Source organism: Lissotriton vulgaris, chromosome 3_1 (genome assembly GCF_964263255.1).
Source record: "Lissotriton vulgaris chromosome 3_1, aLisVul1.2, whole genome shotgun sequence".
Taxonomy (NCBI): domain Eukaryota; kingdom Metazoa; phylum Chordata; class Amphibia; order Caudata; family Salamandridae; genus Lissotriton; species Lissotriton vulgaris.
The window spans coordinates 446,185,966-446,330,144 of record NC_141689.1 but is presented as its reverse complement, the minus strand read 5'-3'; the positions used below and the strand labels follow the sequence as shown (position 1 = coordinate 446,330,144).

At 44.3% G+C, this 144,179-nt stretch overlaps 1 protein-coding gene across 1 annotated transcript; it reads left to right on the top strand.

Moving 5' to 3' along the window:
* The first annotated feature begins 53,097 nt into the window (after positions 1–53,097).
* LOC147726612 (small integral membrane protein 15) lies at positions 53,098–135,755 on the top strand. Its single transcript, XM_086960674.1, has 2 exons — positions 53,098–53,234; positions 134,955–135,755. The coding sequence occupies exon 2, from the start codon at positions 134,968–134,970 to the stop codon at positions 135,190–135,192; it is 225 nt and encodes a 74-aa protein (XP_086816800.1). The 5' UTR covers positions 53,098–53,234; positions 134,955–134,967; the 3' UTR covers positions 135,193–135,755.
* The last annotated feature ends 8,424 nt before the right edge of the window (positions 135,756–144,179 follow it).

Sequence of the window (144,179 nt, the reverse complement as noted above, 5' to 3'; positions counted from 1 at the left end):
AAATACTTGTCAACCTATCCCTGAGTACAGGCTCTGTTCCCAAACAATGGAAGCAGGCTTTAGTTAGGCCTATTAGGAAGAACACCGCTACTCCCTGGACCGATTTAGCAAATCTCAGGCCAATCTCTCTGTTACCGTTTTTAGGAAAGCTCACAGAGAAATACGTTAATCGACACCTATCCAGCTACATTGAAATAGCTGGCGGCCTAGACTACTCTCAATCTGGTTTTAGGCCGAAACACAGTACAGAGTCCACCCTCCTGTCTGTTACTGACGACCTGCATATGTTCCAGGACAAAGGCTATTCTGTAATTCTTGTGTTATTAGATCTGTCGGCAGCGTTCGACACCGTGTCACATAACATCCTTATTGACCGGTTGTCGAATGTGGGGATTAAGAACAAAGCCCTTACCTGGCTAAGGAGTTTTCTTACCGATCGCACCCAGACTGTCACCATGGGTGAATATCGATCAGCGGAGGTAGAGATTACAAAAGGGGTGCCACAGGGCTCTTGTTTGAGCCCAACACTCTTTAACATCTACGTGGCACCCCTGGCAAGAGTGATGCGCAAATTTGGTTTTATCCCCTTGTCATATGTGGATGACACGCAGCTCTCCTTTCCCTTTCAAAATCTCACCACTGAAATAAGAAACTCCTTCTCTGCTGGCATGAAAGCCGTCGCACAGTGGATGTCTACCAACTATCTACAGTGCAATGTCAACAAGACGGAAGTAATGCTATTCGGAGACGCTAAATTACTGTGGACCCCAGATTGGTGGCCATCCGATCTTGGTACAGTCCCAGACCCCAAACAGGTCGTCAAAAACCTAGGGATCCGTCTTGACCACGAACTTTCACTCAAGCAGCATAGTAACTTTGTAGCTGGCTCATGCTTTCACATCATTAGCATGATGCGAAGAATCTTTCCTCTGTTACCAGATTCTTTCAGAAAAACCCTAGTGCAGGCCCTCATCTTGAGTCGAATTGACTATTGTAACGGATTGCTTCTCTCCGCCAATGAAGGAGTGTTGGACAGACTCCAGGTAGTCCAAAACACGGCAGCCCGCCTTGTCCTAAATGCCCCTCCTAGAACAGCATCGAAACCTCTCCTAAACAAATTACACTGGCTGAGTATTCGACAAAGGGCAAAATTTAAAATATGCTGCATTATTCACAAATGCTTAAATGGACATGGCCTGACCTACCTGGAACAGAAATTCACTCCCTACATCCCCTCCAGATCACTAAGATCTAGTAAAAGTCTTCTGCTGGTACTACCTCGTGTCAAAAAAACCAGGCACGGAGGGAAAGCACTATCTGTTGCAGGACCCACACTGTGGAACAGACTTCCTCTGACCCTCAAACTCTGCACAGAACACCTGAAATTTAGAAAACAACTGAAAACTCTGCTTTTTACAAATGAGATCTAGTTCCATTCATTGTTCACCTCTTCCTCTGTTGTAATCTTATCTGGTACCAAAGCCCAGAGATACTCCAGTTGGAGTTGATTCCAGCGCTATACAAACTCACAAATAAATGAATAAATAAATAATGTTTTATTTTTTTTGCTGAAGCTTCTTTAATAAAAAGAATTGTTAAAAAAAAAAAGTTGGAAAATGAGGCTAAAAAGGCATGGTCAGGAGAACCTACCTCTAAACAAACATCAACATCTCTACTGCATGTCGGAATCAAATCCCTGGCGAGTCTTTAGATGTTTATGTTTATGGGATTTGTAAAGCACGGCTTGGCTACCCTTGGGCATCTCAGCGCTAAGGTGATGCAGAGGTAGAAGCAGTGAGCACTTAGTCTAATGGGAAAAGCCATGTGTTAAGTTTTTTCCTAAAGGATGCTTCATTTTCAATGAGTCAGAGCTCTGGGTCTAAACTGTTGCAGAGTGTTGGTACCAGATGGGTGAAGGATCTTCCACCCCATCTGGCTCTTTTGATTGTGGTCGCTTTTATTAAACATTTTGAGCTTGATCTGAGATGTCGATGAGGGGAATAGTGGGCAACCGGCTTTTGGATAAGGGCAGGGCCCCTCCCATACATGGCTCGGTGGGCCAGACTTAAGGACTTAAATTTGATTCTGGCTTGAATCGGAAGCCAATGCAATTCTCTCAATGCTGGTTTGACTGATTGATGTCTGGGTATGTTCAGTAGCAGTCGGGCTGCTGCATTCTGAACAATTTTCAATCTGTTTGTTACATATTTTGGAGAGCCAAGGAAAAGGGAGTTGCCGTAATACAGCCTTGATATCACTAAGGCATGGACTACGGTCCTCCTGGCGTCCTCTGGAAGTAGGGATATAATTTTTCGGATTAAGCGTAGCATTTCAAAACAAGTGCCAGATAATTTTTTGACCTGTACCTCCATTGTTAAGTTCTGGTCCAACCACATACCTAGGTTTTTTATGGCTGCTTTGGGGGGTGTGGGGATGGCTCCCAGCTGGCTGGCCAGAAGATCTCTGATCGGGGATTGAAGTTGTTACCCAGAATCGTCAGTTCTATTTTATCCCCATTCAACTTGAGTCTGCAGTCCGCCATTCATGAACCAAAATTTTCTAGGCAAGGGACGAGTTGTCGATGGTCTGAGTTGAGAGAGTCTGAAATTAAGAACACTAGTTGCGTGTCATCCGCATATGACACGATGGTAATACCAAATTCCTGGGTTTTATGGGCCAAAGGACTAAGATAAATATTAAAAAGGGTTGGACTCAGGAAGGATCCCTGAGGGCCTCCCCATGGTGCTGAGAGAGAGTATTACTTAAAGCCGGCCTCCATACATTGAAAGGTCCTATCACTCAAGAATGACGCAACCCATTGCTTCCATGTACCTCCAATTCCAACATTTTCCAGTGTTTGAATCAGCACTGAGTGGTCTACCGTATAAAATGCGGCACTCAAATCTAAGAGTACCACAGCCGCAGTTCTTCCTTGGTCAAGGATAGATTTGAGTTTTTCCGTGACCACCAGCTGGGCTGACTCAGTGTGAACGTCTTCTGAATTCTTTGGATCCATCGGTTCTTGTGAAGTCTTAACACTTCCTAGAAAAGACTGAACTATACCAACAACATTCTAATGGAGAACAAAAATGTGTTCACAAGTGAGTGATGACGCTGAGTAACAACGAGACAAGGCTTCCACCAGCACATACTCTGAACTAAGAATATAAGTGATGACATGCTCTGCCCATTGAGTCTAAGGGCTCCACCTACTTTGAAGATTTCTCAGACTTTGCAAATTCTATTGGTTAATTAGGATTTTAAACAGTTCTTTAAGTCTCATCAAATATGTCTCCATTCAGTCCATCCCGCTTCATAGCCAAAAGCTCTCTTTCAAGCACAGAATAATTACACTCTGAATCTAACTGAATAAGGGACACATAAAATACATAAGATTTCTTTCCATCTGCTACCTGTTTCTGTAGTAAAACTGTTTCCACTGCTGTTTTGAAGGCATCTGTCTCTGCAATGAATTTCTTTCAAGTTTCAGGATGATGCAGGGCAGGGCCTTTAACAAACATGTTTTTTAATGTATTGAAAGTTCTATCAGCCTGATTGTAACTACAACAAGCATTGGCATAGCCAATAGGTCTCGCTTTTGGGACCCTATAAGTATTTAGTTATGCAGCATAATATCCTTGGTGCAACAACATCAACTGTTGCATGGCTAAACAGTTGCAAGGTCCCAAAGGCAAGACCTATTGGCTATGCCAATGCTTGTCTACATATGCCTTTGTGAAATCTTCATCTACATATCTTGCACGTAATTTCCTTCCTTGCCGTCACTATCTGTCCACTGTCCATATATTAACAAATGTATACCTCCTTCACATACTTTACCATAAATTGGCAATTACAGTTGACACACATGCTACCCCTGCTCTGTGCATTCTGCAGGGAGGCCAATGACTGAATGAGCAATTAGTCTTTTGACCCACTTAAATGCACTATGAGAAACTTGCACTGTCTTCAGCTTCAACTCCAGAGCTCTTGATCACGCAACGTCATGAACACACATTATCAAACTGAACTCACCCAGACAACTAGATGTGACTGCGGTCATAGTATGCAATATACAACAGTCATTTGTTGCAGGAAAAGAAACTACAGAAATGAAACAGCTGGAAAAAGCAGATACTGTTAGGGAATGCAAGAAGAAGTAAAATGTGAAACTAATTCGGGATTGAATCTTTTTTTTATTGATTACAGCAAAGGTTTTTATAGGCATTGTTGAGAAATCGATCAGTGTTTGTTTGTAAAGTTAAGGCATGGATAAAGTGCCAGTTAACCAGTTTTTAAGTGCTGCCTGCTTTGGGTACTAGCAAGACCCGCCCACTTATAGCTCTGTCTGGAAGATCACCACAGCCTTATGGATGCTGCAAATGAAATTTGATTTGCAGAGCGCATGGCTGCCCGAAAGCGTCCCAGCACTTGCTTAGGGAACCCGTCCTGGTATTCCCCTGCGAGATATCCCATTACTGGGCATCCCCAGGGTGAAAGCCAGGCATCCCGCTGCGAGGAGCCGTTGTGGAGATTAAGCAAGCTATTGCCCAGAGTTACAGAGTGGGACTCCATGATTGGAATAGGCACCGAGGCGAGAATTGTCAGGTCCGGGGAAATTTGAGCCCAAGACCCGCCGAGGCGGGGAATTGAACCCTGGTCCGGGCCAGACCTCTGCATCAGGGTCTGCCGCTCCAACCACTTGAGCCACACTTCTCCGCAAAGGCACTCCTGTTGGGTGGAATTTGGAATGCTCTACGCGGTAAGTGGAATGTTGAGCAACAAAGGACTGTTTTGTAGCTGTGTTTCCTATCAGACACATTTGATGATCCTTACCACCGGAACACAGCGGCAGGGGGCAGGGGTCTCAGGACAGTACATCAAATACAGCACATGGTTGTTACTGTTCGCGTGTGCTGACATGAGTACTTCAGAGGCTGTGACCAAAGGCTTCTGTAAGAGAGCAATGATGTATCCTCTGAAGAGTCCATGCACCCAATTAAAAACATCCTATCCCGGAACAAAATCAAGCGTGAGCAAGCCTTGTTGGTACATAGCCAACAGCCACAACACAAACATGCCATTCAAAATGACCTTGAGTCATACGTATTTTAATAAACAATGAAATGTAGGTTCTAGAGGTCAGACTCAAAATATACAAATACGTTGTATTATTATCAACTTTTTGCATTAAAAATTGTCCATGGTGGTTAAAGGAGGAATTATGAATATCAACGGTATTGTTGTGTGAAAGTAGCGCCTTCGGCACTTTAGACACACTTAGGGGGAGGTGGAATAACGCATGAATGGAAATAGGTTTTTCTGTTTGGCTACGCACCCCAGCGCAGCTCCGATTAGGCACTTTTATCATGAGTTTGGTATGTCATACAAGCAAGGCCGGAGCTGATCAGTCATTTCAAATTTTGTTATGTACCTACTGGGGCTTGTACTGCACACACGGCGTGTCCCCTGGTTCCTTTTATTCAAGTATTATACGCCTGCTAAGTCAGCAGCCGCCCCGTAAAAACACAAAGATGTGGAGGCGCACAACAAAGTGTTGCTGTAGCGGTCTAGAGGACTGTTGATTTGGTTTTAGCACAATATTGTGCTTGGCGTATGGAAATAACAATTTAGTCATTCAAGAAAAATGAAAACATAAGGAAGCCGTAAATAAATAAAAGAGCACAACAAGCCTGCTCAGTGCAGTTTCAGAGGTGGGAGGGGGTGGGATTTGCGGACAAACCATGAGAAAAAAAATGAAAGTGACGTGGCTGCACGGCTGCCGGAAGAAAATGAAAGTGAGCGGCCATGCGACCACGAAAGTGATTGCGCGCAGTGAGTGGGCTTTAAAAAGCCCGACCACAGTTTTTTGGGTGCCGCTATCTATGTGATGTGCGTGCACCATGACGAGAGAGGAAAGCCAGATGGCGTCTCTGCTCGTGATTGTGCGTGTAACCGCATGCTCTATGCCACCCAAAAAAGTGGTGGTCGGGCTTTTTAAAGCCCACTGACTAAATGTCTCGCCAGTGCAGCGCATGCGCTGGCTCAGGCGAGACCTAAATAGAGGGACCTTTGACTTCCAGGATTGGATTGGACATGGGAGAGGAAGACATTAATAGCTTGTTGAAAGGAATGGCACTTTTGATGTGTCTTCTGGATCTTCAGGTGCACAAGCGAAACAGCCTCAAATACAGTATAAAGTGCAATTGGAATATATCAATGCATGCTTTGATATAAATCAAAAGAAGCATAACTATGATATTACCTATAAGATATTATTGGAACAAGTATCAGTAAAAATTAGAGTAGTGCCACACTGTACTTATCAATTTCTACTCACTCTAGGCTATGGGACTGTTATGTCCATACTGATGTTATATAGTTTCATTCTGTTTGATATATGACTGGGTGTGTACATGTTTGTCCCAGGTGGGAGCTACACTATTCACAGTGTTGGTGAATAAAACTGTAGTGAACCCTTAGCCGTCTCACAAGCAGCTCACATCACCTGTGGACTGAGGGCTATTCCTCTCCATAAAAATAGCTAGGGTGTGGAGTCTGCAGTTTCCTATTGAGGTGATGATCCCAATGGAGCATCTGTACACCCAGATTGAGAAAGAAGCCATGGTGATTAATCCAGGATGCCAACATTTTCATTTCTATCTGTAGGAATACCTGCTGAAGGTCATCACATACCACAGGTACCAAGGATTCAAGGATTTTAACCTCATCTACCCCCAAAAATGAACAGTGGATTAAGGGCACATATTTGAGGTCCTGTATCAACCTAGAATAATCAAAAGTACTGAGGAAATGTTACAGCATTGCTGGTCCACCACAATGGCAGAGAAGAAAGCAGCTGATCAAAATGTGGAATGGGCAAGGCTGGTGTTTGTGGGTAAAACCAAAAGCACTGATGCTTGAAGAAACTATCAAGTTTATTACTCAAGATGGCTGCAAAAAAAATGGTGGGAAATCAATTGTAGCTCAAGTCACTCATAGAAACAATTAGATAAATGGCTCTTATAGGGTATCTAGGAGACGTGAAAATTAGAGAGCGTATCAATGAAAATCACAGGCTCGGGACTGTGAACACTGGTTGAGCTGGACATTTCGAGAGGTTGGCTTGCTGTCTAACTTTGCAAGAAGCAGACCACTGCCCTTCTTCACTGAAGAACACAGCTCAAAGCCATGAAAAAAAATTAGTTGAAACTGTTTGACTTCAGATCCGAGTGGTGAGGCACAATGCCTCTGGAGATCCAGAGATGTGAATAGTATATTCAACGCCCGGAGACGCAGTAACTTTAACACTAGTGAAAATATCATCTACCCCCGATCTGCCAAAGGGAAAAAATGAGAAGGGGCCACCTTTCCACAGGTGTAAAGCCAACAATACTATACTATGCTCTGTCTCAGCTGTACAGAGGTGGGGTCACAGAGCAGTCAGGGTTTTCTGCAGACCGACTGAGTTGCAAGAGCGCCGTCCACTTTATGATGTGTTGATGTACAACAGCGCAAAATGTCCATTTGGTAGGATTTGCAGAATCCTGCTGCATTAACAATGAGGCATGATTCAATATTCCGCTTCCTACTGAAAGGCTGAGAATGCAGGGATGGAGGCCTGAAAAGGACAGCAGACCTACGTACGGACATTCACACAGTCACAACAATGCTATATTTGTTTGCCGAGTGCAGTCCCTGCTGCCTAGTGGAAGCTACTTAAGAGGAGAACTTTAAAGGGACAGCGACATGATTCACAAAAAAACCCAGAACATATATAGTGACTGTTGGGGGGTAGCCATGCAATAACTAGTCCCTTTGCTCCCTGATGTCTCCTGCTCTACTTCTCGAAGTGGACGCTGCTTGTTATTGACAGCCCCCTCTTTTCAAACATATACTACCTGCTTTAACAGATCAGTATCTTATCAGTGTTGAACCAGTGGTACTTGGCATTGCGAATTGGAATGAGGATGCTTATGCCCCTTTCATGCCACCCCACAGTCCGAATCGCAGCGAGTAACAAAGTTTCCTTTGCAAGTCACATAGAAATGTTGACTTGCAAAATAGCTTTTGTACGTTGCGACTTCGGATTGTGCAGCTGCAAAGCCTGTGCAAAGCCTGTGCTTCTCCAAATCATAGGCTTTTCCACTGCGACATCCTTTTGTACCTCTGACCCACTTGTTAGATATTTGCCTTAACAAGATAATGCAGCGCGGGCCTCGTGCCAATGAAGAGGTAGAAAGGTCTATGACCTGCTTTCAATACAGAAATCAGAATTAGCCTAGCACAAGACACGTATCTAGAGACAGATCTATTCTAAAGGAACAAAGAAAACACACCACGTTCCTTGACAACGTGCACCATCCAACGTACTATGTCCATTATCTTACCAGAGTTAGTGCTTTTCTGTGAATTCTTAGTACAGGTAGAAGGAAAAAAAAGAGGTAGTTAATGTCAACATGGGAACAAAATCAGGAGATAACAAAACGTCTGATTGCTAGTCCTGCAATCTGGTGCTCATGAAGAATCGCCACTGAGAGGTAAGTTCCACCAATTGTATGAGTCTTCCGTCCCCCTTCAGGATGGTGCAAAAACAAGGTGAGACGGTAACTGCTACCTAGAACATAATCTATTGGAAAGTATACATGTTTAAGAAATTTCTAATGTACACTCTCAGCTCAGAAAGAGCAAAAAACTCCCTTTGAACATTGTGATAGAGACAAGAGAAGTATCAGGTGGGAACAACTGGCCTCAAGTGAGGAAAAACTCCCGAGGCTTTATGCAGGGATAATCCCCATTCTGGAAACTGTGGGAGACTTGGCTACCGAGGTGGGAAACAAAGACTCACAGGCCAAACTACACCAGGCCCACGAGGATCTTATAAAGGCTGCGGCTCCCGTCCTCTTTAGTAACGTGCAGATTTCAAGGAGGGGGCAGCCATATAAATCCTCATGGTACAACGTAGCCTGTAGAAGAGCAAAGGGGGAACTCCTTAGAGCGATCAAGGAGGGTTTAGGCGGGGAACAGCTAAGAGAACGTAGACGGGCATATAAAAAACTCACTGCCCACGCCAAAACCGAATGGGAAGAGAATCAATGGGAAGAGCTCACTAATTCTCTAGTGACAAAAGATCACCGAATGTTTTGGAGAATAGTAAGCGGGGGTCGGGGAATCTCCACTCGGCAATTGAGCCAAACATTGCACCAGAGGTGTGGCAGGCACACTTTCAATCCCTTTATAGCTCTGAACCGGGAGAACACACCATTGACACCGGTGCTGGCTGGCCTGACTATGAGGGAGATCCAATAACACTGGGCGAGGTTAGGGTTGCAATAGCAGGACTCACCTCGGGAAAAGCGCCAGGATTGGACGGCCTACCCGGGGACCTGTTTAAGCAGGAGCCCAATGTTTGGGCGCCCTACCTTGCCGCATTGTTCAATGGAGTCCTCAGCAGTATGGAAATACCCAGTACTTGGCTGGGGGCGGAGGTGGTCCCTATTTTCAAAAAGGGCTCGCCTCTTCTCCCAGCCAACTACAGACCAATCAGTCTAATCGATGTGGCACAGAAGCTGTTTGGTAGGGTATTGTTGAACCGGCTCCAAGATTGGGCGGAAGAGTCGGGTGTCCTTAGCCCGTACCAGGCGGGATTTAGAAAGGGTGTTTCCACAGTGGACCAGGTGTTCCGATTGAATATCATTTACTGGAGGGCAGCGGTATTCGAGGGCGGCAGCCTATACACAATCTTTGTGGATCTGCGGGCCGCTTTCGACCTGGTGCCCAGAGGGAAACTGTGGAGCGTCTTGGCTGAGATGGGCGTTCCCCCGGACATCCTGATAATCTTGCAGAGATTGCATGATAATAACTATGCTCGAGTGAGGTGCGGGAGGTCCGGGGCTCTGACGGATAGATTCCCCGTTGACAGAGGGGTTAGACAGGGTTGTGTGCTGGCACCGACCCTGTTCTGCCTCTTTGTCAACAGGGTGATCGCCCACCTAAACGCCACTGAATACACTGACGCCCCCAAATTGAACGGCAGTAGGGTGCCTGCAATTATGTTTGCAAACAACACCCTGCTGCTGTCCAAAACCCCAATGGGGGTACAGAAGATCCTCGATTCATTTGTGGCCTTTTGCACTGATAGAGGCTTAGAAATTAATGCGGCCAAAACTAAGTCAAAACCCAAGTCATAAATTGCGGCCAAATCCGCTATTGGGAGCCTCGCGGCTCGAGAGAGTTTCCACCTTTGACTACCTTGGCGTAACTCTCAATGAAACTATGTCTTGGGGATCACACCAGAGCAGGGCCAATCTAAAATTGATACAGACTACAGGGGGTATCGCGCGGATGTTAAATGGCTCCACATACCGACCACTGGGGCCGCTCATCCAGATCTACAAGGCGCAAGCCAGGGGTGCTACTATGTATGGGGCGGAATTGTGGGGACACACATCTTGTCGTAGTCTGTCCTTAACAGAGAATAAATTCATCAGACAGATAGTCGCACTTCCGCCCAGCACCCCGCTCTTCCCCCTGAGGCTTGATCTGGGTTTGCGTCCCATAGCTGACGAACTAGGCTTGAGACCCATAGCCTTCTGGCGAAGGCTGTGGAGTAGCAACGAACTTCTTGCCTATAGGGCGGAACTATTGGAGCTATTGACCCACCCGAAAGCGCTACTGATCCCCTGGATAAAATACATCCAAAACTCCTGTACGGCATTGGGGCTCCCCGACCTTTGGTCTAACCCTGCTAATGCCTCATTAAACATCTCAAGGAGAGCTCTGACTATCGCTTATCATGAACATAAACTAGCCACGGCCCTAGACAGTCAGTGTGAAGGGTCACTAACTTCTGTCTTTTTGCAAAGCAAGGACTCGTACAGGCAGGAGAGGGTTTTAGATGCCATCTCCCCCGCGCTGGCCAGGAAGCTGTTTCTCCAATGGAGATATGGCACACTGCCTCTACGATCCTTTACCAGCTCCTGGTCATTGCCTCCCTCCACCAAGCAGTGCCCGGCTTGCACTGCGGCGGAGGAAAGCGATTTACACGTGGTCCTGTTTTGCCCAGCTTACAAGGCAGCGAGGAAATACTGGCTCCTACCATTGATTAGAAATCTGGGTTGTAGGGAGTATCTCCCAATGTATAGAATTCTAAAAACTGATGCCTCTAGTTTAACTGTATTTGTATTAGCAAAATTTCTCACCAATGTCTGGCACACTCGCACCCGTATTCTGAAGACGCAGGCCCCCTCTTAATCTTAAGGTTTACAGTTTATTATTGCAGTTTTATCAGTATGTAATCTCAAGGTTTTATATTGTGATTAATTATGTATGTTGATTTTATAGTGACTATACATGTTTTACTGTATATCTTTGATGGCCAATGGCCGAAATAAAGATTGAATGATGATAGTGATAAGGCCGATTTTGAAGATCATCGCCCAGATGAGTGTACTCATGAACCCAACTCTAGATTACCTCCCAGTGGTTGAAGAGCCAGTCTCTGAGAATATACAGGCAATGCTCCACCAGACCTCAGGATCGCAGTGCCCTCTGCCTGCTTATACTAGTCTCTCAGTAAACTAAGGGGTTACCTTGTGCGAACATTGATGTTGTTTTTGTGACCTCTTGGTGCTTTTAGGACTCAGTATTTGTTTGGTTTTGAAACTGTTACATCTATAGTGTCTGTTAATAGTTACATCTTTTGAAGGTGGTACAGGACACAAACGTGTGCCCCCCCTCCATGCATCTAGAGCACAATGCCATGCAGGCTTGCAAATAAGCAAGTTCACATGCTTAACTCCATGCCTGGTTAGTGAGCTCAGTGAATATGAGTGAGCATGCTACACTTATGCGAAACTGCCAAGCTCAATCATTGTGCAGAAGTCACTGGGTCGCACTGCCTTTGGAATATTAAATAAGCAGCAGAGGGTACTGTTCCCATCAACATAACAGCTGAAATAGTGCAATCATACTCCTTATGTGGAGAAACTGGACAGTCTTTAGAGTTAGGGAAAACTGGAGATATTGCATGGTACTGCAAAGGCACTGCAGGAAGACTAGCCTCTATATTCTTAGATTTGGCATCTCCTTATTTAGCAGACGTGTCCACTAACTGCCTGAGGCATAGCAATGATCACAACAAAAGTTTGATGACCAATTCACATGATGATTATATCTTTTCAATCAAGGTATTCTAAAAATGACCGCATAATATGGATACACTGTTTAGTCAAAAGATTCAGGGCCTGATTTAGATTTTGGCCGACAGGTTACTCAGTCACAACAGTGACGGATATCCTGTCCTGTGAAATATAAATCCCATAATATTCAATCGGAATTATATTTTGGCAGACGGGATATTCGTCACCATTGTGACAGAGTAACCCGTCCGCCAAGATCTAATTCAGGCCCAAAATCTCACTATGTTCACTAAAACGTATGCGCCACAGAGAAGAAATGTCATATATATGGCCCAAAATCAACGGAAACCATCACCAGTTCTAATAATGTCAGGGTTTTTCTTACCTATTTTAGAAATATTTTTCCTTATGATCCAATCTTCCATCATCGCACCCCAACTCAGGAAGATCATCAACAGCTCCTTCGAGACTGCCACCTTCCCAGAATGCTGGATACACGCCAGGATTAACGCCCTTCTCAAAAACCCAAGGCGGACCCAAAGGACCTCAAGAACTTCCGACCCATCTCCCTGCTCCCGTTCCCGGCGAAAGTCATTAAGAAGACCGCCAACAGACAACTAACCCACTTCCTGGAGGAGAACAACGTCTTGATCAATGAACATTACACAAGCACCACTATCCACCAAGCCAAAGGTGTTAACAATCTTTTCCTCTTATGTTCCTATTACGATTATTAACAGGAACAAATGATTATTAGCATTATTCTTAGAAGACCCGATATAAGGGAGAAACTTGAAAACTTCCAGAATTCTGCACAGGCTGTTTCGAACAAGTCTAGGTCATGTATCCGACATTGTCACAATATAAGAACAACCAAACCAGCATTCCTTCTCACCCTGAGACCAGATACCTCTTAATACTCCAAATTATATAGATTCTTCATGGGATACTGGGTTCACAGGAATCTCTGATTTACTAAGCAAAAAGACTATAGAGAATGGTGAGTGGCCAGCTCAAAACCTCCTACTTTCCCTATGTCTTTCTTGTTGTTAACATCCAATCAAAAGTCCCAAATCGATAAGTTCAATAAAAGAGATAGGACACAGTGATCAAACTAGCTCATCTTTAAAACACCTTTAAACCACAACAAAATAATGTCATCTGAGTTCATTCAACCCAGGTAATTTCTGAAGCTAGTTGGAAAAATTGAGTCACATACGTCTATACATAATTTCCTGCATGCTGAACATCACACAAGGCCATTCACGCTAGGATATTCAAACATATCATGTTCAAGTATTCTACTATCTCGGGTTTTGTTCTAGTTATATCCTGCTCATAAAGTTTCGTATAGAATCTCTTAAACACGTCCTGTATATCTGTTACTTTGTTTACCACTACTCCTACCTCGTTTTTAATTTCCTTAATCTCTCCTGCCGCTGCCTTCTGCCTAGTTCTAACAGCAAGGAGATGCCCAATTCTCTCGTTGTACTCATATCCCTCCTCTCTTTTGGCTAAATACCTAGCCGCAGCCCTTCTTGCTACACTTTCACCTGCCTCTGCCTTCTTCAGCTCTATATTTAGCAGTAAATCTTCCAACGGTTCCTGCATGTTGATTGCTGTTATTAGAGAGTCTTCTAGATCTTTTAATTCCCTTATCCTTGTTTCCATTTCCTCTCTCTCTTTTTTAGTTCGTTGCAACGTAAAGCAGAGAGTCTCCCCCCTAATACCTGCTTTAAAAGCATCCCAGACCATAGCAGGAGTTGCCGTCCCTCTATTAATTTCCCAAAATTGCTTAATCCAGGCTGTCATTCTTTTCACATAACCCTCATCTTTCAGAAGTCCTCTCTCAAAGGTCCAATTATAGCTCTTCCTCTCCTCTGCCATCTTATTTGGTAACGTCAGTACCAGTGGGTTATGATCTGATAACATCCTAGGCAGTCTTTCTAGTTGACTACCATCTACTAATGTGCTAGAAATCAGAAAATAATCTAATCTGACAACCAAACGATGAGGTGCTGAGTAATATGTACTACCCGTACCTGGTGGGTGGCTCTGTGCCCATAGATCAATCAACGCATTATGTCTCATAAAATCACATACAGCCTTACACACCTTCTTCTTCCTCCCCCCGTATACCTCACCACCCGACATACCCGACCTACCCAAACCGTTCAGCCCATTTATATTCAAATCCCCACAACAAATAATTGGCTCTGGCCAAAGAGACAATTCGTGATCCAAATATTCAATAACCTCAGGGTCATCTTCTGTAGACCCATATATTGACACTAATGTGCAACATCCTGCACTAGTTTCACCCTCAAGTATAACCCACCTCCCGTTCTGATCTTCTTTTTTTCTTTTTATTTTACAGACCCCTTTCTTAGCTAATATAGCGAGATAGTAGAATACTTGAACATGATAACGCACCCAGTACTGGAAGGGGATGAGAAGGAGAAATTGGAGATGAGTTTTACAGTACAGGAGATCCAGGATGCTGTGAAAAGTCTACCCTGTGGGAAAGCTACTGGCCCAGACCAGATCCCGGCAGAATTTTATAAAATATTTTGGGATGTATTAGGGAAAGATATGCACGAGATTTTTATTCAAGCACAGAGGGGAGAGTCGATACCACACTCATGGGCAGGGGCTGATATCATTGTTATTTTAAAGAAAGATAAACCACCTCTAGAACCTGGGTCATATCGTCCTATAACACTTATGAATGCGGATGCCAAAATATACACAAAATCACTTGCATTTAGGTTAAGTAAAGTTATAGAACACTTAGTTAGTACTTCGCAACATGGTTTTATTCCAGGGAAGGGCACTACACAGCACACAAGGCAAATGATCACAATTCTGGACGCTATGGAGGTTGCAGGGGATCCGGTCGCGGCTATATTTCTGGATGCAGAGAAGGCCTTCGACAGGGTCTCTTGGGACTATTTATGGGAGGTAATGGAGCAATATGGAGTGGGTAGAGGGTACATTAGAGCAATACAGGCTGTCTACTCCAACCCTACGGCTAGAATAAGAGTAAATAAAGGGTATAGTGAGACTGTACAGATACAACGAGGGACGCGTCAGGGCTGCCCAGCATCACCGCTACTATTTGCCCTATATATAGACCCCATTTTAAGGAGACTGGAAGAAAATAATAGGATACCCCCAATTGTTCTGCATGAGAAGAGATATAAGGTATTTGCGTACGCAGATGATGTGGCTGTCATCACCAACAAGCCAGATATAGCAATTCCAGAGATAGAAAGAGAAGCATCAAATTTTGGAGAACTTTCAGGATATAAAATCAATAAAGGGAAGACCCAGATAGTACAGAATAACCAGATGATATTCCAGGATAGTAGAGTTGTGAAGGAAGCAACGTACTTAGGAATAAAAGTGACGGCAGATCTGGACGGGTTGGTAGACCTTAACATTAGACCATTATTAAGTAAAGTCAAAGAAAACACAGAAAGAATGCATAGATTACATTTGACATTGATGGGAAGAATAAATGTAATCAAAATGATAACATTCCCCAAATTTTTATACTTATTCAGGGCAATTCCGCTATATTTTGATCATAGCTGGTTCAATAAGATAGAAGCTACGGTGAATGCATTTATTTGGGTACAGGGCAAAACCAGAAGAGCATATAGACATCTGACAGTCTCAAGAGAAAGAGGTGGGTGGGGGGCGCCTGATTTTAGATTTTATTATTGGGCGGTAGCTTTACAGTACTTTCAGGGATTAATTGGTGGTGGTAACTTCGTACAAGGAGGTAGGACACAAGGGTTTTTTAATGTTTACACAGTGTTGTTAGGGGATGGGGCAGTAAATGGATTCTTGAATACAGTTGATTTCACCTATTTCAAGCACACAAGATTCAAAACTCTCAAAGCGGCATATAATATCTGGAGGACGATTTCAAAGAAAATAGGGATAGGAAGATACAACAGGTACACACGGCTGTATAATAATAGATCTCTCCCGGGGGAGATATTTGGAGATACAGTAATGAAGGGGTGGGAGGATAAAGGGATCAAGAGAATTGGGGATTTATTGGATCAACAGGGCAGAATCATGCAGTTTCAGGAGATACAAAACATTTTTAGGGTAGGGAATAATAGTTTCTTTAAATATCTTCAGGTTAGAAGTTACCTTGCAAATAAACAAGGTGGATCTTTGGGTTTCGGTTCATGCTGTTTAATGGATTATATAGAGAACAGTGATCATTGCACAATTCGGTGTCTATATGCAGAATTGGGAAAGTATAAAAGTGATGACAGGGATAAATATGTGAGGAAGTGGGAGGGAAAAATTGGCTTAAAACCAGAGGGCTTTCAATTATCGCTTGATTTGGGTCGAACCACTTTATGCTCTACAACTTTACAGTCACAGCACTACAAAACTTTGTACTCATTGTATTATACTCCGGCAAGGATTGCACAATGGGGAGGTACAACAGGAACTACGTGCTCTAGGTGTGATGCTAATGATGCAGATATAATTCATGTATTCTCAAAATGCCCGCAATTGTACTCTTTAAAAAATGATATTGAAAAATTTATTGACGTTTCATTAGGCTATAAAGTAAAGTTGACAGATGAATTATTGTTGCTGGGGGTGGTGACAGGGGAAGATGTTATTCCCATCGAGTTTATGTTTATGGTAGCCGCGGTATATCGTATATGTGTTGCAACATTATGGCTTGAAAAAGCACCACCAACGTTTCAAATGTGGATTGCTAGACTACTGGCTACATATAATATGGAGAAAGCAATATATGACAGGAAAGGGAAAAAAGGAAGATCTCTGGGCAAGAGGATTTGGGACCCAATTGAGAATTGGAAAAATAGACCGATAAGGTAGGGAGGGGAGGAGGTTAGGAAGGCTTATAAAGTATAAGATAGTAGCCGGAAGGATTGGAAAGCTGGAGATTATTGTTAGTATTGTTTATTTGAATGTTTACCTTTTCTTCCTTTTTTTTCTTTTTGTAGTGGGAAATGAAATATGTCAGTATTTGCGAACGTTTAATTGAATAATGCGTGTTGTAAATGTAACCGTGATTTTTGAAGAAAATAAAAAATTTTAAATAAAAAAAAAAAAAAAAAAAAGGATATTCAAACATATGCTTGAAGGCTGATAAGATGCCATCATAGGACACTACACAAGAATCTGAGTTGGTTACTAACAGGGTTGCCCAAGCTGATGTAGATCCAATTAGGCACTTATCAGGTTACTCTCTGTGATTTCATCTTATATTAACTGAGATGCTTAAAAGACTAAATGCAATGTAGGAGAGTCAAAACAATGTCATAATTGAACAGGATCACCAGAATCATGTGGAACACTGGGGGCTACTACTGAGATGTCTGTAGCCTGTAACACTAAGGTTTGCTTTAGCACTGAATTCAAAAGGTGCAGTTGTTCTAACTTGTGTTCCAGGTCCTCAACAGGATTCACAACAGTACCAAACCCACAGAGTTGGTGGCACTGGATCTATGACAGAATTTCGACAGACAGAATTTCGACCTACACAAATATCGGCGTAATTATATCGATAGCAAAAATATCGACGCCCTATGTACAACATGGTAAGTACCAAAATATCGAAAAATTAATATCGATGTTAAAAATATCGTTGTTAAATATATCGATTTTTTTATAATTTAAAATAACATAAAAAAACTGTAAATAATACTTATTAATTACTTAAACATATTTAAATATATGTAATAATTGTTAAAAATAATAATAATACATATTTAATAAAAAAATAAAATGATAAATCATATATAATATATAATTACTTAACAATAATTACTATTCCCACTTCAGTGGGTGCAACAGTAGGGAAAACTGACCCTGAACACTAAAAATACCCCTTTACCCAAAAACTGAAAACTGACCCTGAACCCTAAAAATACCCCTTTACCAAAGAACTGAAAACTGACCCTGAACCCTAAAAATACCCCTTTACCAAAGAACTGAAAACTGAGCCTGAACCCAAAAAATACCCCTTTACCCAAAAACTGAAAACTGACCCTGAACCCTAACATTATTGTACTATCCCACAGCTTTCCTATGGAACAGCTAACCCTGCTACAGTGAAAAAAGCTTTTAGAGCATTGTCACTGTAAGGAGGTATTTAATGCAAAACTTGTTTATATCCTTCTTTTAAATACTAAGCACTCTGCCTTATGCGCATATAAGGCATACATAGGGGTAACATATGAATACTTAAATTGAGAGGACATGCACAGATATAAAGGTTTTTGACAAATTATTTACCCAAAAACTGAAAACTGACCCTGAACCCTAAAAATACCCCTTTACCCAAAAACTGAAAACTGACCCTGAACCCTAAAAATACCCCTTTACCCAACAACTGAAAACTGACCCTGAACCCTAAAAATACCCCTTTACCCAAAAACGGAAAACTGACCCTGAACCCTAAAAATACCCCTTTACCCAAAAACTGAAAACTGACCCTGAACCCTAAAAATACCCCTTTACCAAAGAACTGAAAACTGACCCTGAACCCTAAAAATACCCCTTTACCCAAAAACTGAAAACTGACCCTGAACCCTAAAAATACCCCTTTACCCAAAAACTGAAAACTGACCCTGAACCCTAAAAATACCCCTTTACCCAAAAACTGAAAACTGACCCTGAACATTAAAAATACCCCTTTACCCAAAAACTGAAAACTGACCCTGAACCCTAAAAATACCCCTCTACCCAAAAACTGAAAACTGACCCTGAACCCTAAAAATACCCCTTTACCCAAAAACTGAAAACTGACCCTGAACCCTAAAAATACCCCTTTACCAAAGAACTGAAAACTGACCCTGAACCCTAAAAATACCCCTTTACCCAAAAACTGAAAACTGACCCTGAACCCTAAAAATACCCCTTTACCCAAAATTAATTAATATTACAAATAAATTACTTCCCACCCTATTCCCCTATAAACCCACAACCCGCTCCAGTAGTAAAACATATAATTTAGTTAAAAATATACATAAATTATCAATTAATTAATCAATTAATCAATTAAAATAAATCATTGCCAATTATTATTTAATTGCAAAATAAATTAATCATTGAAAAATAATTATTTAATTACAAATAAATTACTTCCCACCCTATTCCCCTATAAACCCACAACCCGCTGTGGTAGTAAAACATATAATTTAGTTAAAAATATACATAAATTATCAATTAATTAATCAATTAATCAATTAAAATAAATCATTGCCAATTAATATTTAATTGCAAAATAAATTAATCATTGAAAAATAATTATTTAATTACAAATAAATTACTTCCCACCCTATTCCCCTATAAACCCACAACCCGCTGTGGTAGTAAAACATATTATTTACTTTTATATATTTTTAAATTATAAAAACATATTAAACACATATTATAACAATTAATTTAAATACTTAACTAATATTTCTAACACATATTAGTAAATCGAAATTACTTACATCGATATATATGCTATTGATATTAGTAATTTCGATATTACTTACCTTAGGGTCGATATTCTGGCCATCGATATTCTGGACATCGATATTCTGTCCCATCGATATTAGCAACTCGATATTTTGACTGTTTACCGGTGGCACTATCTTAACCTGTCAAGTACTGGATGCCTAGAATTGTGTCAAGGGCCCGGCTAGACTGCCTGAGCAAAGAGCAACTCCTCCCAGTAGCCACGATGCCACCATTTGCTGAATAATATATGTCATAGCTGACAGGTGTCTCATTCAAAGGGCCACAGCTTGGAGGAAAAACCCACAAAGAGGAAAAAACGTGTTTGAGTTATCTTACTAAATTTCGATTGAAGATGAAAAGAGCGATAGTAAAAACAGAAAGGCACCAAACTCCTGCTGAACATCGGTAAGAAGAGAAGAGTCAAAGAGAACAAGAAGAGCCAAGGGATGTTCCACAAGGAAAATGGCCCAACCAGCTAAGTTCAAAAATGATGGATAAAAATATATAGCAAATGGATGGTGAACGTGATAAAAATTGGGGAATGAAATATGCTGTGGTGCATTAGACCATTCCATGGGTTGCCTTTTTTACGCTCAAAAGAGGATCTGACATCACAAGAAAAAAATGTTGGATTGGGATACCCCATTAACTTCCAATAAACGGAGTACCATCTTGAAAAGGGCATTTTATTAGGCTTAATTCTGCTCCTCTTTGAAAATTCATTGTGATCCTTCCATTTCGTAGAAGCACTTTGAAATCCAGGACGCCATTGAGCATTCTGAAACTCTGCAGCCAACCAAGTTGTGTGATGTCGGCAACTCACAAAAAACATAACCAGGTCACAAACAACTACAAAGAAGTGGAGCACATGTCGTGGCAAGGGAGTTCCGCCATCATATGGGACGTGGCCTTCTGCAATGCAGTGAAATGAAGCACATATGGGATATTTTCCTCTTCTGAAGCTACATGACCTTAAATGAGTTCTTGGAACTGTCTGCCTCATGAATATGGCAGCTGCCTCCTTTCAGTTGTTTTGTTTAATATCTACACCATTCACCTAATTAGCCTCTTCAAGAACTTTGAAGTCAATATAATGACACTCACCACAGACGTTTTAAGGCATGGGCAAAGTGAGCTCTGGCCCAGGGCCCGAGCCTTTCAAGGGGCCCCCTGATAGACCCCGCTCTGTTCTCCACACAATCCTGCCATAATGACCTTGAATGATTTGTAAACAGAGATTATTTTAAATACAATTTTGTTTTAATTTAGTTTTAATACAGGTAATGTGTGGGAGTCTATGACAGACATTTTGCAGAGAAATGTGTTTATGTCTTTCAAAAGCTTGCAATATATATTTTTTTTTTAAGTTAGTGGACACGTCTGCTAAATAAGGAGATGCCAAATCTAAGAATATAGAGGCTAGTCTTCCTGCAGTGCCTTTGCAGTACCATGCAATATCTCCAGTTTTCTCTAACTCTAAAGTCTGTTCAGTTTCTCCACATAAGGAGTATGATTTTAGATCAAAATAGAGCCTCACAAATGTGAAATGGTAGTGAACCATAGACATTATGTGCAATAATATTAGTGAGTGTTTGACCTGACATCATTGGTGTGAGTCTCCCTTCCATTTTTGACGGATTGCCTCCTCTGTTTTGATATGTTTTTGCTGGATTTATGCTTTGGGCACTGTGCCACTGCTAATCAGTGCCACAGTGCAAGTGCTCCCCATGTTAAATTGATATACTGATTGGATTCCATGATTGGGTTATTTGATTTACCCGTCAGCCCCTAGTACAGTGCACCATGTGTGCCCAGGGCTTGTAAATCAAATGCTGCTGGTGGGCTTGCAGCACTGGTTGTGCCACCCACAGAAGCAGCTTGTAAAGTGTGTCTCAGGCCTGCCATTGCAAGTCCTGTGTGCAGTCTAGCACTGCCATGTTGACTTGGCCAAGTGCACCCACTTGCCAGTTCCTAAACCTTCCCTTTGCTTCATATTCATTCATTCATAAAACTTTTATTCGGTTATATCATAGCGAAACCATAAAAAGTACAGAGATAAAATATTACAATACATATAAAAAGTCTCGATATCGTAGTACATTTAAAAACTGTTATCATTTAAAACCATTGTTAAAAATTATTCATTAGGATACTGAGCAAGAAACAAGAAATCGGGTAAACAGAAGCTCAAAGTTTACGGTTTACAGCGAATTTTTAGACATAATTTAAAAAAACAAGCTACGCACTAAGCAGCGTATTGAGAATCCAGAGACTGCAGGGCCAGATAAGCCGGCCGACATGTTCTCAGGCCCATTTTTCGGAGTAAGGGAGTGATCCAGCGCTTGCGGGGAAGCTCATAATATCTACATAACAGAGCTAGATGGATTGTAGACTGGGATGATGTACCATCACATGGGCATTTCATTAGAGTATGAGACCAGTCCTGCTCTTTTGGAAAAGTAACTAAGCGAAAAAAAGAATTAAATCGGAACCTAGTCAAAACATATTTTTCATGATTAGTTAGGTGAAATGTTAAATATGGTTGGATACCCAAAACAGTCTGGACCGATAGCATCTGTACATTTGAGGGTTTGCTTACTTCTTGGGAAAGACGTAGTTCTCTAAGATAAGTAAGACATAATTTTTTCAGGTCTTTCCTGGTGGTATCTCTCATTGAAGTGGGTTCTAAGAAATAAGTTGTACAGTTCAAGTCCTTAGGGAAATTGGAGACATACAGAAGCCATGGGATTTTACTCCAATTTGCCAAGGCTAAGCAGTCGGTTATCAATGAGCGGGTTAGATGGCATTGTGCTTTGGTCCAAAAACGGTGCCACAACAAGATCGGCTGGCATCTAATATTATCTGTCAGATAGTCAATACCCAGCTCGATGTGGAACCGTATGTTGGGGCACTTTGGGGGAGTGCCAGTAAGTATTTTAAGAACCTGTTCTGAACCGTCTGTAGGGTATCTATGGGAGCGTAACCCCAAACCCCTGCGCCGTAGGTTGCTACGCTATGGCATTTTGCGTGGTAGATGTTTAGCAACTCTACTGGGGCAGGTTTGCCCAGTTTCCTCGAAAAGGGAACTAGAGCTGAGGTTGCTCTTTGAAAAAGTAGCTTTTTGGTTATCATGGCTGGGCCTAAGGGCAGGGTGCATTGTAAGTATAAGGTAGGACATGCTCTGATGCGTGTAGCGTGTTCTAATAGTGACTTACAGCCATTTTTGTTTTTCACTATTGAAGACTACCTGTTCTCATAGGCTAGAATGGGCAGTTCGATTATTACATTCTTATAATCCTAACTGACTCAGGGAACATGGTAGAAATTTGAATTTAGTATGCCTGAACTCAGAATAATAAAGTACATCTTTTAGTAAAGTTTATTTTAATATTCTGTGTTTTCAAATACCACTTTTAGAAAGCAGGTATTTGCTTGCCTAACCATTTGAGCCTGCCTCCGCTCGGTTGTGTATTCATTGTCTGGGTTTGTGTGTGACAGGGCTGGGGAATTCCAGGAGACTGGCTGGGGGCAGCCCAGTGGTGAATAGAGAGATCTGCATCTAGATGGGAGGGAGGAGTTACACCTGGGACCTGAATAGGGCTGGGCCTACCCACTACAATGCTGGCTCCACCCCCTGTGGCGTGTCTGATGTCTCTGCCCTGCACTGTGAAAGGAGAGGAGGAATCATGTCAACAGAGTGCCGGAGAAGCGTGACGACATCGAGAGAGTCGCCATCGCATCACCAGAGAAGCGCGTCGCAGGGCCTGTCGTGGCTCCATAGTATAGAGTCGTAGCAGGGCTGCCAGGGCGTCATCGCATCGTCATTGCATCGCCGCATCAAGGGCGCCATCTTCTCGCATCGCAAACGTAGCGTCGCATCGCATCAAGGCGCCATCTTGCGCACCGCAACGGGCCTGCAGGCCGAGAATCTTCGCATCACCTCAGCACCGGTAAGGCTCACGACGATTCCCTACTCTGCGCAAGCATTGAGGTAGGACGCAACCATTCCCCCGGGTCACGGAACCGACGCATCTCCCCTTTTGCAAGCCCTTTGTTCACCTTGCATTGCTCATCCAGGTACTTTGTTGATAACTTTGTCGCATTTACCAACAACTTGAACTAAGAGACTTTCATCATCTTTTAAGCAATCTTAAGTGTAGTATTGTGGATTTTTGACGTTTGTGGTCTTGTGTTTAACCCGTTCAGTGCTGCGAAAGTTCAACGGTCATCGCGTGCACTACCTCGCTAGTGCTGCGCACGACCGTTGAACGTCCGGATCCCGTTAGCGCAATCGAACGTCCGCACTGGGGCGGAATTTGCGGCGCGCTTAACGGGTTAAGTCTATATAAAGAATACTTATTTTTATAAAACCTGTGTTGTGTCCATCTGTAGAGTTATCACTGTATTACTGTGTATATTCACAAATGCTTAACACACTGCCTCTGAGATAAGCCTGTCTGCTCGTGCCAAGCTACCAAGGGGATGAGCAGGGGTTATTAAGGAGTGTAATCCCCTTACCCTGACTTAGAAGTAAGGGTCCCTATTTGGACAAAGATGATAACCATTGCCAACTAGAGACCCCTAGATCTAACAGTGAGCTACTGCTATATTACAATATTGAAAACACAAATCACTATCCCGGATTCTTAGATGGAGCACATTTAGATTTTGGACTAGTCTGTTTGCCCAGTGTCAGTGACATAAGAATGCTTAAATTGGATCATAAATTCAAAGCTGTTCTGAATAGGGGGCCCCCAAAATATGTTTGGAACAGGGCTCCCAAAATCCTTAAGATGCCTCAGACACTCAGGTGTACATACGGGTCCGGTAACCAATGATTTCAGGACAATTCATGCCCTTCAGGAATATTAGTCCACCATGGGAGCAGCACCTGGTCTGTAGTTTCGAGACCCCTCTCTGATACCCAGGCAGTACTGATAATCATGATGTAAAATCGAAAACATGCGCGTCTTGTAGTCCTGGTGTGCAATAGAGAGAATCTCTTATATATCTTTCCGTTATATAGAGATACCCAGCTGGCACTGTAGCTATGATTCAGGTTGGTTTATTTGCTTTATATTTCATATCAGCAGTGTTATCTAAATGACCATTTCCTATTGCGAAAAAGTACTCTTCATTCACCATATTCTGTTCCACGCATGACGGGGTAAAATTGATGGACTGCAATGCAACCCAATGAACTGAAGCCCCATCCCGGGACATTAGCACTGATCTTGCATCTCACTACCGGAAGAGCCCAGTATCTTCACACTGCATGCTCCTGTGGACACAAATGCATCACGGCCCTGAGGTCCCGGCGATGACATTCAGAGTCAGAGGAATTCAGAATGAGATCATAACTAAAAGGCGTGAAAGATATGCCTGGTGCCAGGGACTGGTGGCAGACGCTATATTTGCATACACTCACGGCGCTGGCCTTTAAACACAGCATTTTCTTTTTCAACTTCACCCACTGAGTCTGGGTCATTTTACTGTTTTGATTGGTGTGCGCTTGACACCTTTATTGTAAAATACCTATCAGAAAGTCTCCTCTGGGAACATGACGCTTTTCCTGGCAACAAGACTTTCATTTTCTGATAAGCAGCAGGCAAGTGCTTTTCATGCATTTTAAATGGTTTTCTCTCACTCGGTTCTGCTGCGGAGCACTGTCTCAGATGGCAGCGTTTAGAAGTCGCCTCAAACTCCGATTGCTTTTGCTAATCTTAGTGTAATGTAGAGTGTTTATTTCTGCGAGTGGGGAGAGACGTGGACACCAAGCAGCAAGGAAAGCCGTTAACATCTGCTTAGTATGTCCTGCATGTGGGATCTTCCTTTGTATACAAATCAATTTCATTTTTATATCATATCATATATCATATTAATTGTTGTATGGGGTAATTTTCTGTTAATATCTCATCTTCTGCGCCAGTGGCGGCTGCCATGCACCTAGGGTGGTGAGGCGGGAGGATGCAAACAAAAGGATGTATGATGTTACAACGCGTACTTTTAGCACGCATACCGTTACAACGGATTTTTTACAACGCAGGTCATTTTACAACGGATACCATTACAACGCAAAAAACTACAACGCACATACTATTACAACGCATACCATTACAACGTAAGTATAGGTAAGTATATGATAATAATATATAATTTTAAAATATGTTGTAAATATTTATTAATTTATTATTTAATTTAATTATTTGTTATATATTATTTTAATAAAACTATTAATTAAATTAATTTCAATTTTTTAATTTGCAAAAATAGGTTAAAAATACCCCTCTACCCCAAAACCCAAACCCAGCCCTAAAACCTAAAAATACCCCTGTACCCCAAAACCCAAACCCAACCCTAAAACCTAAAAATACCCCTGTACCCCAAAACCCAAACCCAACCCTAAAACCTAAAAATACCCCTGTACCCCAAAACCCAAACCCAGCCCTAAAACCTAAAAATACCCCTGTACCCCAAAATGCAAACCCAGCCCTAAAACCTAAAAATACCCCTGTACCCCAAAACCCAAACCCAGCCCTAAAACCTAAAAATACCCCTGTACCCCAAAACCCAAACCCAGCCCTAAAACCTAAAAATACCCCTGTACCCCAAAACCCAAACCCAGCCCTAAAACCTAAAAATACCCCTGTACCCCAAAACCCAAACCCAATCCTAAAACCTAAAAATACCCCTGTACCCCAAAACCCAAACCCAGCCCTAAAACCTAAAAATACCCCTGTACCCCAAAACCCAAACCCAACCCTAAAACCTAAAAATACCCCTGTACCCCAAAACCCAAACCCAACCCTAAAACCTAAAAATACCCCTGTACCCCAAAACCCAAACCCAACCCTAAAACCTAAAAATACCCCTGTACCCCAAAACCCAAACCCAACCCTAAAACCTAAAAATACCCCTGTACCCCCAAAACCCAAACCCAGCCCTAAAACCTAAAAATACCCCTGTACCCCAAAACCCAAACCCAGCCCTAAAACCTAAAAATACCCCTGTACCCCAAAACCCAATGTTTATAAAAAAAGATAAACGTACCTATAATTATACTTACGATGTAATGGTATGCGTTGTAATAGTATGTGCATTGTAGTGTAATGCGATGTAAAGGTATCCGTTGTAAAATGACCTGCGTTGTAATAGTATCCGTTGTAATGGTATGCGTTGTAAAAAATCCGTGGTAACAGTTGCATACCCAAACAAAATAATAATAATAATAAAACACACGTCACTTGACAAGCGATGTCCTTCTCCACCAGTTGTCTCACATGCACGGCACCCAGCCAACTCACCTAACCAATCCTAGCACTGCTCTCACCAGCTTGAGAGCGGTGCCAGGCCTGGTTGTAGCACTGGAGGCCTGTGCTTTCTCTAACCCAGCTAAGACAGATAGGTTAGAGAAGTTTAAAGTGTGTATGTCTGGCTGGCCATCGCTAGACAGCTGCCCAAAGAGACATGCATTATAAAGCGCACAGCCACAGCTCCCTGCTGCCACTCTGCAGCACTGGCCCGCACCATCCTGTCACTCAGTTCAGGATGGGTGGATTGTTGAAAAATAAAATGGTAAGAAATAAACTTTATGACCATTTTATTTTTCAGCTCTGGCCTGGGGCTTTTCCATGTGGGCGACACTCCTCTGCTCAAACAGAGGAGCCACCCTTCAGTTCCGGGACAGGCTCTGGGTAGCCGCACACTTTGCAAGTCTGATCATTCATTCAGTACTTTTGTATACTCATAATGTGAACATTATATTATACAAAAGTACTAGGGATGTGGCTTACTACACCAAGGGCTGGCTCCAGTGTCTCCCATTTACTGGTTTTATTATAAAATTTACATTGAGGAGCTTAAAGATCCGTAAAATGGATAATCGCCTTGTAAAACACTCATGAAAACACTATCCCACTGAAGCAGCGCTATTGCCCAAGTGCAGTGGTTACAAGGTGTGAAAATAAAGAAAAGAGTGCAAAGAGAATTACAAAGAGCAGAACATCCATGCTTACTTAAAGAACTGACAATTGTTTCAATTACCCTGCATTATAGCAGTCATAAAGTGTCAGAGAGCAGGCAGCGAGGCTTTGTAGATTTCCGTATTGCAGATAAATCAACATTATGTAAAAATCACCATTAAAATTCAATTTAGCACTTCCCTCCGAGAAGCAATAGAAAACCTTTCTAGTTTTAATACACATCACAAGAAAATATTATACTTATTGACACACAAAAAAGGTACTATTGGTGTTAACCTACTTTAATTTAATGACATCGATTAACACACACAGATAAAGATGAATACATAAAAACATTGACAAAGAATAGAAAGAGAGAGCATTTTGGCACATTAAAGTATTGGCCCACCAGAACTGGCATTAAAGTGCAATTCTTTGTAGAAGGATATAAAAATGTGTTTAGGAAAAAACTCCTTAAGGTACAAAAGAGCCAATGGTTGAAGTGGGCTGAATCATTGACCCATACTTCCTGTTGTGGTTATGGAAGCAAAATCTGAATGACAGCTGAACAGACCAATGAATGAAGAAAGGTGACCTAAAGCTCTATGTAATGATATGTGCATGCATTTTTTAATGTATTTTTTCTATTATGCAACGCTGGTGAGACATTCTAAAGCTTTCTGTAGGTGAGACCTAGAGATTTATACTTTTTAACATTAGTGTTTGCGAGTGGTCTGTCATATAATTCCTGCCCGAATTAAAATCAAATGTAACATCACTGATAACCAACTAGATCAGGATCTCCTGGGTTCAACTCCCTGCATGAGGGTCAATATAAAGGAGTGGCAGGCCGAGGTGGCCAAGATGACGGATGCAGACTGATTGAGATCCGTGCTGTGATCCCACCATCCAGTTAATGATCCTCTGGTGGGTGGCCATCTCGACCGCAAATCATTTATTGCTTTTGGATGCACTGCTGCGGAGCCAACTGGACTGACATTGTGAGACCCCCCGGGCCCCGGAGAGAGACATTGGTATTGTGATTCTTCTTTGAGTGCTGCGCTGCGGCATGCCCATGCGGGGGGGGCATGCTGCTACTAGGCAGTGTCTTCGAGCGTCGACTGCTAGCCTTGCAGCTGTGAGCCAAGGACTCGTGGGGTTCACGCTGCCGTTCCTGCTTATACTTACATCGCAGGATCATCCGTCTAGACTCACATTGTGAGCCGACCGGGCCCGGGGAGAGACATTAGTAATGATGTTGCGCAAAATTCTATTTTAGGTCTCGCGACCTATCAATGCGCGCAAGCGCATTGAGCGGAGCGAGAATTCAAGTGCTCAAAATGCTCGTCAAACCAAGGGTTTCGTTCATGCGGTTTTCTTTGAGTTCACGTGAATCACGTGACCAAACAAGCACGCGCATCAGCCTCCCTCCCTCCTAATTGCATTTTTTCACGGCCGCACAGCACATCAAAGGGCTTCTCCCAGCGTGTGCTGCGCGGCTTCTCCTCCCCTAATTATTCATGGCTGGCCGTACGCCTCTCGCGCGCATATGGCTCGTGTTGTTTCAGCACAGCATGCACCTCTCCCCGTCGGCTCCAGAACATCTTGGAAGCTCCCGGGGACTCTGCACGGCGTCAGCAGTCTCGGATTCGGATCGCCGTTCTTTGATTGTCTGAATTGAGAGAATCTAAGTTAGACAGGGATAAAGCCATGATCAAACACTGCTACGGATATATTAGTCAGATGTCAACTTAGAGTAACATTGTTTTTCCTTACATGGGATCAGCAGCAGTAAACAGAAACAGCATGAATAACACTGTCAGGACATAAAGAAGCTAACATGGCTGGCAGCCACCTCTGAAGATATAGTACCACACAACACTTGTGTAGCAATCTCTGAGCTCATTTTACTTGGAAAACTGAACTACATTGAGCTAGAGAGAGACAGAAGCAACTGCAGCGATTGTCAACTCCCTCTGCACTAGTCCCTCAATGGAATACCTGGCTTATAACACTCTCTAAGGTACAATCCTGCTTCTTCCCAGGCAGATCCCCTCTGAGAGAACCCCGTCCTATGTACTCCCATTCACGCACAGCGCTTAGCGTTTCGGTAATCCTAAAGTGCTTCCCAGAGATTTGGAAACATTCTTTTTCTAAAATTGCAACAATGAACCCCTCTCCCTCGCCAATTTAGCTGTTTTACTAAGCCTTTGACGTAATTGGTATCACTGAAGTCTTAAGATTGTATTCAGCAGCACCCGTTTAAATGCTCCCAATCAGGTTTCCACACAAACGTGTCATTTAGGCCACAGAATTAGGGCCCACATCAAGAGCCTTTCCTGCCAGCAGTTGTGTCTTATTCCTGCCTTGAGCGTGAGATACTCCTGAACTTCCAACCCTGATTCACAAAGCATTTTGTACAAGTCGTTGTGTCATACTCCAGACTTATTTGTATCCTAGTGCAAAACATGCTCACTCGTGGACAGTTGCCAAGATTTCTTTGTCCTTTAAGTGAGTCTTATTCCTGGACATTTATGAGAAAGTCCCAAGGTACGCTACATTATGCTATATTTAGTTATGTTATGTTCGTTTTCATTGTGGTGCGTAATGTTATTTTGTGGTGTGGCCTATTATAGAATGTCTGTTATGTTGTGTTGTGCTGTGGCAGTTTATGTTATGTTACAATTATTGACATCTTATTTACGGTATGTTATGTTGTGCTATTTTATATTTTGTTATGCTATGTTACAGTCATTTATGTTATGATATATTAATTAGCTTTGTCTAGCACCAGACACAGCGCTGATGTCATTTCAGTGCAGAAAGGCGCCAGACAAAACGAAAGTGCAGATACCCGTCGTTGTAGCAAATAAATGGAGAACATAAAGATATGCATAACCCTAGTGCAGTTTCAATTCCAGACCAATGTTTGCTCCTGGGCTCCCTACAGACATTCTGACAGGACGCAGCTCTACAGTGCTGCATCGCACCATCATGGTGACCGGGGGAAAGGTCAAGGAGCAGAATAGGCGCTTTGTCTGCGCCGTAGGGGAAACCAAAAATGTGCCTATGCCTCCAAACAATGCAATAATGCAAACACTGAATGATTGGAGATAAACCATAAATTTATTAGTTTATCTCGACAAAACTTTTGTCATTGAATCAATACGTAAGTTACAAAATTCACTTATTTTAGGAGCAGACAAAGAGAGAACCATCGACTTCCTTTCTAGCCATATGGAGATCAATCGAACAATGTGTAAGTATCTACAATGAACAATTATAAAGCAAAAACATTGCGCTAAATCGTACATACATGGACATTAATGAATCAAAAAGAAACTTTTCAAGAAACAGGTAAACGATCACAGTTTGAAAATCATAAATACAGCAACATGTGAGAGCAAGGGTGAATCTTTCAAATACAACAACCCCTAACTCATGAAGTGAATTCGTTTGTGTAAAAAATCACAGTAAGCCCATTTTGAATATGTGACTATCAAAAGCCATTGGTGTGAAGACAAATGTGTGAGTTCAAATGTCAAAATGCCTAAAGTCAAATGCCGACGCGTTTCCAATCCTGCCAGTGGTTTACAGGATTTTCATCAGGGCGGGGAACGAGTCCATGGGAACTGTTTTCCAAAAAGAATAAAGAGTTTGTTTTAGTAAACTGCAAACAAACGCCATTGTGTTCAAGTGCAAAATGAACCGCATTGTGATGCGGCATACCTTGAAGGTAGTGGCCTGTGTGGCTTCAATTTTGGGAAAAGCGCTTTGGCTCTTTGGGTCAGGCGGGTCTGGGCTGTAACAAGAAAAATGACTGCTGTCACTGATTTGAAAGTGACCCACTGCACGCTGAAGGAAATAACATGGAGGAAAGATGATTTTACCTTGAGTCTTTACAACATTAAGTCAAGGCAGCCGGTTGCAGGATTATTTTTCAGTTATTTGCTCTGGGGACAGAAATGAAAATGACGATATTTTGAGAAGTTGTGCCAAAACGGTAAAAGGACAGGCACTGGAGCGTCACCGCTCCGGTGGGAACACTTACTTTTAAAAGTTGAACACAGGCGGAGGGATCGGACCGGTGTTAACAATGGAACGCTGTCCGTTCTAAAAAATAAGAGGGAAAGGAGGCTAGCAACTGTGCGCTGAATCACGCAGTGGAAAGATAAAAGCTGACACTCAATGGCAGGTGAAGAAGGGGTCAATCGCTTACCAAACAACGCCACGGAGGGCTCTGCTAGACTGCATCCTTGCTTCTACCGGCACCTACAGGCTTTAGTTGTCCAGGGCGCTGCCGGTACTGGTGGTGATAAAAGCATGTGTATGCTAACAGCCAATGGGATGAGTGAAGAGTGCTACTGCATTGTGGGAAATGGAGTCCAAGTGTGGAGTCAAGCTCGATTGATTTCACTAAGCGTGTTTAGGCCCTTGTTCACACTATCGAATCGCAGTATGAGGTATGCCTCCTTACGCAAAAGCATAGTTTCTACATTGGGGTAGCGTTTAGAGTCCAGCCAGACAAGTGGTGTCCATTTGAAATCGTTTTCTGTATGCTGGTTATTTACAAAGTGTTCAACCATGGGTGCGGTCATTACTCGTTTTTTTATCCGAGATCGGTGTTGTGTAATGCGTGCATTAATGGCTTGATTTGTCTTGCCAATATAGACCTTGTCACAAGGACAGACCACTGCATAAACGATATTTTTTGTTTTACAGTTGGTGAATGCATCATGTGTCCATTTGATGCCATGATTAATGAAGGTGTCCCCTTCAATTGTAGAAGAACATGAAACACAGTTACCACATTTGTGGTGCCCAGTGATTGGTCTGAGGTTCCACTGTGATATGAGGTCACTTTTGGGCGGAGGAATATGGGTGTCTGCCTTGCGCCGTGGCAGAGGGCTCGTCGTCTGGCGCGCGGCCCGCCACCTCCAGAGACCCCTGATTGGCATGCTAATGCAGGCTAACAACAAGCATTCCCATAGCCAATAGGACTCACATTAGGAAAGTGTAAGCTATTGGCTTTGTAAATAACAATGCTATTAATTTATATATTTTCAGTGCCACTGCCAACACATATTAAAAAAATAATTGTCATTTACAATACCAATAGCCCACACTTTCCTAATGCGAGACCTATTGGCAACGCCAGTGCTTGTTATTTGCAGGGGTGTTTTATAATCACGAGTAGTCCACACCTACACATATAATCCTTTGTAGTATTAACCTGGGGCAGTGGAACCTGAACTGTAATAACATGAATTGTGGTGTACTATGGATATTTTGTATAAGCATGAAGAAATTAACATTAAAACTGGATGTGTTTAACTGAAAACATGAACGTGTAGAATTTGTTCGTGCTGCTGACAATTAATTACATATATATTGATGTGCTTATGTAACATGTTTATTTACAAGTGCTCAGTAAAAGTCTTCATGTTATATGTCATTTCGTGAGGCCTGTGTGCTATTCGCTTATGTTGGCCGGTTTCTGTAGCCCTGAAATGCATTTTCCCTGGGAGCTCTTGCATTAGAGTTGATAGTCGAATTTCATGTGCATGCTGGATGTGTTCTTTCTCACGTTGCTGTTGCAGGTGGAGAATTCATCTTTGTTAGCTAGAATAATGTCTTTGTTTTAGGAGTTAGGCTTAAGGAGGACCATGATACATTGAGCGTTGATACTGATAATGGAGAACTGTTGTACTTTCTCATTGGGGCAAGCCTGGGAATCAAGGTCATTTTGCCAAGGACTGGGAGCATGTCTAATGGAAAATCACCTACGAGGAGGTGGCTTGACTGGATGGGGTGATACTGAAATGCATCATGAGATACTACCTGTGGTATTGATGTTTTGAAGTTAGGGAAAGTATCTTGCCTTGAGAGACAGAGCATCTTAGAACGAGCTCTGTAGCTTCATGCGACGTGACCAATCTAATGTGAAAAGGCTTCTTAGGAAGGCTTCTCACACTGACACCTTAATGGATCTTCCCTTGGGAAATGCTATGAAGGGATGTAACGCTAGTGGTGGTGTAGGGACAGAGTAATGCTTTATACCTACAAACTTCCAATGAAGGGGAATCTCGATGTCTGCACTGTTATTTTCTGTATTCTGATTCTCGAACTGATTATCCTGTGCAAACTGCACAGTCTTAACGTAATTTGTGGATTTGGCTTTGTATTAGTTCTAATGTATTTCTACACCCTCACCTTCAGATGTCTGTACGTGCAGCTGTTTTTAGCTTTGTACTAAACTAACTAAACTTAACTGAAAGTCTGTGATTCTTAGGAGTCATGGTAAATTGGGGCTGAATTGTTTGATTGGTTACCGATTTCTGTCCCCTCCACGCTTTCTTGCTGATAAAAAGTCCAATTGACCTGGGGTTTCAGAGCAGATCTAGAACATGTAACCTGGTCCTTCAGTTGGTGCCAGAGGATAGTTTTCACAAGAAGCGGGCGGAGAGTCTAGAATAATCTAGAAAAGACCTGGACCCTTGAGCCCCAAATTAGAGCCCAGTGATCGAGAGTGGAGAACGACGGAGTTTGGCGGAGACCGACGGAGCAGCTAGAACAGCGACGAACGGAGGAGTGAGTATTACTAGAGATGCGTTGCGGATTAGATTGCGGGAGTGTGATGGTTGTATGATGTTTGGCGGAGTTTTATGAAAGTCGAGGGAATGTGGTTTTGGTCCGGGTATAGGCCAAGAATTGAGATTTGAGTTTCAGGTCCCAAAGTGGCCTAAGATCCCAGGATATATTAAATGGTATAGAAGACACCAAGGGCCAGATGTACAACCCTTACATTTTGCGACTCGTAAATTGTGTCGCTTTGCAACTCGCAATTTGCAACTCGCAAAATACAATTTACAAGTGTCTCAAACGCTGTTAGAGATTCCTAATGGGGTCGCAAATCGCCTGCCTCATTAATATTCATGAGGCAAGTGCTATTTGCAACGCCATTAGGAATGGCTAGCACTCCCAGGGATGGTCGTCTGCTGGAGTCAGCAGACCACCATGCCTGTGACTGCTTTTTTAATCAAGCAGTTTTTTTATGCATCCCCTTTTCCTTCAAGGATAGGGGGATGCATTTAAAAAAGAAAAATGACACGTTTCAGTTTCACTTTTTTAAGAGTAATGCAGTGATCCCTGGGACCACTGTCTGCTCTTAAAAAAAATATTTTCGCACACACTCACAAAGGGGAAAGGGTCCCCTGGGGACACCTTTGAGAGTGGCTCACCACCTACTTTAAGTAGATGGTACACTGCAAGTGTTTTGCAGCTGCAAATGTGGTCACAAAACAATGGTACATTCCATTGTGACTCGCTATTAGGAAGGGATGGCCCTTCCTAATAGTGCGAGCCGCAAACGCTATTTTGCGAGTCACCGACTCGCAAAATAGCATTTGTACATGCCAGGGCCCTTTAGTGCGGTCGCAAATGAACCAATTTCCTGTTTGCAACCGCAAAAAACGGTCATACATCTGGCCCCAAATTATTGTGATTGTCGGACAACAGATTTGAGGAGTTGCTGTGAGACGTCATCTCCAGTTCCATCTCAGTCAGGGAACTTTGTGTGAATGTGACATGTTGGAATTGTATGGTAAATCTTGTGCACAGGGGGGGACTATATTGATTCAGGTGACCAGGGCAGGTCGAGGGTCACTGCTTGTGACTGTTCTTGAGTGATTGAACCCTATCGTTCTTAGAAAAGGGCAGACAATTACGGAGTGGTGATTGTGTGAGTGAACGACGAGGGAGAGATTGTGAAGGAGGAAAAAGGTGACTTCAGAGAGTGCCATGCTGCGATAGTTTGGTTGGTGTAAAGCCACATTGGGACTGGTTGATAGCTAACAGGAAGTTGTAACTGAGAAAGTCTTGTTTATCTGGGGGAAATTTTGATTTAACCATGCGATGTTTTAGGGTATTGTGTGATCTGTTTAGAAGTGATCAGGGAGTGGTTACTTGAGTGGGGGAGGAAGCACCGCCCGAGGATACTCCAGCACACTATATGGCAACAAATGTTAGACTCCATACTGTAGTTTGGCTTCAGAATTGGCATTAAATCACTAAAAAAGAGGGGGATTTGGAATTTCCACATTATGGCTTAATCAGACTGGAGGTATTGTATCAGTTGAGGAAAGTGAGGTTGTCGCTATGGCCTCTGCCCATACCAACACAGTCTGAAGCTTTAGATGTGTGAATGTGAGCAGTACATGCAAAGAATAGGGAGAGATTCCATGGAAAGATGAAAAAGGCAATGAAGGCATATCAGGATGCATGATGGGATGCACAACTTAAAAATGGAGAGTATACACCATTGAGGGAGATAGGTTGTACCCAATGCTGGTGAGAGGGGGGATACTCAGAATAGAAATGGAGGAGAAAACAAAGTATGGGAGTGAAACGAACGACAGCTTGTAGGACAGGTTATTGTCAGAGCGTCCTCCAACTTACAATCCACATTCAGAGGAAGGAACGCGAGAACTGGCAAATGCAGCAAATATTGAGAGAGCTCCAGAGCAGGGACAGTGAGAAGGGTTTCAACAGGAGTGGAAGGGGTGCAGAGTCAAATGGAGTCAATGCTGCATTACAGTTACCGGAAGCTCTTACGGTACCAGTCACCATTGTACCTGTGGTCTCTGTGTATGACCCAAACTTAGTGGAACTCTCTAGTCAGCCACAGACAGGGTTAGAAGAAAGGATCAGCCCAGGAGGGAACATGACCATGATCGATAATAATCAGTTTCTGGTGCCAGTAGAATCTAGGTCCCAGCAACTGCAGATCCTTCGAGAGTATGTGTAGGGCAGAGGTCTTCAAACTTTTTGATGCCGAGACCCCCTTGTAAAACCTTTTTAGGCGTAAGGACCCCCTTCCGACAAACGTTTCTAGAAACTGGTACTCCTCATCACCAACTTTTGACAACCATAAATGCGCCTGTTAGACCTCATCACATCCATCCATCATTCATCCACCCACACTTTCACACATCCATCCATCCACCCTTTTATCCTTCCATCCATACATCCATCCTTCATCCATCCACCCTTTCATCCTTCCATCCATACATCCATCCTTTACCCATCCACCCTTCCATCCACCCATCATTCATCCACCCACCTTTTCACACATCCATCCATCATTCATCCATGCAACCTTTTATCCATTCATACATCCATCCACCCTTTCCTCCTCCCATCCATACATCCATTCCTTTCATCCTCCCATCCATACATCCATCCTTCATCCATCCACCCTTTCATCCATCCATCCATCCACCCACCTTTTCATCCATCCATCCACCCATCATTCATCCCCCACCTTTTCACACATCCATCCATGCATCATTCATCCATGCAACCTTTTATCCATCCATACATCCATCCACCCTTTCATCCATCCATCCATCATCCGTCCACCCTTTCATCCTTCCATCCATACATCTATCCTTCACCAACCTATCCTTCATCCATCCACCCTTTCATCCTTCCATCCATACATCCATCATTCCTCCATCCACCCTTCCATCCATCCATTCACCCATCATTCATCCGCCCATCTTTTTACACATCCATCCATCCATCATTCATCCATGCAACCTTTTATCCATCCATACATCCTTCATCCATCTACCCTTTCATCCATCCATCCACCCATCCACCCTTTCATCCATCCATCCACCCTTTCATCCATCCATCCTTTCATCCATCCACCTTTTCACACATCCATCCATCCTTCAGCCTTACATCCATCCATCCACCCATCATTCATCCACCCACCTTTTCTGTACCTCTCTCATGGGGGGGGGGATCAGTATCTCTCTGCGTCTTCTTCCTTCTTCTTTCCCGCTCATGGGCGGGCATCTCTGTGCCTCCCTGCTGGGGGCGGGGGACGTGTGTCATGGGACCCACAGCTCCGGGCGCGCAACATCCATTTTACTCAAAGGGCTACACTACAGCCTGCTCCCCCAGCCTACCCCCCAGCTCACCCCCAACCCCCCACCCTCCAGCTTGTGTATGTGAGCCCGTGTATGTGAGCCCAGCTGAAACAGCTTCAGGGACACACACAGCCACACCCGAGTACTTGACAGGTCTTTAAAAGACCTTTTACTTCTTAATGAGGCGTTGATGTTTTTCACCAGAATAGAAGGGGGTTCCCCAGAGATGTGATTCAAATATAGGCAGGAAGAAGGGGAGAAAACAGCTGAATAGAACGGAAGGGCCCTGCCTATATAGATTAATAGGTCCCAGAGAGGGGATCCTAGTGGTACGGGGGTGGTGACAAAACAATTCGTATCAGAGTCAAGGTATTGTTGACTCTGATACGAATTGTTTTGTCACCACCCCCGTACCACTAGGATCCCCTCTCTGGGACCTATTAATCTATGTAGGCAGGGCCATTTCGTTCTATTCAGTTGATGTTTTTCACACCTCGGTGTGAATTAGGCCTCGCTGTGAGCACCCTCGATCAGCCCAATGCCAGGAACTGCACTCTGCAGGATCTGCAACCCCCTTCCCAGGACTCCACGACCCCCCTGGGGGTCGCGCCCCACAGATTGAAGACCTCTGGTGTAAGGTCTAGTACCATACGATCTGTATCTGTGGCGATTCAAATTCTGATTTGAGGATGTGAGAACCCCCAGTCAGGGGACCCATGCAAAGAATTCCAGAACCAGGCACAGGTCAGGGAACATCTGGGAACCATCATGTTTTAGAGACCCCAAATTCATAGAATTGGCAAAGAAATCAGAGCAGCAATAGAGAAGGACCGAATAACACGTCGAGTCAGGGCACGATCCAGGCTGCGTTAAAGGCAAAGTTGTTGGATGTAGTGAGGTTGAAGACTGAGGTAGATGACATAATCAGTGGGAACTTGGCTTTCGAGAGAATAGAGATCTATGAGCAGGATGAGTTTGTGTTTGTGGCAAATTATGTTACTCGTAAGGCGAGACGAGCACATGAGAAATTGACAGAGTTGGCTCGGAAATATGATGTAGACTTGTCTAAAACAAAAATGTTTCAAGGAAACCTTAGGTTGAACTACAATGATCAGGATCTTGAAAAGAACAGAGTAACAGGTTTGAAAACACACATTTGAGAACTGATTATAGTGATGCGCGCATAGAGCATGCTTGACAAATGGGAAGAAAGATGGTCCAAGAAAAAGGAAGGGGACAGGGGAAGCGCTGCCTCCGGGAGGGGGAACAGCAGAGGTTGAGGTTTTCCCACTGAAAGAGGTGCCTACCAGAGGGTATGTGCATGTTTCTTGGAGTAGGGGTGATTTAGAAGCGTTCACAAATGATTTTCCTTGGCTGAGGGAGAAACCTGATGAATGGTACAAACAAGTTGATCATTTTGTAAAGATCTCAAAGGTGCTGTGGATTGATCTGAACACTGGAGGTGGACTTTCTATCATCAAGCGAGCCCTGAGGGATTGTAGCCTGTGACACTGCTTGTCATTATTGCCACAAAATCGGTCATTGGAAGCACCTGTGTCGATCAAATCCAGCAAATCAGTTGCAAGAGGGAGAGTCAGTGTAAGTGCCCGATGTGATAAACACCGTGACATGACCATGTCCTACAATTGTGGAAGTCAGAATCAGTTAGTGCAAGTGCCCCAACCTTCGAGAGTTCCATAGAATAATCAAGCGTTTCATAAAATTCCTTTAATGGAAACTCTAGATGCATTCGATCAGGACCTGTCATAATGACAGTACCTGAGGGGGGAGGAAACTGTACCCTTGGATCAGTCTCAGAGGTAGACCAGAGTGGACTGTTTGTTAAAGCAGATGTAGGTGGTGTTACCAGTTCTACTGATCCACAGTAGTCCCAAACCCATGCCTCTGGGGACAATCGATCCAAGTTGTAGGAGTTGCCAATAAGACAATGATCAACCCAATGACAGAAGAAATACCTGTGGAAAAAGGAACCTTTCACGAGCCACACCAGTTTGTGGCTCCGTGGTTTCATGGTTTGTTTGCCATTCGACTTTAGTATGTTTGTTAGGACGTGATTTCGTATGCAAGCTGAACTGTACGGTTTATTGGATGCCAAAGGGAGTTGAATTGCAGACTAATGATGATGACATTACATTCAAATTGGCGAATGAGAACCATTGCATGGAGATGTTTCCAGTACTAACAGTGGATGACATGCCATGGGATTTGAGAGACACCGTCTCTCCCCTGGTGTGGGACTTCACAGGGGAAGGGATGGGACCGATTCGGGGAGTTGAACCGGTTCATATACAGATCAAGCCAAATGCAGAATTTCCAAGAATGCCACAATACAACCTGACTCCAGAAACGGAGGCAGGGATTACACCTGTGATTGAGTCCATGATTTTGCAGGGCATCTTGAAGGAGATAATAGGAAGTCCATGCAATTCACCTACAATGGGGTTACAGAAGCCAAGAGGCAAATGTCGCATAGTTCAAGATTTGAGGAAAGTTGATGTGATTGTAATTCCATGTTGTCCCATGGTACCAAATCCATCTGTGATCCTGTTTCAAATTCCTTGTGAGGCTGAGTGGTTTACTGTGATTGATCTGTGCCAAGCATTTTTCTCCATCCCATTGCACGAGGAAAGCCAATTTTTATTTGCTTTCTGGCTGTAGAATAGTATTACTGAAAGTCCATCTATCTTTAAACAGATTTTGAAAAAAATCTTGAGAGCTTGGTGCTGCCACAGAATCAGTGCTTGTGCAGTATAATGATGATCTCTTGATTGCATTGGAGATATAAGAGGCTTGTATGGATGACACCATTGCCTTACTGAACCGTTTATATGAAAATAAACACAAGGTGTTGCCGAGCAAGCTTCAGTACTGCTTGACAGAAGTTCAGTACTTGGGTCATCGCATTGAAAAAGGCTAGAGAAAGGTGTCACTAGACCGCACTGAGGCGATCATAAAAATTAATGCACCCACCACTCAGAAGGAAGTAAGGATGCTCTTGGGGATGGTTGGCTACTGTTGACAATGGATCCTAAACTTTTCATTGAAGGCAAAGCCTTTATAGAGATTGAAGCACAAGGATGTGAGTGATCCGGTACCCTGGGATAACGATTGCTTGGTTGCCTTCTTGGAGCTGAAAGAGTGCCTTTGGCGTGCTCCAGCTTTGGGAATGACTGATTACAACAAAGCATTTTCATAATTCTGCTGCCAGAGGGAGGGTTGTGCTCTATCCGTACTCACCCAGACTCATGGGGGTGTCCGTAGGCCAGTGGCCTATTTCTCAGCTGCATTATATTCTGTATTTTCAGCGTTAACCAGATGTCTCAGATCCATTGCTGCAACAGTTGTCAGAGTTGAACCGTGTGAAAGTATTGTGATGGGTCATCCTCTTACTGCATACTTACCACACTCAGTTGAGCTTCTGATGATAAGAACCAAGACACAGTATTTGACGAATAACAGGCTGACAAGATGCAAACAGATACTACGAGCCTCTCAGAATACCACCCTGAATCGGTATTCTGTGTTAAATCCTGCTACCTTGTTGCCTATTCCAAATGCTGCTGGGGAAGATTGTGAGGACCATGACTGTCTGGATGTGACTGAACTTTGTACCAAACCGAGACCCGACATTGTCGATGAACCACTGCCTGACTCTGACCAAATCCTCTTTGTGGATGGTTCATGCTTAAGAGACAATGAGGGTTACTTAAGAGAAGCTTTTGCTGGATGTTCCATTTCTGGGCTTTTAGAAACTGCTTGATAACAAGGAGTATACTCCACACAAATAGCTGAAATCATTGCTTTTACCCATGCATGATTTGCTTCTGATCAGATCCGAGTCACCATCTATACCGATAGCCAGTATGGTTTTGGTGTAGTTCATGACTTCGGACAGCTATGGTCATAGAGGGGGTTCTTCACATCATGAGGATCTCCCATTAGGAATGGAGAGTATGTGAGACAACTGTTGGAACATTACAACGACCAAAGGAAGCAGCGGTCATGAAGTGCGCTGCCCATGGGAAGGGGAACGATTTTGTGACTGTGGGAAAATGATATGCGGACGAAGTCACCCGCTTCTGGGCAACTCATGCATGCATCTTTAATTGGGAATATTCAGGCAGGAGCACAGAGAGAACTGGAACCTCCGATAGCACTACATCATAATTCGAGAAATAGTACTCGTAATGACCTTTACCATAAAACATGCTAAGCAACAGACTACAAGTAATACCATACGTCAGAGGCAAATGATGGAACCTAATATCCTGCTCGACAGACGCAGTTATCTGCATACACACATAGCAATCTCTAACATCCATTGTGTTCCAATACTCACACAACAGCTTCGCATAAGCATTCAATGTGTAATCACCTTTAGACAAATGTACGTGCAACAAGCGACTAGTCTGATCAATTATAGCACTGTCAACTCCTAATGTACCCTCTTTCATGCTAGAAGTGGTTGGTGCAGATGTCCCATGTACTCCCACGCCCTTAACCACAGCATTGTGTGAACTTATAGTGGACATAATGATGACTACAGCTATTACTACACTTAGTGTACCTATTATACATTTGTGCCTACGGTTCAGATTTCAAGACTCCATTTTCAATTGAGTTCAGATTGTGGTTGTAAGAGGATAAATGCAAAGTCTATTCCTCTGCCTTTCACTGCTGCACAATAGGGTTCGGAAACAGTTGTTGAAATCGTGGAAAGTGTTATCAGTTCATGGCACAATATTTACACAGCTTGAAAGACTTCTCTGGCCCTTTTTCTTCTTCTACTGAAAGGTCCCTATTTTTAGACTTCTTTCACTGTGGCCTAGATCAACTCCCCGAATCGGTCCCATCCCTTCCCCTGTGAAGTCCCACACCAGTGGAGAGACGGTGTCTCTCAAATTCCATGGCATGTCATCCACTGTTAGTACTGGAAACATCTCCATGCAATGGTTCTCATTCGCCAATTTGAATGTAATGTCATCATCATTAGTCTGTAATTCAACTCCCTTTGGCATCCAATAAACCGTACAGTTCAGCTTGCATACGAGATCACGTCCTAAAAACATACTAAACTCGAATGGCAAACAAACCATGAAACCACGGAGCCACAAACTGGTGTGGCTCGTGAAAGGTTCCTTTTTCCACAGGTATTTCTTCTGTCATTGGGTTGGTCATTGTTTTATTGGCAACTCCTACAACTTGGATCGATTGTCCCTAGTCGCATGGGTTTGGGACTTCTGTGGATCAGTAGAACTGGCAGCACCACCTACATCTGCTTCAACAAACAGTCCACTCTGGTCTACCTCTGAGACTGATCCAAGGGTACAGTTTCCTCCCCCTCAGGTACTGTCATTACGACAGGTCCTGATCGAATGCATCTAGAGTTTCCATAAAAGGAATTTTATGAAACGCTCGATTATTCTATGGAACTCTCGAAGGTTGGGGCACTTGCACTAACTGATTCTGACTTCCACAATTGTAGGACATGGTCATGTCACAGTGTTTATCACATCGGGCACTTACACTGACTCTCCCTCTTGCAACTGATTTGCTGGATTTGATCGACACTGGTGCTTCCAATGACCGATTTTGTGGCAATAATGACAAGCAGTGTCACAGGCTACGATCCCTCAGGGCTCGCTTGATGATAGAAAGTCCACCTCCAGTGTTCAGATCAATCCACAGCTGAGCAATCTGAATCGGATAAAAGTGAGACAGAAAAAGCCCAAGGGAGCATAGGGAGATCAAGGAGCATGAGATTACTGTGCCAGAGATACGCCTCTCCAGAGTGGACTTACTATGCTACAAATGCCGGGGAGAGTGACATCTGGGACGCCGGTACTGATAATTGAGATTGAACTGTTAGTCACTGGAGTAGAGGCTAATGGAATTCTCACATTGACAGTACCATATCTACTGAGAATGAGTGGCTTACGGAGCTTTATTTTTTAAGATCTCACGTTTCCTACCTATGGAAATCAGCCATCAGCTCAGGATATTGAGGTTTTTCGCATTGAACTTTTGCAGCATGTCATTGAAGAAGTTGTCTTTGATCTCATAAGGGATGAAAACTGAATTTTGAACTGTACATAAAACCACTTGTGCTCAAAGAAGATAACCTAGGCCACAGTGAAAGAAGTCTAAAAATAGGGACCTTTCCGTAGAAGAAGAAAAAGGGCCAGAGAAGTCTTTCAAGCTGTGTAAATATTGTGCCATGAACTGATAACACTTTCCACGATTTCAACAACTGTTTCCGAACCCTATTGTGCAGCAGTGAAAGGCAGAGGAAGAGACTTTGCATTTATCCTCTTACAACCACAATCTGAACTCAATTGAAAATGGAGTCTGGAAATCTGAACCGTAGGCACAAATGTATAATAGGTACACTAAGTGTAGTAATAGCTGTAGTCATCATTATGTCCACTATAAGTTCACACGATGCTGTGGTTAAGGGCGTGGGAGTACATGGGACATCTGCACCAACCACTTCTAGCATGAAAGAGGGTACATTAGGAGTTAACAGTGCTATAATTGATCAGACTAGTCGCTTGTTGCACGTACATTTGTCTAAAGGTGATTACACATTGAATGCTTATGCGAAGCTGTTGTGTGAGTATTGGAACACAATGGATGTTAGAGATTGCTATGTGTGTATGCAGGTACCTGCGTTTGTCGAGCAGGGTATTAGGTACCATCATTTGCCTCTGACGTATGGTATTACTTGTAGTCTGTTGCTTAGCATGTTTTATGGTAAAGGTCATTACGAGTACTATTTCTCGAATTATGATGTAGTGCTATCATAGGTACCAGCTTACAATCATCTGAATAAGTATGACTATTAGAAGCAAGAAGAGAGAATGTTTCATACCTACTGTTACATTAGACACGGCTTATGTGCATAAACATAATTTGACTTATATGTTGACTGACATATAAAAGAATTTTGTAGATCAAGTAGAACATAGACATAGGTCAGTAGCACTTACGCTTAACAATAAAAAGGGAAATTTTGAATGGACCAAGGAAGTGTTATCTCACAAGGCTAAGGGAAGTTACGGCCCAATAGCTTTAGACTGGGAACAGTGAGGAAGGCTTTGTATTAGATAGGTACAAGATCTTTGTGGGACAGAGTGTGTGTGATCACACTTTCACAATTTATGCCACTGCAAAGAAGCTCTTACAAGAAGCGGTACAAGTGGTGCCAAATGAGTATTTTGTATGTGGGAAGAATGCGTAAGTTCGATTGCCATTGAATTGGTATGGCACATGTTATGTGGCTGTTGTGTTTCCTAAGATATACCATGTGGAGGATTTGAAGATCCTGGAAGGGAAGCAACCGTATAGAGAGAGACGTGGTACGAGTGCGGGAGAGATCGTAGGAGATGTGTTTGGAGCATTGCTACCAAGTTTGGGAATGGTTTTAAATTATGCTAAGATCAGGAAGTTGTCAACTATAGTGGATAAGCTGTCATTCAATACAGCTCATTCATTGTTACTCGTAGATGGAGAGATGGTTTTGATAAGGGCTATGGTGATGGAAAACTGTCTTGCTTTAGATGAGTTATTAGCAAAAGAGAGGCGGAGTCTCTAAAATGTTGAGTGTTCAACAGTGCTGTACTTATATCCCAGTGTTATAGCAAACAAATGATGGATGGAATGCTGACAATGCAAACATTCTCTCTCTGTCAAAAGATCTGGGTTAAATCCATTGTTCTTTTGCCCACTACTACATCAACTGTTGTTTTTGTACTTATATCCCAGACCATTGTAAGTATCTGAGGAAATATATAAGTAACATCACTGAGATACATGACTTGGCAACCAAGGGAGTCTGGAGCAAGGTTGATAAAGGATTCTGAAAGGTTGGAAGTTGGTTTGCAAACCTTGGAAAGGGAATTCTTGGTTATGTCTTGAAGCCAATAGTAATAGTTGTGGTTTGTGTCATCCTCCTGATGAGAACAGTAAAAGCTTTCAAGTGGCATAGGTCCAGACAAATTGAGAATTCTCTTAGACTGCGAGAGAGGAGACTGGAGAGATTGCAGGACAGTCACTATGAGAATTTCGAGAGCCTAGGGAAGTTTAGACAGGGAAGACTGGCTACAACTTCTGTTTAGGTTGGTTCTTCCTACAGGGAGTGTAAAGTGAATGGGATGACACAAGTCATCAGAGGCGGGAAACTAACAAAGCACAGATTTGCTCTGTCGTTTGTAGGGGTGATTATAATCATGAGTAGTTTACTTCTGCATATAATCCATTATTGTGTTAACAATGGGTCATTAGATCCAGGCTTTAGGAAGCCTTCACGTTCAAGTTCAAGTTCAAGTTCAGGAATTTGTATAGCGCACTACTCACCCAGAGGGTCTCAAGGCGCTTGGGGAGGGGGGTGCATTATTTATCGAATAGCCAGGTTTTAAGTTCCTTCCTGAAGGAAATGTGGTTCTGGGTAAGGCGGAGGTGAGTGGGGAGAGAATTCCAGGTTTTGGCCGCCAAGTAGGAGAAGGAGCTTCCTCCCATGGTGGATCTTTGGATGCGTGGAACTGCAGCAAGGGCTTGATTGAAGGATCTTAGTTAGCGGGTCGGTGTGTAGAAGGACATTCGTGCGTTGAGGCATCCGGGTCCTAGTTTGTAGAGGGCCTTGTGTGCGTGGGTGAGGAAACGGAACGTTATTCTCTTGTTGACGGGAAGCCAGTGGAGGTCTTTCAGGTGACCGGTAATGTGAGCTTGGCGCGGGATGTCCAATATGAGTCTGGCTGATGCGTTTTGGATGCGTTGGAGTTTTTTCTGTAATTTGGAAGTGGTTCCGGCGTAGAGGGTGTTTCCATAGTCCAGTCGGCTAGTGACCAGAGCGTGGGTGACAGTCTTTCTTGTTTCGGTGGGGATCCAACTAAATATTTTTTTGAGCTCACGAAGTACGTTAAAGCAAGAGGATGAGACGGCGTTGACTTGTCTCGTCATCGAGAGGGAGGAGTCTAGGATGAAGCCTAGGTTACGTGCGTGGTCTGTGGGTATGGGTGCCGTGCCCAGGGCCGATGGCCACCATGAGTCGTCCCAGGCAGATGGGGATGATCCTAGGATGAGGACTTCCGTTTTGTCTGAGTTAAGTTTTAGGCGGCTGTTTTTCATCCATTCGGCTACTTCTTTCATGCCTTCATGAAGATTGGTTTTGGCGGTGTTAGGGTCTTTGGTAAGGGAAAGGATCAGCTGGGTGTCGTCAGCGTAAGAGATGATGTTGAGGTTGTGTTGTCGCGCGATGGATGCGAGGGGGCTCATGTAAACGTTGAAGAGGGTGGGACTGAGTGATGATCCTTGTGGTACTCCGCAGATGACTTCGGTGGCTTCTGATTTGAATGGGGGGAGTCGGACTCTCTGGGTTCTCCCGGCGAGGAACGAGATGATCCAGTCTAAGGCTTTTCCTTGTATGCCGATGTTGCGGAGGCGTTGTATGAGGGTGCTATGACAGACCGTGTAGAAGGCGGCGGAGAGGTCGAGTAGGATGAGGGCAACTGTTTCTCCGTTGTCCAGTAGTGTTCGGATGTCGTCTGTCGCTGCAATAAGGGCGGTTTCGGTGCTGTGTTTGGCTCGAAAGCCGGACTGTGAGGAGTCGAGGGAGTTGTTGGATTCAAGGAAGGCGGCGAGCTGTCTATTGACGGCTTTCTCAATGACTTTGGCAGGGAATGGGAGGAGGGAGATGGGGCGGTAGTTCTTGAGTTCAGAGGGGTCCGCTGTGGGTTTCTTCAAGAGGGCGTTGAGTTCGGCGTGTTTCCAACTTTCTGGGAAGGTAGCGGAGTTGAAGGAGCAGTTGATGACATCACCGAGATGGGGTGCGATGATGGAATCGGCTTTGTTGAAGATGTGGTGGGGACAGGGGTCGGTTGGTGAGCCTGAATGGATAGAGTTCATTAGGCGGATGGTGTCTTCAGTGGTGATTGGGTTCCAGGCGTTAAGGTTATTAGAGGGCGGTTTAGGTTCGGAGGTGGGTGGAGTGGACTGTTCTTTGGATATGTTCTCAAAGCTGTTATGTATGTCGGCGATTTTGTTATAGAAGAAAGAGGATAAAGAGTCGCAGAGTTCTTGGGAGGGAGTGATGTCGTTTGAGGCTGTGGTGGGGTTGGTAAATTCTTTGACGATGTTGAATAGTTCCTTGCTGTTTTTTGGCGTTGTTGTCGAGTCGATCCTTGAATGCTGACTTCTTGGTGGATCTGATCAGTTGGTGGTGTTTGCGGGTGGCTGTCTTGAAGGTGGTCAGGTTGTCAGTGGTTGGGTTTTTTCTCCATGTTTTCTCGAGAGTACGGCATAGTTTCTTGGATTTCTTAAGGTCCTCGTTGAAACAGGGGGCTTTTTTGCTACCCTGTTTGGTTTGGTGGTTTTTCAAGGGTGCTAGTTCGTCAGCGCTGTGAGTGATCCATTGTTTGAGTTTGGTGGCCGCTTGGTTTGGGTCCGATGAGAGGGCGGGAGGGTTTTGATTGAGCGATGTGAGGAGTTGGTCGGTGGTGATTTTGATCCAGTTTCTTCGTGGAATAGGTTGTGGGGGGTTGTGGGTCGAGGTGGTTTTGTAGTTGAAGTGAACACAGCTGTGGTCTGTCCAGTGGAGAGCTGTGGTGTGATCGAAGGAGATGTGCTTACTGGAGGTGAAGATTGGGTCGAGCGTATGTCCGGCTATATGGGTGGGGGTGTCAACAAGTTGTTTGAGACCAAGATTGGCCAGGTTGTCCAGAAGGGTGGTGGTGTTGCTCTCGTTTTTCTTTTCCAGGTGGAAGTTGAGGTCTCCCAGTAGAATGTAGTTCTCGGAGGCAAGGGCATGTGGGCTGATGAAGTCAGTGATGTCTTCGCTGAATTGTTTACGGGTTTCTGGTGGTCTGTAGATGAGGGTGCCTCTAAGTGTGGTCCTGGGGTCGGTGTGGATCTGAAAGTGGAGGTGTTCGGCGGTTGTAAGGTTATCGTCAAGGCTGGTCGTGATTCTGATGGTGTTCTTATGGACGATGGAGATGCCTCCTTCTGTTTGGTTGGTGCGGTCTTTTCGGATGATCTTGAAAGCGTCCGGGATGGCTATGGCGATGTCGGGTGCTGAAGAGGCGTTCATCCAGGTTTCTGTAAGGAAGGCGATGTCCGGTAAAGCAGTGTCGAGTAGGTCCCAGAGTTCTGTGGCGTGTCTGTGGATGGAGCGGGTGTTTAGCAGGATGCACTTCAGGTGGTTAGGGTCGGAGCTGTGTTTGGAGTTAGTGGTTTTGGTGGGGGTCTTGATGCAGGCGAACTTGCAGGAGTGGCAGGCGAAGGGGCCGTGGGTACGTCCTGGGGCAGCTTCGTAGCATTGTGATGTGCGTCCGGGGTTAAGGGCTAGGAGGGTGGCGGTGTCGTACGTTATGCGGGATGAGTGCGGTTTGCGAGGACCAGGGGGTCTGGCGCTGGGCGCGGTCCAGGCGCGGACGGGCGTAGACGGGCTTACCTTTGGTGCACCTTCGGCGCGCATAGGGCGCGACCGCCGCGCGTGAACGCGCTGACACCTTTTCAGAACTTGCTTCGGGGAAACGCTAAGTAGGGATGTCACTATAGTGATAGATTTGAGACATACTAATGCTTTTTACTTACAAACCTCAAATGAAGGGGATGCTCGATATTGAAGCTGTCATCTTTTGTGTCCTGATTCTGGAATTGATTATTCTGTGTACGCTTCATTGACTTAATTTCACACGTAGGGTTGGCTTTGTATTAGTTTCAATGTAGTTCTATACCCTCGTGTTGAGGTGCTTGTATGTCCAATTATAGGCTTTGTAGTAAATCAAACTAACTTCAAGTTGAGAGTCTGTGATTCTTCTGAGTTATGGTTCATTGGAATAGTGATGAGTAAATTGGCTAAAGATTCTTCCTCCCCTCCACACTTTCATGCAGACAAAAAGAGACATCGGCAGAGGGTTCCAGAGTAAATCTAGAACGTGGAACCTGGCTCCTCCAAAATCAATGGCTGTAGGACAAGGCGTACCTCAAAGGTCGATTCTTGCTCCCACCCTGTTCAATTTTTACTTGGAACCGCTGGGAAATCTGAACATACTTAACAACAAACATATCATTGTTGACAGCACCAAATCCCTACACATCAACCAAGACAAAAGGCTCAACCTACATTCCCATATCAATACCATCGCCAAGAATGAACGTTGTCTAGGGAGTTTGGTGTTTCTTTCCTGAGCAAGACCTAAAAACTTTGGTCCAATCATTGGTTCTCTCCACACTGGACTACTACAACTGTCTCCTTGCTGGCCTCCCCAAAACCCACCTTTCCTCTCTAAAATCCATCTTCTATTCAGCGTCACGTTTCGTATATGGGGTCAAAAGAAATGATCACATCACACCCCTACTGTTTTGTCTTCGCTGGCTTCCCTTCGAAGCTAGGTGAATTTACAAGACTGCCTGTATCACCCACAAAGCCTTGCACACTTCCACCCTCACTATCTGGCAAATAAGCTCAATATCTGAGGCGGGTCTAGATCTTCACACAATGCTGAAAACGTACTGCTCGAGCCTCCTACTTTCACAAGGGAAAGATTTATGGCTCAATCCTTCTCAGGTAATGCGACTAGAATTTGGAACTTGCTTCCTCCAATCCTCCGAACCACGCCTCTATCAGGACTTTCAAAACAGATCTTAAAACCCTTCTCTTTGAAAGACACTTCCAGGAATAATTCAACCCATTTTATGACTCTCACGGCCACTTAGCATTCACTTGAGCTCAACTTTGTAAATATGTATTCTATACCTGTATTAACCTAATTTTGCCACCTTTCATTTTTTAATAATCCTGATTGTATATGTAACTTGTTACTGTGTACATTTCCTTGTGCAACTTACTTCTATTGTAAAGCGCTTTGACACCTTTGGGTAAAGTTCCTGCTACATAAAATTGCATTAAATAAAAAAATTTAAAAATGTATGCTTAAGTGATCTCTCCACCTGAACTTCTTCATTTGAGCCCGCCATTGATGCTTTAACTGTGTGGATTATATAGAATCCTTTTCTCAATGACTATGGAAGTGCCTTCCCAGTGTGTTCTACCAGTTATTCATAGCTGCCAAGGTTTCAGATTGCTATGTGTGACATTTTAATAATTTTAGAGTAATTATGAGTGACATTTCAATGACTATGAGTGACACTGTCTCGTGAGCAAAATTAAGCAATGAAGAGGAGGGAAACAATAATATCAGAAATTGCACACATTTGAGGAACGAGAAACTAAGTTAACTGCTGCAAAACGTAAGAAATATAAACAACTTCCATTGATCAGACTCTAGCTAAAATTATAGAAATTCAATAAAGCAGCTTGGAAGTGGTTGAAAATGTCATTATAATCAGCTGAGTGACTCAGTCTCACTCAACAGCCACCTGAGCCATAACGAAACTGAAAAAACAAAGCAGAGACGTACTGTGTGAGTGACAGGGGCATAGGCAAACTCAGAGTAAGTCTAGAATGGAGTGCATTTGCTAGTAGGTGTCTGGGTAGGCACGTGATTGAGATGAGCCACACTTCACACATAGAACTGGGTACGCTCTCAGGTATGTTTGTACTGTCTGTTTTTATTAGTTTAAATGGTTAAAGTTCTCTGTAGTTTAAAATGCCCTAATAAATCGAAAGTAATCAATGGCATTTATTTGAACGTCGTGAATAAACACGGCACAGTTTGTTCTATTTAAAAAGAAGCTAGTGGGGTTTGATGTGCTGTGTTAGCTGCCCTGACCCGGGCAGACTGAGTGTTTCTGAATAAGTGAAAGATCCGCTGTGGCCTTCGTGTGCTGCTTCTTATCTCTTTTCCTCTACTTGTGAGGAAGAGTGACGCTCTGAACAAACAAGGAGGCCCAATGAGGGAGTGGGTGGGGGGCTCCTTTACCAAGCAATAAAAAAACCTTTCCAGTCGCTTCAGAGCCCCCCGACCTCTCCCAAGGCTTCACCGAGGAGAGATAACCGAGGTACGGTGGAAGGGAGCTGCACGTGGGGGCTCAGCCAGCATCTCAAATTCGCGCACACAGGCTCTCTCTCCCACTGACCACGACCAGTCGTACATATGGCAATAGCAAAATGTCACTAACCTCACAGAAAAAGGGCCCTCCACCTCCAGTCTGTCCAGGCGGCCCCGGTGTCACTGACTTCACTCCGCGACGATCGGCTACAGTAAGATATTTCATGATTCAAAGGGGGCGGTAATAACAATAGCTAGCACGTGGTGCCCGAGCAGATTAAAGCCGGCGGACGGTGCCGCGGTTATAGACAGCACTACCTCTAAAGATGATGACATGCTGCGCCGCCTGCAAACTATCCAGCCGCATCGAGCGCCCAAAATAAACTGCGCGCGCTTCTGCAGTGACGTCTCACCGTGATGACATCAGCCTGCCAGTAAGAGCCGAGCCGGGGCAGTTACATTCAACCAGGATACATTGTACTAAAGCTGCGTTAGCTCAGCTGAATCCCAAGCCTGCTGGAGCTGCCACAGACTCTGTTTTAATCAGGCTTGACAGTCAGGCTTGACAGTGACAACCTCAAGTACTGATAATGCACTTAGCTTTTAAATACGCTTATTTGCGTGACAATCCTTTAACATGCGGTAATGCGGAAATGTAACTAAAAATGCGTTAGAGTCACACCGGATGTGTGACACTTGGCAGGGCTGGTTATTGCAGTATTATCCTTCTACCTGTGTTTGGTACTCGTTTGTAACATGCACACGTCACTTTTCTCTTGTAACACACTGTTTGCTACCTCTTTCATTTTGTTTGCTTTAGATATTTGCACAAGTGCCACCATTGCCTACATAACGTTTGTTCTTGTGCTTGAGTGTCTGCCATGTATTGCAGTATTATACCTCTATTTGTACTTTGTTTGTACGCTTTTGTAACCTTCACACGTCACTTTTTCAACCTGTAATGCACTATTTTCTACCTCTTGTGTTTTGTTTGCTCACACTTGTCATTTTTGCCTCATGTAACTTAACGTTTGCTTTTGTAATTTGTTCATTTGTAATGTTTCTCCTCATGTATCAGTTCTGTTCCTACTGTGAAGCACTTTGACACCTTCGGGTAAAGTCTGCGCTATATAAAAACGCATAAAATAAAATAAATTATGATTGTCTCGTGTGATTAACTCCGGTACCATCTACCGTTGTAAAGGTACGAGTCTAATTACTGTAACTCGCTGCAGCCCAAGTAGCCTGCTACTGCTGTAAAGTGCTTAGAAGTCTTCAGGCAGTGTCTGTGCAATATAAAATTGCAAAAACAAATACAAACATTAATTTGTCGGAAGCATACCCAAATTGTGAAAAAGTATTTTAGCACGCTACCTCATTATAAAATCTCTTGGTTGGTTACTAGGTTAAGATGGCCGCCATGTAAGAGCATTACTAGCTTCTAGTCAGTCCCATTTCTATTGCCATGTTTTCCTCAGACCGGGCTTCCTGGGTGTCTGCTTCCTTCAGCTCAGGCTTCCTGCAGCGGGATCTGGGGGGTAACAGAGTGAGAAGAGTTTCTACTCTGGGCGGTCTATGCGGGAAGGAAAATAGGGTTGGTCCTGCTGTAGTGTGATCGGGACAGATTGGTGTGAGACTTCCGTCCGTCCTTTCGACTGCAGCAAGCTGGTCTTTGTTTAACAAGAGGGAGCCCCGCTCCGTCTGCATCGGGTGAGTTATTTGGAAGAGTCCAGCATGGAAGGCTGCCTCTAAAAATATGCGTGGTTTTGACTGTCGTGAGCCCATTCGATTAACATCTAGGAGATCGTGGCCCTTAGCTCAGCGTTACTTGGCGTGTCAGACCCAACCAGGCTACTAAAGCATATCACACAGGAGGCAGGACGCACCAGACCGTCCTACTCTGGTGTCACAATCTCCATCTCAGAATTATTATCGGGATATCACGAGGCCCCAGTGTGATATCAGGGAGACCCATCGTGATTACAGGAAGCCTTGTACAAGCGGAAATTCATATTAAACTGTCGCCAAGCCATAATGTCATGTCAGTCGTTTTGGTATGGCATGCAGCTTATGATGCAGAAAAGCGCTGCTATGAAGTATGAAAGCCTTATTTTGATGGATTGAAGCCATCTTGTGCTTTTATAAGGCCTGTTGTAATATGAGAATTACCTATTAGGATGCCAGGGTGCTGTGTTACCGTTCGAAGCGGGACTACCCTTTGGTTGTTGAATCCAATTGCATTGTCATAAAGCCATGTTGCTACATTATGGAACCTTTTGTGATGACTGAAATTCCGTTATTAATACAAAAATATGTTCCTTTGATTGTAAAGAACTTCTTTTGTGAAGTTAGTGTTATTAATGTCCATATTGTTAAGTTAGAAAAGCCAAAATGTTAGGTGTTTTTTTGGAGTCTATTAGGCGGTTTATCTGTCATGCATAACTGTTTGAGTAAAGCTATAATGTCCGTTTGGTTGTATATGTGTAATATTTGTATTTTCCAAACCTAGCCAAAGGCAGCAAGTGCTGTAGAAGGTCAAAGGCCAGTTACAGTTAATGAGTGATAGGAGAGATAGCTGGTTATTGGATGTTTACTCCATTGTGATGTCGTGGTCTTTGAAGAGTTTATTTGATGTTCTACTGATTTTTATTGCCATGGATGCACGAGTAGGGGCTTCAACACAAAACTCAGCCTGCTGACTGCCAAGTCTTCAACTGTTTACTAAAACACAGGTGATTAGGGATTTTATGCAGATGTGTAGGCCAATTATTTCACAACAACGGAGCTATCACTCAAAAGAAGTGTCCTCCGCTCCTCGCCAGTCTGAAGCAGGGTAACCCCACCACATTTGAGCCCGCTGATCTTAATGTCCTGGTCAGCTTGTAGGGCTGGTGCAAAGGCAGCAAACTGGGTTTGCCCTGCTTATTGGAGATTCGGTGAACCACACATCAATCGTTTAACTGGATGTGCTTCTGTACAGGATGCCAACGCAGACTGTAGGTTTGCTGAGAAACTGAATAAAACTTAGGCAGGCGGTGTAATAGTCCTGCAGCCTCATTCTGGACAATCTGCAGTCTGGTTTTTACCTGCCTGGTATATATAAATACAAGATATTACAGTAGTCAAGGGTGAGATGATTAAAGACTGAGTGATCATCTTCAGCACTAGAGGACAAAAGAGGCAAAAAATACTTTTTAGGCTTCTAAGGGTGCCAAAGCAAGCAGAATCTGAGCTTTGAGTTTTAGCTCGAGGATAAAGAATCGTCTAACCAGATGCCCAGATTTGTAAGTGCAAATTTAGGTTTGGGTGGAGAGCCTAGTACACTGGTACAACAATGATCACCCCTCACATGCAAGTGTTTCCCTTGCAGAAGAATCTCTGTTTTTTTTTGCATTTAACTTTGAGCCTTTAGAATGCATCCATTCAGCAACTGCTGTCATACAGCTTTTAAAAAGTACGGAACCAGCTTCATTCCCCGCAGACAGTTATATAGTAAGCTGGGTACCATCTGCATCGAATACTAATGATAACCCAAATGATTTCACCACATATGCCAGTGGCCTAACATAAATAATGAAGAGGGTAGGACTTAGGGCTGAGATGCATCTTCAATTCCTTCCTAAATTGGAGTAGCACTGGGATGGTCTTAAATGACACAGATGTTTCAGTTCCTGGTTGCGTAAATGAAAAAGGTCTGGTGTTTTGTTTTTTAAAATTTTACTCTTAGTCTCCAGTCTATTGGTGGTCCTGCCTGCGGGTCTTCCCAGCCAACAGAGATGTTGAGCTTGTCTGGAAGAATAGCAGGGATGTTTCTCGTTATGCCTGCTTTTTGGTTTTGAACTTCTGTAAATATGAAGACAGTTACTTTGTCAGTAGATCAAATTGTGAGGAAATCTCGTTTAAGTTACGGGCACTTAGTCAAGAGAACCTCAAGTGATGTTACAGTAGTCTACAGTGACCCAATATTATCAGTATAGTACTATAACAGTTTCAGTTTATAAACTTTATTTCGGTTTGTTAAAAAAACCACAAAAGTTAAAGCAGCATATACAAAATGGCCAAGTAACAATAACGCACATTATATACAGTAGTTGAGACCCCAGATACGACAATTAAGGAATAAATAAATAAAAAAAAAGTGGTTAAAACAGATCCATGATTAAAAAGACATTAAAAAAAATAAGTATTGGCATTGTTTAAAAAAAAAAAATCTTAAAAGATTAACCACATTTCTGGAGGTTTCTTAATAGATCAACATGATAAACACTTAAAGAGAACTCATATTTTTCCATCTAATCACCCATACCCAACCCCGAAACTTTGCAGTAGCAACCACAGTCGGGCCTTCGACAGATGTTTTTAGGATTCTAAAGGCCTCACTGCTGGATCTAGTACCCAGGTTGACCCATGCAGGTTTAAGCCAAGTACGTCTAGGTTTGGCATAAGCTTGACAAACAGAGAAAACATGGGCCATGGTTTCACTTGCATAAGAACAAAAGTACTATAACATTATGGCTTCAATAACGTCTGACACAAATATTGTGCCCTAAATATCTTTTACAAAAATATTGCCAATTAGAGTTAATAATAGAAAAGAGACATTTTTGTAAATGATAACATAATATTCATCCTACAATATGTATGTTGGACAATATTTTTTGTAGTCAAGATGTTGGCAACCATAATACCACAAGAATTCACATGAAATGAGGTTCAAACACGATAAATGATGAAGTGTTTTCTGATTGTTATGAGTGACATTTACTGTTGTCATCCTAGGTCTCATTAACAAACAGGCAGTAAGTCCAGAAGTAGCAGTATGATAAATCCCTCATCCCTCATAAATCAATAGGCTTTACCTTTCTCATAAAAGCAGTAGTTTACTTCCTAAATTGGCAGTGTTGGCAACCTAAAGTAATATGCTCTTTAGAGAAGCTGTTACCTCTCTCTCCTGAGTGTCAGTACCTTATCCATCATCTAGTTCTTTTACTCCACTTATTTTTCATCGGATTGCCTGTCCAACGTGCATTCTTTCCATAATCCTTAATCTCAGTTAGCTCCCTGTAGCACACTGGGTTACTTTTGTCCAGCATCATCCAAAAATGCCCATCAACATCCCATTTTTTGAGAAAGGCTCGGTCCTCTAGCATTGCTCCATACCGTAATAGTATATCACACCCTCAGGCTTGTGATACAAACCAAGTTGATAAAAAAACGTAAATGCTGGATTGGCAATTGTCCATTATTCACTGCAAATTGTACTAAAAGATCATTAAGAGGATCACAGTAGCATTTACAATACTTTGTGGTGTACGGCAGGGGCACAATGTGAGGGTAAGAGCAGAGTCTGGCACTTACTAAATATTGAATTGAAAAAGCATGGGCAAAAATTGTGATAATCTTCTGCCTCTACATCAAGTGAAGGAAACCCAGTGTTATCAAGTGGGTAGGAGTAGTCATTGCATGGTTAGGGAGGGGGGGAGGGGGAATGGAACTTGTATTAGGTGGATTGGGTGATTAACCAGGGTTACCTATGGAGTAACAAAAGTTGATGATACTTTGTTCTTTTTTATTATTATGCACTTGGTATCCAATCCAAAAATCTTTATTTCGGCCATATAGACCATAAAAGATGCAATAAAAATATACAATACATACATTTAAAATACAATATTAAATACATATAAAAGAATCTCTTCTCGTCCAGCGAGGAATAGAGGATGCAAGACAGAACCATGGTTCAGAGGGCTATTTTCTTTCTAATAATCCATGCTGCCATTAGAAATTTAGATACGGCAAACACAATGTGGCCCAGAGTACTGGTTTTCATAATCCTGTATGCCTGTAAGTACTTCCTGAACCCCAGGTTTCTGCAGAGCGGTGCTATCCAGTATTTCCTGGGTCTGTGATAGGCAGGGCATACGAACATTATATGAAGGTCATCTTCCTCATGGGTGTTGCAGCATGGGCACAGTTTATCACCCCCTTTGGTCCATTTGCAAGTGAAGTTTTTAGTGGGGAGTGTGCCAAACCTCCATTGCACAAACAGTTTCCTCGCCAGTACAGGAGAAATAAAATCCATGAAGGGTTCAAAAACATAAGAATTTATGGATTCCATAAAACGCGCAGTCAGGGAGCCGCTATTGTGAGCATTTACCATAAGTGACAGGCTCTTGTCCTTGTACAATTGGGTCAGGGTTTTGCGGGAAATCCTTTGGCAACCTCGAGCGGGATCATCCCAAAGCTCTGACAAGTTCATGCTGAGCAGTTCGTTCTTGACGAAAGCGAGCCAGGGGATTTTGCTATTGCGATTCAGGCTCATGACATGAATAAGGTCCTGTCTGTAATGGTGTAGTTCGTCAGTGGACCATAGCCGGTGCCAGAACTTCACGGGCTTTGACACAAGCTCTTCAGCAATGGAGGGAAGACCCATGTCTAGTCTCAGGGGCAAGAGTTGCGTGCCTTGCAGGAGACCAAGTAGGCGTCTTAAAAAACTGTTTTCTACTCCTGCCAAGTCTTTCCCTGCTTTATAGCCCCATAACTCACTACCGTACATGGCTGCTGCCTTAGCTTGAGACCTATATGTTTCCAGGGCCGGGCTTAAAGGCTTAAAAGTAGAGGTATTTGCCACCTTCAAAATTGCACCCGATAGCTGGGACAGTTTAACTCTCGATCTGGCTATCTGGCATTCCCATGAGAGGTTTTCTTGGAGTGTTACCCCCAAATATATGAAGATAGAAACCCTCTCAAGGCTAGCGGTTCCCAAAGTGGGGTTGGGTCTGGCTTTGTTGGGAGGGTTGAAAATCATGAATTTGGTCTTTTCTGTGTTCACCTCCAAGCCGTGTTGGTGACAGAAAAGACCAAATCCGTTCACGATCCTCTGGATCCCCATAGGGGATTTGGAAAGCAGGAGGGTATCATCAGCAAACATTATTGCCGGGACCCTCCTGCCTGCCAGAAGTGGGGCATCATTGTCCTTAACGTTATTTAGGTGCACTATAACGCTGTTAATGAAAAGACAAAACAGGGTCGGAGCCAGGACACAGCCCTGCCTGACTCCTCGGTGGACTGGAAACCTGGACGAAAGCTTGCCATCCCTCTCACACCTCACCTGTGCATAGTTGTTCTCATGCAGCCTACTTATGATGCTGAGTAGTTGAGGGGGTACTCCCAACTTTTCCAAGACCTCCCACAATTTCCTACGCGGGACTAGGTCAAAGGCTGACCTCAGATCCACGAAGACCATGTACAGCCTTCCCCCCTCTAACGTCACCGTCTTCCAATAGAGGAGGAGGGCACTTGGTATCACAGTTATGCCATATGTAAGTTCTATAATAACAGGTGAAACTATTACCCTCTTTTATTCCACTCATTTTACTGATCTCTGAAGAATGGACGATTGATTTGGGATTCAAACTCATGACCTGCAAATTACTAGATGTGAGCTGCTAGCATTCCATTTATTGTGCTGTCTTGGAGATAACAAAAAAAGATGGGTGAACAAAACGCACAGGGTGATGAGGTTGGTAGTGCAACAAGAAGGATGTATAAAACACAAAAAGTGTTGATGGGTCTACATAAAGGGGTCTACACATGTACATATCTATCCACGCTGTCCTGTGACATCCTACCTATGGAAAGTGAAAACCAATAAACACTAGAAATACTAAGAGATATCCTGATCATAATTTGATCTAAAAAGGATACCCTTCAGTCACCACACGGAACCGCCCTTCATCATTTGGGATTCCTTGAAGACCAACCACTTGCAGAACCACCGGAAAAGTAAGGAAACCTTGATCTAATCGCCTCCAAACGACCAGGTAGTTCCCAGTGCAGTCTAAGTATTGATGATACTAGCTTGTAGGTAGATGTGGGACTGATTTGCAGTGCATGTGAAGAAAAAAATATATGTGAGTGATGGTGAAGATACAATTGGGTAAGAGAGCAAAGCGAAATTTTATTCTGTTTTCTGATCACTTCTCCAATGTTAAAAAAGCAGCAAAAGGCAGACTTAACAAATGGCTGCCTAGATAGAAAAGATGGTCAACATGTTTCAGCAAATAATTTGGACAAATGTGTCTATTGCTTTCATCAGGACCTAAATATCAATAATGCTACTGCAAAATGAACGTGCAAAAATAAATAAAATATAGTGACAGGGAAAGAGATCACCTGATATGTGTAGACCCCTTTATGTAGACCCATCAACACTTTTTGTGTTATATATTCAAGTTAGGACATGTCTTTGCCTGGTCTTTAAACTCCCTCGGGCCCCCTCCCACCTTTATGTTATTATTCAACAAGAAGGACGACCAGAGTGGTTAAGAAATGACAGAGAGGCAGTTATGGATATCATGAATAGGGTTTTCACAGAAGGGGTTGGGAATGGAGGGTGGCTGGTTGGTAAGTAAAAGTAGAACTGTGTGCTATTACATAAAGAGTGAGCCTTTCAGTGGTTTGGAAGGAAGAGGTGTGCTTGAAGCAGGACAAGATTGTAAATTTATGGATTAAGCTTGAGTGGCATCAAGGAGATGGCTAACAGGTTGCAGCAGGTGATGGGTAACTCAGAGTTAAGGATTAGTGAGAGCAGATTAGTGACCTAAGTGGGGGTGGGTGGCAATAGGAGGCAAGCTAGGACAGGTGGCTGATTTAGGGGCGGTCGAAAATGGGAGATGCAGTGTACAGGTGACAGGAAATACTTTGAAATGCTCAACAGGTTGGGTGATGGAAGGGATAAATGAGAGAGGGAACAGGCACAGGACGGGTAACACAGAAGATGGTAATTATGGCTGGCAGGATAACCCGAAATAATTGACTGAAGAGCATAGAGGTTTTGGGGACAAGAGGGTATAGTGTTATAAACAGGAGGGAAAAACAGTTAAGTGCCAGGTAGTTACAGGCAGAGATAGGAGAGGTGTCAGAGATCTGGATTTGAGTCGCAACTGAGAGCAAGAAACTGATGGTGGTGTAGGGAGTAGACAAGGCTGGGAGACAGGAGGGGGGATGAGTGATAGGAAGGTGTATTGAATCGCCAAAGTTATTGTTATTACTGTTGGCATTCCTACATGGCACTTGTTGGAGATTTTTTTTGTCTGCTGTGCTGTAAAAACATTTTCCCCTTTCACTACATTTCAATAGAAAGTTGAAGCACCATTTTAAAATCATAGAAGGTTTACATTACTATATTCACTGACTGAGAGCTCACTGCGTAACTAAACCATACTGGGATTGGGTGACATTGGAGTGTGCAGGTGAACAGGGTGTTACAGAACATGTCCATCATCCCTCTATTACCATAGGTCATCCTTGGAGTGTGTGCTACTAGCTGGACTTTGTATGTAGATGAGAACTTGTCTTACCACATACCTTAATTTTTAGCCTTTAGACGTAACAGATAGATAACCAATTCTGTCTTCTTCTTTCTCACTTTTTCAGTTGCGCATCAGGGAGCTCTTCTCCAAGGTATGTGCTGTGCTCAAGCCCAAGCATCCAGATTCTTCAGTTCTTGCACAGGGTCAAATAGTTCTGGAACTAAAAGAAGGCGATGACGGATGCCCCTACCAAACTAGCTGGGGTACACTAATGTTGCAGAAGATTGGCTACTGGAGACTTTCCAGTCTTGAGCAGTTATCCAGCAGAAGCAGTGTAAAATTGCGAGCACAGACACGTTACCCACCACACAATAAACTTTAATCAGTAATATAATTCACAACAACACAGAGTTTGGGCCCATAGAAACTCTATAATCACTTACAAATCATGACGTCCTCCAAAAGATCTTGGTAAGAGCTAATAGGGACTCATAATTGGAGACGGAAGCCATTCCTTCATGAGGACCTGTAGTGAAAAAATGCCTACCTAACAACAATAATCAATAACCATAACTTGTCGACAACATGTATGGTTATCAAGGAACTTTTATCTAACTTCAATATCCACTTGTAGATCCTGCGGAGAATGTGGAGGGTATTGTAGCAGGAGGAGGGACGGCGTTGATCTGCTTAGACATGGAGAGGGAGGAGTCGAGGATGAATCCTAGATTGCGTGCATGGTCGGTGGGTGTTGGTGCTGTTCCCGGTGTGGTCGTCCCAGGCTGAGGGGGTGGTTCCGAGGATGAGGACCTCCGTCTTGTCCGAGTTCAGCTTCAGACGGCTGCTCCTCATCCAGTCGGTGACAGCCTTCATTCCCTCTTGGAGGTTTACATTGGCGGTGTCTGGGTCCTTGGAGAGGGAGAGGATGAGCTGGGTGTCGTCAGCGTAGGAGATGATGTTGAGGTCGTGATGGCGGGCCACTTGTGCGAGGGGGGCCATGTAGACATTGAACAGCATTATTATATTTCTTATTTCTTATATTTACATACATTGAACAGCATTGGGCTGAGGGATGAACCCTGGGGGACGCCGCAGATGAAGTCAGTGGCTTCGGATCGGAAGGGTGGGAGGCGGCTGCTCTGGGTTCTGCCAGAGAGGAAGGACGTGGTCCAGTCAAGAGCCTTCTCTTGGATTCCAGCTTCTAGGAGGCGTGTCTTTAGAGTGCGATGGCAGACCATTTCGAAGGCGGCTGACAGGTCCAGGAGGATGAGGGCTGATGTTTCACCATTGTCTAGTTGGCGCCTGATGTAGTGTGTGGCGGTGATGAGGGCTGTCTCGGTGCTGTGGTTTCGTCTGAATCCGGCCTGGGACGGGTCCAAGATGATGTTCTCTTCCAGGTGGCGGGCCAGCTGCATGTTGACTATTTTCTCGATGACCTTTGACGGGAGCAGGGAGATGGCCTGGAAGTTCTTGAGGTCCTCGAGGTCCGCTTTGGGGAGGGCGTTGATTTCGGTGTGCTTCCAGCTTTCCGGGAATGTCGCTGTTTTGAAGGAGATGTTGATGACCTTCCGTAGTTGGGGTGCGATGGGTGCGATGGCTGCGTCTGCTTGTTGTATACGTGGTGTGGGCACGGGTCAGACGGAGGTCCTGAGTGGATGGAGTTCATGACGTTGCGTGTCTCCTCGTTGATGTTGGACCAGGAGGTCAGGCGGTTGGCGCTGGTGGTGTTCACAGGGGAGGTGGAGTCTGGCGGTCGGGCCGGTCGTGGTGTTGAAGCTGTCGTGGATGTCAGCGATCTTGCGGTGGAAGGAGATGGCTAGTGAGTCGCACAGTTCTTTGTGAGGGCGGTATGTCGTTGGCGCTGGGGGTTGGAGAGTTGCTTTACGATGCTAAAGATCTCTTTGCTGCTGTTGTGTGTGTTGTTATCCAAGTGGTCTTTGAAGGAGGATCTCTTGGCTAATCTGATGAGGTGGTGGCGTCCTTGTGGGCTGTGTGGTTGTCCGGTGTGCATTCGTGGAGCCATGTCTTCTCCAGTTTCCGGCATGCACGTTTAGAGGTCTGGAGCTCGATGGTGAACACGGTGGCTATCTTGTTGGCATGGCTGTTGGAGGGTTTCTTGAGCGGGGCAAGGGTGTTGGCGCAGTCGTCGATCCACTGTCTGAGGTTTCGGGCTGCGGCGTCTGGGTTGGTGGGGTCGGTGGGTGGGTTCTTGGTGAGGAAGGTGATCAGCTGGTCTTCGGTGACTTTGCTCCAGCAGTGGCGAGGCAGCTGTTGGGTGCGGTAGTACGTGGTTGGTTTCTTGAAGGTGAAATGGATGCTGCGGTGGTCGGTCCAGTGGAGTTCGGTGGTGTGGTCGAAGGCAACGTGGAAGCCTGTGGAGAAGACGGGATCCAGCGCGTGGCCGGCGGCGTGGGTAGGTGCGGTGAGGAGTTGTCTGAGGCCGAGGTTGGCGATGTTGTCGATCAGGGTGGCAGAGTTGGCGTTGTTGTTGTTCTCGAGGTGGAACTTCAGGTCCCCGAGGAGGATGTAGTCCGTGGAGGCGAGTTTGTGGGTGCTCGCGAGGTCGGCGATGGAGTCATTGAACTGAGCCCGGGATCCGGGGGGTCTGTAGATGAGTGTTCCTCTGAGGGTGGTGTTGGGGTCGGTGTGGATCCGGAAGTGCAGCTGTTCGGCGGTGTTGAGGGTGTCATCTGCGTGGGTGGCGACCTTGGGGGTGGACTTGTTGACGATGGCTATTCCTCCTTCGATTCCATTGGCGCAATCCCTGCGGGTGATCTTGTAGCTGTCTGGGATGCCTATGGCGAAGTCTGGCCCCGAGGAGTCGTTCAATCAGGTCTCGGTCAGGAAGGCCACTTCTGGGGCGGAGGTGTCGAGCAGATCCCGGAGCTCAGCGGCTTGTTTGCGTGTGGAGCGGGTGTTGAGGAGTATGCAGCGGAGGTGGTTGGTCCAGTCCTTGGAGGTTTGGTGGTTCTGTCGCAGGTGAAGCTGCAGGTGTGGCAGGAGAAGGGTCCGTTTCAGGGCGGCCTGGAAGCAGGTGTGGTTTCGGCTGGGATTAAGTGCGTGAAGGGTGCTGGCATCGTAGTGGATTCTGATGTCGTGGCGTTCGCGGGATCCAGGGGTTCTGGCGCTGGATGCGGTCCAGGCGCAGACGGGCATGGCGCACAGGGCATAGGGGAGGCAAAAACCCAGGAAACAAGGAGGCAGCAGGAAGGCAGGAACCAGGCAGTCAGGTGACCTGCAGCGGCGTGGGGCAACCTGCCAGCGAGCAGGGTCAAAGGTCACAAAAAAGCGCAGAAAGGTCACAAAAAATGGGGGGAAGCGAGTGGCACAGAGGCACAAATGTCACAAGAAAGGGCAGAAAGGCCACAAAAAAGGGAGAGAACGGGCACAGGCGGTGCTGTGCGGAGGGGGAGCGACCTACCTGGAAGGGTCAAGGGTCACTCTCCTCACTGCGCAGCGGCCGGCTTATATGGGGAGGTGGGAGGGAGGAGCAGCTGGGAGGCGGGAGGTGGGGTAGCGAATGGGCAGTCAGGGGGGCAGGGACGCAGCGGCGAGGGGCAACAAAGGAAACAGAAGGCAAAAGGTCACAAGAATACAAGGGGGAAACAAGTGGCACAAAGGTCCCAAGAAAGGGCAGAAAAGGTCACAAAAAACGGGGGAAACGAGTGGCACAAAGGTCCCAAGAAAGGGCAAAAAAGGTCACAAAAAATAGGGGGGAAACAAGGGGCACAGAGGCACAAAGGTCCCAAGAAAGTGCAGAAAAGTTAGAAAAAACGGGGGGAAACGAGTGGCACAGAGGCACAAAGGTCCCAAGAAAGGGCAGAAAAGGTCACAAAAAACGGGGAAACGAGTGGCACAGAGGCAGAAAGCTCACAAGAAAGGGCAGAAAGGTCACAAAAAAATGGGGGGAAACGAGTAACAGAGGCAGAAAGGTCCCAAGAAAGGGCAGAAAGTTCACTGAAATGTAGGGGCAGCTAAGCAACAGAAGGCAAAACGGGCAGAGAGAAACGGGGGCCGCGAGGGGAGCAGAAGGAAAAACCGGGCAGAGACACTGGGACAGCGAGGGAGAGAACGGGCACAGGCGGTGCTGTGCGGAGGGGTAGCAACCTACCTGGAAGGGTCAAGGCTAAGAATATACAATAATATTCTTTTTACCTCGGAAATAGGAAGCACACTTACAACTAAGCATGTCCGCGCGCTCGCTTCCGCGTTAGCTTGCAACAAAGCTGAAACATTTATTCATAGAGGATATTCAGACTATAGGAAAGAAACTTCAGTGATAATACTACAGCAATCAAGTCAGCAATGTATTCTTGTTTGAAGGAAATAATGAAGGACAAAATACATTTGTCTGAGGCCTACAGTGGAAATGCTTGAAGTGGTAACAATTCCTAGGCAACTAAACACCTGTCTAAAATCAGGTCTTACACATTCGGATTAATCGACAGAAACTCAGTGTACCAACAAAGAACAGTTAAAACATATCATTTTATTTAATTCATACAGATATATCTTAATTTTAAAACAAAATTCACAACAACAAGTACCTAACAAGACATATTCTGATCATATTTAAAATGTAATCATTACATAAATATGCAAAAAAAGAGACAACAAATAATAAAATACAAGGGTCACTGAATATAAGTAGATAAAGATGACTTCTTTATCTACTTATATTCAGTTTAAATCTGTAGGATTAGCAAGCACGTTTTGGGGAAAGGTAAAGTTTTTATAAGGACAGGATAATGTGGAGTCCCCTTCCTCCTGTGGGCTACAAGTGTACCAAAATGGACTTAACAAAGTTGAAAATTACTTATTAAGATCTCTATGCCCCATCAGACCCAATAGTGATAGATGAGGTTGTTAGTTATTTATCTAATGCAATATTTCCTTCAATGTCAGCTGAGGATATTACTCAGCTTGATTTAGAGATATCAACAGAAGATATCTGACTTTGTCATCACTTCCTTCGGGTAAAGCTTTGGGTGAAGATGGATACCTATCGAATTCTATAACATTTTCAAGAACATTATAACCCCACTCTTTATTAAAGTTATCATACTGTACCACCTTAATGGGATATTACCAATATATTTTTTTCCTAAACAAGAAAAAGCCACCAGAGGAGTGCGGATCTTATAGTCCGATTTCGCGTATTAATGCTGATGCTAAGCTATATGCTAATATTTTCTCAAACCGTCTTACTCCCTTGATGTCCAAATTGGTCTCTAGCCAACAGCACGGATTTATAGTAGGTCAAGATACGTCGACCCATATTAATACTGCAATAATGGCATTTGATTTAGCTAAACAAACTCGTGTCAACCTAGGCATCCTATTATTGGACACGGAAAAAGCCTTCAATCGGGTGGCATGGGGCTGTCTCTGGTCTACTCATATTGCATTTTGGATTTCCGGCCAATTTCTGGCGTCGGTAAAAGCTCTTTATCACCTACTTCAGGCCAAACTAAGTTACGCTGGCTTACAGTCTAGATCTTTCTGTGTAAATAGGGGTACGCACCAGGGATGTCTCCTTTCTCCATTATTGTTCGCTTTATATCTCAAATCTTTTATTCGGGTCTTATTGATGAATCAAAGAATCTTACTGCTATCTCCAGGATCTATTGAATTAAAAGTAAATGCTTATGCTGATGACATCGCCATTTTTACTACGGACCCAGGTCGATCTTTAGAATTAATTATACAAGAAGCAGGGAAATTTGGTTCTTTCTCTGGATACAAATTGAACACTAATAAAACTCAGGTTTTGTGGAATTTTATACCAGATAGTCGCTCAACACAGTCATTCACAGTATAACAAAGCCGTACCACTACCCACCTACGCACTTACTGTACACCTTAGAGTTGAAACATACCACCTGGCATCACATAACATCCCGCAGCTACCTGTGCCCCTAGGCCTCAACATATCCTAACAAACTGATCATAGCCCTCACTATTGGTTTATTCCATTCACTCCCTATCGTCCTGTTACACCATTTGAAATATCACTCACCTCAGCATCACTTGTTAACTCTCAGCTGCTTTATTTGATTTTTTTATGGTTTCAACTGTGTCTCACTATTATTTTAAGTAGGATTAATTTCCAGTAGGCCCAGAGGTAAGGGAGCTTGCCAGCTGAAGTCGGGGACGGCTGAGCTCTTGTTTGGATTTTCTTTGCTCCATTGTCTGTATGACTAACTCACTCCAGGATAGTGGTCTGCCGTCTCTCTATCAAGCCAGGTCCTACATGGCTGGTGGTTTCTTAGGTACATTGCCAGGCCCATGCTTCACCTGAGTTCTACTGCAGGACAGGATTGTGCCTTTTAGACTGACTGACCTCTGTCTCCAATTTTAGCTGCAACTTCACCCTGCTGCTAGAGTGCTTTTTCATTTCTTTGCATTTTGGGATGTTGTGGGCTCCTGTTCCATCTGCCATTTTTGCTGATTTCCTAAGATCACGATTTACTTTGGAATTGAAAGCTTTTTTTCATTTATATAGTTTATTTCTTAGAGCAAACAAATAATTTCTTCCTCTAGCCACAAGGTCCATGGCAACTCTCAGAATTTGAGCAAACCGCTCTCCATCACATATTTCAATCGCTAATACCTACGAGACTAATCACCCAACTCAGTCACTTGCCATATTCTTTCAAAGCATCCCTCAGTCAGACCACCTGCTCAGCTGCAGCATCGTACTAGGTCACTCACAGACACTCAACCACGGAGTATCACAATATACCTCTCCTACTGTCTCAAACACTCGAATCAACTATCCCGGCACCAGTCATCCACTTGATGCTACTAACACATAAACGTACTTTCACTCATTTACATTGTTCCATGCATTAACCTAACACACTAGCGCTATTGAGCCATAATAGCAAAAGTGGTACTCGGAAAGAAACTGCTAAAATAGTAAATGTCACATCATCCTGGAGTAGTATGAGATTATTCTAAAGTCCTCATGGGAAGGGCTGGGTGAGTTTTCTGTGGTAGTGGAATCCGATCTCAAGGTAAATCTTTTCCAGGGTCAACTTCTGTTTACCACGCACAGCTAAAAAAGCATTGGCAAAGCCATAAGGTCTGCCTTTCTGTTAGAGGAAGTATTGGGTAATAGTTAGGTAACTTTGTCTTTGTTGCCCCCGCTGTTCTAGAAAGGAAATAGAACAATAAATCAAGATCTGGGCGACTACAGCATGGAAGCTGACATTGGGACCCATTTGATGAACAGACTACATTGGCAGAGTTAAGCTGTATCCTTATAGCAGAGTATTTTGAAAAGGAGTCAGAACATTAAGTTAGTGCTGAAAGGCTCCTATTACGAGTCATGTATACAAATCTCGTTATTTCCCTAGCCCTAATTTACGGCTATGGGACTCGGACTCCCCTTAATTTTTAAGGGCAGTAAGTAATGGGGATTATGAGTTTTTACATCTTTAAGACAAAACATATGAAGGCCAGTGCTAGAAGGGGATTTGGCTAAATGCTTACTCTATTCTTCTGTACTTGAAATTATTTTAATAATATATGGTCTAGAGATTGTTAAAGCGGTCTATATTCAGGCCTAATTAGTGTACAGCCATCAGTATCCTACAACAATCCATGAAGAAATTGCTTGCCAAACTCTTCTAGTGGCAGTCTATGATAGGGGTGGACCAATATAATGCTAGGTTGAATGGCTTTGTAGACGACAATCACAGGGCTCTGGCAACTGGTGCTGTTTCTGCAATTCAGACTGGCTGACAGCCAATCAAAACACGCCCCTGTGGTAGACCCTTTGGATTGGATGCTGGAAACCCATTTGGTATGACAGTGCAGGCCTCCTTGTTTCATTTTGCAAGCAGTTTTCTTAGGTTCGTCAAGAAATCCAACCTTTTGTCTAGACCGCTCACGCAACAGTTATTGTTTTTTTTGTAGCCATGATGTGCTCTGCAGGCAAATTAAAAGGAAAAAAGTGGATTTCTTAATGTTAGCATTTTGGCAAAAACCTGTGTACATTACAGTTTTGGAGATCCACCAAAAGAAATACAGGCCCATTCCGAAGTCATTAGGGGACTGTCCTGGAGTACTATATCTCGGTCTTGAAATCATTGTGGAGCAATACATGTCATCGAATTAGCATGAAGTCATCATGGATCATCCTGCAACAGTAAATGATCATTACATGTTTTCCACTGAAGTAATCACAACACCATCCTGGACTAGCTATTGTGATTACTGTAGAGTCATTCAATTTAAATAATTCGCCCTTTACGCATACTTTAGGATCGTTTGACATAAGTTCCACAGATCATTATTGAAATAGTCCAGAAGGAGTCCTCAGATGACTTCAAAATAACTCAAGGATGATCATCCTTTTTGACTAGGGTTAGCAACATACCACAGGATGCAGCATGGAGAACAAACTCTCCAGAGGTTTGTGCCCCACGACCGGGATTCATCTTCACAATGAGTGAGATTTACAGGGTGTATGCACCCTCTCCACATAGATCATAAATGTCTCCTATATCAGCAGACAGGAGTGGGACTTGTGCTCACTCTCGTACCACCGTATATGGCAACTGGGCACCTACGGCACTATGGGGAAAAGACCCCAAATGTCATTCTGGGAGACTACCAAGAATGTGAATGGACTGATAGATACCTCCCAGTACAACTCTAAAGTTTTGCATTTGAATCGCAGAAACTGGGTAATAAATAGCTGTAGTTTATAGGTTGTATTAATCTCCATTATTGTGTACGCCTGTTGCTCTCCTAATGCACCTCTCCCTGACTGTAGAGGTGTGGCAGATGCACGCTGTACCCTTTTTTTAGGATACATGTTCTTGCATTGATGATTATTGACTGTTAGCTTTGAATGAAATGTGAATTAACAATTGAGTTTCTGTGCATATAGGGGTGAAGTAGAATTGGTATAGTTTTTACAATATTTGGCCTCTACTGTGTTGGGTGGGTCATGAATAACACCTTTATCCCCCTGGCCCTGGGTGGAAGGCTTGGTAATGATGGTAACAGGTCTCCTATGAGTGCCCTCTTGCAAGAGTGCCTGGCTTTAGGGCAGGCGGTAGTCTCTGAGGCTATGTGTGTGTTCACTGGGCCTCACCTTCTAGGCTTGCCTTGATTGGCTCACTTGTCACCAACTCTTTATTTATTTATTTATTTATTTATTTATTTTGAAAGTTTTATATAGCGCGAACAGGATCTTTGCAGATATCAGAGCGCTTTACACGGCTGGGAATGCCAGCAAGAGAGTGGGGTTACCCATAAGTAGTACAGCAAATAAATAGTACAAGTATAACAGTTAAATGTGTGCATAGATAGTCAGTGGCATCAATCATACAGGTAAGATACATATTCATAGAGTTCGAACAGCTAATTAAATGTGTGCGTAGATAGTTAGTAGCGACAATAATTCAGGTGAAATACATAATCGAGGTGTTACTCCAACACAAAATGGCTCAAGGTGAAATACATAGTCATAGAGATCGAACAAAGTAATACAGGTCAGAGTAGGGTCTTTCCAAATCCAAGCTGATAGGTAAAGTGTATTTGGCCATAAAAATAGCTTTTACTTCTTTCTTAAAGAGTGTGAAGGAGGAGATGAGCCTGGTTTCAGGAGGGAGTGAGTTCCAGATCCTGGGTGCCATTCCTGAGAAAGAGCGTTTATAGGTTTTTACCTTCCGGAATCTTTGAGGTTTTAGCAGAAGATTGTCTGTGCCTCTAGTGTTTCTAGAGCCGCCAGAGATTGACAGCTTCTGAGTGAGGTATCCGGGAGAGCTCAGATGTAGAGCCTTGTGTGTCATGCAGGCGATTTTCAAATGTATTCTGGCTTCAAAAGGCAGCCAGTCCAGCATTTTCAGATCAGGTGTGATGTGCGAGTGTTTTTTTGATCCAGTGATGAGTCTGGCTGCAGCGTTTAGAGAGGCTCTTAGGGGTGCAGTGCTGGTTAACGGGAGACCGCAGAGGGCGGTGCTGCCGTATTCAATTCGTGGGATTACTAAAGCTTGTACTGCAGTTTGGAAGTCTTTGGCTGGTAGGAAGGGTTTAAGTTTCCTCAGTGTATTGATTTGGAAGTTCGCTCCCTTAGTGGCTTTGCTGATATGCTGCTGCATGTTAAGGTTGGAGTCGAGGGTTATGCCTAAAGATTTCGCTGAGTTCACTATGATGGGTTGGACATTGAGTGCCGTTAACTGTTTAAGCCAGGTTTGCGTGATGGGGATCTTCGCGGGAGGTGCGATCAGCAGGAATTCTGTTTTCAGAGCATTGAGTTTGAGATGATTATCAGCAAGCCAGGATTGGGTGCTTCTAATCGTGGAGTTCAGTAGTAAAATGTCGTTGGGGGATTGTAATTTGAGATATAGTTGGGTGTCATCTGCGTACATGTGAAAAAGTACATTGGATGCTTGAAGCAAGGTGGTGAGAGGTTCCATAACTAGGTTGAACAGGGTTGGAGATAGGGAAGATCCTTGGGGGACGCCTAAAGACACAGGTATTGGAGAGGACATCAGGTTGTTACTCTTGAATTTCTGCGACCTGTTGTGTAAAAAGGAGGTGAACCACTTGAGAACAGTCCCAGAAAGACCCATTCTTGTGCTCAGAAGATCGAGTAATTTCTCGTGTTTGACAGTGTCAAATGCCGAAGAGAGATCAAGCAGGATGAGGAGGCAGGTATCACCTTGATCTAGGATTTGAAGGGCGTCGTCAATTATGTGAGTCATAGCAGTTTCAGTGCTGTGTCCTGCCCAGAAGCCTGATTGATGCGGGTTGAGGAGATCAAACAGGTCGATGTGTTTAGTCAGTTGTAGTTGAACGCATTTTTCCAATAATTTGGCGAGAGTGGGAATATTGGTAATGGGACGGTAGTTGTTTAGGTCGGACGGGTCGGCAGTAGGTTTCTTTAGCAAAGGTGTGACTTGTCTAACTTTGAGGGAGTCAGGGATGGTTCCTTCTTGGAGCGAGCTGTTGATGATTTTAGTCCAGAGAGGAAGGAGCAGTGGGATGAAATCTTTGACAGCGTTAGCAGGGAGGGGATCCGTGAGGTGATTGGAAGGTTTCAAGGTGTTGAGCAATTTGCCTATTTCTTCTTCGGAGTAGGTTTCAAAGGTTGACCATGTTGCATTGTTTTTAGGTTCGGTGGGTGTTATGCAGTTGAGTGTGTTGTGGAGTCTTGCGTCATCGCAGAGATCATTCTTTATGTTGTCACTCTAAGTGCTTGACTGTAGGCAGGCATTCTATTCTCTGGCTAGGTGCACAAACTCTGTCTTTAAACTTTTCTGCCTCTCTCTCAGGGTGCAGGATGCGGGCAATGAGTGCCAGCACATCCTCCGTCGGCTCTCAGGGTCTCTGGTACATCAAGGGCCTACCCTGGTTATGGAACCCTGCCACCACCCTGGGCATCCACATCGGTAGTGGCAGCTGACGCTTTGTATGAAGTGAGTTGTAATAAGCAAATTGTGAGTGATGGGAAACGGACTGAATAGCAGTCTTTTGTGATTTATTTTAAAAAGCAGACTTTAGCATAGATACCTACATACACAAATATACTGCCATCTTTGAAGCTTGCAATGTGTAATGGACCATCTAAGTGAAATACTCACTACCACTGCTTTAAAACAGTCCACTGTGGATACTGGTTAGTCTCCATTTTCCATGTTATCCATCGTGAAATGCTGTCCCGTGACGAAGGCACGCACTATATGAACAAGCATGTGCAATGCAATAGGTCTTGCATTTACGCGTGTTTAAGCTGTTAACATTGTAAATGACCATGTGTTTTATTTATGTTTTAGAAACCAAAACATAAATAAAAGGCATTGTCGTTTACAATGCCAATAGCTTAAACTCGCATAAATGTGAGACCTATTGTATTGCAAATGGTAGGCATCGCGGATAACAGGAGGGCGGGTGGGGGACGGGGAGGGGGAGGGAGATGGCACGAACAACTGGAAGGAGGGTGGGTGTGGGGGATAAACAAGGGGCAGCAACGGGAGGGTGGGGGTAAAGAAGAAACCAAAGCAGAAACTGAATAAAGAAAATAGTGGTTAAGTTCTAAATACCACATACTGTGTAACAACAGAAGTAAAGGTGCCAGTTGCCATGGCAGGTGACAAAGGAAGAGGTGGCGGTACCAAGGAGGGACTAACCAGCCTATTAACGAATCAGAAGCCAGCATTTAGGACAAACAATGACACAAGCCAATGGCAACTATGGGGAGAGAGTAGGCGGGGCTTCCATTCGCTACTCAACCACAAGAAGTCTCGCAGAGCAGTGCATGCACTCTTGCTCTAGGCTCGACCTAAAAATATTTTTTGGAAGTATGGGAAAAGGGAAACAATTGATCTGTAGACTGGTGCCTGAAGACATGCTAACTTTGGAAGCGTTAAAGCCTTTTTTATAGCGCTCAGACTTTGTGGAGTATCCTAGCGATGCTTTAAATAGTTGGTTTAACGAGACACTTCTTTTCACCCAGTCAGTGTCCAGTTGAAATAAGAAGGCTATGGACATTAATACACTGCAGTGTGAGCGTCTGTCGGCTCAGAGAATACCATCACTTTTTTTTTACTGCATGATGTACAGCCATTCACTACATGAGCAAGGACTTCTTGAGTCACTATGTGATAAATGCCTGTTCAACCTCCACACAGCCTGAAGAAAGTCAACTCGCTGCTTACAGCGCACTCACATACTGCCTGATGACAGAGCTCTTACTACACAATGAACATTCATTTGCTACCTCTTGTGCATCCACACACTGCGTGCTGACTGACTTCTCCCTGCTAGCCTAGAAGGACATCCATGCACTGGTTGGGGAGCACGCAGAACGTGCCTTTGCTTTTGTTGATTGCTTGCTGCACATCCACTCAATGTGCATTATCCCACCAACATTTGGGATCTCACTTAGCTGCTTGCTTAACCTTAATTTTTAGCCTGTTGAGAACTGGCTCACTTCCTGCTGAGCTTCTACACAATCTGTCCACATACTGCCTGCTGAATGTTCCCTCACTGCCTGTCGAGAAGTCACTCAGCACCTACTATTCCCTAGCTTTCTGTTGAGCACCGTCTCATTGCCTCCACATAGCATTACCTGTCTGATTCTTCCCTGCCAGCTGATTTTTCCCCCTTTGCTAGTTGATTGTACACCCCCTTACCATGGTGATTAGGACTGCCTGTTGAGTTCCCACTCACTGCTTGTGGATCACCGGCTAGCAACCTGCTGTCTTAATTCAGTGCCTGCTTAGCGTCCACTGATGTGCTGGCAAGCTTCTTCTGCAATACTTCCACACACTACCTACTGAGACTTTGTTCACTTGCTGCTAAGTATACCCACACTGCCTCCACGTATCATCTGTTGTTTGTTCCCTTACTGTCCTTTGAGAGTCTGCTCACTACCTCCTTAGCTTCCTCTTAAGCATCTTGTCGATTCTTGCCTTGTTACCTCTGTACCTTTCACTCACTGACTGCTATGAGCCCATTATAATCATTATTGTCCATTTTCCTTCACACATGCTCACCATCTTCGGAGTATCCCCTAAATGTTGACTGTCACCTGCCTGCTGAGTCCGCTCATTGCCTCCACACCTGACTTGCAGAAGGTTCCATCAGTGTCTGCGGAACATTTACTAGCCTTCTGAGCACCTACTTGCTGCCTACTTACTGTCCCCCAAGCATCAGTGTACTGCCTGCTGAGCATACACTAATGTCCTGTTGAGTTTCCATGCTCTGAGCCAAACACTGCCTGCTGTGTCTCACCCTGCTTCTTGATTAGAGCCTTCTCAGCATCCACTCACTGCTTCCTTAACAGTTTTTGTAGTACTTGCTAATGCCCTGCTGAGTGTCTGCTGATTTCGTGCTTACCACCTGCTCACTGCCTGATGAGCATCCTCTCACTGCTTCTTTGATCTTTGCTGAGTTCATTGTAATGTCCTGCTGAATGCCACTCATTGTCTTCTGAGTTTCCTGCTCTCTTCCTGTGTAGGTTCCTGCTTACTGCCTGCTGAGTATCTACCTCCCAATTGCTTCCTGAATGGCCATTCAATGCCTCCAAAGCAGCTACTCTTTGGCTGGTGAACCTCTGTTCTTTGTTGATTAGCACATGCCTCTTGGTGTCCAGTCTCTGTCTGTTGATTGGCAACTCACTGCCTGCTGAGCACTTGTTGGTTGCCTGCCCAGCACCTACTCGCTGCCTGTTGCAAACTTACAGGCCCAGCTTAATAAGTATCTGCCTTCTGACCCGCCACTCCCTGCCTTCTGAATGGCAATTCATGCCTTATGAGCGTTGCCTCACTACCTGCTGAGTACATGCTCACTGCTGATAGGCGTCCTCTCACTGCCTTCTGTGCTGAGCTCCACACGTTAACTCTTCTCACTTCTTTGTTAACATCCACTCTACCTGGCACGTGAGTGGCTCGGCCCAAGCCCTAAGGACCTGTCTATACACGACCAGTTGGGAATGCTCACTTCTCCTCCAAGCCAGTCCATCTTTGCTATGACATCTTTTAGATAAGACTACTGGATGACACTCCTGAGTCTTCATCCCTGCTCCCTGTGTACAATGAATTATAGCAGTTTGTTGTTTCAGGTTCCAGATGTAGGCCCTTCTGGCCATATACATCTGGGGCCCAGGAGCAGCCATTGTAACTGGCACCCCATAAGGCTTTATTGTTTCTGCTAGTTAGGTTAGTGGGGTGACTTGTTTGTCTACTGCAAGTTCAGAGGTCCCAACCAGCCTGCCTGCCTTATCCTCCTTTCTGCTTAGGAGCAAATTCACAATTCCTGCCTATAATGTCCTGGAGCTGTCTTTTGAGACTGTCAGTGGTGACTGGCTCGGTGTGTTTTGTACTCTCTTCAGGGATCTGCACATCACAGGTCTGATTCAGTTGTTCATTCTTTTGAGGTACATTTGCTGAATACCACGGAGGTAAAGCATGCTTTTAATGTGGTACAAATGTATACAGTACCACAGAGATCTGCTTGTAATGTGTCAGAGCTCTGCTTGTAATCTATTGGGCACTGGTTAGGGTCCAGGTGCGTTCCACTCTGCCCTTCACTCTTCTGAGGTTGATAAAATGAGTACTACTGAGATGAGAAAAGGTGTGCTGAAGGAGCTACATGGAGAAAAAATGATTATGATTTTTTTTAAATGTATTTAAACATAGCACAGAACTCGGTACAGAGAAGCAATGGGATGCTTTTCTAGAGAAGAAGATTTCTGTAACACGAGGTGCTGCACATAGGACAGCATGTGTCATTTTGATGAAACAAGATCACCCCAATCCGGATGCGAGATCCTGGAACTGCTACTAGACCAAACACTGTACAGTACTTTGTATTTAGAATTCCAGGCGCAGTGATACTATATTTGCTGTGTATCTCAGAGTATGTTGCTGTAGTGCCAAAGCGAGGATTAAAACGAACACATTTTAGCCAGTACATCTCATCCATTCTGTGCACCTCATGGGTCAGGGCTGATCAGATAGTCCCTGCATTAACCTTATGCAGTGATATTTTATTGTACATACAAGTTTCTGTTCTTCTGTCAAATGGGCATTCTGCAGCACGGTGAGTGGATTTGGCGCACAGGAGTATGTTACTTTTATTGAACAAGATACTGCAATTGATCGCTCAGTATTGCTAACAATTCAGAAAAGGGGGTGGTGATGAACAGAGTGTCTGAATTAAGCAGACCACTCTTACCCAGTCCAAAGATCAGGGCTTGATCCATCACCGTTATTTAGCTCACTGCACCATCCCAGCTCAGAACCTGGCTATATGCAAATCAGTCTGTCCCTGGCCCAGTGCATCATGGGAACAGGGCAGACTAAACTACCAAGCCAATTCTTCACCAGAAAGGAGACAAGCTTCCGGGGACCGGTTTCTGGCATTTCAGCCGTCGGCCCGGCTTGCTTGAATCCTAATGGTGCAGTGAGCAAGGGACTCATGTCTAAGTATACCCTGCCACACCTATAGTGGCCAAAAACGATTCAGAAAAGGGGGTGGTGATGAACAGAGTGTCTGAATTAAGCAGACCACTCTTACCCAGTCCAAAGATCAGGGCTTGATCCATCACCGTTATTTAGCTCACTGCACCATCCCATCTCAGAACCTGGCTATATGCAAATCAGTCTGTCCCTGGCCCAGTGCATCATGGGAACAGGGCAGACTAAACTACCAAGCCAATTCTTCACCAGAAAGGAGACAAGCTTCCGGGGACCGGTTTCTGGCATTTCAGCCGTCGTCGGCCCGGCTTGCTTGAATCCTGATGGTGCAGTGAGCAAGGGACTCATGTCTGAGTATACCCTGCCACACCTATAGTTGCCAAAAACGATTCAGAAAAGGGGGTGGTGATGAACAGAGTGTCTGAATTAAGCAGACCACTCTTACCCAGTCCAAAGATCAGGGCTTGATCCATCACTGTTATTTAGCTCACTGCACCATCCCAGCTCAGAACCTGGCTATATGCAAATCAGTCTGTCCCTGGCCCAGTGCATCATGGGAACAGGGCAGACTAAACTACCAAGCCAATTCTTCACCAGAAAGGAGACAAGCTTCCGGGGACCGGTTTTTGGCATTTCAGCCGTCGTCGGCCCGGCTTGCTTGAATCCTGATGGTGCAGTGAGCAAGGGACTCATGTCTGAGTATACCCTGCCACACCTATAGTGGCCAAAAACTCGAAGTCCGTCAATTGGAGCGAAAGTGGCGAACAGCCTATTCAGAACAAGATAGGGCCAACTCCAATCCAATCCAATCCAAAAATCTTTATTTCGGCCATTAAGACCATAAAAGATGCATAAAAAGACATACAACATTTAAATCAACATTTGATACATGTTATACAAATGGATACAAGTTTTGGAAGTAAAAGTTAAATGAGATAAAAATGAGTGAGAAAGATACATCACAATTATATTCATTGGGTTTAAAATAACATGATGTAAAAACTTTCCTGTAGGGGGCTAAAATTTGGTTTAAGACAGTGGCCGGAACTATCATCCTATGTTGGTAAAGCCTTAATCAACTTGGACCTAATACGCCACATGGCGAACAGATATTTAGAGACTGCAAAAACAATGTGAGGGGAGGAATCAGATTTCAATATTCTGTAAGAAGTTGAACAGTTTCTTATTGCCATGTTTCTGCATAAAGGCACCAACCAATACTTCCTTGCAGACCTATAGGTGGAGCAGAAAAACAGGACATGGATTTCCTCCTCATCACAGGAATTGCAGCCAGGGCATAGTTTGTCCCCTCCATTGGTCCATTTACTCGTGAAGGATTTAAGGGGGAGGGTTCCGAACCGCCACTGTAAAAAAAGCTTTCTTGCCGAGACCGGATAGATAAAATCCAAAAAAGATTCGAATTTATAGGTATTTTTGGATTGGGTAAAACAGTGGGTTAAAATGCCAATGCTGGGTGCAGTCAATTGGGTCACAAGATTTTGTTGCTTGCAGCCTTTCACTAGACTTTTCCGAGGGACCTTGATACAACCAGTTTCGGGGGCCAACCACAATTCATTTAAGCCTAGCCGGAACAATTCTTTTTTGACAAAGGTCAGCCAAGGGATCTTGTCATTGACATTTAGATTCATAACATGCACAAGATCACTCCTGTAGTGGTTAAGCTCCTTAGTTGACCAAAGTCTATGCCAGAATCTTATGGGGTTGAGTTCAGCATCCTCCCTGATGGATGATAAGCCCAAGTCAAGACGTAGGGGAAGCAAGGGAGTTGCAGCTGGGAGGGCCAGGAGGCGCCTCATAAAATTATTCTCAACACGTACCAACTCATTTGCAGCTTGGTGTCCCCAAAGTTCGCTGCCATATAATGCAGCAGGTTTTGCTTGGGTTTTGTACATCTCAACTGCGGGGGCTATAGGTTTATAAGTTGAGGTGTTAGTGATCTTCAGGATAGCCCCAGACAGTTGAGATAGCCTTATTCGCGAGCTTGCAATCTGTGGACACCATGAAAGGTTCTCTTGAAGGGTTACGCCCAGGTATTGGAATGTTTTTACCCTCTCTAGGACCGTGGAGTTTAGGGACGGGTTAGGTCTAGTTGTGGAGGAGGGGTTAAAGATCATATACTTGGTCTTCCCGGCGTTGATCTTGAGGCCAAACTGCCTGCAGAAGAGATCAAAGCCATCCAAAGTTCTCTGAATACCCATGGGCGATTTGGAAAGCAGGAGGGTATCGTCCGCAAACATAATTGCCGGTACCCTCCTGCCTGCCAAGACCGGGGCGTCGTTGTCTCCAACATTGGCTAGGTGCGAGATGACACTGTTCATATAAAGGCAAAAAAGGGTTGGGGCAAGTACGCACCCCTGCCTGACCCCCCGGGAAACAGGGAACATTTGAGTCAAAACACCACCCCGCCCACAACGTACCTGGGCGAAGTTGCCCTGATGGAGTCTTATGATTGCCTGGAGTAGATTAATGGGGACTCCCATCTCCCTCAGGACCTCCCAAAGTTTTTTCCGTGGTACAAGGTCAAAGGCTGACCTCAGGTCTACGAACACCATGTATAATCTCCCGCCCTCGATGGTCACTGTTTTCCAATAAAGGAGAACGAGGCGGAAGATTTGGTCCATGGTGGACGTATTTTTCCTGAAGCCAGCCTGGAGAGGGCTTAGAATTTCATTTTCCTCCATCCAATCCATGAGTTGGTCCAATATAAGTCGCGAATAAATCTTCTGGGGGACATCTATCAGGCTGATCGGCCTGTAGTTGGATGGGAGCAGAGGACAGCCCTTCTTGAAAATAGGCACTATCTCTGCCCCCAGCCAAGTGCAGGGGATCGCCATTCCACATGCTATTGAGTTGAAGAGGATGAGAAGATAAGGTGCCCAAATATCTGGATGGGACCTAAAGAGGTCGCCAGGTAGTTTATCAAGGCCAGGGGCCTTGCCCATTGCTAAACCATCTATTGCACTGGCCACTTCCCCTAGCGTGAACTCCAGAGTGTCTCCAGGGAGGGAGAGGAGTGTTGCAATAGTGGCATCAGTGTTTTCTAAATCATCTGCGTAAAGTTTCCCAAAATGGTCTTCCCATATATGTGCAGCTATATTGGGTTCGACCGCGGCTTTGGGTTCCCCTGAGCCAGTGGAGACTATGGACCAAAATCTTCTAGTGTCCTTGGCTATTAATGCTGCTGAGAGATCATGCCATCTATCCCAGTCCCAGTCTGACCTCGCACGGACCATAATGTCCTTGTAAAGTTGTCGCAAGGCAGACACCCTATTACGGGGGGCACCCTCTTTGACTGCAGCAATAAGATCAGATTTAGCCTTTCTGCAGTCCGAGTTGTACCAAGTGGAAGTTCTGGTTTTATGCTTGGATTTGGGTACCTCTGGGTAGAGGACCTCTCCCAGAGTTCCCACTAAGTCCTCGTGTATGGAGGGTAAGGTTTTGGATAGGTCCTGAGCACTGGAGCGACTAATTACTTCTTCCAATGCCTCAAATCTTGGGAGAACATGGCTGTAAATTTTCCCAATATTTTCTTCCGACTTGGAGAATTTCTGCCATCTCACCCTACGCCTGTTAGAAGCTAATACAAGGTTTCCCCGTTCATCTCCTTTCCCCGGAGAGGAGAGACCGGTGGACTCAGGAAGATAGTGCAAGGTAAGTGAGAGGGCATTATGATCACTGTCAGTGCGGGGGATTATAAGAAAGTCCTCAACCTTAGGCCACAGACTGGTATCAACAAAAATGTAGTCCAGTCTTGACTCCTGGTTTGGTCTATTAAATGTGCATTTTGAGGGGGTGTCTGAGGGTGTGCGACCATTGCAAGCTCTCAGCGCATAGTTGAGAGTTAGCGACATGATTTGAACCGCTAGTGGCGACCAGGCTCTGGGATGGGGGGATTGGCACGGTGGTATACCCCAGTAATCGTCTTCTGCCATGAGGGCCCCTTCCCTCAAGCCCTCTAAGGGTTCAAAATGACAGTTGAGATCGCCGCCCAAGATCACCTTATAATCTGTCGGCAGCTGACTCAAAAAAGATGCAAGGTCTTCTAATGTAGTAGACTCTGCCGTTGGTCCTACTGGGCGGGAATAAACATTTATTATTGCCAACTTCGGGGCGCCTGTCCAGGTTAGCAAAACACACTGGATATCATGGGAAAGCGTGGCTATACTTTCCGCTACACACCCAGTGTGAGATGCTATCCACACCGCCAGACCGCCTGAGGGCCTTCCCCTTCCATTCCAAGTAGCAGGGATTTCAAATACAGCATAACCAGTCTTGTGGACCGGTTCCCTCGCCCATGTCTCTTGAAAGAGGCAGATCTCGTTATTATTTATCAGAGAATCCCATTCTTCAGTTTGCATTTTGTTGAGAATCCCTGCAACATTCCATGAAAGTACCCTCAGGGCTCTGGACTTAGTATGGAGTGTAGGGCCTTGGCCCTCGGAAGTAACTCCACCACTGCATACATGGAAGCTGGAGAGCCGTGTGGGGGGAGATAAACTGTGTTTGCTTCCCGCTAGATGGGTTAGGGTTATGCCATAGTCATCTCCAAGCAGTTGCCGGGGAAGGTTAAAAGCTTGAGCAGCAGAATTACCGTGATGTTCTCTTGAGGCCCCCTCAGCAGTAGAGTGACCAGGGGAGCACCCCTCGAGTCAATCACAAAAGTCTAAACCAGAGAATGCTTCATATCTGTTGCTAACTTCCAAAGGTGTGAAAGGAAGCAAGTGGTCCATCCCCCCCAATTGGGAGGAGTGGTCCAAACTCCTATAGTTGGAACCATAGCCCCTCTGAGGGACAGATCCCCACCTGTGAGCATTCTTTTGGATCAAGGGGTCAGGATGCAAGGGAAGATAGTGGTTGTTTTGGTTAGGGCCATTAAGGCCTGTCGAGGGCATAGAGGGCCATGGACATGACAGGGGGGCCACTAGAGCTCTAGGATAAAAATAGGTGAGATCACACGGCATGATGGATTTGCCAAGATTCCCTGGCATCCAGCTCAGAATGTGCCTAACAGCTTCCGGGTCCCTGAAGTTGATCACAATCAGGTCGCCATCTATGTCTTTCACCCGCCCCCCCAACCAGGGGAGTCGGCGCACATGCACTATGTCCCCATTTACATTCCCAGGGAGTGGTCTGTTCTTAGACAGCCAATACATGGTCTTATTTTTAAGTTGTTGTGGGCCTTCTCGCTTGTCAGGGTCAAGGGTGGGAACACCCGTGAGCACCACTACATAAGGTAGTGGTTCCGGAGGCAGTTCAACCTGGGGGATCCTGCGTTTTTGGACTATACTAGGGGGTTCCCTCTCTTCAACCGTCTGGATTGGTCTAGGTATCATGTTATTTCCTCCCTTGGGGATGGCACCAGTCAGGTGCATGTCAGATCTAGAATCATTTTTGGAAGTTGAAGTTCTCAAGGGATTGTTGGCCACTTTTTTGGTAGGGAGATTGGCCACGGGGAGAGAGGCTGTTGTGGCAATGGTAGAGGTTATATGAGCCGCCTTAGCTAGGTTAGAGGAAGTTGGGAGGGGCTTCTTGGGTACAGAGGGTTTTAAACTATTTGATGAGCTGGCTAAAGCTGTCACTGTAGTGGGTAAGGGCCAACTATTGTAAGGCTCGTAAGGACTACGAAAAGCTTATTCTGAAACACAAAACCGACTACTTTTCGGAAAAAATTCTCAAGGCTCATAACAAATCTAGAGAATTGTTCAATATTGTGGAAAATCTCAGCACCAGTGACAGAACCTCTCTTCCGGTGGTCCCCACTCAGGAGCTCTGCAACTCACTAAACTCTTTCTTCATCGATAAAGTCTGTACCATTAAACAAAGTATTCCTACCACTCAGCCACCTCTTCTTTTCGCAGACACCTTTCATAATTCTGCTACCCTGGACTCATATCCCCCTATTGAAAGTTCCAACTTATCCAAACTCCTTACAAAGGTCAAATCCGGCTCCCCTGACGACATCTGCCCCCCTCACATTCTGAAAGAAGTGGGCACCAGCATCCCCGGGGGCTTACTTTCCATGCTGAACGGATCGCTTACACAGGGTAAAGTCCCAAACAACTTTAAAAAAGCCCTCCTCATCCCCCTTATAAAAAAGGCAGGAGCCAACCCGCTAGATCCGCTCAATTACAGACCCGTATCTCTGTTGCCATACTGTGCCAAACTTCTGGAGTCTCACGTCTGTGACAGCATCTCCACATTTCTGGAAAAATCAGAGTATCTTGCACCTAATCAGGCTGGCTTCCGTCCTTGCCATTCTACTGAGGCGGTCATTCTTTCGGTGCAGAATACTTTGAGGCGGAACGCGGACGAAGGGATCCATCAGGCTCTGGTGTTACTGGACCTCTCTGCTGCGTTCGACACGGTCGACTATACCATCTTGGTCGACCGTGTCGAGCAGGCAGGCCTCAGGGGCCCCGCGCTGAGCTGGATCCGTTCATTCATCACTGACCGAACTCAATCGGTCAGACTGGGCTCCTTCACGGCTCCTACCATATCTACCATCTGCGGAGTACCTCAAGGCTCCTCGTTATCTCCCCTGCTTTTTAATTTGTACCTACGCCCTCTTTTATACTCCCTCAGGAATGCAAAGGTAACCATCTTCAACTATGCTGATGACTTGCAGCTCATCTTTCCTTTGAACACCAAGGACTCTGTGGTAGAATTTCAAAACACCATGTCCCACATTCTGAGCTGGATGAGCTGCAATCATTTGAAACTTAACCCAGGCAAGACCGAACTGGTCTTGCCTGGACAGAGTACACTCAGTTGGAATCCCAGCTTCTGGCCCTCCTGCATGGGCGCCCCCCCATCTAAGTCATCCTCGGTCAAGAGCCTAGGCATCTTTATCAGCGAGGATCTCTCCCTAAAAAAACAGGTTGGAGCTGTTGTGTCTTCCAGCTTTTTTCAGTTGAAGAAAATTTACAAAATTGCCTGTTTCTTCTCCTCAGCTGCCCTCACTCAGATCGTCATCTCCCTGGTCCTGTCCAGATTGGACTTTTCCAACAGTCTCTACCTTGGGCTCCAAACTGGAGAGCTTAAACGCCTCCAGCTGGTTCAGAACCAGGCAGCCAGACTTCTTTTGAACATCCCTAGGAGGCAATCAGTCAGACTTGGCCTGAAACAGCTACACTGGCTGCCGGTTGAGCAACGCGTGGCCTTCAAAGCCGGGTGCATCCTATTCAAGTCTTTACACGACATTGGCCCCCTATTCATTAGAGACTTATTCAAAAGATACAGCCCTTCCCGCAACCTCCGGTCCACCCATAAATCCCTCCTGACTGTTCCTCCGTTTAAGAGGAAGCGTCTCGGAGGCAGCTGCTTTGACCACCTTGCAGCTGCCTTCTGGAACTCTCTTCCCCTTCACCTAAAACTGAGTGACAATATCCTCAGCTTTAGACATCCCCTGAAAACCTGGCTCTTCTCTCAGGCACATTACTGAGCTGCTTCATCTCCACTAATTGACTGTCGCGCCTTGTTCCTTCCGACAGCGCCATGAAGCCTCCGGGCGTACGAGCGCTCAATAAATGCTGATTAAAAAACGATCTGCTTGTAATGTGTCAGAGCTCTGCTTGTAATCTATTGGGCACTGGTTAGGGTCCAGGTGCGTTCCACTCTGCCCTTCACTCTTCTGAGGTTGATAAAATGAGTACTACTGAGATGAGAAAAGGTGTGCTGAAGGAGCTACATGGAGAAAAAATGATTATGATTTTTTTAAATGTATTTAAACATAGCACAGACCTAGGTACAGAGAAGCAATGGGATGCTTTACAGAGAAGATGATTTCTGTAACACGAGGTGCTGCACATAGGACAGCATTTGTCATTTTGATGAAACAAGATCACCCCAATCCGGATGCGAGATCCTGGAACTGCTACTAGACCAAACACTGTACAGTACTTTGTATTTAGAATTCCAGGCGCAGTGATACTATATCTGCTGTGTATCTCCGAGTATGTTGCTGTAGTGCCAAAGCGAGGATTAAAACGAACACATTTTAGCCAGTACATCTCATCCATTCTGTGCACCTCATGGGTCAGGGCTGATCAGATAGTCCCTGCATTAACCTTATGCAGTGATATTTTATTGTACACACAAGTTTCTGTTCTTCTGTCAAATGGGCATTCTGCAGCACGGTGAGTGGATTTGGCGCACAGGAGTATGTTACTTTTATTGAACAAGATACTGCAATTGATCGCTCAGTATTGCTAACAAGCATTGGCATAGCCAATAGGTCTCGCCTTTGGGACCTTATAAGTTTTTAGCGATGCAACAATTGATGTTGAGTGTCGAGTTAACGCTATATACAATTTTAAAAAAATCCTCAAACTGCAGGCCCGCTGCGTCAATGGAACTTTTTGCATTGTACATTTCACATTTAACATGCGGTTCCCTGGGAAGCAGTGAGGGGTTGGAAAGGGTTAAAAGGGTTGAGAGAAGGAACTTCTGTGCACCGTCCCGTGGCCGGGAGCCCCAGGTTCCAATGTTTTCCTAGGCTTAACATCATGTCATTCTGCGCACTTCTTTTAATCTCCAAGTGCCTACGAGAAAATGAATATATCCTTGTGTAACGTCGCTGGAGCTCATTTAAAGCACTCCAATACCTTTGTGTCGAGTTAACTCTATATACAATTAAAAACAAGCAGAAGACTACGCAGTGAGAGCCCATGGGCACCATCTAGAGACACAGCAACAGGAGAGGCTGACTGCTTGCTGCAGAGACGGGCCAGCGCTGGAGCAGAAGTGCAATGAAGCGGGTCTGCCTACGAAAGGATGCCGGCCCAAAGCACATCTAAGAAACAAAACCAGGAGTGATAACGTGCGCCGCTGAATGTAAACAAACACTGAACCCAATGGATTCAGTGTTTATTTATTGGTTTAATTTGTATATATCCTTCATGGGATATATAAGTAAATCAATGTATTAAGTACTATGTTTAATTGAATTGCTCTTCCGGACAGAACCATCATTGTTTGTTTAATTACCCGCCCGTGTTCTGAGGGTTCAGTGGTTGGGAATTTATTAAAATATCTACTTGTGCATGGGGCAGGTTGCTTCATAAATCTGCTTGTCCTGTATCAAAATCCACTTGTCTCTTTGGTGCCATGCAGTGTGGTGACAGATTATGGCAGCAATCTCATTAAATTAGAGCTCTTGTATAGCCTCTCTGATTATGCCAGGGCTCATATCGCGAACGCCATATAGCTGCACTTAATGCAAGGACATATAACTTTTGAGACTTTCTTTAATAATTGGGCCCCAAATTTGGTCCGGTGTTAACCATGACCTTTTGTGTTTATTAAAATTCTCTAATCTCTTCTCTTAGTTTTGTGCAGTGCCAGTAACTAATGCCAAAACAAGTCACGCATTGCCACAACTAAAAAGCTAACCGCCCATTTCAGACCTACTGACTTTGCCAATGCTTGTTTATTTGTATGTTTCCCATAATTTTATTGAAACTGGTTACACTGATTTTTTTCAATATGAATATTTTGGGAAATACTAGCATGCATCAACACATTTTACTAAATGATGCTGCAAAGAAACTGTACCTGCAATTTTACAGTAGTTTAGCAAAAACAAATTCCTACTTTCATTTTTTTAGGAACATTTTATATTGAAAGCAAAAAATTATTATTCTTGCTTTCAAGCTTCTGCAAATATTTGCTTCTAATTAGAAAGCATTCTGAGGGCATAATGCATAGCCTCATATTGCTAAACTTCGAAACCGTGTGTACACATTTTTATACTGGAACCACTGTCAGTAGTGCAGTCAGAACTTTCATTTACTTACAGCGCTCACCTTGTTAATAAAGGCTTGCAATTAATGAACCATAAACACAAGTTTGAACAGCATTAACATATGTACAGAAATAATAACTTAACTGCAGACAGTGCCCTTCCCTGATCCTTAATGTGATACTGCAAACTGGCAGTCAAAGGGTTTGTGCTGCAGGGGGTTGGGCCTACTTGTTCCAAGGACAAAATACACATTAAAACTTGTTGCCCTTGACCCCCAAACAATATGTCCTGGGCGTCGGGCTATAGGAATTCCACATCCCTGGGGTTACAGGGTTACCCCTTTACACTTAATGGCTGAATGTAAACAAGCGCGCGCATGAAAGGCAAGCAGTTGAGAAGGAAACAGGCAGCAGCTGTTTTCAAGCACACTCATGCTTGTGGCGGCATCCGCCATGCGGGAGCAAGCAGCGTCCAATTAGCATGCAGGCCACTGTTCGCTCCCGCAAGATGGATGCCGCCACAAGCACAAGTGTGTGCTTGAAAATGAGCAGAGCAACGGCTAAAGGTCCTCCTATGCAGTGCATGTGCACTGCATAGGCGAGACCTAAAAAAAGAGTTCTTGTAGAAATCTTCTCCAGCATCAGATTGTTTTCAGCTTGCCTACAGTTGCCCCTTTTACACTTGTCACTTGCCCGAACCATGTAAGTGTAGGTTTTAATATCTCCCCGTTTCTTTTATGCTGAGTTTGGGAGTATTCCGGGAGGATGAGAGGGCACTGGCAGGTTAGGCTGGATAGAGATGGATTCGATGTTGACAACAGCTGCCAAAGCCCTGGAAATATTAGGCTTCGATCTGTTCTTCTCTGGTGGTCATATTAGATTTGACAGAGGTGGTTTTGGATACTGAGGCTTGAGCCTATATGCTCCCTATTCTCTTTAAATTATTTAGTTACAATTTTGTTTTATTGTTGGTCTGTGACACATTGTTACAGTTGAGTTGGTTCACAGGTTCAGCATTGTGATGGACTGCGTGTAAAGTCAAAAGGGCTTGCAGAAACTTCAGCAAGTTTTTTGATCATTATGTTTTCCTTTTGATCTAGTCCTCTGTAGAATTTTCAGTTGAGTTTCCGAATGTGGTTGCCCCACATCTCAACACCTTGATCTCTGTGCCGATCTGCTGTTTTTGTGACATAGGGAGCACCCGCTGAAAAATGCAGGGCCTTGTGTTGGAGTTTTTGCAGAAATTTCTGATACTTATCCAGGCAGCTGCTCAACAATGGGAAAGCATATGTCATTGTAGCTCGGATAGTTTTATGGATTATGTGCACCTTGCACCGCATAGGCATTGACTTGGACCTCAGGAGCATGTTAAATTCTGCTACTTTGGTTGATGCGATATGCTAAGCATTTTCTGTGTGATTTCGTCTGCTGAGTTTAGAGCCAAGTCTTTTCCCTAGATAAGAGCTGCATTAGCTATCGTTTTTGGTGGAATATTGTTGCTATGACATTATCTGCGTAAAGTGCGGGGTCTGAATTAAACTCTGTGGGAATATAATTTGAAGCTATCTAGCAGGTTTACCAGGTAGCTTGGAAACACAAGCGTTATAAGCTTGTAGATCTACCCTGTGTGCTGTACTCGAGCAAATACTTTTGCTCATCTAAAAAGACTACTTCAGTTTTTGTCAATATTAAACACATGGATTATGATGTTCACCACTCTGAGTAGGTGAATGTTTTTTCTGTAACCAGGCTGTTCTTTGAGCGAAGGTTTTCGCCAAATTTCTATAGTTGCTGAGGAGGTCAAGAATGGCCTTTTCAGAGATCTTTAATAGCAGACTTATAGGAAGGTAGTTTACAGAATCTCTCAGTGATTCCTCAGGCTTAGGAAATATGACTTCAGTTTCTTTATAGCCCTTGAGGAAGTACTTGTGCTGCATATATTATTTGAAAATCTCAGCAAGACGATTCATTGCTTCGATTGGGAGCCTCATGAGGAAAATTAAATTTTTGGTCATGTTATGTTCCCTAGCGCGTACCCCACCGACTCCATGTACCAGCTTAAAGTGCATGTAACTTCCCTCCTGTACCAGCTATGAAGACGCAAATACATTTGCGTCCAACGTTAACTTGTCCTCTTTCAGATCCACCCTGAATGGATTATGTAGTCCGTTCCTAAGTATGCTATGCCACCGTCTTTTTGTAGTACACTTTACGTGTTTTCCTGCTCCAGCAGAGTAGGCCCTGAATTTCTGCAATCGAGCCTCTTTTGTGGCTCCTGACTCTGGCAGCCTCTGCCCAGGCTACCTCTGTACCCGTGAACTCTGACTTACTTTCAGCGCGGCCCCTCGCGCTCAGCTCAGCCTGCTTTCTGCCAAGACTGACTATAACCTTCGAGTTATCTGTTTCGCTCCTCGAGAATGCATTCCTGCCTACTAGATCCTGTAAACATCCTCTTCAGCTACAGAGCCAAAGGGCCGACCTGTCTCAATGCAAGTAATTCATAGCCTCTGTTACCATGCTTCCAGGGAAGGCCCCGTGCCCCCACGCTTCACATGTAGACACTTAGGCGCTTATACACGCATCCACAGTTAGCATAGAACAGCTTCTGCCCTAGAGACCTTTCCGTCCAGATAGTATAGTTCCTAAACATCAGATATCAGATATGATAGAAGTACAAGTTGATCTGACATGCCAGACTTCTGTCTCTTTCCGTCAGTGTAAATGTCAAATCCCCTGCACCCCGTCATTCACACGTCATGCAGCTGCGCGCGCATCCAAGCTTCCGATTTCTGCTGACACTGCAACAATTCTGTTAGCACCACCCCTTGGTGCCACCCACTTGCATCACCTATCAGTGACGTTTCTAGCACACACCCCTGGTTCACGCCTAGTTCACGCCTCTTGATTACGTATTAGTACCACATGTATACTGTTATCTTGTCTTCTCTCAGCTGTTACGCCTCTTACATTGATTCTTATGGTATAAATCAAGTATATAAGCTATGTATTGTCAATAAACGAGAGCGCTCTATCCCTTCTGACACCCCTGTGGTGGTCAGAACATGATATCCTGATCAGACCATTCCTTTTTGAGGAATAAAACCCTTAGAAACTCTAACACCACGGACTCTGTCTTTTTTCATCCGATCTGAGTTATTATTGATTAAGTACTTACCTGCATAGAAATTAAGAGAGTAAATTAATTATTTACGTCATTTTGGCGCCCGAATAGGGACCCCTCCCCCACCTCACGCGCCGGTTGGTGCGTTGCAAGCTATGTCCCCTGCCATCAGTTAGAAGGAACCTACGCGTACTGGCAGGATTTCCTGCATCTCCCTCTGACCCACGGAGGTGACGAAGACTGCGATCAGTGCCCAGACGAGGCGGTGAGGAGTGCGGAGGATCCCGACCAGAGCCTAGCCGAAAGAAGCAAGGTCCGAGGTGTTAAGAGGCCCACCAGGTTTCCGAAGTTTTCCGAAGTATTCCGAAGTACCGAGTCGAGTCCAGTCGAAGTTTTCCGAGGCCTTCTGTTTCCGTGCTTCCCGGTGAGTACCATTGCTGGGTCGTATCTAGACGGGTTTGGGTACGCAAGTCCGGTCTGCACTGTTTTAGGCAGTGTATCTGTACTGTTTAGCAGTATATCTAGTATTCCGAATTTCTGCACTGTTACACCAGTGTATCTGTACTGTTGAGCAGTACATCCAGTATAGGGGGGTAGTCATCTATGTCTTCAATGTTCTTATGTGATTAATGTTGTGGTATGAATGTGACTGTAAATGTGTATTATTGTGTTCTTCGTATAACCTAGCTGTCAAGAGTACTCAGGTATAAGGATTAAGCATTCAGTAATAAGTAAGCAAAATGCCGTTTTTCAACAAGTTAAAGCAGATAGGAACTAGGAAAGGGATACTGGAGGAAGAAATTCCTATTCCCCCTAGGGACACTCCAGGCAATTTTATGTACCAGAAGCATGGCATAGATGCCATATTATATCTAGATTTATGGGCCGATTACACCAAACACCTAGACGAAAGACACAGATGGCCTGTCACCGGAACATGGGATGCCGAGTGCATCATGAGGGTAGAAGAAGCATTATGGAAAAAGAAAGCTAGACAATCTCAGAAGGACGCCATAGAATTTTGGCGTAAGGAATCACGTAAGCGTGCTGACAAAGCACTCCGTAGAGAAGACAGACTTAAAGAATCAGAGAAAGACCAAGAAAACGAATTAGTTACTGAAGGGATTCGAGTAAAAACAGAACAAATAGACCGTGCCCGAAATAATCTTGTAAACGGTATGTATCTTGCAGCAGATGGCACATCTGAAGCCCTATCAGAAATACCGAAAAACTTACCGACACCATTAGTTCCAACTAAAGTAACGCATAAAACTACTAAAGATATATTCCTAAATTCATATTTAGAGGATGTAGTACCAGCTTACACCAATCTGCCTGTCCGTGCCCTGCCTACTGACAGGGATGGGGGTGGCACTACGCCCCCGGATCATGTCCCGCCAGTACCGCGACAGACTTCCCCTGTTCCGCCAGCTCCGCCACTTCCCGCACTCAAGATTGACCTACCGAAACAAGTCCTACCTGATCCTACTAAACGACAAATTCCAGTTCAGATACAGACTCCGCGGAGAGATAATGCCCAAGCATCCGCCGCAGGAGGTGCGACTGCGGGTCCGCAGACACCGCCATTAACACACAGATTCCATTTAAGGGACACGCAGAATCCTTTCCAGTCTCCCCACTCGACGCGTCTTGACGCATTCAAAGAAAAGATGTCAGTTTGCAGATATGATCCAGTACCCGGAAGAAACGATCTAATGATATTGGCATCCCTTCGGTTAAGATCTGCCACTGATAGCTTGCTATGCTATGTAGGAATGAAGGAGCGTCTAGATAGAATATATGAGTTTGTTCAGACAGGGAAAGACCCTGACAGTGTCAAAGATGCCATGCATAAACAGAAAGTTGACATTCAAGCCCAGATATTACGATTTTTTATAAATTGTCTAATAAGAGAACGAGACAGGCCCGAGACAGATCAAAGTGAGTTAGACGCATTAAACAAGTGGGGTCAAAATATAGCAGAGGGAAAACATGATAGGGGGGCTTGCATAGCCAGTATGTCCCAGAAAATTAGAAAGGCAGTATTAACTGCACACCGGGAAGGGAATGATAAAGCTTCCTCCGAGGAGGAAGAAGAACTTACAGCACCAGGAAGGTCTACAGATACTATAGCGTATGTAGGTAAGGGAAATTACCTTAGGAAAGGTATCCGTCCGGAAAACAAGAGAGTCTTTTTCTCTGCTTTAACAAATCCGAATTCTTCTGAGCATCAGTTCCAGGAAACTGATAAAAGGCTTCGAGACCGAATGGGGTACCATGTACTCAATTCTATGGATGAACAGGAACTAGCCCGGTCAGCCGTGTTATGGGCCGAAAACCCAGACATATATAATGATGATACGTTAGTGCAGACATTCTTGAACCTTTCCCCAGACGAGCAGAAAATAGCAGGTGTATACATGATTCAACACCTCCTCATCAAGTTCAGAAACCATCATTCCGATCCAGGTCCCTTACACGAAACATTAGAAGCCCTACTCATGGATAGATGGAGAGGTTTCAGTACCAAATTAATACAAATAATTCTAGAACAACGACGTAAATATAGCACCTTTATAAGCTCTGAATATGTTCCCCCGCCGCCTCCAGAAAGAAAAACGTATCACATGCAATGCCTGAGTAGCATTGAAAGTCAGAACCCCTTACGAGAGGTACACCCAGTTATGGGTGCGGATCAAGTTTTAAGGCGTGTGTATGTCCACACACCACTGACTAAGTTAGAACTGTTAGAAATGAAGAAACTAGTCCCGTGTCATGATAAAGACCCTGCAGGTTTTCACAGAGAGCTCAAAGACATGTTACTGATGGGGGATTACACGTATGATGATATTATGAAAATGTTAAAAGTACTGTTGCCCACGGGCATTTACGAGAAATTAAAGGAAAAGGATTGGGAGGTGGGAGAGTCAAAGATAGATTGGGCAGAAATAGAAGACGAAGAAAGCAAACGAATCCCAGGGGTAGGCCTTGGGGACAAGACTAAAGCATTGCCCGGATTAATAGTACAGGTTTTGCCAAGATTATTGACAACTAGAAAGGAAGATTGGGACGCAATCTCGTCCTGTAAACAGAAACAAGATGAAGATACTAGTGACTTCTATTCAAGATTCGAGAAATGTTTCATTATAAATAGTGGCCTACAACCTAGTAGCGAGTCATATCCACACCTTTTCGTATCAAAGTTAGTAGAGAATTCCCTACCATTAGTCAAAAATAGAGTGTACAAAGTTGAAAGTACTTGGCAGGCAAATACGCCGTCCCAGATGTTACAAATGTTACAATATCACCAGAACAGAATTAGAGAAGAACAAGATCAGGATCAGAAACGTATGAAAGACACGAAAATGAAAATGTTGGTAGCTCAGACGGTCCCAGCCGACGGTCAAAGAAAAGGTGGGGCCCAGACTAATCATTGTGCAGCTCCCGTTAAAGGGACATGTAATTACTGCAAGCAGCCAGGTCATTATGTACATGAATGCCCAGTCCTGAAACACAACATCGCGACAGGTAAAACTAAAGAAAGACCGCATCCGCCTAGACATGAACATGGCCATCAACAGACCTCGCAGAACGAACAACAAATGCAAAATATGCAGCCTGCGCATGCTCAGTCCCACACAGCACAGACAGTAGCAGTACTACAGCCACAGCCCATTGCCGCGACTCAGCAAGTTTCGCAACAGATGTACCAGTATGCCCAAGCTGCATATCCAGATTACCCCCGATATACATGAAACAGCCTAGAGAGGGAAGGTGGTTTGCCTCTTATTGAAATTCCTGTAGATCAAGAAGGTCCTTATGTACACAGTCACGTATTAGGAAAAGACAGAAAGTTTTTAATTGACACAGGGGCAAGTCGCACTACAATCAGTCACAATGAAGTCCCAGGGGCACCCCTCTCAGGCTCACAGAATGTTTCCCTTGGTTTTTCAGGACAGCCTATTGTAAATGAAGTATCGGAACCAGTACCAATAGCTGTGGTTCCATTATCCCGAGTTACAGATTTATTACTTACGAAATCATGTCCAGAAAATCTGTTAGGAATTAAAACACTGAAGGCTCTAGGAGCTATAATATGCTGTTCCCCGGAGGGAGTCAGACTCTTTCTACGGGATTTCAAGGGTCATTATGTTTTACGTGATTTTGATGTCAGATTGAAAAATGTACCAGATCACTTATGGGCAAAAGGCCCAGCTGATGTAGGTTGTATGCATATCACTCCATACCGTGTTACACTCAAGACAGGAGTTGTCCTACCCAGAATCAGACAATACAAGTTACCACCCGATGCTGTAATGGCTTTACTGAAAATCATTGAAGAGCTTATTGCCCAGGGAGTGGTCGTAGAGACCGACTCCAATATCTGTAATTCACCCATCATTCCAATTCTTAAACGTACAGACCGCAATGCACCGCCAGTATATCGGCTGGTGATTGATCTTCGAGAGCTGAATAAATGCATTGTACCACAGTACCCTGTGGTCCCCGATATCTCTTCACTATTGACTGCTATTGATTCAGAAGCAACGTTCTTTACTGTAATTGACCTCAAGAACGCTTTCTTCAGTGTACCTATTGATCCGGAGAGCCAATATCTCTTCGGATTCAGTTTAAATGGATGAAGTTTCAAATTTTCCCGCGCACCTCAAGGATTCACAGAAAGCCCCAGCATCTATAGTCAAGCACTGAAAAGACAACTAGATTGTATTCAAATGCCAGTTAATACCGCTTTACTGCAATACGTCGATGATCTGCTGATCACCGCACGAAGTGAGCCCGAATGTGAACAAGCATCGTTAACAGTTTTGCATTTCCTGGCCGACAAGGGACACAAGGTGTCTCCTTCGAAGCTACAATTCTGTGTTCAGCAAGTTGTGTACTTGGGTCACTTGCTGTCCAAAGTGGGGAGACAGCTCACTCCCGATCGCATTCAGTTAATTGTAAATATGCCACGACCACAGACACAAAAGGAAGTGCGGGCCTTCATAGGCCTCACCTCGTACTGCAGACAATGGATTCCTCAATATGCATTTCTAGCTAAACCACTCATCCAGTTAACGACGCAGGAGGCAGCAACTTCGCCTGTCCTCCCTTGGACTCAGGAACACACACAAGTCTTTGAGGAATTAAAGAAAGCTTTATGCCAAGCACCAGTTTTAGCGACACCATGTTACAGCAAACCGTTTACACTTTTTGTTACAGAACGTGATGGTACAGCGTTGTCTGTCCTCACCCAAGATCAAGCAGGTTCACATAAGCCTTGTGCTTATTTTTCAAGTACATTGGATTCCGTAGCCCAGGCACTCCCTGCGTGCTTAAAGTCAGTAGCAGCAACAGCGTTAGCAATCAGACAAAGCGACTCAATTGTTCTAGGTCATCAGTTAACAGTACAAGTTCCACATTCTGTAGAGGTTCTGTTAAACAGAACCCAGACTCAACACTTGACTATAGCACGACTGACAGGTTACGAATTGACACTATTCCAGCCACACATAGAAATCAGACGCTGCAGTATCCTGAACCCAGCAACACTGTTACCTACAGTTATGACAGATCCAGTTCCGCATGATTGCATAGAGATCATTAATGCAGTAACAAAGCCCCGACGAGATTTAACAGATGTTCCATTGACAAATCCAGACCTGACACTTTATGTAGATGGTTCATGCATGAGAACAAGTACAGGAGAGTTAGTGGCCGCGTATGCAGTGACCACTGAAACTGAAGTTAAAGAAACACATCGTATTGATACACTGTCTGCTCAAGCTGCAGAGCTCATCGCTCTGACCCGAGCCTGTATTCTAGCCAAGAACAGAAATGTCAACATATACACAGATTCCCGTTATGCGTTCGGAGTCGTACACGACTTCGGCATGCTGTGGCAAGAACGAGGTTTTTTGACCTCTCATGGTGCCAAAATCCAACATGGTCCTCTCATTCAAGCACTGTTAGAAGCAATACATCTGCCTTCAGCCATATCTGTCATGAAGTGTAAAGCACATACTAAAGTCACAGATTCTGTTTCCCAGGGTAACGACCTGGCAGATCAGACAGCAAAACATACAGCACTGACCGACACTCAGATAACTGATACGACAAAGACAACAGATCCGACAAACTGTATGACAGTCAGGGATCCCACACTAGATGTTATCGACATTCAGACACATGCTACTCCAGAAGAAATAAAGAAATGGATCGAACTAGGAGGGATCCAGACAGATCAAGGTTGGATGACGAAGGGAAAATCTACATGGTTTCTCCCTGACTCTATGGTTCAAGTTATGATAAATACAGCACATAGTCCTGCACATCTAGGAGAGAAAGCAATGTTAGACAGTTTGCAAAATCTCTGGAACAATAAACACTTACGAGCAGCAGCAAAACAGAAAGTGCGTACTTGCATGATCTGTTGTCAGTTCAATCCAGGTAAAAGCGTCCCTGTAGAGCAAGGTGGATTTCATCCTCCCGATCACCCTTTTGAAGTCCTCCAGATGGATTATATCCAGATGGACCGTTGTCGAGGATTTAAATATGTTCTCGTAATTGTCTGTGCTCTGTCCCGCTGGACCGAAGCATACCCAGTCTCAGATTACACTGCTCCGACCACTGCCAAGCAGCTGGTTCGTGAATTCTTCCCACGATACGGCTTGCCTCGTGTCGTGTACTCAGATAACGGTCAGCCATTCTCATCTGCCTTAATGAAAGAAGTTTCCTTATTACTGGGATACCAGTGGAAGTTCCATTGTGTCCGACATCCAGAAGCCGCAGGCCTTGTTGAAAGGCATAACCAGACACTAAAGATCCGCCTTGCCAAAATATGTCAGGAGAAAGGGGTCGACTGGATAGTCGCCCTGCCAGTGGCACTATTCTACATGAGAATGGTCGCCCATTCGAGATCAGGGCTATCTCCGTACGAGGTGGTCTTTGGAAGACCACCGAATATGTGGGGGACGCCCATTCCAAAAAAGATTACTGATGTTGATTCTAACATGTTGACAGATTACCTTGCCTCCTTGATGTCTGCACTCCAATCATGTCGTTCACAGGTTGCCGCAGCCTTCCCTGACAACACTGATGTAAAGCCACACGACGTCCGTCCTGGTGATACTGTACTCGTCCGAAACTTCGACAGAAAAAGTCCGCTGGAGCCCCGCTGGAAGTCTCCGAAGACCGTACTTCTAACAACAAGGACCGCAGTGAAACTGGAAGGAAGAAAGGGGTGGGTTCATACGAGTCATATAAAAAAAATTTCTGGACTGAAACCTGAGCAAGACTCGTCCACCCCCACCAAAGACTGTGTTAAACAGAAAGACTTTACAGAATCTGAACGAGAAAAGACTCCTCAAGAACAATATCGCATGAAATTACGATCTAGCAAGTCAGACAGTTTAATTGTTTAAGTCCTCCCCTAGGTGAATCGGTTAAATAGTTTCTGACATGTATCCCCTAGATCGAGATAGAGAGAGAGAGAGAGGGAAGCAAAGAAACGTACATACTGCAAATCACTTCGTAGTCACTGCATAGTGACACTAATAATCATGTTTATTCTCAGTGTTTTAATTATCATTACTAGCATCCTATTGCCTATCTATTACCCTATTTTCAAGCATGAACATTCTGCCTATAATGTATCTGCTGAACACACTTTTAGTGAGTTACCTCCTCACGAGCTTTCCTACAGACTTGCGCTGCGCAACAACACATTCATTAGTATGTTACATCATTCTCATCAAACTAACAATGCTACAAATTGCTGGATATGTGGCCGACTCCCTCCCTATCAGAATTACAAGGGAGCTCTGCCTCTCTTTCCGTATCCGTTCACTCACAATGGCTCCTGCGGAGCATGGTTTAAAATAATTAATTCCTTAGATCCTGATATTGCTGTTTGCGATGGGGGCTGGGTTTGGGGAAACCTGAACTTGGTCCTGCTCGACGTCTGTTACCCAGATAAGGAGGGACTCCCCACTAGAATAGGAACTGATCTAGAAAATGAAGTATATGGATTAGGTAATTATACAATTAGCCTTATGATTCTTACTGTCGAGTCCAAAGCTGCACCAGTTCTACCCATTATGTCAGTACTGCCAGTCACTGGTGAATTATGTATCAAGAAGAAAGGTTCTGTACACCTAGGTCATAGTAAATGCACTACTGTGGTCGAATTCAGTGATCATGGAAAATCGTCCTTTAAAGCTATCAGTCATTCTTACTTTGTTTGTGGTCATACCGCATACATTCGTCTACCTCCAGATTGGGATGGTACCTGTTACATTGCATTCCTTCTGCCACCTGTTTTTCTAGCTCCTCCTGATTATCATAGAAATACCAATCTAGTAAAGAATAGACCCAGAAGAGACATCCCACTTGTCGACTACACAGAAACGGCATGGGAACAGTACACCGATTTTAATAAAGGATTCTTTTTCTTTTTAGGCCCTGTTCAGAATAGTAAATTAATACGCAGATTAACTAGGACACTTGAAGCAGTAGTAAATGAAACTGCCTCCGCCTTAGGTAACCTAACAGAAGAGCAGTCCGCCATGCGGGTTGTTGTCCTTCAGAATCGTCTTGTAATTGACGTCATCTTGGCAGATAGAGGTGGAGCCTGTAAGGTCATCGGGTCAAGTTGCTGTGTTTTCATACCACAAAACGCACCATCTGTATATCAAGCTATCACCCGTCTTCATAAAATTGCAAATCAGATACATCAGAATCCAGGCACCTGGACTTGGTCCGGTTGGTTCTGGACCACGTTAACAGCTTGGGGATGGAAGATCCTATCCTTCCTAGGCATTGGCCTAGTCCTAGTATTCAGTTGCTGCCTGTGCCTGCAGTGTGGGCCAGCGATTTGTGGACTGTGTGCCACCTCTTGTATTGAACACTCCAGTTTTCTCTCAAAACGTAACCGAAAGAAGAACAAATGATGTTGCAAGAACAGACTGATCGATTCATGAGGATCGATATATCATGAAGGGTCCGTAGGGAACAAGGAGGGAATGAGGAAAATTAAATTTTTGGTCATGTTATGTTCCCTAGCGCGTACCCCACCGACTCCATGTACCAGCTTAAAGTGCATGTAACTTCCCTCCTGTACCAGCTATGAAGACGCAAATACATTTGCGTCCAACGTTAACTTGTCCTCTTTCAGATCCACCCTGAATGGATTATGTAGTCCGTTCCTAAGTATGCTATGCCACCGTCTTTTTGTAGTACACTTTACGTGTTTTCCTGCTCCAGCAGAGTAGGCCCTGAATTTCTGCAATCGAGCCTCTTTTGTGGCTCCTGACTCTGGCAGCCTCTGCCCAGGCTACCTCTGTACCCGTGAACTCTGACTTACTTTCAGCGCGGCCCCTCGCGCTCAGCTCAGCCTGCTTTCTGCCAAGACTGACTATAACCTTCGAGTTATCTGTTCCGCTCCTCGAGAATGCATTCCTGCCTACTAGATCCTGTAAACATCCTCTTCAGCTACAGAGCCAAAGGGCCGACCTGTCTCAATGCAAGTAATTCATAGCCTCTGTTACCATGCTTCCAGGGAAGGCCCCGTGCCCCCACGCTTCACATGTAGACACTTAGGCGCTTATACACGCATCCACAGTTAGCATAGAACAGCTTCTGCCCTAGAGACCTTTCCGTCCAGATAGTATAGTTCCTAAACATCAGATATCAGATATGATAGAAGTACAAGTTGATCTGACATGCCAGACTTCTGTCTCTTTCCGTCAGTGTAAATGTCAAATCCCCTGCACCCCGTCAATCACACGTCATGCAGCTGCGCGCGCATCCAAGCTTCCGATTTCTGCTGACACTGCAACAATTCTGTTAGCACCACCCCTTGGTGCCACCCACTTGCATCACCTATCAGTGACGTTTCTAGCACACACCCCTGGTTCACGCCTAGTTCACGCCTCTTGATTACGTATTAGTACCACATGTATACTGTTATCTTGTCTTCTCTCAGCTGTTACGCCTCTTACATTGATTCTTATGGTATAAATCAAGTATATAAGCTATGTATTGTCAATAAACGAGAGCGCTCTATCCCTTCTGACACCCCTGTGGTGGTCAGAACATGATATCCTGATCAGACCATTCCTTTTTGAGGAATAAAACCCTTAGAAACTCTAACACCACGGACTCTGTCTTTTTTCATCCGATCTGAGTTATTATTGATTAAGTACTTACCTGCATAGAAATTAAGAGAGTAAATTAATTATTTACGTCACTCATGAGACCTGATTAGTTATTTCAGCTCCTACTGGTGCCTTAAGATTGTTCGGTTTCTTTGCAAGACCAAGCATTTAAGCCCTTAAGCATTCCTCAATGTTTGCAGCTTCTCTTTCTAGTGGGAGCTCCAAGTGGTTGTTGGCAACTTCTCATTTTATCTCTGTTGTCATTTTGCCGGCCAGGTTATACTTCAAGGTTGAGTCTAGTGTGTTAGTAAGTGCTTCGGCCTTGTCCTTTCTGCTGCATGCCAGTTGAGTTTTGTATTGATGTGTTGGTTCCTTTTCCAGTCGAAATTAGGTGTCACTCTCTATAGAGAGAGTTGTCAGTCATACAGGTTAGCTGTAGCAGTTTCTCTGTTTGCTTTTTATGCTGGCTTATTTATATCTTCAGCAGCTTTGGAAGCATGAACAATAGAAACCGCTTACTTTACGCATCTAACACACCTGCCATGCTCAGGAAAAGGAGCAGTATACAAGACAGGGCAAAGCAATTGGTAGCCCATTCCCAACAAGGACCTTGTTTAATTTCTACTGAGAGCCCTGGCTGCACCCCCTCTACCCACAAGCTACAGGAATTCAGGCAGTATGTTTTTTCTGTCTTGGGAGACTGTGCTCACCCTCATCCTATGTCATGCCAAACCAGGGGTCTCTGTAATGGACCACCCTTTTCTACTTACTACCGTGGCCAATTTAAGGGTGAACCTCATTAAAATCTACTCCAGCATTTGCAGAATCTCCTTTTTTGATGTTGCTTCCTATGAGCACAGCCTGAAGCTCTTGATATTTCTCTTGTGTATATTACCAGCCATTACTTTACACTTTTTCTTTGTTGAAGCGGTGGTATAGCAGTAACCTAGCAGAGGACGAACTGTTTTGCCTGATTCTAGAGTCCCTAACCTAGCGTTTTCTCACATACAAATAATGTTTTTTTTTCCAGTTTTGCATTGTATCTCAGATAGCCTCTACAATATTCTTTACAAACCCTGCATGAAAAACTGAACTTAGTTTAAAACTTTTTATTGTTGACTTTTTTTCTTTCAAATCGCTCAAATCAAATCATTCCTTTCCTTCCTCTGCTTGTCTTCTCTCTCTGAGCAAAGCCTACCCTAAGTCACATGCATGTTTTCCTTAATCTCACTATTGTATTTATGCACATTATCCACACCTCATTTGAAACTCACAACTTCTCCTTCTTTGAATGTCATACTACTGTAACCTAACAATACGTAATCTTACTTACACTTAAAACAATCCCTAGTAAACCCACCAGCCAACTGCATGAACTCGTATTCCCCCCTCATAACTACACCTAGCATTTAACTATTATGAACTTCACAAAGAAATTTGATCAAAATGAATGCAGTGGTTTCCTTGCGCAAGGCTAATTCCAATGACCACTGGTTTAACCACTAACCTTAGTTTTCAGTAGCAACGTGCCACGTGGTGTAAAGCACATCTGCACGTCATCCAGAGCAGTAAGCTCTATAGAAATGCAATTAAAATATCATGGTGCAGTTGGGAGGTTGTAATAGTATGTAATGAGCAGCATTATTGATTGAGTAATCTAGCTCTATCAAATGATTTCCTTCTTGGCGTTTGTGAATCAATTATTTGCAAAAGGTTGGGTTCAAAGTACTCACCGGCAACGATTGCCAGCTGCTTTGAGACAGAAGAAAATAGTTCAGCTCCTTTTTTTCATTCCAGAGACTTAAAAAAATTAAGACTCTAGCCAATTGTCTTGATGGTTTTGACTGCTGTAAATAGCTGTCTTTAGAGAATTGGACTGAGGGTGTTGGCTGATATCACATGGACTTGTACATAGTCCCCCAAAGAGTAACATATTTTTGGGTTAGCGTTGACTTTTAATATGTACCTTATGAGCTCACCAAGAGGCCCTGGTGCATATATTTAAATCAAAGGTTTTTAATTGTTCTGTTTTGTAATGCGCTACAAGCCACCCGAGGACTTTGAAACACCGATAGACCATAAGAGTATAATTTTCTAAAATTGAAATGGAGTAATGATGGAGGAAACGAGGATTGTCATCCTACTGGCTTGCACCTTCAGTTATAAGCCCAACCTATTTGCCTTGCCAATGCTTGTTCAAGTATGAGTTAGAAGCCAATAAGGTGCCGTCAACAGTGACTCACATTGTTGAAACCACCCCACCTTGGTGAATAGGCCGTTGATATCTCCTGTGAAATTTATTTCTCGTCTCACCACTTCTATTGTGGCATCTTGGGCATCTTGCTCGTTGGAGGAAGCTGCACATGGGATGCGCTACCACAGTGATCATTCTTTGAGTTCAGACTTCAGGCCATGTCTCGCTCATCTGCCGCACTTTTCTACATGTTTCAGTGCGTGTGGGAAGGAGACTTTTGGTGCTGTGTTGTCACGGGGAACAAAAGGTTTTGTTGACGCTTTGTACAGGGAATGTGTTTTAACCCCTTCAATGCTGATGACGAGCTCAGCTCGATATCAGCTACGGCGCTCGTATGCTGATGACAAGCTGAGCTCGTCATGTAACGCGGGGTTTTTGAAAAATCTAGCACACAGGGGGAAAACCGCTAGAGCGCAAGGGGTTAATGGGACTTTCCCCTTCTCCTCGTCTGTCCTGCTCTATGCTCCCATATCACTCATTTGAGAGCTTTCTGTTTACACTCCACATTATCTCACTAACTCATAGAGAAAGGGTAAATGTGCCTAACTGGCATCTCCTGGTACGTTTTGGAGTTTCTTTTGGGGTTATATTTATGGAAGAGGGTAGATTGATGGTCTTTTTTCTGTTGAGTCTCGAACTACCAATTATTTTCACAGGTTTTTTTTCTGGGGAATGCACAAATGAAGCTGCTGTCAGACTTGAAGAGTTATAGTAAAGCAGAATCCTTTCCTCCACTTCTTAATCTGAACTTTAGTGATGTTCTTCTGTACACTCCCCAGCAGAGGGCATATACCTAGTTCTGTTAGTCAGCACAAATCTCTGTGAACCTAAAGGAGTCCGTCTCTGTTTTTGATTAAATGTTTTTCTGATGTTAAGCTTGACTTCATAATTGCAACCCTCCTATTTATTGGAGGCACTTTACTAAGACACTTTGCTCGTCTCAAAGACACCACAGGTCTACAGAACCCATTCGGCAAATTACAGAAGGTCTGTGAATCAAAGGACTTAGCTATCAAGACTGCTAAAACAAAATTGATGATGATGAGCCCTCTCAAGAAGTTTGAGAATTATTTTAAACTGGACAATTCAACCCTTGAACAAATGCAAGATTGTATGCACCTGGACATTAATGTATTATCTGATATATAAAGTGGGTTAAAGAAATATTGATTTTATGGAACCTACTTGGACAGTGTTTGGATGTGATTCTCTGCTTCACTAGTGAGTGAGGTTGATATCCCTTGCCCTAGTGGTCTATAGGATACAGTGTTGCCTCACTCTAAGGAGCACAAATTTAGGGAACCGACCAGTATCCATATGTGAGAACAATTTCCTAAAACACTTGTTGAGATTACCATGTAGCAGCTCCACAGCTCCATTGCTTTTGGGCCTTTTTATCACGTGTGCCTCATCTTTAGCTAGTTTAAAACCACTATTGTATGATCAGAGTATTGGAACGCCTAAGTTAAATCATTATATGGAGGCTCTGAATTATGTATTGGTCTCTTCAGGCAGTTGATCCATTGGTTGGTCTGGGCAGTGCGTGCATCCTCTCTGGCAGATAAATATCTGTTTTACCTATGGGCCTTTTCTTAATCTACTACCACCACTCCATCGTCTGAGGTTAAATCCACACACCAACTATGGTTACTAGAGAAATTGTTTGATAAGACCACCCAAGGAAGCCTGGCCAAAGTTGTTCTTGCTTATAAATGTGCACGCAGATGTGAGCTCTTTTTAGATGAGGTAGAGTAAGGTCCCGCACATTAACTTCAGGTTTGGCATTTTGCCTCTGAAATCTTTTACAGATCAATCACTGATCTGTCACACAAAGCAGTGCTACAGGCATCTAGTTTGGTAGAAGACGGATGCATAGTTTGTTCTTCTGCCATGTGTATGCCATCCCAAAGGACAAATGGCTCCTGATTTTGATGAGAAATCTTGACATTCTTAACCCCTCCGGTATAATTAAAACAGACCTGTGAGGTTTGCAGCATCACGTTATTTGATGAGACTTTTTTTCAGACCAATGACCAACATGTTATCAACATTGTTGCATATCCTTGATAATTCTTGATATATTTTTTATTTATGTTAATGTCGATTTGTGGGTGTAATCCAGTATAATCGTATTATCGGTATGATTGCATGAAGTAAAACACAGGACAAACATGAAACGTGACCAGGTAACTGAAATGATCACTTATTCGAGGAGTCCTAGTTCATTCACGTTGCTGGACGCTGATCCCAGATCCCACAGTTCTATAATCCATTTGCTGTAGAACATGTCATTGCCCATGTTAAGTGCTGTACAGATAGCACGACGTACAGCAGATTCTAAAACATTGAGAACCGAGAGTGCATTCTGTTGGAAAGTAGTTTTACAGTGTCATCCTCCCTTTGTAGTCTCTGCTCTCACTTCTGAGAACTGAAGCTCGCTAGGAATTTGCACCATCACTGGTTGCGGCTGCCTATTGTGTAAGAATTATGTGCTTAAAAGCGATCTGCTAATTACAAAACCAAAACAATAAAAATGTGTTGCTGATTTACATTTCCACTAGCCTTGTCTGACTAGATTATGGCAGTAGCTTGATGCCTGACGGCTAGTGATCTATAACAATTTCACCCGGCTACCGATCTTTGAAACAGCCTTCCCAGCACAGCCGTATCCACCCCAATGGGATGCATCGGAGGCCAATGAGGCTAAAATAAGACTAAAAACAACGTTCTTATGGTCTTGTGGCCTCAAAGGACATTCCTTACGATTCAGTTTCAGATATTGGATATCAAGAAACAAATACTTTAATTAACAGTTTTTACAAATAGTGAGTGTAATGGAAAACCTAATTTATTTATGCATCTTTTAATACACGGAGTGGAGCAGTATTTATTTAACAAAGTTTGAAAGACAGCTGAAGTGATTTTGAATATATCACCTGTCGCCCCTAAGAAAGTGAGTTTTTTCACCTTTCTTTCACAGTTATTCGCGGTCGGATGCATTGCCTACCAGAGCTGTAGGGCTGAAAGAAATGGGACATTGCGGCCCAGTGGGTGTGCGATATGGTAACGTCTCCATGGAAACTGCCTGACAGGGTGTCAGATTGGTTAGCCATAGAGAGAACGATTATCGCCTGCACTGTATGTCCTGCGTTGCTTTATGATCAGAAGTCCTTGTCCAGATACATGGACTGAGGAGGCTTCGGGATCCCTGACAGCCCAGCGAAGGGACGCGAATCCAGGGTTTGGAGGAACACCGTTTAGTAGTCAAACAACTGCCACTGGCAGAAACGTCTGGATTGAAGCAAGTGTATGGTTACATCAGAGATTTGCCACCTAAATTGTTTTGCACAAATAGTGTTGTTTGTTATTAACTAAATGCTTTAATTTTGAGGTTTTTCTGAATGTACATTTGTGGCTGTCCTGTGTACCTTTATGTTTCCACGTTCTATGTCATAAATAGAATGTACTCCTGCTAGTTCAGTATTTTAACATTCCGTTTGGTAGATGCGTTTTCACTTTAGAAGTCACTGCATGGTAAGTTTAATAACTACACTACTGTCCCGCAATCTACCAGCGACGATCTAGCCTCTTCGCCCAGAGGAAGACTAGAAATGACCATTACCTTCTGTGGCCTCACCAATACTCATTACTTTCTTGCTTGTAATCTGTTAGCTACCTAGACAATATTCAGCATCGGTCACCACTACAGACTGCTGTCCTGTTCTAGCAGAGCTATGCGTGGGATGTACCCACTCTGCCCTACTATGGCAACTCTTCAATGAAATCTGGACTTGGTATGGAGTCAGTCCACTTCCCACGTGATAGAAGTCAAGAAGGTGGACGAAAATGTGATCTGCAGGCTTCATTGTGCCCACCTGGACCTGAAGCTCTCTGAGGTCGGCCCTTTAATACATGTCAAACTCCTCGGTCTGCCTCTTAAACCAGAAGGGCTGTTTCCAGTGGGCCCATTTCTTCTGAACTGGTTCAGACAGTCTTTCTTTGCCTCACTCTATCTCCCCTCGTGTATTCCAAAAGACATATGTAACCCCATTTATAGTTAATTAGTCCACCCACATCTATTTCTTGGATCTTTCCAAGACACATTGTGGCTGTGGGAAAGCAGATTCTGTATCCATGTCTTCATTTGCTCAACTGAAAAGACCAGACTTCTCCCGCTCATTGGTACAGCTTCTTGTTGTCATAGTTTATGTTAGAAGTGCTCCTGACGACCAGAAGAAACTCTGCAGGTTGCAGTCAAGCTGTGATATTTGTTGTGACTTCATCTTGGAGACCTTAACTAAAACCCTTCTGCCCATGTGCTCAAGGTACAGCTTTTCAAAGACCTGGTTAGCTGTAATAGTTGCCCATAGGACTCTAGAACATATTTTTGGGGAGCTGATGAAGTAGCGAAATGGCATTTCAGCAGGAAAATGTGTTAGAGATCTACTTGAGAATTTGACACGTACTAGGGCATAAATATCCTTTAGGCATGTTCACACTGTCTCTCTAAAAGCTGTAAGTGGGGGGACCGAACTGAAGCATCACTTCACAGTAAGGTTTTACTCCTCAGAGATCCAACCAGACTTCCTTTTCATTCCATTGGTGTGTAGATCAGCAAACAGTCGAGTCTGTTTAATTAGAGCTTACATCCTGTTCATGCTGGGCTACGGCAAGTTTCCAAAACATTGTTCTTTCCCATTCTTGTTCATGCTCCATTCCATTCAGGATAGAGATGTCAGACTGATTTACAATTATCAGCCACACCCCTCAGGCTTTGATGGCACTTTGCTGGCTATCAACCTCTTCCCACACTGTCAGCTACCTATGTGGACACTGTCAGAATTTTGAAATTGATCTGCTTTTATAATGGAAACGAGTACAGCCAAGCCCTTTGTTGTGACCATATTATGAAGCGGAAGCACCAATGATATTAAGAAGTAGATTTATTATAACACGACATCTGCGCGCCCGCCGCCTTCAGCCAGCTGGTGATCACTGAGCTGTCAGCGTGCGGCGCTCGACTTGGAACCTTCTCATCTCTAACATTCCATCATGACTCGTCAAGCCGCGTCACGGTGTGAGTGACGTTACAACATACCCCCCTTTCCTCTACGCGCAGGTAGGGAATTTAATAAAAGAACAATGAAAGGGCGGGGTAAAGTGGAAGCAGACACATAGAATATAAACAATAAGTAAATTCCACAATGAAATCATGCAAATGTTGAGGAAGTCTCCTGGCCCGTAAGGATCTCTGATAAGATTGGGCTCCATGAAGATCGTGAGACACATCATTAGAGTTGATTGCCCTTTGACCAGTGCTCAAGTTATCCCCACCAGGGCCTGGCACTCTCACCCCTGTACCTGTACGAGCACGGTCAAGCAATTGATGATCATGGGCCAACATGTAACCTGAACATGAATTCTTGGTGACAGCATTACTAACTAAGGTCTTAGGAGAATGATCGCATGAGCAGTACTTGGCTACCCTACGTAGGTTCCATTTCTCCCCGTTTTCCAACACAACATAGAAGGGGTACACTTCTTTTACCTTGAATGGCCCACAAAACTTACTTAGGCCTCTGACCAATCGTCCGGAACAGACTTTGACCCAGTCACCTACACGTAAGTTCGATGAGTTCTTTTCCTTGTCGTGTACTCCCCTAGAATAATGTGCAGGAATGCCCACAACGCAACCACCACCCTTTTTTTCCCTCAACCAATTCTCTGATCCAAGGAGGCACTAGTTTAGAAGCTGGTTTTCTTCCCCGCATGGCAATAAAGGGAACCACTCCTGTAGTGGAATTCTCATTCGTGCGGTAGGCCCATACCAATTCACTTAGTCTCTTCTATGTCAAGATTATTGGTGAGTGCTAGACTTATCGCCCCTTTAATCATGCGATCAGCTCTCTCAACAATCCCATTAGATTGTGGGTTTTACAAAGTGGTGAACGAATGTTTAATACCACACTCATCCAGAAATTCTCTCATCTCATTGGAAGATAACTGAGTCCCATTGTCCGTAATGAGGACTGAGGGATAACCCTCCTTTTCATACGCAAAACTTTAATGGTAACTCGGGTGGTTATTTCATGGAGTAAGTACACAATGAGCCACCGAGTATGGGCATCCATTACCACTAAACGAAATCTTTTACTGGGGTGAACGCCCGGCATTGGCCCGATAAAATCAAGGCATATGCTGTGCCATGCTACACCGGGGTCATGGATGGAACTAGGGACGGATTGGGGTCCCACCTTGAGTCTCTTCTCACATTCACAGCACTCACTGCACCTCTCCACCCAAGACACAACACCCTTCTATGGAATTTATAGTCTTTAGGGCCTAGTAAAAACATGGGTTACAACTCCATATTTTGTACTCGGTGAAGTCTTTCAGTAGAGAAGACTGCCAACGTAGGATATAACACTTTGGCATAGTCCACCCATGATAAAACGGAGGCCCTGATGTATGATGCTTGGTTTCAAGGAACTGAGCTAGTTTTACTACCACAGTGGGGAAAGCAAAAGTTTGGAGTATTTTCTCCTGCAGAATGTATATTTAATTGTGTTTCCAGGAATCACTCGTCATCATGACCTTTCTTCAATACTACAGGGGCGGGGATTAGTGAAACATTAATGAATTGTGTATCCCTTTGCCATTCACACCTTCAGTTTAGCGTTCCAGAATCAGATCAAACGATTGCAGAATGCAACTTACATACTTTTTTTGTAGAAGGAAGATATGACATCCAGCTTTGTTTCTGGGAAGATCTCCACGTTATGATACTCAATCTGACTTTTACGGGTCTACTGGGCAGTAAAATCACCCGGATAAAAATCTGGTACTAAATCTAGTGGATTTACTTCAGAGTGATTTTTCTGCTCTGTTCAGTCCTTCCGGTCTGAATGGGGAATAACATGCGATTGCACGTTCACCACAACTGAAATCTGCTAATTTCCCCCACAAGTGACTACAGGTATATCTGGGTGAATTTATGTAAGGTAAAAAGCCAGGGGATACACTTATTTCTCTATAATCTAATTTGGGAATCTGGCCAAAACACTGTGCCTCAGTCCGGATTTACTGACCAGAATGAGGGTTTAGTTGCCTTTTTAATCTGACTGTGTTTTACTTATTAACCACACTGACTCCTTAATCTCATTACTCTGCCAGCCTGGATCTGATCACAGTCTCAGAAACCAGATCTATAACCTGTGAAGAATAGCTACTTGCTGCTCTGGCTATTATTCTATTGAATACGTTTCCACTCAAATCTTTGCTTATCCATATCAATTCAGCTTTTTAAGGTTCTCAACATCTGTTTTCTACACCCCGGTAGTCTTGACGTACAGCAATCTCATGGATGTTCTTTTTCAGGTTTTGATAAATCCAGTTTGCTCTGATGTACATGCCATATTAACCTAGGTAAAGATATACGAAAACCGAAACACATTTGGACAACTTACCTGAATTATTGGAGCTGGAATACTAGATATCGCAGCACCTGGGGGTATATAGTTTTCTCACTGGGTTGAGGTAATAGAATTTTAATTGTGCTATCTTGAATTGGTTATCGAAGCAGATGGGCAGAATTCCTGCTGGATCCCCAGACGTCCCGCTCCAAACCGCTCCTATACCTGAGGTGCAGGATCTGCCAGCTAAGCTGTACAGTCTCTTGGATTGTTGCACAGCCTGGAGGACAGGATATGCTGATTCCTCTGTACTTTACTACAGAGGACCCCATTATGAATTCTGCAGTACTACTGCACCAATCTTCCACAATTTTTCATACTTATTGGAATTTATTATTTACTTCAATGTTGCTGCTCACTGTTCTTTAAAACTGGATATGCTTGTCAGTGAGAAATACAAGTTTGACCCTCAGTCTTCCCCGATTTCCCTTTCGGATGAAGATTGAGACAACTTCCTGTTGTTGTTCCATGTGTGTCATTTGCTAGTGTGAACTACCCTCCAGGTAAATGCCTAACCATTAACTTCATTTGGAAAAAATGGCTTTTTCAGGTGGGCAATTGGGTAGATCCCCCACCAGTGGAGAAAGATGTCACCAGTCTGCGCTATAACATTCCTCTGTATGCATGTGATAGTTATATGTTACAGGCCTAACTGAAAGTCAGTGAAGCCCTGTACAGGGTCCAAGGCAAAGACACGGCATGTGATTGGGCGGATAGATGATTTGTAAGAGTGAATAAGGACTAGTCCTGCATCTTGATGTAGTGTTCTTTAAAGAGCTGTGTTTTCAGCTGTTTCCTAAAGTGGAGCATGTTTTAGGTAACACTGATGGATATAGCGATGTTGTTCCAGATACTGGGTGTCTTGATTTTGCACTTGTCACCAATCTGACAGTGTCCTGGCTCCAAGTTTTTTTAGAGCTACGAGCTTGTCCGCCAGCTGTCCAATGATGCTGGTCATGATGGCTATGAGATGATAGAGCTGGTTTGCGGAGTGATCTGACAAGGGCAGCTATTTTAGTTCCATTAAGGTGTGGTGATATGGTCCTATTTGTTTAAGCCCTTAAAGTTTTGCTTTAGTTGCAATTAAAGAAACGAATTTGTGTACTTCCAAGGAAGGGTGATGCAAACTTATTTACTGAAGAACCAATCAACCTTTTGCTCTACCATACCACAAACCTTTTACTAGGTTTTTGCTAAATAAACACCACATATATGCATACCACAGGTTGGCTTGTTAGTTGCGCCATCGTAGGGGTGGTCCTCAACAGATGAGGATGGTCCCATGGTGCGTAAAGCAATGGACAGGTCCCATAACATCAATAGGAATCCTCACTGACAGTGGAGATGGGTCAATAATTCTCCGGTCCTTTATTTTTAATCTGTAGAGTTACCCTAATTTAAATTATTGTATGACATTATACCCATGCAGGAAGAACTGGTATTAAATGTAGTTATGGATAATCACAAGACAGGCGTCCAGTGTGCTAGGTTTGGAATTTTTACAGTAGCATGAACCCCAATCTGAATAACTCTTCAATTAATTACAAACCGTTATGGTTGTGGATTTTGTGGATTAATGCCTGACTGACCAAGAGTAGGCAAGGTGGCGCTTTCTTCATATATATAATCTAATCTCTTCACCACAATTGTATTGGCTTTAAATGTCTGCAGGCATCAACACCATTTAACCCCTTCTGTGCTGCGGACGACCTACGGCTGTCCCACGTGACGGTGGGCGTGTGCGGAGGACGGCCACCGGCTGGCCGAACCCCTCCCATTGATTAGAATGCCCGCACTGTGGCGGAATACGCTCCGCGGTCAACGGGTTAAATTAAAGGTTCTTTATTTTGGCTTAATAAACAAACATTGGCAAAGCGAATCAGTCGCAGTTGCTGATTTTGATCGATCATCGCAATCAGCTTTACTGCTCTACTAGTTTGTTAAAAGCATAGAAGGCAGTGAAAACATTTTTATATACTTTCAAGATGTCTATCGTGTCATGTGATATAGCCAGGATTGTGTCATCATGTGTATAGCTGCAATGACGCAATGTGACATGCAAAAATTCAGCCATCATAAAACTCATCTCTTCCAATAATTCTTTCATCTCTGTGCCTCCAACCCTCTGCAATCTGTCTGCTTGCAGCGCCGGGACGCCCCTTTGCTGGGGCAGCCGCGTGCTATACAAATCTCTATAACATTAACATTAACATTAACATTTTCATTGTTTTCTATACTTGTAACCTGGCCTTACTTACATCAGCAGTGGAAGACAACATCCTAGTCAATCGAAAGCCAGGGTAAAACAGCTATGCTGCTGGGAATGGACAGAAACAGAACAGGGAAGAAAGCCACCAGTGACGAGCAGGGAACTGATATTGACACAATGATTGACTTTTACAGTTATGTCTGGTACAGACTGTTGAAACTGCCTGTAATGAGACCTCAAAATGTAAAATAAAAGCCATGTTTTGTAACTTTGCTACTGTGGATGACTGGGTTGCTGGCTTTGCTTCTCTCTCCTATATGTTCTCCTAAGGGTATTATTGATGACTTATTAGAAGTTTGGGTTGCTGATCTGACTGGCTATGTAATATATCATGTCAGTCTAATTCTAGCAATAGGGTCAGTTTATCAAGTGACTGTAAAGCAAATCTAAATTACAAATATTCTCGATTGTCTGTCCTCCCACACTCTGCAAAGCACTTGCACCTCTGTCTCGTTCTCTCCACTTCTATAAGTAACCCTTCAGAGGTACCACTGGTGCTGGTGGTTTTAAGGCAGTGCACAGTAAGACACCACAGTGACTGCCTCCGAGACATCAGGTCATGCTTCCCTCATCACACACTTCAGCTGCAGTGTTGTGCCTCTAAGCTTGGCCATGTCAACCAAGCTAAAGAGTGTTGTAAACACAATGGGTTCTGTTATGGCTCGAGCGCTTGGATTCTATGCCAGTCAGTTGTCTGCTGGCTGGTGTAGGGACACCAAGCTCGGAAACGATTTCAATAAAAACTCTATTCACTACCAGTGACGGTCGTTACAATTACAGCCTCTTCTCATTTTGATATTTAATAGTAAACACATTCTATCTGTTAATACTTTAGGTCTGCCCTATAGTAGCTTTTACCCAGTGGGATGACCTTTATCGCCCATCAGTGACAGGGTATTTGACTTGGTGAGGTTGGGACTCGTGACCTGCTAGTCACAGACCCTTGACAGTAGTGAGCCTTTAACACCCGCAGCCAATATCTCATCGGTAGGCATGCAAGTTTTGCGGCTTTACATTAATAAGAATGTTCCTTTATGTTTAAAATGTTTGCTATTTCTGAAATTTGCATAAATGTAAGTATATTTTAGACATATGTAAAGTACATTAAACCAAGTGCTCCATTGTTTGTACGCTACAACTACATATGTACGCAGATCTCAGATATTTGTGTTTTCCCTAAAAAACCAGGAGCCTCGTATGAGACCGTCTGCAGTGAGGTTTCAGCAGCCATGTGGCATACAGGAGCTGAGAAATATGGAATTCATCAGCTGTGCTTCACGGGGAGACATGACTGCTCTTAGCTCGATTTAGGAGAACTGCCAATTAAGGAAGTAACAAAACTGCCTCAAAAATATAACAGCAATTGACTTAATCGCCTTGCTTCTTAATACACAAACTCGACTGCACTTGAAATACGTGCAAGTGTAAAAAGTGAAATTTGCTGTAAACCTCCGCAGACCTCTTAAATAGTATTATGTATTAATTGTATTTATAGAACCGTACCTTTGTCTTGCTGTGAAGACCCCAATCGCCCAGGAAGGAAAAGGACTTTAACTAGGTCTATAGAACCTCCAGCATACCGCCCTTTTGAAAAGCAGGCATATTTTCTAATGAGTATTTTTAACTTTCAACATTTGACAGACTGTCAGCAGAAGCAGGTCCATCTACAATGTCTGTTTCCTGCTTTCTATGTGGGAGAGCAATCAATAGTCCCTTCCTAGCGTTTGACAGTGCTCGGAAAAGGAGCATCTATTTAAAAAAAAAAAAAATGTCAGCGCCTAATGAGGCCGACATGCATCGAGACTGAGCTGGTGCGGGAGCAATGGCCGCGAACTCGAGCCGCGCGTGGCCTCGCGGACACATTCATTATGCAACGAGGGGCGTGAACTGTGTCACGTGATTTGTGTGTGACCCTGCAAGTGCGCTCATATGTCCGGTTAATTCAGTCTGAAGCCACTTTAATAAAACACACACCAGTGAGCACCAGAATATTTAGGAATCCACGACTGGAAAGGAGGAGACCGGCAGTAGCAAGGAATGGGTAGAGAGATCAAGGCAGAAGTGTGCTACGCCCAGACTTTCAGGTTATTCACTTAACACGTGAGTTTCGGGTGCATAGAGGTGAAATGGCTGATGGTGTGAACTGGGAGCTAATAAACCTCGCCCACCAAGTGGAATTAGTCCGATTATTTTTCATGGCCCTTGTGGTAATGAAAGGTGGACATTACCCTATTGTGCCTTACGTCTTTCACTGAGAAGAAAAGGAATTGGGGGACAAGAGGGAGATCAGGTCCAGACGGCGGAGTTCAGGAAAGCAGGCAGGAGACAACCACACTTTTCTAATCGTGGTTGCGATGATTACTTTTGTTGTAAATGGAAGGTGAACACATTAAGGAAGGGCTAATGACTACTGTCAGCTATATTACAAGAAGAATCAATATACAACAGTTTTGCACGTTTCCATGTCGTTCATTTCCGCTTTGGAAACAATCTGCACTAATTACTCCAGATGTTTATAATATTTGTGTGATCATTGAAATCATCTTAATAGTATAATTGTTCATAACCACTGTGCTCTATAGAGCATCGGTTCTTTAACTTTTGACTACTGTGAACCCCCACTCAATCAATCTGGAAGCCCCGACCTAATCTGTTTCTACCATTTGAACCTAAAGGCAAAACACAACAATACAGAAACAAGTAAATAGCAAATTCACAAATTACAAAATAATTTTATTTATTTCCTGAACAAAAACTATACTAATAACGAAATATTTATTTAAATGGGAAGGTTAAAGTTTTTCAAAATAACATGACATGCGCGTTCTCTCGAGACGCTGTATCTATGGACTTTCGGCACACCCATCTTTTTTCATTTGTTCCTTCATGTGCCTTTCAAAATTCTTTTGTTTTCATTGGTGAATCATTTATATTTGTCCCTCCTTTTGCTGTTTTGGTCACGCTGTGAACACTGGCCCTGTTACATGGATCATTTCACTATCAGCCATGTGTCAGTTTCCCCCCCCCTATTTTTTATTATGCCTGTGCGCACCAGGCCGAGGGCTGCAAATTATTTTCTTATCTTGTTTTCCACTGTCTTTGGTTTCACTAGAGCCTTTTCAGCTGGAGGCTATGTGGTTTTTCATCCTGTAACATTTGTCGTTTCATTAGCTCAAATGTCTATACCTTAAATAATATACTTTTTTAATGGATTAATAGAAGTGTAGTTTAAGAAAACGGCAGATAGTAGGATTTACCTACTTACATTATGCTTTTGACAGTGTGATTATTTGGATACGATTAAAGAGGTAAACATGTTATTGCTCCGTTTTATGAAAATGGAAGCAGCTTTAAGTTGTGCGCTTTTTAAGTTTGATGCTTTCTTTTAGGTTTCAATCATTGGTGAAATAAAACCAATATCAAGGGATGTCGCCTCGTGCTCTCCAAACGTGGCCTGTGAGGTTACTTAACAATATATCCTGCAAGTAGACCGTGCAACACCAACTCCGCATCAGCGCAGCACCACTTCAAAAGCACCACCGCAGCAGCACCTGAGAATCACTCGGCAGCACCAGAGCACCATGAAAATAACAGCACAGCACCACCTTCGCAGCCCTCAGCCCCAGAGCAGCACCACCTCTGCACCAGTGCAGCACCACTTTACTACCAACGCAGCACTATCTCAACATCGGCGAAGGACCACCACCTCAACATTGGCGCAGCACCACCAGCACGGCATCACTCAGGGCCACCACAGCATCACTGAGCAGCACCTCTGCACCAGTGCAGAATATCCTCACCATCAACACCATCACAGCACTTCCTCCACATGTAAATGTAAATGTACATGTATTTAGATAGCGCAAATCACCGACCCGGTATCTAAGCGCTTGCTTAGGGAACCTGTCCTGGTATTCCCCTGTGAGATAACCCCGGCAGGGTATACACAAGGTGAAAGCCAGGTATCCCACCGCGAGGGGCCGTTGTGGAGATTAAGCAAGCTATTGCCCAGAGTCGCAGAGTGTGAACCCGTGAATCGAGTAGGCACCGGAGCGAGAATTGTCGAGTCCGTGGACATTTTAGGACTCAAGACCCCGCCGAGCCGGGAATTGAACCCTGGTCCCGGGCTGACCTCTGCTTCCAGGTCTGCCTCCTCTAACCAGTGAGCCACACTTCTCCACATCAGTGCACCATCAGCAGCGCAGCCCCAACTCAGCAGCAACGCAGCACCACTTCAGCCCCAATATAGGACCACTTCAGAATTGGCACAGAACCACCTCCGCATAGTGTAACATCACGTCAGCGCAACACCACTTCAGCATCAGTTAGCGTCACTCCGCACCACTTTAGCAGCACCACATGCACACTATCAAAACACCAGCACAGCCCCACTTCAGCATCACTCTTCCCCAGCGTAGCACCACCTCAACACAGAACCAGCTCTCCACCAGTACAGCACCACCTTACTACCAGTGCAGCCCGACCACCTCTGCATCAGCGCAGTACCAACACCTCCGCATCAGCACAGCACCACCACAGCATCACTCAGCACCAGTGCCGCATCACTCAACACCACCATAGCACCACCTCTGCATCAGTGCACAAGCGCAGCACCAACACCGCACTAACGCAGTCTTACCTCCGCATCAGTGTAGCACTACCTCAGCATCAGCACAGCATTAGCACCACCTCCGCATAAGCCCAGCACCACCTGAGGACCAGGACAGCACCATCTCAGCATCAGAACAGCACCCCCTCCCCATTAGTGCACCACCACCAGCATAGCCCCATCTCCGCAGCAACTCAGCACAGTACTAACCCCGCCTCACTTAGCACCACCTGAGGACCAAGTCAGCACAAGTGCAGTATGACTCCACACCAGCATAGCATCAGCACACCACCACCTCCTTAACAGTGCACCACCTTAGTACCAGCACTGCACCACCTCAGCGCAGCATCACATCCACATCAATGCACCACCACCAGCGCAGCCCCACTTCCGCACCAGCGCAGCACCACCTCCTCAGCATGACTCAGCACCACTACAGCATCACTCAGCACCACCACAGCTTCATTCAACACCACCACAGCTTCATTCAACACTAGCTCATCATCTCCTCAGCACCACCCCAGTATCAGCAAAGCACCACCAGCATAGCACCAGCCCAACATCACTCAGCACCAGCATAGCACCACCTAAGCATCACTTATCAGTACCTCTCCGTTACTCAGCACCAACTCAGTATGGCTCCGCACCACCTGAACACCAACTCCCCACCAGCTCACCACTACCTCAGTTTCATTCAGCACCACCTGAGCATCAGCACAGCACAGCACCCCTTGAGCAACAGCCCATCCCCATCTCAGCCCCATGGCAAACCCACCTCAGCAGCAATTCAGCACCAATGCAGCACTACCTCAACACCTGTGCAGCATCACCGCATCACAGCACCAATTCAGCATCACTCATCACCACCTGCGAAGCACCACCAGAGCACCACCTCAGCATTAGCACAGCGCCACCTCAGCATCAGTGCTCCACCACCTCAGCATCACCTCAGCACCACCTCAGCATCGCAAAGTCACCACAGTACCAACTCAGCACCAGTGCAGCACCACCACTTCATCATGACTCAGTCCAACCACAGCATCACTCAGCACCACAGCACCATATCCATACAGCACAATCTCACATCAGCGCAGCACCAGAGTGAAGCACCTACACAGCACCACCTCAGCACCAGCGCAGAACCACTTCAACATTCGCACAGCACCATCTCAGCATAAGCACAGCACCACCTCTGCATCAGTGCAACACCACCAGCGCTGCCCAACTGCAGCACCAGCACAGCGCCACCTCCGCATTAGCGCATCACCTCAGCACAGCACCAACTTGGCATCACTCAGCGCCACGTGAGCACCACCAGCACAGCTCCACGATCTCAGCACCAGCTCAGCACCACCGGAGTACCAGAGCAGTACCACCACCTCAGCATGACTCTGCACCACCTCAGCATGACTCTGCACCACCTCAGAACGACTCTGCACCACCTCAGCATGACTCAGCACAACCTCACATTCACTCAATATCACTTGAGAACCACAACAGCACCACCTCAGCACAGCACCATCTCAGCATCAGCATAGCACCACCTCCTCATCAGTGCTCCACCACCAGTGCAGCACCAACACTGCACAATCTCAACACCAGTGTACCCCCACTTAAGCACCACCTCAACTTCAGCACTGCACCATCAACGTTAGTTCACAACCACCAGCTCAGCCCCACCTCAGCACCAATGCCGTACCACTTCAGCATCAGCGCAGAACCACCTCAGCGCAGCATCAAGCAGCATAATCTGAGCACCACCTCAGCATGACTGAGCAGTACCACAGCATCACTCAGCAACAATTCACCATCACCTGAACACCACCACAGCGCTGCATCAGCACAGTACCATCTCCGCATCAGCTCAGCACCTCGTCATCAGGACATCACCACCAGTGCAGCGCAAACTCTGCACCAGTGCAGCACCACCTCATCGGCACAGCACCATCTCCGCATCAGCACAGCACCACCTCTGCATCAGTGCACCACCAGTTCAGCCCCACCTCAGCACCAGCACATTCCTGCCTCAGCAGCAAGTCAGCAACACCACTTCAGCCCCACCTTCATCATCACCCAGCGCTACCACAGCGTCACCCAGAACTACTTTGGCATCATCACCATCTCAACATCAACAGCACCTCATCAGTGCACCACTACCAATGCAGCACCAACTGCCCATCAGCACAGCACCACCTCTGCATCAGAGCACCACCACCACCACCAATTCAGCCTCACCTCCACATCAGTGCATCACCACCTCAGCATGACTCTGCACCACTACAGCATCACTCAGCACCACCACAGCATCACTCAGCACCAGTGCAGCACTGCCTCAGAAGCATCTCAGCACCAATACAGCACCAACTCAGCATCACAGCACCAACGCATCTCCTCAGCATCACTCAACACTACCACAGCACCATCTCCGCATCTGTGCACCACCACCAGGGCAGCACCAACTAAGCACCAGTGCAGCTCAACCACAGCATCAGTGCAGCACCACCTCCGAAGCATCACAGCACCAATGCAGCACCAACACAGTATCTCCACAGCATTACTAAACACCACCACAGCACAACCTCTGCATCAGCACACCACCACCATCGCATCAGTGCAGCCCCACCTCAGCACTAGCCCAGCACCACCTCAGAAGCATCTCAGCACCAGTTCAGCACCACTTCAGCACCAACACAGTATCCCCTTGGCATCATTCAGTCAAGTCAAGTCAGGTTAGAATTTGTATAGCGCACTACTCACCCAGAGGGTCTCAAGGAGCTTGAGGGAGGGAGGAAGGAAGAGGGGGGGGGTATCAAATATCCAAGTTTTGAGTTGTTTTCTGAAGGAGAGGTGGTTCTGTGAATCTTTGGATGTGTGGAATCGCGGCGAGGGCTTGATTGGACGATCGTAGTTGGCGGGTGGGGGTGTAGAAGGTCAGGTGCGTGTTGAGTTATTTGGGTCCTAGGTCGTAGAGGGCTTTGTGTGCGTGGGTGAGTAGACAGAACGTTATTCTCTTGTTGACGGGGAGCCAGTGGAGGTCTCTCAGGTGACCGGATATGTGAGCTTGGCGGGGGATGTCTAGGATAAGTCTGGCTGAGGCGTTCTGAATGCGTTGGAGTTTTTTCTGTAATTTGGCTGTTGTTCCGGCGTAAAGGGTGTTTCCGTAGTCCAGTCGGCTTGTGACAAGTGCTTGGGTGACCGTCTTTCTTGTTTCGGTGGGGATCCAGCGGAAGATTTTTTTGAGCATACGTAGGATGTTAAAGCATGATGATGAGATGGCATTGACTTGTCTGGTCATCGAGAGGGAGGAGTCCAGGATGAAGCCCAGGTTACGTGCGTGGTCCGTTGGTTTGGGTGCGATGCCCCGGGCCGGTGGCCACCATGAGTCGTCCCAAGCGGAGGGGGATGATCCTAAAATGAGGACTTCCGTTTTGTCTGAATTCAGTTTTAAACGGCTGTTCTTCATCCACTCTGCTACTTCTTGCATCCCTTCGTGTAGGTTGGTTTTGGCGGTGTTTGGGTCTTTGGTGAGGGAAAGAATCAGCTGGGTGTCGTCTGCGTAGGAGATGATGTTGAGGTTATGTTGGCGCGCGATGGATGCGAGGGGACTCATGTATACGCTGAAGAGGGTGGGACTGAGTGAAGATCCTTGTGGTACCACCACAGCACCACCTCTGCATCAGCAAAGCGCCACCTCAGCACCAGTGCATCACCACCTCAGAAGCATCTCAGCACCAAATGCCGGACCACTTCAGCATTAGTTCAGCACTATCTCTGCCTCACACAACACCACCTGAACACCACCACAGAATAACTCAGCACCACCTCAGTATCACAGCATCAGTGCAGCACCAGCACAGCACCACCTCAGCATCAGCACAGCAGCACCAAAGCACCACCACAGCATCAGCACAGCACCACATCCTCATCAGTTCACCACTACCAGCGCAGCGCCACCTCAAAATCCGCGCAGCACCATCTCATCTTCTGTGTAGCACCATCTCAGCACCTCCTCCACATCAGTGCACTACCACCAGCGCATCCCCACCTCAGCACCAGCGCATCCCCACCTCAGCACCAGCGCATCCCCACCTCGGCACCAATGCAGCTTCACCTCAGCAGCAATTCAGCACCATTGCAGCACCACCACCTCAGTATCACTCAGCATCATCGGAGCACCACCTCTGCATCAGCACAGCACAGCACCATCTCCGCATCAGTACAGCACCACCCCCTCATCAGTGCAGCGCCACCTCAGCATCAGCACAACACCACCTCCGTATCTGTGCACCACCACCAGTGCAGCCACACCTCGGCATTAGTGCATCACCACCAGCACAGCCCTCCTCAGCACCAGCGCAGCCCCACCTCAGCCGCAATGCAGCACCACTTCAGCCGCAATGCAGCACCACTTCAGTATCAGCATTGCCCAGCATCACCTCAGCACAGTACCAACTCAACAGCATTCAGCACCACCTGAGTACCAGTGCAGCACCACTACTTCTGTATCACTAGGCATCACGTGAGCATCACCTCCATACCACCACACCACCAGCTCAGCATCACCTCAGTCTGCCCTCGGAATCTGGCATCTGTTGATTCTCTCCTAGTGTCCATCCTCTGCTCATGTTGTAATTCAGTACTATTTCCCATCCTCCACCCTCCCGTTGTTTAGGCCATTTACTCCTAATGTCTTTGCGTCTGACTTACTATGGATCCTGAGTAACTGGGACAAGTACTGCTTCAGCACATACAGGCTATGCATGTCTAAGCAGTCCAAGGGGGAGCGGGTCAGATGGGGAGGTGTGGATACAGGGGAGTGAACACAAGCTCACAACTCAAATTGTGCGCAGCAGTAACAATAACTCATTGTCCAGTCTTCATGAAAATAAGATAATTATTTACTTTTCTACTGCAGCCAACAAAAAGGAAGAATAAGACATTCAAATACAATTTACTCAGTCCTTCCCTGAAGTGGGGGTTCCAGTGTCCCTCCCACGATTCCTTACCCCACTCACTCCTTGTGTTGGCGATTGTCTTTGTTCCTCATTTACTATTGGCAAAAATCCTAGGTATCTCCGGCTAGTAGTCCTAATCCACTAAGGCTTTGATTTAAAGTCAGTAGTGTTCCAGCACACACATGCTCAATGTAGCAGCAAGTACCCCTGGGGCCGTCAGGCTTGAAATATGTCTTACCCACTCTTGCAAGAGGGAATTGTTCAGAGTCCTGGACTGCGCCTTGTCTGCAGGCGCTGGCAGTTACTCCAGCCCATGGCAGGTGAGTGGGGTGCACGCAGACTCAGCGGCTGCACCCGGCTGATGCAGATTAGACCTTGCTCCCCTCAACACTCTCCTCTCCCATCACAGGGCACACAGGCAGGTGCTGATGCTCCAGGGCAGGTGATCTTGGTGTACTGAGTTGTCCCCTCACACAGCAGGTAGACTAGCAGGCCTTTGCCCCCAGTTCTGGTCACAGGCAGAAGACTTTCAGAGCTTCCCCTTCACATACAGCCCATATGGCTGCTTGGCAGATGAACATTTTTTGAGGTCTCAACCTCTCCTTCTTATAGTCCATTTCCAGACACCAAATGGGATTTAGGGTCTGAGTCCTTGAAATTTTATGTTCAGGTTCTGAATCTTTTGATGTTCATGCTCCTCTGCTCACTCTTCCTGTTGAAAATCAGTCTGGCACAGCAGGGTTGTCTTTGAAAGTGACAGTCTCAAAACAAAGACCATGGGAGTGACCAGTTTACACCTGGATGTCAGCCACAGTAATGCATGCTTTACAAGGTTGGTCCCAGACCCACAACCATACCCTTTGTGATTCCCTTATCAGCCCCATTTCCTTCCTGATTTGTGCTTAGGGCTCCCCTTGTAATCTCTCACTGAATTAAAGCGCACCTGTTAAAGTGTGCAGGGGAGGCCTGGTCCTCCTCTCCCCAATGTGTGTCCCACCCAGTTTACAGGAATGCAGCAATCCACAAAATCTGTCTGTGAGATCTCGCTACCTCCACTCCATCTTTTCCCATGCAGGTCTGGGTCTCTCAGTATAGAATTATAGAACTCCATGTATTGTACCATCGACAGGCACACATGCATTAATCATGTATACAGTATGCACGCACTGCACAGTACTGTACCCTCCATGTACTATACAATTAGAGGAACACATACACCCAACACATGCACCTATCATGCACACACATCATTCTTCATGTATTGTACCATTCACAGGTTCACAGACACCCAGCGTATGCATTTACCTTGCATGCACTGTACAGCACTACAGCCTTCAGGTATTGTACTACTCATGGGCACATGTACATCCAGCACATGCTTATACCATGCACAAGCCACTCAGCTCTATCCTTGTATTATACCCTTCCTAGGCATGCATGCCTCCAGGGCAGATACACTGCTTTTGTCCAGAGCAGTACTTTACACAATCCTGATTTAGGCCAAGGCTGAGTTAAGCACACAGCAACAGAGCTGGAAAAAAGTGAATTTGTTTGTAGGCCTTATTTCAGGTTAAAAAGGACCTGTTCACTGCTGCTGATCGCTACAAGGTATGCCGCCACCAGCGCACTCGTGCCGCTTAACTGCTGATGAAGGCAGTAGCCTTCCGTCACTATGAGGGTAGCACTTTGGACAACCCTCCTGGTCCAACAAGACTGCAATTCGTGAGACAGGCCTATGTCATGGCACACACACATGATCTGTGTTCACCCATGACAACAAAAATCAGCATTAGGGGTCAGTACATCAGTTCAGTTGGGCGCTCAGCGCAGCGGTGCAGGTCCATTACTATGCAGATGACTTTTCTATACCAACAACAGTTTATTGTTATGTTAACATTTAATTGTCTAAACAATTACGGACCCCCTTAGTAGGTGTCGTGAATGACCTGGGTAGACCCCAGGTTAAGACCTTTCTGCAGAGATTTAACTCATGATGCCTTTGCTGAGTTTGGATTACAGTTAATGTCATTAACACAGGCAGTATTTCATTCTGTGCCTAAAATCGGACTATTACTCTTCCTCTTTGAACAGCCAATCTCTAAACCTCTAATCTCATAAGTTATTTTTTTTTTGGGTGGACGGCGGAGTTGAATGCTGAAGATGAGTAGCTGGAGTTGTGGTTTTGTGAGCTGGCTACAAATAATTTTGATAAATTTGTGTTGGTCAGTGAATAGAGATTGGTTTGTCCTCTTCTGCAAGTGTCATCCAATGTGTCCCAATGTTAATTTTGGCATCTGTTTAAATACATATAATGTGTTTGTAGAACAGGTAGGATTTTTGGTGGCTGTTTTTGGATCTCGATTTTTCAGTTTGCCTATAACCGGCAATTTATATCTTCCTTATCTGAAACCCAGGCAAATTGTATCGAACGGACCTGTGTGGCGGGCGCTAACACGCAAAACCGGCAGTGGAGCTTACCATGGACTCCTTCATGTGTGCTGACTAGGGCGGCAGGCTATAACATAGAAGTGTTACTTAAGTTGACTTGTATCTGTGAAGCAGATGCAAAATATTGAAGGCCCCACATTTGGACTTGCTCATATAAATGAGCCTGGAAGTGTATTGTCTATCTGGAATATGTTGAAGGGTCGAAAAGATCCACATTCTGCAATAAGACATCTTGGTTTTAAAGATTTTTCTTGGGCGAATTTTGTGCGGCGACTTTTGAGAATAGCTGTAGAACACCAGTATCAGTAACATTATCTGCCTTGAAAAAGTCTAAAGTGACGAAACACGTGTTGGCTGATGTTTCGCTGGAAGCATTGTTACTCAGAATAAATCAAGTTTGAAAACTTTGAACAGAAACTGGATTGTACTATTTTTGAAAATAAACGACTGCCTGTACTTTGATACTAATTACACTGCATAAGGACATATGATCTAAATCAAGCATGTGATTGTATTTTCAAATTTCTGCTGCTGTGGATTACACAACTGTTCAAGAGAGTACTAGGTGTGGATCCATCATATGAATACATTCTATGATGAGTTGATTTCATGGGATTGAGGTAGAAAAGGGAGTATTTGTTATTGTTATCTGCTAAGTCCTTACACTACCTGCCCACAGTATGACAAAAACACAAAAAATTCAGTGTATGTTATTTTGTTTTCTCCAATAGATCATAACTTTCATTTTACCTAACAGCTTTCAGCCCACTATCAGGGTTTTGTGATTTTCCATGGGGTTAAAGGCAATTTGACTGTTGTGGCTCTAGCAAAATATGGTAGCTTCTCCAATCAAGTATATCAAGCTTTGAACATATGCTAGGGGCAAGAAAACTGACCTTATTTAACCCTCTTTAAAATCTTTGCATTTGATGTCCTTGGATTATCATATTTAACCTTGGTTGCTTCCCTCAAAGCTATAGGTTTGATTCAACTACCACACCTTGTGAGAATGCTGGTAAATAGAGATTGGTTATCAATTTACCCAAAGTAAAAAATATTGTTGGATTAGACATTTTCAAGTTCTAACAAATGTAGCTTTGCGGTTGGTGAATGTACCTTTTTTTATCAAGGCTAATGATTGCTGTTTAGATTAGAAAATAACTAAAACGTTTTATGTATACTTTAGCTTTCGGCTGATTTGTGTAGGTTGTTATACTGTTTTGCCCTGCTTGTGACTTCTTTGTAGTAGATCGTAAATTGTTGGTGACATTGTATGTTTAGACATTTTTATTTGAGGCTGTGAAAAGAAAACTTGCGGGTTTCTGTTTTATATGGAGTTATTGTGTCAATTGTTGTGTGCTTTTCTGTGATATAATGTTTTTGGTTGTATTTTTTTTTGCAATCGGGAAGCTGCACCTCTCTGATGTGGTCCAGTATTGCTGAAGCATGTCTGAGGTTTCCTGCGTTTCCGTTCAGAAGGATTTAGGACTCGCCATTAATGCTCCTATGTCCTTTTTAGGGCAGTGCTGAAGACTGATTTGCTCATTGCTGATCTGTCTTTGCATAATAAGTAAGAAAAACACTGGGAAAGCCCATAAATGTTCCCTACAAGAGAGCTATTGGCTTTGTCAATGTTTTTTCGCCATGTTGTACACCAGGGCAGGTGCTGTGCAGCATGGCACAAAGTAATAAAAAAAAAAAGTTATGACGTGGCAAGCATCATAGCATTTTTTTTGTGTTTTTATTGCTGGCAGGCAACCCGGACAATGGAGGAAGTTGGCAGGTGGGTGGGCAGATGAATCTCTATGATGTGGCCTTTGTCGGCTGGTTGATACCGCTTTCTTTCGTTTTCTTTGAGCCATGCGTCTAATGCACGGTCTTGTCCGAGCCATTTGGTTACCTGAAACATCAAATAATGTATTGTGGTTGCACCTCAAAACCTGAGTTTTTATAGCAAGAGAGAAAAAAAATCAACAAGTAACACATTTACCAAAGATAAACATTTTTTTGTGGTTGCCATAAGACACTTTTCCCAGCAACTGGTTGCGCTTATAAAAGGCATACAATACATAATGTACATCTTTACCTTTAGGTGGGACACAATGTTGATCATTGGAGTGCATAGTGTATAAAGCTTATTGTTGTAAAAATGATAACTTGATATTCTTGTAAGCAAGTCGAAACTACACAGAATGAAGCGTTGTGGGAAAAGAAGTTGTCTGCGTAAGAGGCAGCTGAACTTTGCGCCACCTAGGAACAGTTCTATCAATTAACTGCTAACCTGAATTAGTCAGTAAATAGTAGTTCTGAAATTAAACCAGGAAAGACCTTTGCGCTCTACTACAGACCTGATATGCAAAGAAAACACGCACCTGCAACAGTTCTGCAGAGCAGGATCCTAGACCTTGCAGCTCCTTGAAGCTGCTGGTTATTACTGACTTTTGCAAAGAGTTTGTTTCAATTGAGAAAAATAAAACAACATAAAAAGTGTTAGACATATGACTAGTATCGCAACAAACCAATAACGCAGTTCAGCAAGCGAATGCGCCAAAACCAGGGTGGAGGTGTGAATCAAATGAGGTTCAGAGTTTCCAAATCTTTTTACCTGCTTTAGCGATTCATCCTGCAAAGGTTGAGTCAACATAAAGAAATCAACCTGGGAGGGCACTGATTGTTGTTTATGGTGGTAGGAACCTGCAAGACTAGCGGCTCTTGGCCTCTGGTAGCAACTTAATTTTAATCTATGAACAAAAATGTGTCAGTGCAGTCAAATTTTAAAGAGTGTGAACAAGTCAAATGGGTCCTTGTCACTCCTTTGCAGTGAATGGGGAACATTGTATTCGGATTAAGATTAAAGATTGAAATAGTTACATTATTAGAGATATACGTGGACAGAAAAACACCTGTAGAGAAAATACATACTGGTGTCATGATTTATAAAGGTGGCACCTGGGAGGAAAAAAACAACACTGACAACGGAAAGGTGAGCGTTAAGAAGTAGAACAGTGCAATGGGCAGAAGTAATCTAATCAGAAAGAATCAAGCAGTCTCTGCTCCAGGCGAAGGAAGTGGAAGTAAAATTGGTATGCGCTGAACAATTAGAAGCTAGCAAATAAGAGTTACAATGAAGCCAATGAATGGTAGGCAATGGGTGGGCTCCAAGCCCCTTTTAGTAAACAAAATATGACACAAGCAAGAACTCATCCGCTAGTTTGGGGAGACCTAAAAACTGGAATTTAGCCCAAAGCAAGTACCAGCGGCTGAAATTATTGCATGGATTACACTATTACTTTTTGGTCTTTTCAGGGGGAAAATCAGCGCCATGAATCAACAAGTATTGGCAAAGCCGGTAGATCAGCATGTTTAGTTCTAAACCACAACCAATTGGTATACCATAAGTGATGCCTAAATGTGTGTATTTTTGTGTATAGATTTGGAAAAGGAAAGGTACAAGCAGGCAGAGGTATGGTTAGGAAGAACTCCCATGGCAAGGTGCATGCTGAGAATGGCATGGACATTATAAAGCAGACATGGACATGTATGAGCAGAGACAACAACGAGCTGGGATAGGTTCAGGAAGAGCTGCAGTTAGTGAGAGGTGCAGGGTGAGCTAATGTATGGAGCCGGCTGGGACTGGTTAAACGAGGGAGAAGTATATTCAGGAAGAGCAGAACTCTGGGAGTGGTTCGTTTTCAGAGAAGTAGAGGCTGAACAATGTACAGGGAGGGATGAGTGGAGGTTGGAGAGCCAAGGGCATTTATAGAATGAAGCATTGATGTACACTATGAAGGCCAACATAACCAGCACGACCGAAGGGTCACTCGCTCAAGTGGGTCACAGTGCCTATAAGATCGCCTATCCCCAATACCTCTCTAAAAATGCATCAAAAAAATTCAAACCTAACTTAATCAAAAGAAACCCGGAAACACTTATATCTGACACTTATTTCAGCATTGCTAATGGCGACATCATGTCAGACCTAATCTTCTTAACGAACAAAAGGGCCCAATGGAGGAAATCTCTCCTATCGTTCTTCCAGTGCAAACAAATAAAGAAAACTCGCCATGGTTTCAGTCTTTCTCTTCTCCTATATACAAAATAGACCTCACCATTACTATCTACAACAATGGGATAGTTCTCATTCAAGTTTCCAATCAAAACCTAGAGCAATTTGACAAGCTCTTTCCGAAGATCAAAGACTATGTTGAACAACTTGTATTCTTCACAACAAGTTTTAGATCTATCCACCTCAAGCACCTTACAAAGCAACGCCCCCACTTCCTCCTCAGATTTATCTCCACCCTCACCCATTTCCCTTCCATTGCCGACTGATGATCTGCCTGATCCACATAATACAGGGCCATTAACTCTATCACCACTATCAATCCCCAGGCCAGCACTTTACAGAACACCACTAGGAACCAATGAACAACCTATTACACAGGACTCCCCTACTAACGACTCTGACCTCTATTTCACTTCTAGACACCCTCCCCTCTCTCCAGATCCTCCACCCAATCTACACTCCGTTCAAGGCTTTCTGGAACTCCGCCCACACTCAATGACCAAACCTCTCCACTAGAATTCCCCTTTACCGCCGCTGATCTGTCTAACACACCTAGACTCCCTCCCCCTTCTCCGGATCTACACACTCAACTTCCGCCCCTCTCCCAACACCCAGACGTGCTGGCATGATTGGACGATATCTCCAACCAGCTGCACCTTCTCTCCAAAGAATTTGACGATTTGAAAGCCATCTCACTTGAATATCTCCCCTTAAGTCCCGTCTGCTCTCATCCAATCTGGCCCAGTACCACCCCCAGTGTCACAGATAAAGCTCCCCATGACCATCCCTCTTCCCCATCTACCATCCCTCTTCATAACGCAGCTTCTCCCCTCAGATGCTCATTGACAGGGCTTGCGGCCATTGAAACTGATAGCCTCCTCAAGCCCAACTCCTCAAACACTGACTCCAACTCGAGTATAAAGGTAATAATTGAAACAATTCACTCTAACCCGAACAGAGAACCCCACCACAACCGCAGAGTCATAAATAATGACAACCTCAAGAGAGTGAACATCAATCTGCCTCCTTTCTCCCCCCCCCCCCCTATATTCCGGCTACACTCAAATGCATACTACTCAACTGCAGATCTGCCAACAAACATGCCTTTGAGATCTTCGACCTCATACATCATAATGAGATAGCCATCATTATCCTCACAGAAACTTGGCTCACCCCTTCATCCACTCCGATTCTAGACCTCTTGGTGCCTCCCTCCCATGACATAATTCGTCTGGACAGAGTTGCGAAAATAGGAGGTGGCCTAGCCTGTATACATAGTAGGACACTTGCGATCTCTCTCTCAGAATCCTCTTCTCCATCAACCTGTGAATACCTTTGTCTCAACATTTCCAGTAACAAGCAGCAGGTTTGCAAACTGCATACATTCTATCACCCTCCCGGCGACAAGATACCATTCATTGAACAATTAATGGAAATCCTAGCTGACAAAGTGGATTCAATGCAGCCCCAAATCTACTTGGGAGACTTTAACCTTCATTGGTCAAATCCTAACGACCAAGCTGTAGCATTCTTTAACTCCTTGTTGAAGGATCACGATTTGGTTCAACATTGTGACCAACTGACCCACAGTAAGGGGGAAATTCTTGACCTCATCATCTCCAAAGGTCATTCTATCACTTTGAACTCCATCATACCCTGTGATTGGTCTGACCATCACATCATTTACTTCCATTTCTACTTGGAGGTATCTCAGATTAAACATCAAACTACTAAACCAAAAATCTGGAGAAGAGACCTCGGAGACATCAACACAGCTGACCTAGCAACCCACTGTAAGCGTGCTCTCTCTCTATAGAGACTTAGCCGAAGTACATGCACTTACAGATTTCTATAACTCTTCTGTTTCTAGCATCATGGACGATATTGCTCCACTCCAGCAAAAAAATGCACCCTCAAAAATATCTAAACCTTGGTTCAATAGCAACCTAAATTCGGAGCGTCGCAATCCTAGGGTCTTCGAGCGCTCCTGTAGAGCCACTCCTTTAGCGGTCCATCTAGAAAACCTTAGATCAGCTAGAAGCTCTTATAACTAACAAATCAAGACAGCTAAGGCAGGATATTTCAGATCCCAACTTAACCAAACTGCCAATCGACCCAAGAAACTGTTCGAACTGGACAATCTGTCATAGCCCCCAAAAGATCAGATCCGGAAGTCAGTCCTCCCTCATGTTTTGACTTGGCTGACTCTTTTTTTTTTTTACTGAGAAAACTAGACTTATTAACATTGATCTAGAAACCAGGAGGTCTCTATTAACATCCAATGGACCTGCACCCTCCCTGGCCACACCAGACAAGGCTGCTCCACTTAGCAGAGGTATCAAGCACAACGCTTCCTGGGACACCTTCACCATCCTAAATGAAAATGAAACCAATAAGGTCCTTGGGAGTATCAACCCATCTAATCACTTCAATGACCCTTTACCGCCCACCATCTTCAAAGCAATTAAAGATTCTATCTCCCCCATCTGGACAAAGATCGTCAATGCTTCTCTCTCACAGGGTACAATCCCAGACTATCTAAAAGAGGCCCAGGTAACACCTATTTTAAAAAAAACTAAAGCAGACAGTACAGATCTTAACAACTTCAGCCCCATCTCCAGCATCCCCACACTAGCCAAACTCTTGGAAAAATGCTTCCAATCCCAAATGTGCACACATCGAAAACTTCCAACTCCTGGACCAACACCAATCGAGCTTTCGTAGTGGTCACAACACTGAATCTGCTCTCATGTCATGGATAACATCCTAATAATGCTTGACAGAAATGAATCTTGCCTCCTTATCCTTCTCGACCTTTCCTCTGCCTTTGACACTGTCAATCACGACAATCTCCTAGATATTCTGGAACAAAGGATGGGCCTCTAAAATCCTTGGACATTCGATTCCATATGTATGCAGACGACACCCAACTCTACCTGAAAATCTCCTCCCCAGACAACATCACTTCACTCAACTACACCCCACTGACTACTCAAACTTGGCTAACGAGAACCACCGCCTGCTAAACCCCACCAAAACAGAATTCCTCCTCCATCTCTCCCCCGAAACACACTCTCAATATTGACCTCTGGATGAACCAACTCACAGCTTTCAACTGCTCCCCCCGCATTATTGACTCTGCTAAATCACTAGGAATTACATTGGACAAACACCTGAATTTAAAGACCCATATCAACAACGTAAGCCAAGGGAGATAACCACTTTCTGAGAACTCTCAGGAACCTCAAACCTTTCTTACCTCAAGCCGCCTTCAAGCAGCTGGTCCAATCGCTTGTTCTACCGAGGCTTGGCTATGGCAGTGCTACTTTATGCGGCCTCCCCAAATACATTTTGGCTCCGCTAAAGGCTTCATTGAACGCTGTGGCCAGACTGATTACGGGCACCAAGCGAAATGCCCACATCTCCCTGATCCTAAAATCTCTAAACTGGCTGCCCTACGAAGCCAGAATTCAACTAAAGATTGCATGCTTATCGCAATCGCACAAAGCCCTCCACTTCAAAACCCCCAATTACCTGGTGCAAAAGTTAAACCTATCTGGAGGGGGGAGACCGTCAAGGAGCGCAAATTCCTTCCTCCTGAATTCCCAGATCTTCCGCAAAAAGAGAACTTGTCAACGAGCGTTCTCGGGATCTGCTACAAAAATTTGGAACTCTTCCACCGGAAATCCGGAGAATCTCCTCCAAGGTTGCTTTCAAACTGGAAGCAAAAGGATTCCTCATGAACAAATTCCTACCTTCATAAGAAGAGCGATTGTCAGCTCTTAGTGCTTCGGACACACTTCAAGAATGGATGTCACTCTGGTATTTTTCTATTGTATTTGCTCCCCTTGCCGTTATGTTTTCAATGCCTAGCACATTATACGCCTAGCCAAGGCCTATATTGGTCTTTTCTTGTGCACAATTCTTGCATTGCCTATGAATATTCCCTATTTGACTCTCGTACTGATGTTCTCATTCCCTCAATTTGTAAAGCGCTCTGATATCCTTCGGGATCAAGTTCGCGCTCTATAAAACTTTATAAATAAATAAAATGAAGAGGTGTGGAAAGAGAAGTGCAGGCAGAAAGAGGTAAAGTGAAATGTGCAGCTAGTGAAAGGTACAAGAATGAGACTGGTGGACTGGGAGAGATAAGTTCAGGCTCTAACAGGTGCTGGTAGGAAGAAGTTGTTCCAGAAAATGTCTGGGCAGGTAGATCTACAGGCATGAAGAGGTGCATTTTGAGTGTGGGTACAGAACATTTATTGGAGAAGTATTTTTGGGCCGAGTGAGGTGCATGTACACTGAGGTGTGAGCTCAGATGCCCAGTCAGGCTCTAGTTTGGAGGAGAGGTGCAGGCTAGTAAAAGAATGGACTCTGAGGTGCAGGCTGAGAACGATGGAGCCTGGGAGAGATATGGGCATGAGAGGTGGTTTCAGGTAGGGGCAGTGAGAAGTACCTGCAGTGCAAAAGGACTTCAAGAAAATTGGGCAAATGTTGCCTTATTCATAAAAGAGACTGCAGTAATAAATACCTTAAACGCTTCATTAGTGTCTAAAGTTATTATACTCCACATATGCAAGACTCTGTTTCAATGAATGCAATCTGTAGTAAAAACGGTTGCACATATATTTGTATTTTAACTAATGTACAACCTTTAAGAAAACTTGGACAAATTACCAGCTTTGATCCATTATTTCAGAAAATCTATGTCCAGATCAGATATTTATGTGGGGGCAGAATGGTCTCACAATCCCCCTCGCCTTAGAAAAGCAGCCATAAATAATGCAAACACTGTGAACCATCCTAAGTTGGGAGAGGGATGCCAGGGAATAGATCCTGTGAAGACAGTTGAGGTCGTCACTGTGGGTTCTCTGCTGGTAGCAGTCTCAGTTGTAAGGTGCGTTCCGATAACCTGTGACTGAACAGTTCATTCAGGAATATGCTGCATTTTGAACCAGGTATGTGTTGAGGATCACTGAGGATAAGAAAGACAACAAGATTATTTTGAAACGTTCACCACATCTGTCACAGTCACTCTTCCTGAATGCTTTAGAGTGGTTTACGTCGATTTGGAAGTTCTACATAGACTTTTACTTGCACAATCCGCCTCTTCAGATGTTTGCTCTCAAAGTCTCACTCACAGTCTCTTCTTAGTGAGAAAGTTGAAAATACAGTTAACCTACAGCAAAGAGCTACTCTGTGGATAGAGATTTCATAATGTCAATGAAAAGAGTTTTCCCTCTGTAGCAACAGTAGTGTTTGAATGTTTCCTGGTGTAATACTAGTCCGAGGCCTTTAATGTTCTTTAAGATTGCCAAGTGTTCATTTGCATTCCTGGTTTTACTAATCCAATCACTGTGTTCACGCTCTCTTTATAAGGTATGATCTTCCTTACCCAATATGTTCCACAGCGTCTTGCAGCTAGAGCCTCCTTGTTGCCGAACCACTTTGCAGAGATCTTGGCGTTACTTTAACGAGCAAGAGCGCTCAAACTTGCTGCTCTTTGCTCACCAATAACCGCGTTAACTAACAGTTATCTCTGAGCCTGTTTTCTATATATAAAGGGACTGCGTCCATATCGATACGAGATCTTGAGAGATTCAAAATGGCTGCCAGGAAGCCATCACAGATCAGGGAACACCTTAACTATGCCCTTAGCACCTGATCCAAAGTGATTCTGGCTACCCAAGACCCTGTGGACATCTCCTGGGGGTGTCACGATCACTGCCAAACCCTGGTTTAGCCTGTGTTGAAATCAGAACTCCTGACAGTCTATGTGCCTGCTAGTCTTGCTACAAAAACACATTGTTTCTGACATTAGTTTTGTTTTAGTAGTAAAAATTGCACAAAAATACGTCTGGTATATTTCCAGAAAAGTTGTGTGCAGAACTCTTCTTATAAAAGCGTGCTGTACGACTGCAGATGTTTTTACTTAATACATTTCTGTCTTCTCTGCTATATTGTGACTTTCTTGATATTGTGAGAATATCCTTATTTAGATTCCGACAGCTTCTACTGGAAATGGATGGAGAAAAGATAAGCTATGGGTAGCTTGTATTGCTGTACTGTTTAAAACACAATGAACTCGTGTGAATAAAGAACAATTAATATGACATGAAGAAAGCCTAAGAATAGCGCGGTCTGTGTATGGATTGGGCCTGTGTCGTACCACTGTGCATTTAAGCTGTAAATACAACAGGACATTATTATCCCAGCAAAGTAACGCAAATCAAAGCGTGAGTGAGATAAGTGATTAGCACCGTGCAGTGGCTCTCACTTAAAAGCTACAGGTCATGTTCAATCTGACCAAAGATTACCGTTTGCTCCACCGCCCAACCCTAATGGGAACATAAACAGGACAATGAAACCATACTCAAAATGCCATGGTCTTGACAGACCGCTCATCCAATCAATTGCAAAGCATGAAAACGTGCAAGTCAGTGGTAGAAGTGAAGTGTGGCTCACCGATTAGAGCGGCAGACCCTGAGGCAGAGGTCTGGCCCGGGACCAGGGTTCAATTCCCGACGCGGCAGGGTCTTGGGCTCAATGTCCACACTCGATAATTCTCGCCTAGGTGCCTACTCTAATCATGGGTCCCACTCTGCAACTCTGGGCAATAGCTTGTTTAATCTCCACTACGGCCCCGAAAGCGCTAGGATGCCTGGCTTCACCCTGGTGGTGCCCAGGAGTGGACACTTCACAGGGAAAGCCAGGAAGGGTTCCACAGCGGTATACAGCGCCAAGATACCTTCTAGGTGATAGTGCGCTTTACAAGTATACACACATTTACATTTACATGACGCAAGTCCACACTACATGACTTTTATTATGTTTCCGGACCATTTTTTTGCTCTAGTAAGAAGTGAAGACTCTGCTTGATGACCAAGAGACTTCGATGTCAGAGCAGGCAACCAATTTAGGTCGACAAGGAGGGCTAGTCGGCTCCTTAAATGCCATTTTTGCTGTTTAACATGTTTTTGCTTTCTGTTGAACACATTTGTTCATCAGCTGTGTGTGTTTCCAGTGTGACCATGACTTGACACTTTCCTTTTACTCTTGCAGGACCCCTGGAGACATGATTGATATCAAAGCCTGGGCAGACTACGTTGTGGAATGGGCTGCAAAAGATCCTTATGGATTTCTTACCACCGTCATCTTGGCCCTTACCCCACTATTCCTGGCAAGTGCTGTGCTATCCTGGAAGCTAGCAAAAATGATAGAAGCTAAGGAAAAAGACCAAAAAAAGAAACAAAAACGCCAGGAAAATATTGCTAAAGCCAAACGGACAAAGAAGGATTAAGTACCTTAAGCAATGCTTTCATCTGTATATAACAGATTTTCAGACGGAGGTCGATGTGGTTTTATATTCTTTTTAGAGATTGGACATCCTTTCTGCCAGACTTGTTTCGAAATTCCTTGTTAGTGATTTGAGCTTGGAACTACTATTAAAGAACCTACTATTTTCTGACCAAACACTGTAACATGTTTAAATACTTTGTCAACAATTTAATTGGCCGCGTTCTGTATGTATTTATACAGTGTCTGCAAAGAATGGGGTGACCTCTTAACTGTGACCGTCGCAGCAAATTGGTCTCCTGGGCACAAACGCAAAGTGAAAAGTATGATTCATTATACTAACAGCTATTGTTTTGTAACGTGGGTTGCATTTTACCAAATATCAAGGGACTGATATAATGCTCAACTTCATTTCTATTCAGAAATAATCCTGAAAGCCATAGATGTACAGCGAAGTAAACCATGATTGAAATGCCTGGTCTCCTTTTCATTTGGTCTTTGGATGGCCTTCTGTATAAGGAATAAAAAGGGGGCGGCATCGCTTCTCGTGTTTTGTCTGCTTTAAAAATGTCATCTTTTTCTCTTTATTTCTCGATCCTTTTATTCGGGCGTGTACAGGTCTCGTTTGAGTTACTATGTTTTCGTTATTATTTTTTGCATTTCGAAAAACTGATTTTAAACCCAGTAATAGATGCCTTTGAAATCAATAAGTTACTATTGTAGTGGGTAATCCAATGCCAATCCCGATCACTTTCTTAGTAATGTAAAGTGGGCACACCACCAGATCGGTTTAAATGTACATATTTAGGAAATTATCCATTAAATATATTATTTGGCAAGAGTTTAAATCTGTCAAAATATTTAATAACCTGTATTATTAAAGTATTTCCACGATTTCAGTAGAGTAGATGTAAGATAAACAATCAAGTAAAGTTCCATATGATGATGGTGTCGTGGCATAAAAGGAGAAACCTTCACCTACTTTAGTCAGAACATACTGAGAGTGGTAGACATCTAAAGGTGAGTAAATAAACACGTTTAGTTAAATGTGATGACAACATGGTCCTCTACCAATGGTTATCACTTTCTACTAACAATGGTTTATAATTAACTGACAGCCTGCTGTTTTTCTACTGACTAGTTGAGGTGAGTAGTAAATGTGATCCATGGAAGGTACTTTAAAAATGACCCTTTAGCAGCATTTGACAAGATTACATATTTGTACTACTTAAATACCCTCTGCCCTGCAAAAAAATCACTGCAAGGTCTAGCCGGTATGTACAAAAGGGCAAGTGATACATTTTCATTTCCCCATCAACGTGTATTGCATGACACTTCTCTAAAGAGTGACCATGTCCTTGAGAAAGAAAATCGGCCTTGGCACCTGAAAGACCTAGACACTGAAGATTTCATCCTTAGACATAATCTAATTTTTGAAACTGAATGCAGATGGAGTATTGGACTTAGTTGTATCACTTATCACTGGGACAGGCCTTCAAAATCATGTTAAGGTGACTAGTTTTTGCTGTGGTAATTTTGTATCAAGAACTCAACTTGTATAATAGAAAATCTACAATGACTGAAGGGCTGAGGGGTTATTACTACTGGTGACTTATTCAGGGGGACAACTCCGGCTGTGACAACTTGTACGCTGAGCTGTTTAGAAGTATCCTCACACACACAGAGTCCTAAATGGCAGTTTCTTTGAAGACTGCTCTGTGGAGAAAAACTACCAGAGTGCATACCAGATTGGTGAATCTAACCCACCAAAATTTCCTTAAAATTTCTAAGGTAAATAACATTCCTCAAGCTTTCAGAACAAGCTTTGTAATTACTCTTTCTCTTCAAATTGTATTCACTAATTAGATTTTTGTGGATCCCAGTTCTAACACTTCATACTTTTGTCTCTTATTCTACCACCTGCTGTTTTCCCTTGTATAATCAAGGAGGGAGACCTCAGACTCTTTTCAATACTTTTGTCCCCTGGATTGTCGATTACACCCCAGATCGATCTGGACCTGAGGGTCCAGATAGAAGTGCTCCGACCCGTGCTGAGGTTAGAGGGCTGTGGTCAAACATGTCCTGCTGAGATACGAGGTCTCGGGCTCCTATCGACAGCCACATTGTCATTCTGTTAGGGTGTTCTCCTGCCGGGCGCGGTGGGGTGACCTTTGATGGTTACAAAAGGACTTCTCATCTTTATAGTGAATGTATTCTGCTTCTGACCACTCGTTCCACTTATGAGTGCCTGCGCTGACCGTTTAAGTGATCTAATGTATCCGAACACCTCAGAGGCTCGTTGCAACAGGCTGTGTATTTGTGACATTCATAACTGGCCTAAAATGTGTTGAAAGATAAATAGACCTCCAGCAAACAGGGCACTCTTGCCATATATGCTCAGCTGGGGTTGAAAGGTTCATCGAAATCACCTTTGTCATCGGCAGAACCCTGGTGGGGCGGGCCTGGGCGCTTCTGTGTTCTCTGGCGCGACTGATATACTACAAGCCACCAATGCCTCTAAGATTGCCCTGGAGGCCCAGATAGGTGTAGTGGGTTCTGAATTAATGTTTCGCCAAGATCTGAGGCAAGCTGTCCACAAACTCACATAGGCTGAGGTGTGCACCTCAATTGTGAAGATACTGCAACAAACAGTCAGTTAGCTCATAGCCCCTCCAAATCTCCTCCAGGCCAGGACAGAGGATGCGGAGGATGAACACAGCACAACAAAGTGAGGTTTGTGATGTTTGTGGGGGAAGGGGGAGGAGGGAGCTTTGCTTTTGCATTTCCTCAATGCCTGGTTTCGATTGAAGCACCCACCGGCCAAACTATCCACATGCTTTGTGATTTAGCGGGCTCACCAGGCCCGGACGCCCAGGCCTCCTCCAGGAAGTTCCTATTCAATAAATGTAGAAACTGATCCAGTGGTAGTTTCACGGTAATTTCTCAATGCAAAACATCATTTACCTCTAGTTTACTGCTTTAAAGGTGATGGACCTTTGCCACCGTGTATCACTTTCAGGAGACTTCACACACACATGAAAAATCAAAATGCACTTAATATTTAAGCTAATAGAGAGTTGTGAATATTTTAAAGGGTTTTCTAGTCAAAAGTGAAGTTTCTCTGACCCTTTATTCATTAGTCAATTATCAATCAGGTTACAGATTTGAAAAACAGGAAAAATAGAATACAGAACATATTATAGGTTGCATAGAAAACATTCCATAAAGGAGGGAAAACCCCTAATTCTATGTCAGTCAGAAGTCTTTAAAGAGTTTCAGGAAAAAAATATAATTCAAGAGTGAGTTTTGTAAGCCTAATCAATAATTGGCAAAAATCTCCCATAAAGAGAAATAAATGCATAAGACAAAAAAAACACCTGATCGATTGGCTGCTTTCTCTTTGCTGGTCTATTAATCTGTGATCCTTGTGTCTCACACAGAGAGGCTGCCCTCCCTTCACAGATATAGAGAACTGGGGTCCCTATTCAGGGAGAATACAGTGTGATAGATAACCATACACTAGAATAGATTGTATGTCTTTTGTCCAGCCGGAGAATTTATTTTCATAATATTTTTCAAAAGTAGAATCAAATAAAACATTCAGATGACAAGTGGGCACAGCGTGTCCCACAGAACACAAGACAGAACAACGAACACAGAATTGGCCAAAAGGCAAGCCAAAATGGGTCTGTACACTTGTACTCAGTATAGACAGACACAAATTAATCATTTAACACCGTTGCACAATGTGTTATAGCTTGAGTCTGGTGCATAGGCTTAAACACCCTATGCACCAGACTCAAGCTTGGTTTCTTGAAATGATCAAAGCAGTATCTGGTTGGTGCTGGGCCTGTGGCCCCTACCCTGATGCAAAACTATACCTCCATAAGACACAGCGGCTTAGCAGGAAAGCATGACAGATGGATGGTACAGCGATTTCGGTGGATCGGAGATATCCCTCTCCCTTTGAGAAGGGCAAAATATTTTCCAGCGTGCTGACCGATACCACCATATGACCTCTTTAAAAAAAAAAAAAAAAAAAACATTTTATAAAAACTTAGTTTAGGGAGTTTGAGGGAGTAAGTTGTTGTTTTGCTGTTTCTTTACTACTGGTGCCGGTTTCATACCATGACAGATACTTCAAGTTCCAGAAGTGTTGAGTGGAGGGAAGAGATAAGTTCAGTGTTGATTAACGGGTTCGTTTTTTGCTTCATGGAGGCACATGATTGGACTGAAGCGCTCTGATCTACCTCATCATCAACCTCTTTTCTCCCCAAAGGCTGATTGTCTTCCCTGACGAACCCACATCACACCCTTCCTCAGGCAACTCCACTGGCTTCCCGTACAGGAGAGATGCCAATTCAAGCTGCTGACTCATGCACAGAGAGCTCTATACAACCAAGGACATGCCTACATTATCCACTGCCTGAACTTCCACCCACCCAGAGAAGATTTTGATCTGTCTCCTTTTCTCTTGCCCATAGTCCCTGCATATTGTGAAGCCAAAGTTGAGGACACTCCTCCCACATCACACCAAAGACCTGGAACAGCCTCCCCACGCAATTACAACCATCACCTCACTTCTGGAATTCCGACCTAGCTGTTCAAACAAGCCTCCGGTACCTGCAAGCACCTGGATACCCTATTGGGTGATTAGCCGCGCTTTATATCCTGATTCATTGATTGCCTAAATTCCGTAAGCCTATTGCGAGACCTTACATGGAATGCCAATCACCTCATAGACTGCATTAAATGCAGGCCATTTTTACAAACTGCCAAACTCTACCACCACTGACTTTTTGTTTCTGTATGAGACTCATTTGATGTGTACTAGCTGCCTGTTCTTGAGCCGCAGGGGCTTCTCTCAAGTATTTCACTCTCAATTTCACAAGGGGCCCAAGGGGGTGGCTATCCTGGTCCATAAGACTTTTCCACATAAGTTCGACCCTATACGGCATGATAACTTGGGAAGCCACTTGGCAGTGACTGGAATGCTGCAGGGCATGTCCATATTTACTTTGTGTGTATACTTCCTCATTAACCTCTGTTTTTCTAGACTATTGACGCCCTACTTTCTCAGTTCCCCTTGGGGTCATGGGTGGAGATCTCAATGAGGTGTCTGCTCTGGAGTTTGACCGCTCAAATGGAAGGGTTGGGTCACCTGGTGATCCACTGCACTCGCCCGGTTTAAAGGCTTTGTTGGACATAGACACCTGGAGAACCTACACATATAGATGTTAAACATTTTACCCTGGGGCTTATAGGACGTTTTTCCGCCTGATTAATTTTTTTCCGCCCAACTCTGATATTCTAAAAATTGCTGAGGTGCTGATCCTGGTCCGAGGACTCACTGATCACTCGAGCTGCAATGGAGATTTTGTTTGGAGTGTGAGCTGGCGGTTCGATTCCTGGGTGTTGAAAAACCCTGTATCCAAAAAATGCACTACCAGGGAGATTTGGTTCTTCATTACTATTAACAACAACACAGTGGAATCCCCTGAAGCCCTGTGGGAGGCATATAAGGACACGTTACGAGGAGGTATCGTTACTATCAAATTGGAGTCAAAACAAAAGTAAGAACAATATATCATTGACCCCAAATCCCGTGTCCTGGTGTTGGTGTCTAAATACCAGACCATTCCTGTGTTGATCTAGCTAGAAACCCACACACATCAACTCATAAGGCAGACCGTGTTACAAGACGCAAAACGTGCATGGCAGAGTCACATATGCCAATGCAGTACTAAAGCCGATAGGACATTGCATTACCATTGGTTCTGTGCTAACATTGTCAGACATGACAACATTTTCTCCCTTGCCACCAAAGAGTGATGGTTAATTACAGGAGACTCCGCATCACCCTAGAATTCAAGTCCAGTTATTCTACCCTATACTCTTCTTGATGATTCAGTAGACTTGACAGCGCTATGTGAAGTTGGGAGAGATTTCCCTCTCCCATGACTGAATTGATCAGAAAGGGAATCACTGGAGATATTGTTCATGGAGATAGAATTTAATGAAGCCCTCCATCAGAAGCAGTCTGGGAAAACCCCGGGACCCAATGACTTTCCAGTGAATTTTCTTTTAATGATCCATGTCTAAACCCACTGGCCCAATGTATCAAATGATTTCGGAGGCATTGGAGATGGGATGTTTGACTCCAGCTCTCAGCTTGGCTGAGATCGTGGTCATACACAAACCAGGCCTATCTCTTTATTAAATCTGGAAACCAAAATTGTAGCAAAAGCCTTTAAAAGGGTCAATCTTTTTTTGCCATGATACACAACATGACACAACATTCGACAGGCCTACAATGCACTTGCACTGGCTGATAGATTGCAAAGCCCATTGGCTCTTTTCTTGGCCTACTTTGAAAAAGCCTTTGATTTTATGGGGTGGGATTACCTATAACTCCTCCTCAAGAGGCTTAATTTCTGCACCCAATTCTGCCGCTCTGGGCCTCTCCTGTATACTTAACAGCCCAAGTTATGATTGGAAGGTCACATTGGATGTTTTTAATGTGAGGGGAGGCATCAGACAAGTTTGCCTGTTATCGCCTCTGCTCTTCACAATTGTGATTAAACCACTCAGTGTCTCAGGGTTGATGCTCAAATCGAGGTTTTGAATGAGCACCGGGGATAGTAACATATAGGGTGTCACACTATGCTGATGACTTACTGTTTTCTCTGAGCAATTAAAATTGTTCAGGTCAGAATGAATGAATAGGGTCTTATAAAGCGCAACTTAGCCCAAGGGCATCAAGGCGCTAACGCAAGTCATCCAACACACAGTCAGAGGGGTCAGCTTACAAATACGCCTCGGAGAAAAGCCAGGTTTTTAAGGCCTTACGGAACAGAGCGAGAGAGGGCTGCCCTATAAGCTCAGGGGGAGAGAGTTCCATAATCTGGGCGCCACAATGGAAAACACTCTACCGCCCCATTTTGCCCTTACAAACCTAGGGACCACAAGAAAGTTTTTATTAGAGGAGCGAAGAGATCTACTAGGGGTATAGAGATGTACAAGTGACTTGATACCCTCCGGGCCAGTGCCACAAAAGGATCCATGGGACAAACATAGAATTTTAAAGGTGATCCTACAATATATCGGAAGCCAGTGTAAATTCTCACGTGCTGCCGAGGCTGAGGCAAATCTAGGGAGGTTCAAAACCATCCTCGCCGCAGCATTCTGGACCATTTGAAGACGATGAATAAGACTCTTGTTAATGCCCGAATAAAGGGCATTACAATAGTCCAGTCTGGAAGAGACTAATGCTAACGTAGCCTGTTTCCGAGCATCTAGGGAAAGATAATGGGAGATCTTTCTGAGGATCCTAATAATGCCACAGCAGGTGGAAACAGTCCTATTATCCTGACGGTCAAAGGAAAGGGCAGTGTCCATTAGCACCCCTAAGTTCTTGCCATACTGGCCTGGGCTAGGTCAGAGACTACTACAAATAATCTATGCTTTGGAGATTTTTTGGGTCTTCATCTTTACAACATCAAACCATCCTTATACATGGCGGGTGACCGATTCCCCTGATTTGCAATGGCCAAGCAACATTTGTATAGTTACTTCTGAATTTAAATATCTTTGTGTACAATCACACAAGACCCCCAAAACGCTTGGGAGCTGAATATGCAACCACAAATTAACCCCAGATATACAGTTTTGGTCCGTGCTTCCGCTGTTGCTTCTCGGACGCTCTGCGATCTTCAAGATTGTCGTGCTACTGAGGGTGCTCTATCAGCTGCAAAATTTGCCATATGCTCTACTACAAAATGTTTTCATCAAATTGCATTTGACTTTCTGGAGTTTTTTCTGTAAAGATGGGGTGGTCAGAATCCACACATGATAGGAGCCTAGCTTCACCTTACTTCAACTCGCACTATAGAGCCTCACATTTGGTGATCAATAACGAATGGTGGTACGACAGGGTCGGCAACCCCGCCTCAAAGTCTGACAAATGTGCATTGCAGGGGCTCCAATTCCTACATTTACTATATGGAAGAACAATGCACCTCCCCCCTCCCAACAGCGACCAAATGGTATTACAGAAATATCTCCCACAACACTGAAAGTTCAGGGCTGGAAAAATTGATTCACTAGGGAGAGCGCTTTATGGGCTGGAAGATGGCTTCAGCAGGTGTCTCAGCTGTCTAGTTTTCACCAAAGGGATATTGGTATCTCTAAGCTGGGGATATTATAACTGGGACTACACTGAAATCCTCTGTAGTACTGATTGATTTTGAGCTCCAGCGCAGGTACTTCTTCAAATACCTAGAAATGTTGCATTTCCTCAGACCCTATTTCCTATATCAAAGTCTCTAACTTTAGTTCCTTACAAGCAAAATTATTGATAGGGGAGCTCAATGTTTGAAAGATCTCCCAGATGTACAGATCATTAATTAATAATGCACCAGATATGTTTTCAGGTTTACGTAAGACCTGGGAGAGGATTCTAGGTCCTCTGTCCGAAGATGACGGAAAGGAAGCACACTCATCCTTACGAGAAGCTATGATTGCCTCACAGTTTCAGCTCGTACAGCTGAATTACCTACATTGTATATATTTCACAAGGTACAAACTGTAACAAGCATTTGCAAGGCACTAGGTCTCGCATTACTGAAAGTTTGAGGTATTGGTGTTGCATTATTATTTGCAACGCCAATAGCTCAAACTTTCACTAATGCGAGACCTATTGCACTGAAAATGCTTGTCCAATTGTGCACTTCTTTAACGCCTTAACTTCGGCCGTTATTTCTGGTACAGTGCTGGCGTTCTAAAAGGTGGGCGGGCCGCGATTAGGCGCCATGCCTGGTTGAGGTCCGCCAACTTTTTGGCCGATGTCCAAAACACACTGATGGACATGCCGTTTGATGGCCGTCTCCTTTTTGGCGACAAGGCAGACCATGCGCTTGAGCGCTTTAAGGACTCCAGGGCTAAGGCCAAGTCCTTGGGCCTCTCGGCCCCGCGCCAGCAAACGGGTGCCTT

What these genes read in the sequence shown, in the direction of transcription:
- LOC147726612 (XM_086960674.1), top strand. Translation starts at nt 134,968, where the DNA reads ATGATTGATATCAAAGCCTGGGCAGACTACGTTGTGGAATGGGCTGCA.